This window comes from Malus sylvestris, chromosome 14, assembly GCF_916048215.2.
Source record: "Malus sylvestris chromosome 14, drMalSylv7.2, whole genome shotgun sequence".
NCBI classification, from domain to species: Eukaryota; Viridiplantae; Streptophyta; class Magnoliopsida; order Rosales; family Rosaceae; genus Malus; species Malus sylvestris.
The window spans coordinates 21,713,963-21,850,672 of NC_062273.1; the positions used below are offsets into that span (position 1 = coordinate 21,713,963).

At 38.5% G+C, this 136,710-nt stretch overlaps 10 protein-coding genes, 2 long non-coding RNA genes, 1 other non-coding gene and 3 pseudogenes across 16 annotated transcripts; 6 read left to right on the forward strand and 10 right to left on the reverse strand.

Moving 5' to 3' along the window:
• Positions 1-7,603: 7,603 nt before the first annotated feature.
• Positions 7,604-8,609, reverse strand: LOC126600263 (germin-like protein subfamily 3 member 4). The gene has a single exon (XM_050266847.1). It carries the CDS (start codon positions 8,573-8,575, stop codon positions 7,898-7,900), a length of 678 nt encoding a protein of 225 aa, XP_050122804.1. The 5' UTR covers positions 8,576-8,609; the 3' UTR covers positions 7,604-7,897.
• An 862-nt stretch (positions 8,610-9,471) lies between these two features.
• LOC126600736 (inositol polyphosphate multikinase beta) lies at positions 9,472-11,885 on the reverse strand. The gene is made up of 2 exons (XM_050267382.1): positions 11,724-11,885; positions 9,472-10,494 (listed from the first exon to the last, which is right to left on the reverse strand). Exon 2 carries the CDS (start codon positions 10,489-10,491, stop codon positions 9,643-9,645), a length of 849 nt encoding a protein of 282 aa, XP_050123339.1. The 5' UTR covers positions 10,492-10,494; positions 11,724-11,885; the 3' UTR covers positions 9,472-9,642.
• Positions 11,886-23,698: 11,813 nt separating this feature from the next.
• LOC126599115 (uncharacterized) lies at positions 23,699-28,961 on the forward strand (annotated as a pseudogene).
• A 3,098-nt stretch (positions 28,962-32,059) lies between these two features.
• LOC126599567 (ribonuclease TUDOR 2-like) lies at positions 32,060-38,267 on the forward strand. Its single transcript, XM_050265959.1, has 17 exons — positions 32,060-32,218; positions 32,682-32,867; positions 33,086-33,160; positions 33,262-33,375; positions 33,467-33,577; positions 33,711-33,917; positions 34,031-34,249; positions 34,324-34,431; positions 34,620-34,790; positions 34,888-35,085; positions 35,184-35,549; positions 35,646-35,876; positions 35,952-36,137; positions 36,223-36,303; positions 36,391-36,585; positions 36,995-37,372; positions 37,712-38,267. The coding sequence occupies exons 2-17, from the start codon at positions 32,712-32,714 to the stop codon at positions 37,898-37,900; spliced, it is 2,985 nt and encodes a 994-aa protein (XP_050121916.1). The 5' UTR covers positions 32,060-32,218; positions 32,682-32,711; the 3' UTR covers positions 37,901-38,267.
• A 1,232-nt stretch (positions 38,268-39,499) lies between these two features.
• On the reverse strand, positions 39,500-42,446 carry LOC126599722 (calnexin homolog; annotated as a pseudogene).
• A 658-nt stretch (positions 42,447-43,104) lies between these two features.
• On the forward strand, positions 43,105-45,179 carry LOC126598678 (pentatricopeptide repeat-containing protein At1g08070, chloroplastic-like; annotated as a pseudogene).
• Positions 45,180-46,556: 1,377 nt separating this feature from the next.
• LOC126598673 (uncharacterized) lies at positions 46,557-47,575 on the reverse strand. The gene is made up of 2 exons (XM_050265031.1): positions 47,437-47,575; positions 46,557-47,343 (listed from the first exon to the last, which is right to left on the reverse strand). Exons 1-2 carry the CDS (start codon positions 47,452-47,454, stop codon positions 46,852-46,854), a joined length of 510 nt encoding a protein of 169 aa, XP_050120988.1. The 5' UTR covers positions 47,455-47,575; the 3' UTR covers positions 46,557-46,851.
• A 1,806-nt stretch (positions 47,576-49,381) lies between these two features.
• On the reverse strand, positions 49,382-49,463 carry TRNAS-AGA (transfer RNA serine (anticodon AGA)). Its single transcript has one exon. It is a non-coding gene; the product is annotated as a tRNA-Ser (tRNA).
• A 4,404-nt stretch (positions 49,464-53,867) lies between these two features.
• On the forward strand, positions 53,868-55,494 carry LOC126598612 (uncharacterized). The gene is made up of 2 exons (XM_050264977.1): positions 53,868-54,230; positions 54,677-55,494. Exons 1-2 carry the CDS (start codon positions 53,949-53,951, stop codon positions 55,409-55,411), a joined length of 1,017 nt encoding a protein of 338 aa, XP_050120934.1. The 5' UTR covers positions 53,868-53,948; the 3' UTR covers positions 55,412-55,494.
• A 4,060-nt stretch (positions 55,495-59,554) lies between these two features.
• On the reverse strand, positions 59,555-62,485 carry LOC126600562 (calcium-dependent mitochondrial ATP-magnesium/phosphate carrier protein 2-like). The gene is made up of 4 exons (XM_050267142.1): positions 61,491-62,485; positions 60,365-61,153; positions 60,159-60,249; positions 59,555-60,009 (listed from the first exon to the last, which is right to left on the reverse strand). The coding sequence occupies exons 1-4, from the start codon at positions 61,960-61,962 to the stop codon at positions 59,820-59,822; spliced, it is 1,542 nt and encodes a 513-aa protein (XP_050123099.1). The 5' UTR covers positions 61,963-62,485; the 3' UTR covers positions 59,555-59,819.
• Positions 62,486-64,268: 1,783 nt separating this feature from the next.
• LOC126599842 (uncharacterized) lies at positions 64,269-99,500 on the reverse strand. Of its 3 annotated transcripts, none has more exons than XM_050266290.1 (5): positions 99,340-99,500; positions 98,098-98,948; positions 97,289-97,441; positions 96,716-96,983; positions 96,359-96,637 (listed from the first exon to the last, which is right to left on the reverse strand). In XM_050266290.1, exons 1-4 carry the CDS (start codon positions 99,416-99,418, stop codon positions 96,726-96,728), a joined length of 1,341 nt encoding a protein of 446 aa, XP_050122247.1. In that variant the 5' UTR covers positions 99,419-99,500; the 3' UTR covers positions 96,359-96,637; positions 96,716-96,725. The 3 variants fall into 3 exon arrangements, with proteins under 3 accessions (XP_050122249.1, XP_050122247.1, XP_050122248.1); XM_050266291.1 differs by having other exon boundaries at positions 96,703-96,983; XM_050266292.1 differs by lacking the exons at positions 96,359-96,637; positions 96,716-96,983 and adding an exon at positions 64,269-64,415.
• Positions 65,038-66,582, forward strand: LOC126599844 (uncharacterized). The gene is made up of 2 exons (XR_007615253.1): positions 65,038-65,331; positions 66,200-66,582. It is a non-coding gene; the product is annotated as an uncharacterized LOC126599844 (long non-coding RNA).
• Positions 74,484-74,970, reverse strand: LOC126599843 (uncharacterized). Its single transcript, XM_050266293.1, has 3 exons — positions 74,938-74,970; positions 74,709-74,864; positions 74,484-74,630 (listed from the first exon to the last, which is right to left on the reverse strand). The coding sequence occupies exons 1-3, from the start codon at positions 74,968-74,970 to the stop codon at positions 74,484-74,486; spliced, it is 336 nt and encodes a 111-aa protein (XP_050122250.1).
• LOC126599845 (uncharacterized) lies at positions 97,349-98,157 on the forward strand. The gene is made up of 2 exons (XR_007615254.1): positions 97,349-97,485; positions 97,993-98,157. It is a non-coding gene; the product is annotated as an uncharacterized LOC126599845 (long non-coding RNA).
• A 15,942-nt stretch (positions 99,501-115,442) lies between the features above and the next one.
• Positions 115,443-118,408, reverse strand: LOC126598553 (uncharacterized). Of its 2 annotated transcripts, none has more exons than XM_050264922.1 (4): positions 118,292-118,408; positions 116,330-117,182; positions 115,955-116,104; positions 115,443-115,822 (listed from the first exon to the last, which is right to left on the reverse strand). In XM_050264922.1, the coding sequence occupies exons 1-4, from the start codon at positions 118,378-118,380 to the stop codon at positions 115,601-115,603; spliced, it is 1,314 nt and encodes a 437-aa protein (XP_050120879.1). In that variant the 5' UTR covers positions 118,381-118,408; the 3' UTR covers positions 115,443-115,600. The 2 variants fall into 2 exon arrangements, with proteins under 2 accessions (XP_050120879.1, XP_050120877.1); XM_050264920.1 differs by having other exon boundaries at positions 116,330-117,185; positions 118,292-118,401.
• A 9,743-nt stretch (positions 118,409-128,151) lies between these two features.
• On the reverse strand, positions 128,152-130,166 carry LOC126598812 (succinate dehydrogenase assembly factor 2, mitochondrial-like). The gene is made up of 5 exons (XM_050265179.1): positions 130,000-130,166; positions 129,776-129,883; positions 129,526-129,652; positions 128,623-128,691; positions 128,152-128,534 (listed from the first exon to the last, which is right to left on the reverse strand). The coding sequence occupies exons 1-5, from the start codon at positions 130,083-130,085 to the stop codon at positions 128,388-128,390; spliced, it is 537 nt and encodes a 178-aa protein (XP_050121136.1). The 5' UTR covers positions 130,086-130,166; the 3' UTR covers positions 128,152-128,387.
• Between the last annotated feature and the right edge of the window lie 6,544 nt (positions 130,167-136,710).

Genomic DNA, 136,710 nt, shown 5'->3' on the forward strand with positions numbered 1-136,710 from the left:
TAAGGTTGTTTGGGAATTTGTTGGCAGGACTTGCATCCCAGTGGTATTCTCTATTACCCCATAACTCTATTGCCAACTGGGGGCAAATGGAGATGGCTTTTCATGAACAATTTTACAGAATAGAACCAAAAATGACTATTAATGATCTGATTGAAGTCAAACAATAAGAGCATGAGTCCACATAAGACTTCATGATGAGGTTCAGGAAGATAAGGATGAGGTGCCAATTCCCTGTTAACCAAGCTCAGCTTATATCAATTACTCAAAGGGCTTTGAGATTACCTTTGAGGAAAAGATTTTATGATACACAATTTAACGAGCTACAGGAATTAGTCATTGCTGCCACAAAATATGAAAGGCTATTGCTAGAAGAACAGCAAGTGAAGCATACTTCCAAAGCTCCTCCCTTCTACAAAAACAAAGCTGCAATTCATCATGTGGAAGTAGGAGAAATTGGGCCAGAGCAGGAGGATGGCCATGACAGAGAGGAAGTCGAGGTGTGTGCTTCTGAGATGACTACGCCTTTCAAACCATTGACAGTGAAAGGATTAGTTCAACCCATCAAGGACCAGAAGATTGTGATGAACGATGGAGGCTTTGTTCAGATGAAACCTCCCAAGTACCAGAGCTATTTGTTCGATCTGGCCAAAGCACCTGAGATTTATAAAGAGCTGGTGCGGGCAAGAGTGATTGTGCCCAACAGTACGAAAAAGATGCCCAAACCAGAAGAGCTGAGGGGAAAGAAGTATTGCAAGTTACACTATACCTTCAACGATTCTATAACCAATTGTGTCCAGTTCAGAGACTAGATACAAGACCTTATAGTGAAGAGAAAGTTGTTACTTGACAAGCCACAAGCTAGTATGATGGTTGATACCAATCATTTCCCGGAAGCTCCTATCAACGCGATCCATCTGGTTTAAATGGAGAAGCCAGTGTCATCAATTGTTACGACAGAAGGGAAAGATGGATCTCAGGTTGTCACAACACCCTCTCTCAAATAAAGAAGAAAGTAAGCAAGGGGGCAAAGAGTTGCTCGAAAGAAGTTCAGACAAAGGCCAGAAGCAAAGCAAGCAAAAGACAAGTACATGTTCATTCCACTAAAAGAGGGATTACAAGTAATCCTAGTCTAATAATTTTACATCTTCACTCAGGGTGATTATTCGAGAATGATATGTCTGCATGATTGTAAAAATCCTACTAGGTTCGGCCAGAACAGTGTGGCTATTTGCAAGTTGAGATCTAGAATGCTCTAACTCCGAGTTTGTCTTATTCACTTCTTCGATTTGATTTTCGATGGTGTCAAGAAGAGTTTCTTGCTCAGCCTTGAGAACAACTAGTTGTTCCTCTAGTTTTTGGATTTTAGAAGTCACCACTCCAATCCTTGCTTTCGTTAGTGAACCATCATTCATCAACCTTTCTACCTGAGCAGAAGTACTTGATTCCTTCTCCTGGAAGCATCTTACACGATTGGCTTGTCTTTCTGCTCTCTTATGTTGGTCCTGAAGAGCCCTCAAATTCTCAAAGAAAGAGAGAAAGGAATCATGTTGGGTTTTTGACAGTTGGCCGGCTTTGAAAAGCTCACTCGTAACCTTTTCCAGATCACAAAGAGCCTTAAGGTTAAATGAAGCGGAGAAATCCTTCCTTGCCCATTCTTGGAAAACTCATTTCTGCTCTGGAAAGCCGGAAGGTGAAGAATGCTTCGAAGATTTCAGCCTTGTCTCGAGCTGCCCGAATTCTTCATAACAGTTCGGGCAACTTAGCAGTTTTTGAAAATGGAGAAGCAAGAGGGGGATTTCGCACTCCAGTTTCCTCTAATGAGGTAGTGCCTACTGATGGGGCAGTTTTTAGCTCCCCAGCCTTCTCAATTCCAGGATGAGCAATCCCGGCACTCCCAATAGTTAAATGAGGTCGGGGGAGCTTTGACTTATGAACCAAGCGAGGAGGAGAAGTTTCTTCAAGAACTTGCTGCAAAGACCAAAAGAAGATCAAATTGTTAAATATACAGTTTGAAGTGAAGGGAAGTTTTAGGAGGAAGAAATATACCTGACTAAGCCCTGGAGCCTCACAAGGAAGAGTACCAATTCCTGGTTGAGGAGAAGACTCCCTGGCACTGACAGGGAAGAAAAAGCTGCGCCTGAACCTTCACCAATACCCTGGAAGTGCCCAGGAATAGCAGCAATTGTTAGTAAGCAGATGGTAAGAGAAGAACAGGAAGAAAATATCTCCTCACCAGAGTTCGACCCTGAAGAGATGAAGGAGGTTCATCAAGGGTAACTGTCGGGCAGGCAAACACCTGCAAAGTAGTTGCTTCTGAAGTCACAGAAATCTCAGGGACTATGGGTTCATCACATGTTGCCACTGATGGATGTTGTATTGAAGAAGGCTGAGGAAGAGGTAAATAGAAGTTGATATCGAAACAATGTACGAGAAATCAATGTAAGGATGGTTACTCACCAAATTACTGTCTTCATCCACGAAGTGCAACATTACTCCCGTGGATGGATCAAATTGAGAAGATGGAGTTGCCTCCAGGACAGAAGGAGAAATCAAAGGAGAACCTTGACTAGGCGAGGGGGCAGATACCCCGACCTGGATGAAGTCAGAAGAAGAGAAAATATCAGGCATTAGCCCCATAAATTATAAAAGTTACCTAAGGTTCAAGAAGAAAGGGAGTGTACCTCCGAAGGATTAACCCGGGGGGGAGAGAGGTTTGTTTCTCAAGCAAGTGGTGAAGAGCCATCGGGCAGATGAAGCTTTTCCTTTCTTGCAGCCTGACTCAAGTAATCATGCTCAGGGTTTTGTGAAAAAAAGGAAAGACTATGCAGATATAAAAGTATATTATACCTCAAGTTCTTTAAGGGTGATATTTCGCAATTCTTCAGCCTTTTTATACATTTCAGCTCCTAATGGTTCATCCTTGGAAGCGATGGTTGGTTTCTTTGATGCTTGAGGTCATGTGTTCAAGAAAAAACATAGGTAATTAGATAAAGAAGAAAGGTGGCAATCTGACAGAAAAGAACACAACTCACTTGAAGATTTTTACTTCTTTCTGCCCGCCTCAGAAATTGGAGCAGGTGGGTCTGAAGACTTGAGAGTTTGGACGGTTCTAGTTCTCTTACTCTTTCTAGTCGGAGTAGGAATTCGTCGTTTAGTCTTGGGTGGGGATGCAGGATCAGAATCTGAGTTCTCAATCACAACTGCTTTCCTTCGCTTAGACATTTGGATGGTGGCTTCAAGCGCTTCTTTTTCAGCTCCTGAATCTTCTGAAACATCCCCACCTTCTCTAGCTTCTCGCCTTTCAGCCTCCGCTGCAGCTCCATGAAGAACTGCTGCATCAGCTGAGTCATCCTCAGACTCAGTAGGTACCAATTCAACATCCACTTGGGCTGCAGGGTTAAGTAAGGAAAAAGTTAAAAGGCTTCAAGAGAAGGGTTATAGAATCAAGATAAGAAGAAGAAATACCTATCAGAAGAATCTGATTCTTCTCTTGAATCATCTCCTTCCAATTTTCAAGTTTGCCCGAACTGGGGTATGATTTGAGAGAAAGTTGACTGAAAAGGCGATCATGAGTCTCTCTCAAGTATTCTCTATATTTCTTGGTCCATTTGTCTTCCCACCAAGAAGAGAAGAGTGAAGTACATTCAAAATTGAGGATGATGGACTTTCGGGCAGCCTGACTCATGACTTCAAGACTGCGTCGGGCAGCTCTAAAGGTCACCTTAGAGGGAGATGATAAACGAAAGGAAGTGCCACAATGAACAGAGTCAAAAAATGGGATGGGGATGGTTTGCCTAAAGCCTAATTGCATGCTGCAAAAGTTAGGGTGATACAACTCCAACCCTCGATCATATCGATTGCCCCGAACTCCCCAAGCCATGTCTCTTGATTGAATGCAACTAATAAATTTTTCCCTACAAGAGGAGGTGGCATCTTCCCCAGGAGCATCTTGAAAGGCCTGATCAGAGAACCAAGGATATCTTCTCAAGACTGACGCACCTCATTCCAGGTCTGATCGAGTCCTACAAACTTTGAAGAAATAAAAGCAGGCGAAGGTGGAGTGATCAGTAGGAGCAGCTTCGACTAGGATTCAGGCGGGGGCCACACCTTTTAGGAACTCTAAGTTGGCAGCCTGAAACTTTGGAAAGTACCATTGGAGCCATATTTGTATCATCCATATGGGTCCATTCAGGTTAGTCTCAAATGGCTCGCCTTGAGTCATTTTGAAAAGAAGATGGTAAAGATGAGAAAGAAGGAATGAACCTGTTGCTATATCACCGAAGTTATGAAGAGCTTCCACCAAGGGGATCCATTCAACCTTCACTCCTTTAGATTTATTGAGGAAGACATGTTTGTTGAGTCAGTATATGAGGAAATACATGTGCTCTTGATCTCTATCAGCACGGGAAGAACCTGCTCCAAAATTTTCTTGTACAAAAGGGATGAATCCCTTGAACGAGGTCTCGTAACTCTTGAAGGTTGCAGAGTTATATTCCAGGGAGAGGAAGGATGTGGATGAACCTAAGCTTTCAGCAATTGAGGGGAGAGCCCAGTCTTGAGTAACATCTACTATCCTGCCCGATGGCCTTAGCCCGAAGACTTGAGCCATATCTAGAATAGTCGGAGACATGGGACCCATGCGAAAGTCAAAAGTGTTTGTGCCCGAATTCCAGAAAATAAGAGAAGAAGCAAGCAGTTCGGGCTTGGGAATAATGGTGGTTTTTTAGAGCAATATCAACTCGTAAATGCCATTATTCATCCATTTCTTCTTAAAAGTTGGCTCTAGTTCGTCAATCCATTGAGCCCAAGCCAGATCATTCATCAATGGAAAGCCTCGGCGATATGACGACCACTTGGATGAAGAAATGCCCGACTTAGCCCAAAAGGGATTTGGGGAAAACCAGTTATCCTTGGGCATATTGTCCTCTAACACTGCAAGGACCAGAGAAATGCATGCGGGACCCAACGATTGTACCCCATGTACTTCAAAGAAAAGCTCAGAATGTAAACCTGCTCGAGGGCGATGCAGGTCGTTGAGTAAACGGCGCAAAGTGGCAATGCCTTCACCAAATTCATATGATAGTTAGATTTGGCTGGATCCTAAAGCCATTTGATGAAGTTTGGACAAGGAAGACGACAAGGATAGAAGATGTCGGGCAAAAAGAAGCGGAGAGTTTAAAAGATTTAGAAAAGAAAAATGACTGGGGAGTTAGGAAGTTTTCGATTACCAAAGAAAAATGCAGGAGATTCGGGAGTGATGGGAATAACCGTAGAAATGCGGTGATTTCTTTTGAAAAGTGTGCAAATTCCAAGAAAGAAAGACGTGGGTATTAATAGAGACCTATTCAATCAATATTGGCGCCTGGAATTCCAGTCTGAATATTGATTGAAGGGGGCACTGTTTGGGTTAAAACTTAAACTTTAGGCTCAGAAGGGAGTTGGCCCAAAAAGAGGAGAAAAGCCCGAAGCACAGCCCAAGCCTAGAAGGCAGAAAAGGCCTTTCCCGACTAGGTACAGATCATTTGCACCACTTGCTCACCTACCCAAGGGCCAAGTGGTATAGACCAGCCAGCTAATCAGCCCAAAAGTACTTTACAATGGCAGTACAAGTAAATAGTTGATGAGTCACTATCCTTTAAACTGTATTCGGGCAAGATTATTGCTACAGGAGGCCAAGCCAAAGTGTCTATAAAAGAAGAAAGAGAAATCAGAGTTAAGGACACTCAAACAAACCAACAAATACAAGCACAAACTCTGCTCAAAGCCAGATTTGCCTTCAAAACGAAGTTGTAGTCAGCCCAAGCCTTCATCCCTTTCGGGATAAACCCTTTGTAATAGCTCTGCTACCCTGTTCAACTCTTGCTGTAGTATCGATTTCTTTCTGTAAACTCATCTCCCAACCCCTTTTCTAAGCTTTCAAACCTCCTGATAAACCACAAAGATAGGAAGTTGCAAGACGATCAGCCTTGCCCGACAAGGTTAAACCTTGCCTGACCTTCTTTGTTTTTGTCTTTTCATTCATTAGCCTAGCAATATGTTGTTTACTACAAGTTGTATCCAAGTTATTTCTAGTAATATGGCTATTAAAAGACTCTCTCAGCGCTTGAATCCGATTTGAATATGTCTTCACAGTTCAAGCTAGATCTAAGTTCTAAGCCCTCGGGCATGTAAGATCTGATCACTCAAAAGTCCTTGGCCTCAAGGCATAAAAAAGAACCTTATGCGGACTTAACCGATCCACGACAAGCTTTGATAAACAAGAAGTCCGAAGTTACTTGAGGCGTAAGTAATCGACCTGTCACTTAGTTTTATTTCTATTATATTATGATTACCATAGAACGTTCGAGTACGGAATGAATTCTGATGGGAAGCCTCAAAGCCTATTCAAGGCCCTACAAAGGCACCTATTTGGATTCATCTTGTTCTTCGGGCTAGAACGTTGAGTATAGAAGGAGTTCTGATGGGAAGCCTCAAGGCCTATCGAATGCCCTACAAAGGCACCTATTTGGATTCATTCTGCTCTTCGGGCTCAGGTAATCAGAAGTATAATGGTTATAAGACTCATATAACCAAGAAAATGAACCTTATGTATTCGAGTACTAAGTTAGTTATTAACGGGAAGCCTCAAGGCCTACACCTAAGGCCCCACAAAGGCACCTGTCATAACTGACATAGTCTCTCGAGTATATATATAATTAAAACTCAACATCCGTTTTACATCTGCCATGCTGAAGATGGCAGTGGCACGCCTGAGCACTGAAAAGTTAATCTTGATTGTGAGCCTCAAAGCCTACACCTAAGGCCCCACAAAGGCACCTTTCAAAGTTAACTCTGTCCTTCTCTTTCAGCCTTGCCCGACAAGCTTTGCCCGACAAGCCCGCCAGTAAAGCAGAAGCCCGACAGAAAGCATCAACCTGCGCCGACCTCTCGAGGAGTTGTGTGCTCGTTGGCTAGGAAACATCCTCAACGGTAATTCCTGCCACGAACAGTCTCATTTTTACGGTTTATTGTGTCTCATAGTTTGGGGTTTCATGAGGTCTGAGTGCTTGGTTTTCTTTGGTTGTTTTCGGGGTTTGATCTTCGGCTTGATCCATTCTATCAAATCTTTTCTTCCTAGCTTTTCGTTTCGTCCTTGCCCTTGTTTGGTATGATTTTCTGTCATAATTATTGGGTTTGTGACTTCTTGGGGGCTTTTGGTTTGTTGATGCAACTCTTTTCCACTTTGTGCTATTTATCAAAGTGCTTCTTTATTCCTTTCTTGCTCAAACTGTCAGTCAACGAAATTATGTACCGCTAGACTAGATGATCATGAGCTATCGTAATGTTTCAAAAGACCACCAAAAAAAAGCACCATATATTCCTAGATCATATTTGATACATATGGTGCAACGCTGATCTTCCATTAATATATGTTTCCGTTATGAATAAAATTAAAAAATTTGGGTCATGATTTGCTCGTTATTAATTTTCTTTACTTCCTCCTCCTCGTTTTCGAGAAGAGAAAAAGTTAATGCTTTAGATTGACAATTTGACGGCAGACCATAAAATACCGTCAAATCAACAAAACATTTCTCAGGCTTACACTACTATAACAGCATGTGGAAGATATAAAACACAAAAGCAATAGATTCTGCCATAAAGTAGGCTATAAAGCTTTACATTATATATAGCAAGGGCAGTCTTACTTTATAAACACTTTTGTAGACATGAATTAGAACTATTGGTCAAAACAGTGTGTCCGTCCCTTTACATTCAAGTCTGAACCCCACCCCATAAATCAAAATAGCTTTAATATGATCACTCTTAATCTCAAACCACAAACTCATGGGACTAGTGCCACACTTCAAACACTCCTACGTATTTAACTACTAGATCATGCACTCAGAATCATTTATCTTCATATGATAGGATTTAACTTTCTGAATTGCTGCTTGTTAAGAGTGAGATTTCCGATGTGATGAGTGAGAAACCCCTTTGTCATACTGTCAATCATATCCAGATCAGATTGAAATATGGCACCAGAAATTTCCACAACCCCTGGATTCTGGCTGTTGAAAACTGAGAAAACAGTGGCGAAATCGTACCCAAAATTCAGAGAAAAATGAAGCAAACCCTTTGGGAAAACAAACACATCTCCTTCTGCAAGAACCTGTTGGAATGGCTGGTTTTTGGTGTCAATAAACCCAGCAAGTACAATTCCTTTGCTCACAAAGAACAGTTCGGATGCCCGAGGGTGGGAGTGGAGGCTCACCATGCCATCTATTCTCAAGTCTGTTCGCGCAATTGAGAGGCCAAGCGTGTTGAGGCCTGGAAAGTCTGCAGCAGTGACTAGAGTCACTGAGGAGCCAAAGAAATTGTCTGTGTTGCCAGGTTCGGTTAGCTTGGAGGTTTTGAAGTCGGGGGCAGCGATGCTGTTTGGATTCTTGCATGGGAAGCCATTGATGAAGATGGTTTGCTTTCCTGGCGGGGACGTAGGGCAAGTGTCCTGGAGGTTATCTGAGTCTGCAGAACAGATTTTGGTGCAGAAACAGACGACAGAGAGAAAAATAATGCAGCAGGAAAAATACGAACTCATCTTGAGTACCGTTTTCGCCGTAATCTATGTTTGATTTTCATGTGAGTTATATAAGTAATGTTGAGGTTGCAAGAAATGGAAGTAAAATATGTTTGCAAGCTTGGAGTTCACTGCTGGATTTGAAATGGATTATGTTGTAAGAAGTGCTTTTGCTTAAAGGACAATTATATTTTGGCTTTCACTGAGTGGTCGGAGATTTTGCTTTTTAGCTCCTAGGTCGGCAGAGAACATTCCATGGACCCCGCTCAGACAGAAATTTGAGACATTATCCCATGTTTGTCTGATGTGTTTCCTGAATCTGCAGGTCTTCCTTGCTATTACAGGAAAGGAAAATGGATGCACTGGCGCTTTAGACAGTGACATTAAAAAAAATTAAAAGAAAGCTATGCTGTCAATTATTACCAGCCCTGTTTCCATTTGATGGGACCCCAACAATGATTTGTAGAATGACTTGTGTGTGAATATTTGGAGAAGTTCTTCGGTCCGGAAGGCTGGGAACACATGAATGTCCGGCCAAAGACTCATTGGGTGGGACACATTCCGCGTGTGTCATGCGACGAAGATTTACTAATATAAGGATATACACCCAATTACAAGTTAGAATCTATCCTTGCAGTACTTTTGATTGCAGACCATCACCACTCTCCTAAAACAGACTCTAACTTATAACCAGTTGTACATCCGTTATCAGTATCTTGCTCATTACGTGGAATGTAAATCGTGATGAGAGAAATACTAATAGGGGATATACTCCTAATTACACCCCAGAGGGAATCTGTTTCTGGCCACATTACACAAGGCGGTATACAACCGAGGATATAGCAGAGAATTATTCTGCTTTCAAAAATCAAGGATCTTTGCCTAGGATATTGGTAAAACTACTGTTAAGGAGACGATTACATAATAAAAAAATTCAATAAATATCATCAACAATTTTCAATTACTTCAGTTTAAAAAAAAAAAGAAAAAAAAAGGGAAATCCAAAATCCCCCAAGGAAGAAAGAAAGCTGCCCACAGGGTACTTCATTTCTCCTAGCCTTTTTTCAGAGTTGTCAACATGCGTCGGTTCAAGTACTAGGACTGGTGACAATATCTGTGATCATCTTTATCAAGGAGCAGAGCCCGCCCAAAAAATTATGGTCGATTACACCTCTCCCGTCAATGACATGCGCAAAATCAACGAGTTTAATTTGAGCACCTCGATTCTTCCCCTGCAGTATCGATTCCTTGTCATAAACCATCAGAACTGAACAAGAATAGAAATGGTAAAACGTTTGCTCCTCAAACCATGACTTCAGTACCAACAGCTGTGCCAATATCCCATCAGGACCACCATAGACAGTCGATGTGAAAGAACAATCTGGTTTGATATCTGAATCGGTAGATGGGTTAGAAGATACAAATTTCCTAAGAGCTAACTTAGAATTGTCAACGCTACCGCTCTGAATAACGTGCCTGTCGGGCTTCCAAAGTCCAGTCAGTTTGTTTCCATACACTTGAAGTCCAGATATCCTGAACCCCAGATCCAGGCACGCAGTTTCTCTATCTTTCTTAAGACACTTTTGGAGATAATCTTCAGCAGCTTGTGGGTACCATGTTCTGGCACCAATTTTAGCATCCAGTATACAAGGATGGGTTCGGCCTGAGACAATATCTTCCAAGGCCAGGTGAGGATACAGGCCAGAACCATCAGACGCCTCTAAAAGCTTAGTGCCATGAAATACAGGGAAGAACTTGCGGAAGTGGTCTGGAATCCTAGTGTCAGTAGAGAATGCTGTATAGAATGCTACCTCTTGGGAACCACGCTCGTCACTTTGAAGAGGCTTGTAAAAGTGGCCTGAATCATCTACAAGAGGGCCAAGCTTTCCACCACCGGCTTGGTGGCCAGCAACTTGATGATCTGGGACCTTAAGCATAGTCTAGAAAATAAAGAGAATTATCAGATACAATCAAATGATAAAGAGTAATCCTCGTTTTTCTGCAGGCAATATTCAGTTAACAATTAAGAATTTGTTGACGCTACAACATGAAAAATCAATATAATGCCCTTATGAATCCAAGAATTAAAACTTTATTCGCAATTAAAAACAACTAGAGCTAATCAATCACAATCTTCTCATCACATGAAGCGAGATGGTAAACTTCCACACTTCCTAATATATTAAATCAAAACAAGCAAAGTTGTCTAAGTAGATGCCTAGCTTCAACATTAAACGCGTTAAGATAAATAACGCAGCCAATATATGAGTTTTCATTACGCTAATACTTACCAACGTAGCACACTCAACTCAAGGATAACTAATACTTTCTTAGTTCCTGTAGAAATGTAAATTCAGAATGATAGCAAGATTTATACTAGAGCCAATCCAAATGCTAAAAAAAAAAAGTTAATGCTGAAAACTTCAACCGAAGAGTCACCTCATATCGCACCAACTCTTCAAAGACCACCCCAAAAATCTCATAATGTCAAACAACCATTAACAGGACACATTCGAGTTTCCTTTACATTTTGATGTAGAGTCCACTATCATGCATAAATTTCAGAAGGCATACCTACTGACCGTTAAGTGTCCTCCCAGTTTAGTCCTCGTTTTTCTCCAAGAAATCAAAACCTCCACAACCTCTTCGGTTGGGCGAATAGTATAATATTCGGCTTCTCAAATATCGTACAACTAAGTGAACAAAAATGCGCTTCACAGTTTCACATTGCCATCGTTTAAAAAGAGCCCGAAAATATTGTCAAAGAAAGGCTTGAATTGGACAATGTAACCTACGGTGACTGGCCTAATCAGAACCTTTACGAATGTAATGCAGTAATGCAAGTTTCTAGCAGATGGAACCTAAGCTTCTGACACCACACGCAAAAATAGCCACACCAAAGAATTCCAAAAGTACATATACACAAAATACATCCAATTTCTAAAACATTTGCAGATGGGTTATATAGAAAACCAAGAAAAATGCAATCTTGATGCAAATAAAGCAAAGTTAGAATACCAAGAGCCAGATTCTGTTATTAAATCAGAGAAAACAGAGATGCATTGGAATATCTACAAAATCTAATCCAAGAATGCAAATCAAAACCCTAACTTTCTCAGAGAAATCGGGACAGAAAAATGGTAGAGAGAAAGCAAGAGGAGAGATATACCTGGATCTGGCTGCAATTGCTGGCGATGAAAGGTTGGGAGAGAAAAGCGCCTTTTGTATCTTTCACTCGCTTTCGATTGTAGCCACAAAAGAGAGAAACCTTTCTGTGTTAAACAACGGAATAAAAAAGAATTCCTATTTTATTAGACCCAACAGGATCCTCTCCGGATCTTTTGCGGGGATTATAGAGATTCGTAAATTTTGTTCATTTATCGTACATCATGTAATCAGTTTTTATCCAGTACTGTTTATATTTAATTTTAAATAAAAATATTTAAACTGATTTCTGACCGTATGATGTATGATGAACTAATATATCACGGATTCTCGGGATCCTCACAAAGAGGATCCGGATTCTTATTAGACTTCAACTTATCTTAACCAAAATTTTATAATGAGTAAATTGTAATAATTGTCTCTTAACTTTAACTCAATTAGACTAATGATCCCTCAACTAAAAATTTATGATCATTGGTCCCTTAACTCCTTAAAACGTGCAACTATGGTTTTTTTTTTTTTAATTATGTTAGAACTTCCGTCAAATGAGTCACGTGCCACACATATGAGGCAGAATTGAGGGGCAAATAAAGAAAACCAAATGAGAAATATTATAGCAATAGTCCCTCAACTTTAACCCAATTAGAGAAATTGTCCCTCAACTTTAACTCAACCAGAGAAATGATCCCTCAACTTTAATCCAATTGTAGTAATGGTCCTTCCAGTATAACTCATTTTGACGGAATTCTGACGGAGTTAACGAAAATGACCATAGTTGTACATTTTGATGAGTTAAGGGACTAATGACCATAGATTTTTAGTTGAGGGATCATTGCAAGGCAGTCGAAGTCCCTGCCACTCTACAGATCTCAATCTAGCGACGGCACCTGGAACCGCACAGCTTCCGCTTTGATTGTTAATCCACACGGGAAGGCTGTTTATGAAATGAAAGGCTAGAAACTAAGCTGGAGATGAGCGTTAGCAATGGTTAATACTTCAGAAAACACCTTAGCAATTACTAATAATGCAGACTAGTGCTGCAATTTTCTCTTTTATAATCGTAAGTTTGTAACCATTCAAATTTTTAATCTTTTATTTGAAGAGGAAAATTTTGGAACATTAGCCAAAATTTAGACCATGAATAGAATTTTAACCAATCATTATAATTTTTCTTAATTCTAATGAAAGCTTGACATGATAATACTACAACGCTCTTTCTTAACTATATATTTTCCATGCTTTGGAGGCCATCTGAAAGCTTTCGTGGTTCTTTTCATATTCTTATGTCATATCTACTTGAAAGATGTTTGATCCTAATTTATTTTCCCCTTATATTTATCTGTTGTTTGCACAAGTTATCAATACTTTCTTTCCAAATTGCTTGATATAATGAAAAGTTTTGAATAGTGTGCTTTATGTTTGTATTTCGTTATATTTTGTATGTTTCTGGCACATAATAAACCAATTATTGCATTTATGATGTGTTTTTAAGAATTGAGGAGCAAGGGCTTTGCTGGTTGGTTTTGCTTTAGTTTTCTACCCTGAATATTGATGATATAATTGAATTTGTTGCATGAGTTGGTGTTTATCTTGTGGTTGAGATTGCTTAGGACTTTGTTGTTGGTGGTGGCGATGGTCCTGATCATTGCTGAGCTTCTTTGGTGACGAGCGCTTCTGTGAAGGCATTGATGTAATTTATTGCATACAAAACCAAGAGAAAAACACAGAGACACAGATCAATGAAAACATACACAGCCACATTTTGGCTAATTTTCTAAATTTTCCTTTCTCTTCACCATTCGCCATCAACACTCTAGCCAAATGTATAAAACAAATAACATATTCATAATGAATTGTCTGTTTATTTCATAAGTTTGGGATAATTAAACGATCTATAATTCAAATAGTTTTCTTTATAGGAGTGATTTTCAAATGAAGATTAATAAATTGAACGGTTCTTATTGTTAATTTTATTTAATCAAGATATGTTATTCTTTTCTTTTTTAACAAACGATATTATCTACACTAATAGAGAGGGAGGAGGCTAAGCCTCACAATGGGCTAGTAATAATGTGGTTCAAATTCGTATTTGGTGAGAATCGAACTTAAGGTCCCTCACTAATAAGTGAAGAAGAATACCACTAGACCGTATTACTAAGTAGCAGATATATTATTTTTAAATGGAAGAATTACATAAATTTATATAGTGTTGCCTCATTTCGATGTGATTATATGCAAAACGTTAGCTTCAGCCGTTTATAAGCTTTGTTGTACATCATAAACTTTTTTTTTTTTTGTTGGAAAGAACTTATTAAACATGAATTTGAGAGATAAAAAAAAACATGAATTTGAAGGCATGGAGGATGTGCATGCATATTATCTACACTAATAGAGAGGGAGGAGGCTAAACCTCACAATGAGCTAGCAATAATGTGGTTCAAATTCGTATTTGGTGAGAATCGAACTTAAGGCCCCTCACTAATAAGTGAAGAAGAATATCACTAGACCGTATTACTAAATAGTAGATATATTATTTTTAAATGGAAGAATTACATAAATTTAATATAGTGGTGCCTCATTTCGATGTGATTTTATGCAAAACGTTAGCTTCAGCCGTTTATAAGCTTTGTTGTACATCATAAACTTTTTTTTTTTGTTGTAAAGAACTTATTAAACATGAATTTGAGAGATAAAAAAAAACATGAATTTGAGAGATAAAAAAAAAACATGAATTTGAAGGCATGGAGGATGTGCATGCATCTTTTAATAGCGACGTGACCTGTCTCTCTATAAAGGGCTTGGAGCCTTTTACAATTACATGAGTGTTGTAAATAAAGGGTATGTTTGCATGTGTATAATAATGTGTATAGTACAGACTCACAAGCTAAATAGTAATCATTTTGTAATTTTCCATTGAAGTAGCTCTGTAAATAGAGCACTTCAATTGCTCAAAGTGAGAAAAACATCAAGAAGAGAAAATGAAGAAATATAATACTCTCAGTATCCCTCATTTTATAATATCTGCAATACTTTTGTCAGTGTGATATTTTACACCACTTCGTCCTCGTTCTTACCAAAAGTTATTTATCTACTTTTGCCTATTTATAACACGTTATCAGCACGACTCTCTAATCATTTCTCATTTCCCTTCACCGAAAGAAAAAAAAATGTTTCCTTTAAGGTTTTTACTGTTCTTCTTCTTCCTCTGCCTCAATTGCTGGATATACCCTCGCGAAGCACTGTTTGCACCATGTTTACTTCTAGTTCTCAACCTAACAGTTACTTGTATCTTTGATTTTTTGTTTGGTGTAACTCTTGACTACTAACCCAGTGTTTATTTATGCAATCCAAGATGGTGCGATATCATCGCCTATCTTGGATTGCAAATCTAATTTTACTGCAAATTTTAAGTGGAGCGATATAATCGTCTACCCTATCCTGCATATTTAAATTTACCTGCTATTTAATTTTATCGCAATTTCAGGTGGTGCGGAATAATCACCCATCCTGCTTTGCATATTTAAATTTTATCGCAATTTCAAGTGGTGCGGTATAATCGTCCACCCTGCTTTGCATATTTAAATTTTATCACAATTTTAAGTGGTGCGGTATAATCGTCCACCTTGCTCTACATATTTAAATTTTCCTGCTGTTTAAAATAGTACGAAATAATCGTTCATCCTATACTTGTTTCGATGAGAATGGTGCGGTACAATTGTCTTTCTCATTAATCATGTAAATCTCGAGTCTAAAGTTTCGAGTATTTATCATTTTGGCCTGAAGATCAAAAATTTGTAAAAACCAGAAGTTCTAACAATATATTCATCCAGAACATATATTATTGCAAGTTCTTACACACCTCATTTTTCTTTCAGAAAAGAAAATGGCAAACTTGGTAAAGCTTGATTTTGATACCAAGATCCATCTGGAAGCAACGAATCTTGGAGATACCATCAGGGAAGAGAGCAGCTTATCCTCTCAAGATCGGGTGAAGGCCATGATTTTTATTCGTCGCCATCTTGATGAGGCACTAAAAAGCGAGTACTTAACGGTTAAAGATCCATTAGCCATTTGGAAGGCCTTGAGAAACATATACAATCACCAGACAACGGTGATTCTTCCAAGAGCTCGCTATGACTGGACTCACCTAAGGATCCAGGATTTCAAGTCAGTGGCAGAGTACAATTCGACGTTGTTCAGAATTACCTCTCAGATGAAGCTCTGTGGGGATACTATTACTAAGGAGATGTTATTAGAAAAGACTTTCAGCACATTCCACGACTCTAACATGCTTCTGCAGCAGCAGTATAGAGCGCGAGGCTTCACTGAATACAACCAGTTGATATCTGTGCTCCTGGTAGCTTAACAGAACAATGAGCTCCTGATGAAAAACCATAATTCCCGACCTACTGGATCAGCACTGTTCCCAGAAGTGAATGTTGATTCCCTTGAAAGGAATATCATATCCTTCCGTGGCAATAATTACAAACGAGGACATGGCCACAAGTAAGGCCGGTGGAAAGGGAAAGGCAAGAACCATGGTGTCCAGTTTCACACTAGGTTCCAAGGCATAATCCAGGTCCAAGCTTTAAAAATGCAAATCGCCAGAAAGGAAAAGCTCATATGAACACTCCTAGAAATTTTGAAGGAGTTTGCCATAGGTGTGGTGGCAACGGACATTGGGCGCGTACTTGTCGCACCCTAAAGTATCTGGTGGAGCTGTATTAAGCCTCCTTCAAGGAGAAGGGTGTCGAGATCAATTTCTTCGACCAGGCTCAACCAATGGAAACCCCTGATCCAGTGACCAATTTATCAGAACAGTTAAATACAACCCACCTGGATGCTACAAACTTTATTAATGAAAGAGGGAATGAAGTTTATGGGTCCGATTGAATTATTTATGTTTAATGTACTCTTGTTATTTGTACTTGTGGTTTAATGCTCGCATTTTCAATTCAATAAAAGTAGTATTCCAGTATGAATAAACAGCTTTTTCTTTACTCAGAGATCATGGATAAAAATTATGGTTATTCTCAAAACAAGAGCAATGGCAGAGACTTTTGTCTTGCAGATAGCGCAACCACGCATTCAATACTTCGAGATCGAAAGTATTTTTCGAATTTGGTAGTTGCAAAAGTAAAGGTAACAACAATATCAGGGCAATCAGATATAATTGAAGGCTCAGGAAAAGCCCAGATTATGTTACCAAATGGAACAATATTGTCCATAAAGAATGTATTATATGCTACTTGATCCATTCGAAATTTGTTGAGTTTTAAAAACATACGTTTAAATGGATACCACATTGAAACGAAAAGTGTAGAAAATGTGGAATATTTATGCATTACCTCCAATGATACCCAGAAGCGTATATTAGAGAAGTTGCATGGTTTATCGAGTGGATTGTATTATACATACATAAAGACAATTGAAGCATATACTGTCATGAACCAGAAGTTCATTAATTCAAAGGTTTACATGCTTTGGCATGACCGTCTAGGTTATCTAGGATCTACCATGATGCGTAGAATCATTACCAACTCTAATGGACATCCATTATGGAGCAGACACATTGATGTTTCAAATGATAACCCTTGCAAGGCTTGTTCCCAAGAGAAGTTGGTAATTAGACAATCACAACTAAAGTTTGATGATGAATCCCCATCATTTTTGCAAATAATTCAAGGGGATATTTGTGGACCTATTTAACCACCTTGTGGACCATTTCGATATTTTATGGTTTTGGTTGATGCATCTACCCGATGGTCACATGTTTGCCTATTGTCTATTCGAAATGTAGCTTTTGCGAGACTTCTTGCTCAGATAATTAAGTTGCGAGCACAGTTCCCAGATCATCCCATTAAGTCAATCCGACTTGATAACGCTGGTGAATTTACATCTCAAACCTTTTATGATTACTATATGGCATTGGGCATTGATGTTGAACACCCTGTTCCTCATGTCTATACTCAAAATGGTTTAGCAAAGGCATTTATCAAGCGGCTTCAATTAATAGCCCACACTCTGCTTATGAAAACGAAATTGCCAGTCCCTGCATGGGGACATGCCATATTACATGTGCATCATTGGTTAGATTGAGACCCATAGCCAACCACCAATGTTCATCAATACAACTCGTGTTTAGACATTAGCCAAACATTTCACATTTACGAGTTTTTGGTTGTGCTGTTTATGTGCCTATTGCACCACCACAACGAACTAAAATGGGACCTCAGCGCAGACTAGGAATTTATGTGGGTTTTGATTCATCATTTATCATTAGATATTTAGAACCTTTGACTGGTGATATGTTTACAGCTCGTTTTGCTGATTGTCATTTTGATGAGACAATTTTCCTGTTGTTAAAGGGAGAAAAGACCGTTCCATAAGAACGACAAGAGCTGACATGGGTTGTCCCACCTTATCTCATTTTGATCCACGAAGCACTCAATGTGAAAATAAAGTGAAATGATCGTTCATCTTCAAGGTATTGCTAATCAAATGTCAGATGCATTTAATGATGCTTCGAAAGTGACAAAGTCACATATACCAGCTGCAAATGCACTTGCAAGAATTGATGTCCCTGTTGGACAAAATAAAGTGGTAGCGAATGATTCATCTAGTGCATGCCTGAAGCGTGGTAAATCCCCAGGTTCAAAAGATTCAGCCTCTCGAAAGAGAAAGGGCACAATTGAACCCAAATGATATCATTCAAGAAAAGAAATTGAATGATAAATCCACAATTCATGATTCTGTACTTCCAGAAAAAGAAAATGTCCTTGATGAGACACATGTCCCTGAAGAGACAGAAGTATATGAAAGCAAAGAAATATCCATAAATTATGTATGTACTAATGAATTGTGGGATCGAAATGCAATAATCATCGACGACATATTTGCATTTGCAATAGCCACTGAAATTATATTAAGTGATGATATTAAGCCCCGTTATGTTGATGAATACAGATATAGACAAGATTGGCCTAAGTTGAAAGATACAATTCAGGCAGAATTAAATTCCTTGGAAAGACAAAGTGTTTTTGGACCAGTAGTCCAAACCCCGCCTGGTGTGAACCCCGTAGGTTACAAATAGGCATTCACAAGGAAACGCAATGAGAAAAATGAGATTGCAAGATATAAAGCACAACTCGTTGCACAAGGTTTTTCACAAAGACCTGGAATTGATTATGAAGAGACATACTCTCCTGTAATGGACGTAATTACATTCTGTTACTTAACAAGTTTGGTGATTTCAGAAAACTTGACATGTGACTTATGGATGTCATCACCGCGTATCTATATGGAGAATTAGATACTGACATATATATGAAGGTCCAAGAAGGACTTAAGTTGCTTAAAGCAACTAACAAACCACGAGGTATGTTCTCAATCAAATTAAGGCGATCACTGTATGGGCTGAAACAATCTGGGCGAATGTGGTATAATCATCTCAGTGAGTATTTGATTAAAGAAGGATATGCCAACAATGTTATCTGCCCTTGTGTGTTCATTAAGAAATCAAATAGTGGATTTGCTATAGTGGTAGTATACATCGATGATATGAACTTAGTTGGAACCCCTGAAGAGCTCAATAAAACTGCTGAATATCTGAAAAGCGATTTTGAAATGAAAGACCTTAGGAAAACAAAATATTGTCTCGGCCTGCAGATCGAGCATTGTGCTAATGGAATTTTGGTCTATCAATCAGCTTACATTAAAAAGATACTGAAGCGATTTGGCATGGACAAGGCTTATCCACTTAGCACCCTAATGGTCGTTCATTCTTTGGACATTAAGAAAGATCAATTTCATCCAAAATAAGATGATGAACTGGTCCTTGATCCAGAAATACCATATTTGAGCGCAATAGGTGCTTTATTGTATTTAGCACAATGTACTATATCATATATAGCTTTTTCAGTTAACTTATTAGCCAGGTACAACTCTACTCCAACAATTCGTCATTGGAAGGAAGTCAAAGATGTTCTACGATACCTTCGTGGGACAACATATATGGGTCTCTTCTACTCAGAAAAGCCCACAAATGATCAGATCCTTGTTGGATACGCAGATGCTGGTTTTCTCTCTGATCCGCATAAAGCCCACTCACAAAATGGATATGTGTTCACTAATGGAGATACTGCAATTTTATGGTGATCAACGAAGCAAACACTAGTTGTTACATCTTCCAATCACTCAGAAATAATTGCTTTACATGAAGCAAGTCGTGAATGTTCTTAGTTAAGATCAATGATCCATCACATCCGGAATTCATGTGGTCTACCTTCAAAGACAGACACTCCAACTGTAATCCATGAAGATAATGCAACCTGTGTCGCCTAGATGAAGGAATGATTCATCAAAGGTGATAAGACTAAACACATATCTCCAAGATTTTTCAACGCACATGAGCTTCAGAAGGCTAAAGTTATTGAAGTTAGACAAATCTGTTCTAATGAAAATTTAGCAGACTTGTTCACCAAATCTCTACCAAAGTGCACATTTCAGAAATTGGCGCAAGAAATCGGATTACGTCGGCTTACAAATTTGAAGAATGCGGAATCAAGGAGAGATACAATTCAGAGGGAGCATCGATGATACATGCATGTTGTACTCTTTTTCCTTCGATTAGGATTTTTCCCACTGGTTTTTCCTCTCAAGGTTTTAACGAGACAACATAAGCATGCTCAACACCATCCATCTAGGTAAAGTTGTACTCTTTTTCCTTCGCTATGGTTTTTTCCCACTGGGTTTTTCCAAGCAAGGTTTTAATGAGGCAACTGATGTTGATATGTGGGTATCCAATGAGGAGTGTTGTAAATAATGGGTATGTTTCCCCACATGTGTATAGTAAAGTATCACATGTGTATAGTATAGACTCACAAGCTAAATAGTAATCCTTTTGTAATTTTCCATTGAAGTGGCTCTATAAATAGAGCACTTCAATTGTTCAAAGTGCAAAAAACATCAAGAAGAGAAAAGGAAGAAATATACTACTCTCAGTATCCCTCATTTTCTAATATCTGCAATACTTTTGTCAGTGTGATATTTTGCACCACTTCGTCCTTGTTCTTACCAAAAGTTATTTATCTACTTTTGCCTATTTATAACAATAAGGAGAATCGAAAAAAAAAATTAAAAGGTCGTCAGGAGTCCATCAACTCAATCATTTTGTTATGATTCCTAATTTTGTTATTTATCTACTTTTGCCTATTTATAACAATAAGGAGAATCGAAAAAAAAAATTAAAAGGTCGTCACGAGTATTAAACTTGTTACAATTCCTGATTTTTTTTGTGCTTGTTGGATATCAAAAAATGAACTTTAACGGTACTGTTTACTTTAATGAAAAATCATATTTTTACAGTAAAAAGTCAATCATGTACTATTCATTTTACCCTAATTTTGTCATTTTCTTTAAAACTTAAAGTTTTCAAGTCATTTTCATTAATTTTCCTTATTAAAAATTATCTAATTAAATTATACTAGAAAAAATAGTTTATCCAATTCATATATATTTTTTGATACGGTTGTATTCTCTTTTTAGAGAAGTGGAGCGTTTTCTTTTACGTGTTAGCAACACATCTTACGATAAAAGTACATTAATTTATAAGTCCCAAAAAAAAAAATAATAATGCTTTTCTTACTATATATAATTATGGTAAGAATAACATTATTCAATAATAAAAAAAAAAAGTGATGATATACCCACCTCTCAACCCTATTTTCCAACCTATTTTTTGTCAAAATTTTTAGTAACGTATTTAACCTTTTGTGAAATGACTTTTGAAACCCTAACAAAATTAATCATTATCATTTTTTTTAAGGAACGTTAATGAAAAGTTCAAAAAAACTTTAGTTTTAATAAAAAATGACAAATAAATGTGTAGTGAATAATACCAAGAAAAGGGAAAAATATGATTTTTCGTCAAGAGTGAACAGTACCGGGAGTGTTTCGCAGAGTCGGCCCTGAGATTTCAGGGGCCATGTGCGAAAGTGAATTGGAGGCCTTAAAAAGTACTAAGAATTTAATTTTTTTATATTTTTTTGTTTTCAATTGAGCTTCTATAAATTTTAATAGCACAAACAAATTTAACAAATCAATTAGTGGAAATGTGGCATATTGTTTTTCCTTAACTATTTAGAGGGTTAGGGTTCTAATTTGTATGTTATTATATGAAATTTTTATAATATTTTGTGGAAGTTTATGCATTTAATAAAAATAACTGAAAAAATGATGGAGATGAGTTTCGAACCCATCCCTTAAGCCGATGTAAAGAAGCAATAATTCCACTTGAATTAAGACTCAAGTTTGTAATATTTTACACATACTACTATATATAAGTAAATGCATGCAAAATTGAAAAATCAGGGGCCCTTCCGATTTGGAGGCCCTGTGCTGTAGCACCACTTGCACCCCCTCAGCGCCGGCCCTGGTGTTTTGTTAAAACTCCCTTTTTTTTTATGGCCAAAATAATAAATTCAAAATTTGTTTCCAATTTTTAGGGGGGGTGTATTCAATTGGGATTTTGAGGGATTTTAATTCTTTTAATGAATCTATGGGTATTCAATCAGGATTTTAAGTGATTCTCTGAAATTCAATGTGTATTCAATCATGATTTTAAGATAGTTTATTAAAATCCTTAGAAATCTAGGTGTATTCAATTAGAATTTTAAAGAAGTTTATAACATTCCAGGTGTATTCAATTAGAATTAGAATTTATAGAATTTGGAAAAGTTGAGGAATTAGAGGGAATTAGAGAGATTTTGTAGTGTATTTTAAGCATCCACAAATCTCACATCTTCTCATGAGATTTCGAGGGAATTGAATCAAAATTTTACATAGAATTTCTACAAATCAATTAAACTCCGTAAAAATCCATGAATTTATAAATCCATTAAAATCTCTCAAAATCCCAAGGGGGGTGTATTCAATTGGGATTTTGAGAGATTTTAATGGATTTATAAATTCATGGATTTTTATGGAGTTTAACTGATTTGTAGAGATTATATGTAAAATTTTGATTCAATTCCCTCGAAATCTCATGAGAAGATGTGAGATTTGTGGATGCTTAATACACTACAAAATCTCTCCAATTCTCTCTAATTCCTCAACTTTTCGAAATTCTCTAAATTCTAATTCTAATTGAATACACCTGGAATGTGATAAACTTCTTTAAAATTCTAATTGAATACACCTAGATTTCTAAGGATTTTAATAAACTATCCTAAAATCATGATTGAATACACATTGAATTTCAGAGAATCACTTAAAATCCTGATTGAATACCCATAGATTCATTAAAAGAATTAAAATCCCTCAAAATCCCAATTGAATACAATCTGGAGGAGAAGTCCCAAAAAGCAAAGAGAGATTTGAGAAGAAGGATATGAGAAGCTATGAAAAAAAATGGCGGGATGCAATCAACACACTAGCTCTGAAGTCTAGTTGCTGCTTTGTTAAAATTAGGAGAAAAAACAAGACAAAAGTTGAAAACTAGAAGGAAGTATTGAAGTCGTTTGGCCAAGTGAAGTGTTGAAGTATTGAAGTGTTGAAGTATTGAAGTAATGAAGTATTGAAGTGAAGTATTGAAGTCGTTTGGCCAAAGGGAAAATAAATTTCGTTTTAAATATTCATAATTGTACCCTAATATTGCATGGAAAAACAGGCGAGAACTAATAAAAAATTATGGAAAATTGTCTGTCAGAAAGTTAAGGATCATTTCCCTAATCCTATGTTCAAGTAATAATGTTTTGTCCATTATTTTTTAATTATGTTAAAATTTATGAAGTGAATAAATATTCTGCTATTTTATTAGGACAATGAGAAGAAGAAGAAGAAGAAGAATGAATCCCTTGAAAAGGTCAGTGATATTTCATCCATCCGAAGGGTTTTTGAGTTGTTTGATTCCAACTTCTTCAATGATGCATATTAATTATTATTTACTATTAATTCTGTATTATTATCTGCTTAATTTAGATGCTGGAGATTGTTAAGGGTGCAAAAGAGTTCAATATCCCCACAATCAGAGCCAGCAAAAAGCTAGTTGGTTATGTCCATGGTCTAAAATATCTATAATATCCCGATATTTCCATCGAAATTTCCGTGTTTTTGGACTACCGATATTTTTTTAGACTACCGATATTTCTGATATCATCGATATTTTAGACCTTGCTAAGTCACTCATGTATCTTACCATGCAATGTATAAAGTGTAAAATATTGTACTAATTCATTATATATAAATGATTATGGTGTGTTTAAACTTCTTTCATTAATTACTACATATTTTCTACACTCACAATATTTGCCAGCTCGCTATATAATCAACTTAAATCAGTTATATCTATCATGCAATGCATTTTCTTCCAATTTTTTGTGATAAATTAATAGATAATTGACTAAATAAAAATCCTGCAAAGTTTCAATAAAAATTTCTAAGTTTTTCTTACAATTTATGTGGTTTTTATTCAATTTTTATCGATATCGATAATATCCCGATATTTTCATTGAAATTTCTGTGTTTTTGGACTACCGATATTTTCGATATCATCGATATTTTATATCTTGGTTATGTCAATGGAGGATTGCAAGACCCTTCTGCTTTGATTTTCGTTCCGGATTGGGGCAATGATAAATCACAGCCCTTGAGCACAAAGTTCAATTATCCTTCTCTATCCGGCATTTATAGACCAAAAATGATGATGATATCGCCTTGACTTTTCGTAGCTACTGTTACAAAATTGAGTAAACCACTTCACATTCTTGTTCGTTGCGTGTGTCGTTGTTTACTTTTGTGTTATCCATCGTGTTCGTGTTTATATGTTTTGGCACTTACTTTTTCTAGGAACAACTGTGTCTGATTGTTTATATTGATTGTGTTCTCGATTGTGTTTATATCGTTTTGCACTTGTAGTTGTTATTAGGAAAATTGAGTGAACCATATTAAATTCTCATGTCGTTGTTTATGTAATTGTTAACTTTTGTGTTCACAATGACGTTTATATTGTCTTGCACTAATAGTTGTTGTTACGAAATTGAGTGAATCATGTCAAATCCTTATGTCGAGTATGTGTGTGTGTGATTGTTTAGTTTTGTGTTCATTATCGCATTCGTATCGTTTTTCACTTGTAGCTATTGTTGTGAATTGGACTAAACCACATTAAATTATTGTGTCATTGTGTGTGTGAATACTAAATTTTGTGTTCTTGATCATGTTTATTTTGTTTTGCACTTGTCTTTTTAGGAGATCAAGGACCCGACATCTGAAAAGTTGTTCCTTTTTGCTTTTGCCCCTCTCGCTTTCCCACACATTTACACAATGTGCATGATATATATCTTGAATAATGGGCATCTATCAGGTTCTTCAAATAGGAGAGCTAATAAAGGCGAAGCAAATTACGTCTCTAGAGCTTACCAGAATTTTTATGCAAAGATTGAAGAGGTAATAAGAGTACAGAACTTTAAGACTTAGCTTCATATGTTTGTTGAAATATTCTAGACCTTTGTACATTGATACATTGTGGAAGTAAAACACCAAGTACAATCCTGTTCTTGAGGTTGTGGTTACCTATACTGAAGAATTAGCAAACCAGCAAGCAAAAGACGTCGATGAATTGCTTGCCCGAGGAGTTTATTTGGGTATGATTGTTTTTCTTAATATTTTAATTGCAAACTATCATGTTTCCTACCCTTCGAAATTTGGTATTTAGTTTAGAAAAATCATCTTGAGTAACCTCAGAGTTCCGGGCAGCAATGCGGTGAACCAGAATTACATATTGATTTCTTCTTTAGGTTCTCTCCACGGGATTCCTTATGGATTAAAGGACATAATCTTCATTCCCCACTACAAAACAACATGGGGTTCTATAACTTTCAAAGATCAAGTTCTTGATACCAAAGCCTGGGTGTACAAGAGGTGCTAAACCATTAATGAATCACATACAAATTAAGTTTGTTAAGTGGCATTTTACTACATGTTTATTTTTGAGAAAGTTTTTTATAGGTTGAAGTCTGCTGGAGCAGTTCTTGTCGCAAAGCTTGTTACTGGATCGCTAGCATACGATGACATCTGGTTGGTGGTAGGACAAGGAACCCATGGAATATTGAGGAATTCACAACAGGTTTATCATCTGGTCTTGCTGCCTGCACCTCAGCTGGTGCGTTTCAAATTGAAAGCTGCTCCGATTTTTCATTCCTTGTATCTGTTCCCTGCATTTTTATTTTGTATAATCTGAACTTATTTTAGAAGCATCCAAGGGTGCTCTTGTTTATAATCATAAACTGACAAAGTTGGGAGAGTTGTGAGGAAACGTTTTTGGAATATCTGTTGCTTTAAACAAGAACCTTTTACAGGTAAGGTGCCTTTTGCAATTGGATCCGAAACAGTTGGTTCCATGACTTTACCTGCAGCTCGTTGTGGTGTGGCAGCCTCGCGTCCAACATTTGGTTCTGTTGGTCGAACCGGCGTCATGAGCTTATCCGAAAGCTTGGTATGCAACAATAATAAAACATTTGACCAAGATTTTCTTCTTTAATTTGAAAATTTGAATTAATAATATATTCAAAACCTTAGTCTTTTGCCGGGTTACAGACTTAACCGAGTAATAAGATCTGATTTTAGATTTGTTTTATTAGGATAAGCTTGGTCCTGTCTGTGGAAGTGCTGCAGATTGTGCTGTTGTTTTGGATGCTATTAGAGGGAAGGACCCAGATGACCTATCATCAAGAGACATCCCCCTTGAAGATCCTTTCTCAGTGGACATAACAAAGCTTACTGTCGGATATGTTGACGACGCTGAGATGGAGGTTTGTGGTCTGATTGTAAATTGTATCATTTTTTATTAACTCATTTAACTTGATCATTGTGTAAAATTGTTTGATGGTGTCTCTAGGTTGTTCATGTTCTTGAATCGAAAGGCGTTAATATGGTCCATTTTAAACTCAATTATACCCTTGACTCTGTACAAGGCATTGTAAATTTTATGATGGACATGGATATTGTTCGTCTTGAGGAATATCCAGTGGGGACGTTTCCTGGCCAACGAACACACAGCTCCCCGAGAGGTTGGCGCCGGTTGATATCGTCTATCGGGCTTCTGCTTATTGGCGGGCTGTAAGAGAATGACAGAGTTAATTCTGAAAGATGCCTTTGTAGGGCCTTAGGTGTAGGCCTTGAGGCTCGCAATCAAAATTAACTTTAAGTACCCAGGCGTGCCACTACCATCTTTAGCATAACAAATGTAAAACCGATGTTAAGTTTTATTATATATATATGTCCGAGAGACCAAGTTAGTTATGACATGTGCTTTTGTGGGGCCTTAGGTGTAAGCCTTAAGGCTTCCCGTCAAAACTAACCAAATACTTAAACATATATTGGTTGTTTCATTGTTGCAGAAGTATCACAACCGTTATACTTTAATCGCCCGAGCTCGTAGAGCAGAACGAACTCATATAGGTGCCTTTGTCGGGCCTTAGATATAGGCCTTGAGGCTTCCTATCAGAATTAATTCTATACTCAAGCATTCTGTAGCAATCATGATATAACAGAAGTAAAACTAGAAAATAGGCTAATTACTTGCGCCCCAAGTAACTTCGGACTTCTTGTTATCAAGGACTATCGTGGATGGGTTAAGTCCACATAGGGTTCTTGATTATGCCTTGAGACCAAGGACTTTTAATTTATCAATCTTGTCTGCCCGAATGGTTAGAACTTAGAAGTCTTTTAATCATAAACTGGCTAGAAATAACTTGGATGCAAATGGAAATATACATCATATTACTAGATTTATGAATGAAAGACAAAAACAAAGGAGGTCGGGCAAGGCTGATCGTCTTGCAACTTCCTCTCTTTGTGATTTACAAAGGGTTTGAGTGCTAGAATGGGAGATTGGAAGATGAGTTTACAAGAGGGAATCGATACTACATCAAGATTTAGACAGGGTAGCAAAGCTTTTACAAAGGCTTTCTAGTGAAGGTTGATCCCGAAAGGGATGAAGGCTTGGTGCTAACTACAGCTTCATATGTAAATCTGGCTTGAGCAGAGTTTGTTTGATTGAGTGTTTAATTGAGTGTCCTTGTCTCTGATTTTTCTTCCTCCTTTTATAGACGATTTGGCTTGGTTGCCTGCAGTATTGATTTTGCCCGAATGCATCTGAAGGGTAGTGACTCATCAACTTTTTACTTGTACTGCCATTGTAAAGTACTTTTGGGCTGATTAGCTGGCTGGTCTACACCACTTGACCTCTAGGTAGGTGAGCAAGTGGTTTAAATGATCTGCACTTGGTCGGGAAAAAGGCTCATTCTTTCTTCTGAGCTTCGGCTGGGCCTTGGACTTTTCCTCCTTCTGGACCTTCTTTTGGGCTAACCCATTTTTAACCCAAAGTTCAAGTTTTATCCCAAACAGATATGTTGGCTCACTTTGATGAGTGGCAATGGTCCAGGAAGGATGATGATTACGAATCTCAAAGCCAATGGCCTCCTGAATTGCGTCGTGCACACATATTTCCAGCAGTATGTTTAGGTATTTTGTCTACATGTCATAACTTATATACAATTGTTTGTGATTAAGGTCATTCTACTGTAATTCCAACCGTTAAACTTAATTACAACGTTAGATTAATTACTTGGTTTATAATCTTGTTTTGTTGATTTGGGATATTTAACTGCTACATAATGATTATTTCTAGACACAAAGAGCACTTTATAGATTTGAGATAATTAACCGATGCATAATGCTGAATGATTGTTTCTAGGCACTTAGGGCAAGGGGAAGACTGATTCGGGAAGTGAGAGACAATTTTTCTGTTGATGCCTTCATTGGCGATGCAGCTGATTGGGAGAGAGTTTGTATGGGAAACCTAGTAGGGATGCCTGTAATTGTTGGTCCAGCAGGATTTACCAATATATCTGATCCCCCTTGCAGCAACTGTCTTCAAAAAACAGCAATGACCATTGGCATTTACGCTCCCCCTCATCAAGATCACATTGTGAGTGTTTCCCGTTATCTTGGGGTCCCAACTTTCAAATGCATAATTTGCGATACAATGTTTTAAAAAACAATCCGTAATTATTTTTAAAAACACATCCAACTGAGCCTTTAATTATTTGTAACATATTTTCGTGTGTAGGCTCTAGCATTGGCAATGGCATACCAATCTATGACGGACCACCATAAAAAACGACCTCCGATCAATGATCTTGGACCAAATGACTCTATTTCAATTCCGCCCAAAGTTGCATGATCTCCCACTGTTGCATATTTTTTTGGTCACGTTTATCTTCATTCCTACTTTACAACTCGTATGATGGGAAAAAAAACAAGGTCCATAAAGTATGGGTTGATATGTCTAATCTTATATCTGATGAAACAGTCCCTGGTTTAAGCTGAATTTATACTAATGAAATTTCTTTTAAATTATGATAAAATTAACTCATGTTCACTATGTAAAATTAATGTTAATTATCATAAAGATAAGTTTTATATTAATGTGTCCAATATTTGAGGGGAAGGACTTACATGTATAATGCACCTCTTTGGGCGACTCGGTTGGTTATTGACACAATATCACGTGTAAAATATCTTTATCGGACATCATCTTTGATATGTGATGTAACCATTACGGTGAACCTGATACATACAAGTTTTGTTTGAGAATACTTTTGGACAAAAAATGTGATTCTTTATATAAATTAAAAAAAACATAATAATAATAAGAAAAACATTTGTTTTGATATAGCTAATTATCAGCGGTGTTTCTTCAGATCTATTTGTGCATACTTCCCAAAAATAAATACCAAAAAGCTGAAAATTGTACCTTTGCTTTTCCTCCCTCTCTGCTCTGAATTATGGATAATAATGGAAAGTTTTACAGTGCTTTTTGCTCACACAAAAACAGAAGTGTATCCTTTTAAAATTTATAAAAAATTTAACAGCTTCCTAATTTTAGAAATGGACCCCTAATCAAAATTAAGCAAAAAAAGAAAAATGGAAATTAAAAGTCTCAGAGAAGAAGTACCAGATTTGCATGTGTTGCTACAAAGCAAACGAAACTCAGTTGTGCAGCAGAAGGCCAACCCAGGAAAAAGCACAAGTGCCACTGTCGCCAATTGTCTTTTACCGCGGCAAAATGTACTAGTTCGCTAGATTTCAACCGAGAGTGGTAAGAAAGTTGTACTTCGAGTCTCTGTCGGTGTGTCCCATTGTCCAAGACTATAAATAGGCAGATTTTCCAGGATTAAATGGGTATGCAATTCTGTTAGCCCTGCCTGCACCATTAAAATGGTAAAAACGGGGTTTTCCATTTTTTGCATAAATAAAACTTTCATTTGCAAATATTTGTAAGTTTACCCCCTTTTTTTCTTGGATTTTTCGAAAGAAAGATTTTTACTTACAAGGACAACGACGATTTTTAATTTAATACAAAGAGGAAATTGTTTAGAATTCAATTTCAAAGAAGATAAATTAACATGAGTGTGGCAGAAGCTGAAAAAGAATGTTGAAATCATCTCTCTTTAGAAAAGTGCAGGTCCTTTATCAACGGTTTTATCGTTAATTACGACAAGTAATTGGATCTTATACTTGTCGTTTAATTTGGTCCTCCAAACATCATGTCTCATTATAATAATTTTGTCGAATTTTTTCCTTGAATTAACCACTCTCGGAATTTGACATAAAAGATTGAAGTAGGACACGTAACGTATTTAAGAGCAACCCATTATAGGATAAAAAGACATCTTAAGTTCTGTAAATTTAATACAGATGCAATCATTATATTTTAAAAAGAAAGGGGAATTCACAAATCTTTGGGATTCGCATAGCTAGCAACAAAAAGCAAGATATTGTGTCAAAATTTATTTCCTAAATGGATCAGGATTATGATAGGTAAAAAGTTGGACATGTGACAAATGATATTGTTAATTATAAAAATTGAGAGGGAAATGATTATTGAAATTGAGCTCAATTGAATTCACTCTCCTCAGACTGTGACAATGAGGTCTGAAGTGGGACAAATAACGTTGTTGATCATATAAAATGAGAGAGACTTGGGTCATTTAAAGTAACTCTTCTCGGGGGGTGTGTTAGAGAGAATTACATGATTATAGATAACGTATCAAAAAGTAATCAGTTACATGATAAAATGCTAAGTTATGTAAAGTTAATACACAAAAGATAGTTATCTCGTAAAAGAAAAGGGAATCTTCGACTCTTTAGAAAAACCTACATAACAATAAAAGGTGAGATAACGTGTCAAAATTTATTTCTTAGACGAATCATGATTTCCAATCACTTAGATAAAAGTTTGTTTCTATATGATGTAACCAAAATAAAATTCTTGTATTGTTTATTAGTGCTTTGCTTTTTCCTTTTTGTAGCTTTTGGCTTTACGTTACGTTTTATTACTTACTTGTGTTCATAGTTAGTAAAATAAAACGGGTATATTATGTGAGAAATACATATGTGTATTATACGATAACTTCGTTAAAAAAATGTTTTGAAAATCGGTCATTTTTCTTAAAATTTCAGTTTATTTATTTATTTTCATTAATATGTTATAATAAGTATAGAATCCGTGAATTTTATATGTTTTATTAAAAAAATATATGTCAAAATGAACGTGTATTAATATTTATGTTCGCATATAATACATGTATAGTACTTTGAAGTTATAAAACGTGCAACTTAACGAATCTTTCAAATGCGTACGAAAAACAAAAATATTTTTAAAAAATATGTTCATACGAGTATAATACATTAATTTACTAACTATTTTAGTGTTTGTTAAGTATATATACGAGAGTTGGTGACGTCTTTTATTGAGTAATGAGTTAAAATTAAATTTCGTGGAGGAGCGGAAAACAAGGGGTGCCAAAAATATAACATAAGAAAAGTGGGCCGTTTAATTTGGGATAAAGATTGTCTGCCCTCCTTGTTCTCGTGCTCTCCTGTTTTGTGTGGTCACGGTTAAGCCATGTCAACATTTTATATTGTTTTTTTTATAGAGATAATAAGACAAAAATGAATAGTAATATAAAATGTTAACGTGGTTTAACCGTGATCACACAAATACGAAAATACGGGAACAAGGAGGGCAGACAATCCTTGTCCTTTTAATTTGTCCTAATCCGTGTCAGAACCTTTGGGGATTAGAATTTACATCCAGATAGATTCTGTAATTCCACATTTCCCCTCTCAAAATAACTAATTACCTAATTAGTAATAATCTGAAATGGAAAGGGTAAGAAATTCAGACCACCGTGGCATGTTGGGTAATTTCGACCCAAAACGCGGGGTATAAATATAAACGTATTGCTGGATGCAGAGCTCGCCATCGTTCCCCTATATATATGCAACACTTCTGAAAGCCATAGCGAAATATCTTCTCTCTGTTTCGCTTTCGTCTTGATCCCGCCGCTCGACGACGCCGTTTCGACGACCCCAAGGATCCGATAGAACGCGTCAGCCCGGATAGATCCGAATAGCCTGATCCGATCCAGCTTGGTAATCTCTCTTTCTATCGCATTCGCAGATCTCTCTGGCTTGAAAATTTTGCTTCGGATCATTTAATCGGATTGTTATTGTTTGCATTACGCGGAATTAAGAAGTTTTGAGGGAAAACTGTTTGGTTTTGCAATCTGCGATTGATTGATGGATCTTGTGACTCGAATGGTTAATTCTGCTGTTTTTTGTCATGTCGTATTCGATATGTCGTTGTCATATTGATGCATGTCTTTGTTGGTGTGGGATTTGGATCTGAATGTTGACGTTCTGGTACGGATTTGATTGTTGGTGTTTGTAAAGATTGTGGCTTTGCATGCTGGGTTGGAGAGATATTTAGTGTTCACAGTGATTTGGTGATTAAAATTTAATTGGGTTGTGGCTTTTTTGAAATTTAATTGGGTTGTGTTGTTTGGAATTTAATTGGGTTTTTGTTGATGGGATTATTTGGATTTTGGTGGTGTAGATCTCGATTAAAATTTAGAAGGCTGTTGAGATGGCTTCATCAACAGCTTCCACAGGATGGTACAGAGGGAGAGTGAAGGCTGTGCCTTCAGGGGACTCCTTGGTCGTCATGGCCCTCACAGCCAACAAGGCCGGACCTCCACCCGAAAGAACCATCACTCTGTCGTCACTTATGGCTCCGAAACTGGTAAAATGAATAACATCCCTTGTCTTTCATCTGCCTATGTATTTTTATTTGGTGTATGCATTGAATTGTTGTAAATTCTTGGTCTTTTCCAGCATTTGAGAATTATAATAACAGATTATGGTTCTGTTTTAGCTTAATTTTTTGCTATTGATCACGGAGTAGATTGATCGCTGACATTTTTTAATGGTTTTTTGCTATTGTGATGTTTTTATTGCTAGGCTCGTAGAGATGGCCAGGATGAACCATTTGCATGGGGCAGCAGGGAGTTTCTGAGAAAACTCTGCATAGGAAAGGTGCTTATTTTATATACGTTATTGTGCTTTATTATCTCAATACTAGTCATCTTTGATAATAATGTGCATGATGCATCCACCTCATTATATTTTTCAAACAGGAGGTGGCTTTCAGAGTGGACTATGTTGTACAACAGATAGGGCGTGAATTCGGCTCGGTTTTCCTTGGTGACAAGAATCTTGCTATGCTGGTTGTTGCTGAAGGCTGGGCAAAGGTAGTTATCTTTTCAACTACCTTTTCATTTCTATTGGTTGCTGATTTTTTATTTATTTCTAATGGCTGTAAGCTGAATCCTGTTTGTGCAGGTCAAGGAGGGTAAGCAAGGTCCACAGAAAGCAGAAGCGAGTCCTTACATTGCAGAGCTGCTACGTCTCCAAGAGCAAGCTAGGACTGAGGGCCTTGGTCTTCATAGCAAGGTTTGCACTTAAATTATTTTCCTCCTTTTTTCTTATATTGTACATCTAACATGTTGCAGTATGTTGAAAGTTGACGTCAAACTCGTTCTGTATTTGAGGACATGAAATATGATTATTTTGTTGATAATAACAGGTTCCTGGTGCTGGTGAAGCATCCAAAAGGAATCTACCTCCCTCTGCTATTGGGAATGCCAGCAACTTAGATGCTGTGAGTCTGTTGGCTGAAAATAAGGGCAGGTCAATGGAATGTATTGTCGAGCAGGTTCGTGATGGAAGCACAGTTAGGGCCTACTTGCTTCCGGATTTTCAGTTTGTCCAAGTATTCGTTGCAGGAATTCAGGTGTGCATTCTTTCTTCAATCTGGACACGTACGTATAAGATTTTGTTCATATCTGATTTTTACTCAGAAAGTAATAACATGTATATATAACATAAGTTCTCTCTTCCAATTAGGCCCCATCGGTGGGAAGGAGACCTGTTACATCAGACATTGTTGCTGAACCAGAAACAACTTCCAATAAAACAAATGGAGATGTTTCTTCTGAACCTCGAGGACCTCTAACTTCTGCTCAAAGGATTTTAGCTTCAACAGCATCGTCTGTTGAAGTTTCTGCTGATCCATTTGCATTGGAAGCTAAACATTTTACAGAAATTCGTGTGTTGCATAGAGATGTAAGCAACTTTCTATTGCAGGTTATCTTGGACGTTGTTATTACAATCTTATCAATATTGTGATCGATTTATAGGTCCGCATCGTTCTGGAAGGCAATGACAAGTTCAGTAATTTGATTGGGTCAGTATATTACTCCGATGGGGACTCGGCAAAAGACTTGGCCCTCGAGCTTGTTGAAAATGTAAGAGCTTAAACTGTGTAGTATTTCAAATTTAACATTATTGATGACTAATGTTTTCCTATCGCTGACTGTTGAAATATTTTATGGCATGCTTTCAATCTTTCCATGCAGCTTCTTGCATGCTCTATTGTCAGATCTCTCAGGCCCATATCTAGGGCATACTGACAATCTTCAAACCTTTTGTTTAGGGTTATGCAAAGTACGTTGAATGGAGTGCAACCACGTTGGAAGATGATGTGAAGCGGCGGCTGAAGACTGCAGAGCTTCAAGCGAAAAAAAGCAAGTTGAGGATTTGGACAAACTACACACCCCCTCCTACAAATTCAAAGGCAATTCATAACCAGAATTTCACTGGAAAGGTAGTATGTAATGTTAGTTATGGTTATGTTTGTTTATCACAACATAATGATTTGTCCTATAATATATACTCATGTAATTGATTTTTCTTTCTTCCAGGTTGTGGAGGTTGTAAGCGGGGACTGCGTGATTGTTGCTGATGATTCTGTTCCATTTGGCAGTCCACTAGCAGAGAGGCGAGTTAATCTTTCAAGTATTAGGTGTCCGAAAATGGGCAATCCTCGTAGGGAAGAAAAGCCGGCTCCATATGCCCGTGAAGCCAAAGAGTTCCTGAGAACACGCCTTATTGGACGTCAAGTATGAGATTAGTTTTGAGTCACTGTTTTCTTCATCATAGAAGTCTCTCTTTTAATTTCAAATAATTTCAATATATTTCCATTTGGCATGTTTTGTAGGTAAATGTTCAAATGGAGTATTCAAGGAAGGTCGTCCCTGGAGAGGGAGCTGCACCTACTTCTGGACCTGCCGATTCAAGGGTAATGGATTTTGGAACAGTTTTCCTTGCATCTCCTACTAAGGCTGAGGGTGATGACGCCCCAGCACCTGCTTCATCTGCGCCTGCCAGTCAGCAGGCTGGTGTGAATGTTGCTGAGTTGGTGGTTTCACGTGGCTTTGGCACTGTTATTAGACATCGAGATTTTGAGGAGAGATCAAACTATTATGATGCCCTTATGTCAGCAGAAACACGTGCTACTGCTGGAAAGAAAGGAATACATTCTACCAAGGAACCTCCAGTCATGCACATTACAGACTTGACAGTGGTGAGTAATAAAATAATTCAATCATTCCTTACTTAATTGATGTGTCTAACTGTCAGTATACAATTTCACTCATTCCTTAATTGATGTCTCTAACAGGCATCAGCAAAGAAAGCCAGGGACTTCTTTCCATTCTTACAGAAAAGGAGGAAAATTCCTGCTGTTGTGGAATATGTCCTCAGTGGGCATCGTTTTAAATTATTGATTCCCAAGGAAACATGCAGCATTGCCTTCGCATTCTCTGGTGTCAGATGTCCTGGTCGTGAGGAGCCATATTCAGACGAAGCAATTGCGCTCATGAGGCGAAGAATTATGCAGAGAGATGTTGAGGTAATCTCATTTAACATTCAATTCTCGTTGCCACTTGGTTATGTTCTAGCGTTGATAAAATTATGTCTTTTATAGATTGAAGTCGAGACTGTTGATAGAACCGGGACCTTCTTGGGATCTTTATGGGAGTCAAAGACCAATGTGGCGGTTGCCCTTGTTGAAGCTGGCCTTGCAAAATTTCAAAATTCTTTTGGCGGTGAAATCCCTGATGGGCACCTTCTTGAAAAAGCTGAGGAATCTGCGAAAAAGAAGAAACTGAAAGTATGTGAAGCAACATACCTACATTATTACAGCTGTCTTCCTGGTAACTATGCTAATTTACATTATTTTTTTTTTCTTTTTGCAGATCTGGGAGAACTATGTTGAAGGAGAGGAGGTTCCCAACGGTTCAGCCGTTGACAACACGAAACAGAAAGAAGTGCTAAAGGTACCTGGAATGCAATTGGATTTTATTATTTCCCATTCTATGTATTATAAAATGCTGAGGAATATCTATCTTGTTCCTTACTTTCAGGTAGCGGTGACAGAGGTTTTGGGAAGCGGTAAATTTTATGTTCAGACAGTTGGGGATCAGAAAATTGCCTCAATTCAGCAACAGCTTTCATCTTTGAATCTTCAAGAAGCTCCCGTAATTGGTGCTTATAATCCTAAGAAGGGTGACATTGTCCTTGCTCAGTTTAGTGCAGATAATTCTTGGAACCGCGCAATGGTGAGTTACAACCTGAATCGTCAGTTTTATATTCCAATTGTAATAAATATTTTTAATCTTCTTGAGTTATTTTAGTCCATAAGCATACATTTTTTGCCTTTCATCCCTTCCCCATTTTGAAAATAATAAAAATGTTAATGTGTTGTGAATTTATATACGTCTGCTAGCAATTTTTCCAAGGAAAAGAGTGGCTGGATGATAAAAACATAGCAGATGATAATCATATTCCCTTGATGAACTCTTTAGATTTATCCCTAGGCTTTTATTTCCAGGAAAATTAATAATCTTATCATCTGGCATTAAGGTATAGGTTTCTCTATTTTCATAAAAGGCAAGTCTGATTATGTGACTTGTACACTGAGTCTTTATAATTTCAAATTATTTAATTTGTGTATTTCTTCATGCAAAGATTGTCAATGCACCTCGAGGAGCTGTGGAATCCCCTAAAGACAAGTTTGAAGTTTTCTACATGGATTATGGTAACCAAGAGGTTGTCCCTTACAGTCAGATACGGCCTCTTGACCCTTCGGTTTCCTCTGCACCCGGTCTTGCTCAATTATGCAGCCTTGCTTACGTTAAAGTCCCGGGCTTGGAGGAGGACTTTGGTCAAGAAGCAGCAGAGTATTTAAGTGAGCACGCATTAAACAGTGCCAAAGAATTTAGGGCCATGATTGAGGAAAGGGATCTTTCAGGGGGAAAAGTTAAGGGTCAGGGGACCGGGCCAGTGCTTCTTGTGACTCTTGTCGCTGTGGATACTGAGATCAGCTTGAATGCCGCCATGCTTCAGGTTTGAGTTATAGCTCTTTTTTCTATTTAGTTTTGAATCTCATCTTTTAAATTCTTTCCTGCTGCCCATCACAATCCTACCCACACAAAATCTGCGTGTATATGTTGTCCCTCGGGGACATATATAATCAGTTTTACTCGGAAACAATCTGTTGTGAACTTATAAGTAATGTTTAATTTGTGATCAAGTATACAATAAAACATCGATGAATTCATGCTTCTGTCAAACAGAACCCTCATCATGTTATATAAATATGTAATGCTTGTCTGAATCTTTTTAAACTTCTTTTTTCGTAATGTCTTTCTGAATGTCATCTGTTTAAATTTGTGGAATTTTCAGGAAGGACTTGCAAGGCTAGAGAAAATGAAGAAACGTGAAACCAAGGAGAGGAAGACTGCAATCGAGAACTTGGAAAAGTTCCAGGAAGAAGCAAGGACTGATAGGCGGGGGATGTGGCGCTACGGAGACATCCAGTCCGATGATGAGGACGTTCCTCCGGTTAGGAAGGCCGCTGCTGGCAAGCGATGAATATACAGTAATAGTAATAGTGACGGAAGATAAGTTACAAAAACAACTCCGACGTAAGACGAGTTTAATTTATAGCATATATCATATGCTTTTCAGAGTAAGAGAGGGAAAGAAAGAAGAAAAAAGGAACGTTATGTTGTTGCAGTTAAAGTTTTGTTTCCGGTCTGCGGATTCTGTTGTTTTTTTGGATGAGAGGGAACAATTTTTTTGCAAAATTCGAATAAGGTAAAACTCTACCCCATGTGTTGTTCAGTCTCTCTTTTGAGGCCAGCATAGACAATTTTGTGCGTCCACCAAAAGCTTAACATTTAGTTACTGTCTTGTATTTATAAATTTTTTTCGGTATACAACGGTACATTTCGAAAAAGCTTTCCTGCAGCAAACATTAACTGTTTGGAGCTGTTTGTGTGTGTGGCTTCTATTATTATTATTGATTGACGTGTGTTAAGTTTATGATAATAAGGGTTAAGGAGTGTTAAGTTTATCAACATTTGTCAATGAGTGATAAAAGCCAGAGAGAGGCCATGACCCTTAATACGGATTTGACTACTTCAACTGTTTACCGAATACGTTAGTGAGATTGGTTGATTGTGTTCGAATACAACGCTGTATTATCGGTGATATACCATCGAACAACCAATTGCTTCTATTTTTTTCCGGCGTCCTGTATTAATGAGAAGATGTTGCCAATGAGAAAATTTTCATTGACCGGAACACTGGATGGTACACTACATGTTTTTATACATGAAAAACTTTATTTTTTAAGTTAATAACTTTTTAACACACATGTCTCACTATTTGTATAGTGACACGTGATATCATTTCATGTTTCGGTCACACTAAAAAACTTCCTGTTACCAAGGCCTACCTTCTCTGATTGGGCCTACCTTCTCTGATTGGGAAAAGAATTCGTCGAGGAGAAATGAGTTTGGGAATCCCTAACTCGCTAGGAGGAAGATTTTTGGTGGCAGAAATGGTGGCTCTTGGTGATGCTTAAAATTTGCTACTCATAAATTTGGTCATTGATGCTATCTTGGGTTATTGAGTGTTATATAGGTCTCAAGAATTCCATCCTATAAAATGGCATAAACCGTTGTGAAATGCCTTAGTATAAGTTGGCCTTAGATTACTTGTAGGAAACTAGATATACGGACAATCGTAGTTGAACGTATAGCTAGTAATAAATAACATTTTTATGGTGTCCTTATTGAGATAAAATTCTGATTCCGCCACTAATTATGAATATGTTTACAACAACTTTCTTTTTTTTCTCCTTCATTTAGATGTGTTCGTAAGTAAACACTAAGCCCACTTTCCAAATCCTCAAAAATCGCAAAAGCTTTCTATCAAATAAATGATTTGATATTTAGCATCTAATCTCACATCTTCCTTTAAATTACCCTAATTACCCTAACAAACAACACCTAGAGGCCCCTTCTCTGAATCCCCTATTATTCCTCCTTGTCTTTCATCTGTCTGTCTTCCGTAGTTTAGGTTAGGAATAGATTAGAATATAGCTTAACTACGGATAAAGAAGAGATTAGAATATCGCTCGAACAAATAAAAACACGTACTATCATAGACTTGCAATCATCATGCTGTCAAAGAAATTCTTTTGTTTTGGTCATTAGAATATCGCTTAATAGATGCGTCATTTACACTCCTCATGCATTTTAAGTGTTTCAACATAAAGGGCTAAAAGAACAAAAGAAAAGAAAAATATTGCCAACATTCATGAATAACCTACAAAAACATACTAAGGCTCAAAATTTGAAGATGACGGAAGTGAAAACTGCCATCGGTGGCTTCCTCTTACTTCTCCGCCTCAGTTTTCACGCCTGGTCGTTGTCCTTCTGCGAGGAGCAGCGGCTCCTTCCTTCTCGCTCTCAGATGAAGTACCTTCATTCTCCTTCTCCTTCTCATCTTCCTTAGCTGCTGCTGAGCTGCTGCTTGAAGCAGCGGTGGCTCCGGTGGTTTTCTTCTCAACTCTTGCCTGCACAAAGAGAAAGCAACATTTAGCAACAACTACTTCATTAGCAACATCACTAGCAACAACTACTTCATTAGGAGTTTTTGAGGGCCTTCAACGCTCACAGGTTTCTTCCCGCCAAAGAGTAGCTTGACGAATACGGTGAAGATGATCACCACAATGGCAACAAGGATGCCAACGGTAAGATTTGGTTGTTGCTCTGCCTTCTCAATGAGATCCTGCACAAAACAAGCTTGGATTTTAGGTTGCGTTCCAGAAAATCACCTTCGAAACAGATAATAAACGAAAGACTGATGACTTACAATGATCTTAGACTTGTGGGAATTTAAAAAGGGAAGATCTGCGACTGTGTATAGGAGGTCAAATATTTTCTTCTGCAGGAAATAAAAACACGATTATCAGTAACTGTTCAAAGTATCCATCATATAAATTCCATTAGACAACAGCAAGAACTGATAAGATGCAAAATATTTACCTGGAAAGTAACAAGGAACCCTTCAGCGCCCTGAACATCTTCCTCTTCCTTCGCCTTCTCCTTCTCAACTTCAAATTTTGGTTTCCAAGTGGTCTCTCTGTATGCTTGTGCAACTTTCTCGTCTTTCGCTATCAAAATGTTGTCAAACAATATACCATCTTGCATTGTCCAGATCTCAATGCCAACAGCAGCGATAGGCTCAAAGTTGGGTTTGTCAGCTTCAAAGTAGCTGGGGTTTGGAATCTCCTGAGGCTTCCAGATACCCTTGTAACTGGGGTTATCGATGAGTGGAGCATGCCATTTTCCCTTGTAAGCTGGGTTTCTCTTCATTGGCTTCTTCCATTCGCCACAACCAGGGGCTGTCACACACTTCGGGTTATCGATCCTTGGGGCTTCCCATTCACCATCCTCCTCATCATCCCAATCTTCTGGTTTTGTGGCATCGGGATCATCTATCTCCTCAGGCTCATCATCCAACCATCCTTCGGGTTTCTCTGCTTCTTCATCAACAATTTCCATTGGGGCGTCCTCATCCCAATCCTCTGGCTTAACGGCATTTGGGTCTGGAATTTTGGCTCTCTCATCCCAGTCCTCAGGCTTCTTATCCTCTGGATCAGGGATTGTCTTGGTAGGAAGAAGAGGTGGCATAAAATCATCAGCTGATAGGAAATTCGCCTTCTTCTTCTCTTCTCCATCAACCAGAATTACCAACTCGTTATTTGGTTTCAGAATGGCAGTGTACACATGAGTGAGTTTGTCAGATGGGACAGAGGGTGGAGTCGTCAAATGGTGTTCAACGTACTCTCCGCTCTTGGGGTTCTTGTGCTTGAAAATGAAGTGAACCTTGTTTGTGAGCCCACATTTGTCAGGTCCAAACATGATCGAATAAGGAGACTCATTGTCAAATATCTTAGGCTCCCATCCAGCCTCCTGGGGTCGAAGGTATTTCAGATAGGCACCACCACATTCAAGCCCGTTCTGGAGACGAGTCTCAAATTGGAGAACAATAGTTCCATCATTCAGACTCTCAGGCTTCTCAAGCTCCTTCACTATTGCGTACTTCTTGGCCTTCTCACTCACAAGAAGCCCGTAATCCTCATGACCCTCACTCTTCGAGTGGCTCCACACACCTAAAAGCAAATCAGACGTCACTATAAGCTTGCAACTCCAAATACGGCAACAAACATCCCAAAATCATGATCAATGAGCTAGAATTGTCAGATTTTATGAGCAAGGGACATAAAAATTTCGTATCTAATTCAAGTCCATTACGATTCATAAAAGCCATACGTTTGCACAACAAGATCCGATCACACAATAAACAATTCCATGAAAACAGAAGGATACATTACTGTAGTGATCTCACTCTGCATGCTACATATTGTCCTCCAAAAGGTACAATATTTCGCATCATAGGGATTTGTACGGTTGCTTAATAGTTCACTTAGCTATTAGCTTAATAGTTTACCAAATGATTATTTCTGTCACAAAAGCAATATTCTAACTAATCTAATCTACAGGGTGGTGGATTCGAACTCGGGCACAGCGTGCCGTGACCAACTGACCTAATCCGCATCTGCGTTAACACAATTATTCAAGTTTAACATACAAGGAAACCATTAAATACTCAGATCGATCGATCACACAACCATCCAATAACTACAGACACATACAAACATTCACATACACACAAATATATATTCCTTTTTCTCTGAAATTAGAAAGAAAGAACGGACCTTGGTACTCTTCCTTGCTGGAAACGACCCATCGGCCTTCGAATGGGTTATCAAACGAGTCGTAAAACACCTAAATTCACAAATCAATCGAAATTCGTAAGGAATTGTGATTCAAATCTGAGATTCAAAGCATGAAATTGCAATTACAGATTGAGACGATGCAAATTACCGTATCGTCGGAAGCAGATAGCTGCTGAAATGCAAAGCAAGCTGCGAGCACCAGCAGAACACCAGCGCGAACCTTAACCATCTCTCTCTTTCTCCCTATCGCTCGTCCAAGTTCTTTGACAACTCCTCTCTCTGGGAAATAGAGTACTGAGACTTGTACATATAGATCTGTACAACACTGCCTTCGACTTGCGTCGGCCAATCAAATCACGTGCCACGTTGAATGGACCAATGATATCCGGCCACGTAAACATTTGACGCATCGTTGCGTCCCTTGCGAGTTTCGACCTTTTTGGTTCCGTTCTTTCTCGTGACTGGGCCGGGTCAAGCCCAAATAATTATTCACCCGGCTAAATTGAATTTCTCTCTTCTTATTTGGTTTTATCTTTTATTGTATGAATTTTTTTTTTTCGTAGACGGGGGATATAACATGAGGATTTTCAGAAGGTTATCCATTTTAGTACTACTTTCTTCTAAACTTACTTAATTTCGATGTTCTAATAGAATCCGATATTTGTGAGTTCTCTTTCTATTATGTCTTTTTTTTCGTACGAGAAGGGGAATACGAGCTTTGGCTGTCTTTTTGTTTAAAGTGATAATATGATAACCAACTAAAGTAATGGAACGAATAATGTTTTTTTAATCAAAGAAATTATACAAATAACGTTAGAGAGACTCAGGTTCGCTCCATTTTTTATTATCCATAAAAATTGTCAAATAGATTGTTATTTTCAACTGCTTTAACTAATTACATGATTTGATGATTGGCATGCTAAGCAACAATTCATCGTCATAATTAATGTAATAATTACATACACTTTGCTTGGATCGCCTTTATACAAAGTTGTTTTGGTTTGTTTTTGTTTTACAAGGCTACTAGCGGCGGCCGACGAGCCTGCAATGCGGCAATGTCACTTCGAATCCTCACACCAAAACCCAAACGGCCGTCTCTGTTAGAAATATGCAGCGGAGATCTCAACCCCAAGCGGTTTTACCAACTCGTCTCCCACGCCGTTAGTTCCGGCGTCTTCTCCACCGACTCCTTCGTCTCCAGCGAGCTCCTCCTCCTCTCCCTCTCCCACCGCCGCCTCGAATTTTCTCGCTCCCTCTTCTCCCAGATTCAAAACCCAAATCTCTTCGCCTGCAACTTCATCTTCAAAGACTTCTCGCTCAGCTCCTGCCCGCAAGAAGCGCTCTTTCAATACAATCTCGTGCGACGTCGTTACCCTCATTTGCTTCCCGACAACTACTCCTTCCCTTTCCTCTTCAAGGCATGCGGTCGTCTCAGTCTCCCCCACAAGGGCCAAGAGCTTCACGCTTTTACAGTCGCGCTCGGGCTCCAAACCGACGTCTTCGTCCAAAACGGCCTTGTTTCGATGTACTCCGAGTGCGGATTGCTTCACTCTGCTCGTAAAGTTTTCGACTTTCTTCCCGTTTCAGTTCGCGACGTGGTCTCTTGGAACAGCATTGTTTCTGGGTATGTGCAGAGCAATCGGAACCGGGATGCACTCCAGGTGTTTGAGGAAATGCTTGCATTTACGAGGCCCGATAATGTGACGTTGGTCAGCGCTTTCACTGCTTGTGGGAAGATGGGGTGTCTTCATTTGGGGTGGCAAATTCATGGGTTAGTGTTGGCAGGTGGGTTTGCATTGGATGTCTTCTTGGGTTCATCCTTGATCGACATGTATGCGAAATGTGGGCACATGGATGATACTCGAAAGGTTTTTGAAAGAATTGAGCAGCGAAATGTAGTGTGTTGGACTTCTATGATCGCCGGTTATGCTCAGTCACGTTCCTTCAAGGAGGCCATTAAATTATTTAGGGGAATGCAATTAGATGGAGTTGAAGCAGACGCAGCAATGGTTGCTTGTGTAATATCTGCGTGCGGGCATTCGGGTGCTTTAGATCATGGAAGATGGGTGCATACATACTGCGAAAGAAGCGTCTTTTACACCAACATCTCAGTGAAGAATGCCTTGATTGACATGTATTCGAAGTGCGGAGACATTATACGGGCTCTTGGAATTTTCCATGACATGAGGACAAGAGATGTTTTTACATGGACTGCCATGATAACTGGTCTTGCTCTCAACGGGGACTCTGTTGGAGCACTGGAAATGTTTTCACAAATGGAAGCGTCGAGTGATGTGAGGCCGAACGAGGTCACATTCCTCGGCGTGTTGTCTGCATGCAGTCATGGCGGGTTTGTGGATAAAGGTTTCACTATTTCAGAGCTATGACTAAAATTTATAAGCTCAGTCCTCGTATCGAACACTACGGATGCATGGTGGATCTTCTTGGTCGTGCTAATCTGTTAAACGAGGCTGAAAAGTTCATCAGAGATATGCCTATTCAACCTGATGTGGTTATATGGAGATCTCTGCTTTTCGCATGTAGGACTTATGGGGACACGGATTTGGGAGAGTTTGTTGCCAAAAGGATTGAGGAATTGGAACCAAGAAAGTTTGCATCGCGTGTTTTGTTGTCGAATCTATATGCTTCAGCATAAAGGTGGCATGATGTGAGCAGGATGAGGAAGGGTGTGGCTCTTCAGGGTGCCCGGAAGCAGCCGGATTGCTCTCTTATAGAAGTAGACGGTCTCGTTCAAGAATTCATTGTTGCAGATTGTTCGCATTGTCAAATTGATTCTATATACGAGACGGTTAGAGGAATGAACAAAGTCATACGATCAGAAAGATTTGATTAGAAAGTTTGGATGATACGCAATTCTTACTGGGAAAGTAGGCAACTGAACCGAAGGCTATTGTAGCATAGGTCAACAAATCTTCAAAAACCATGTCACCGCTAACCTCGAGGGTGAGGCATTTCCATCCTTCCTTATATAGGAGCTTCACGAAATGTTGTTCACGTGCCCAGAATTTATCAAAAGAAAATTAAGCTTTACGCTAACTAGGATCCTTACTGTTTAGGATGACTCGAACAACTCGTGGGTACTTACAACGCCAACTCTTTGCTACTACCATTGTTTACCTGCTTCCTAAGGAGACGGTCCTACGGATAAAGGAGACTCTCTGAACGAACTTTACTAAAATTTAGTTCTGATGCAGAAGATCAGGCTTACTCTGTAATTGCAGAGCATACTAAGGGCTGGTTTGGTATTGCTGTGCTTTGAAAAAAAGCTGCTGTGAGAATAAGCGGCTGTGCTGTGAGAATAATCGGCTGTGAAATAAAGCCAGTAGAGTGTTTGGTAAACTTTTTTGTGAAAGTGCTTTTGGAAAAAAAAGTAGGATGATAGTGTGTCTTTTCATTAAAGGAGCACTGTAGCTCCGTGTGCTTTGAAAAAACTGGCTTTTTTTCAAAGCAGCAAATAGCAGCTTCAGCTTTTCCTTTGATTTTCAGCTTATTCTCACAGCAGCTTCCAAAATAAGCCCTTTTTTTTCAGTTTACCAAACACAAAAATGACCCTCAGCTTTTTTTCACAGTGGCTTTTTTTAAAATCACCTCAATCCCAAACGGGGCCTAAGAATCTGAGTAACAAAAAATACACAAACTATGAAGGACCCAGAAGTTTGAGCCGCCTATAAGAGGATGACTCTGATACAAAGGAAAACTTAAGGGTTTGTTTGTTACTTTACTTCAATCCAATTTTTTAAACTCAAAAACATTTTTTCAAGTTTTAGGCTTTAAAAATATTTTTTAAACTCAAAAATCTCGTCTAATCGTCTCTTCTTTCTTTTTCCTTCAATCATCTCTTACTTTCCTTCCTCTTCTCTCCTCTTTCTCCCTCTCCTGTGATCCTATCTTTTTAGATCCCTTTGTCTAGTTTAAGTCGTAATATTTAAAAATTTTAAATCGCAAACCAATCAAGTTTTTGAGTTTTAATGAAAATTGTTTTCAAGAAATGTTTTTAAAAAATGTTTTAAGAAATGATTAAAATTTTCAAATAGAATACCAAAACAGACCTTAAGTTTTACACTAACTAGGATCTTTGCTCCTTTAGAATGACTCAAACAAGAATGTACACACAACAAAGAATACACACCCATATTTATAAAATCCCGAACCTCTCCTGGGAGAGGATTACCCAAAAAATCCTTGGTAACAATGAAAAAAAAGATATCTCAGGAACGAAAACTATAGGGACCTGTATTGACAAGACCCAATGGTGAACAACTGCTCAAAAGAAAAACCGCCTGGAAGTTCGAGGACCTTCCTATTATTTGCATTCTCCTATTAGTCCCTATTAGGCTATTATTCTTATTCTGTCCGTTACTCATAACAGAGGAAAAAAAAATCTCTTTTACGATCACAATCCACAATACTTTGTTTACATTAAACACTATTTGAAATAAAAAAATTTGTTGTACATCACACCAAACACTATTTTACGATTCTCGTTGTCTGCCAGTCACATGAACAGATCAGATCAAGTCTTGTCCACGTCTTAGTAAAGTTGCAGTACAGTTGTAACTTGTAAGATTACCTAGTATATACTTTGTTAAAAGTTACAGCAACAAACCATCATCCGTCACTAAAGCCATAAGCTAAAAAGATAAATACAAGAAATTCACGCAAGTGAAAAACCCGAGAGCGGAAAAAATAAAAAGAAGAGCAGAACTAACTAAGCTTCGGGTTGGGCACGGATAGGGTCTACTCCGACGTCCTTGAGAGTCACGGTTTTCGAACGGGGCGGTTCGGCTTTGTGAGCGAAAACATCTTTCCGGATCGGATTCTTAACGGCGTGATTGTAGTCGTCAAACTCCTGAACATGCGCCACCTTCCTGAAAAACGAATTTTGAATGAACTTGTCAGACTCCTCCACCACGCGCTCCGGCTCCACCACCTCCGGCAGAGTCTCTCTCCGGTTCTTCTTCACGTAGACGTGGGGGTTGTACCTCAGGTGCTGCTTGGCGGTGTGGAGCCCCAGCGTCACCGACAGCGCTATCATCCCGACAGCAACGTAGACCGGCACAAAGTCGCCCCTCATGAACCTTTTGAAGTAGCTCTGTTGGGGATTTTCGGTGGCACCGGCAGCCGGGGCGTAGGGTTTCATCTTCGGAGAGGTCGCGGTTGCGTATCGGCGTAAGCCGGTCGACATTTGTTTCCAGTGGTTCTGTAGCATTTGATGCACTTATATTAAATCGCAAGTAAATCCTCAGAAAACAAAAACAAAAAAAAAGGTAAAGAAAAAAGAAGAAGATTTTACCATTGATCTGAAAGCCATGATCTTATGCAGAAACCAGACAAATGAAGTTTCAGTTTATCTTACTAATTTGCAGTAAGCGATTTTTTTACCTGAACTAACTGCTGCTGGATATTACTTATAGAGTCAGATGGATACCGAGAAGGGTAGAGAGTTCTGGAGCCACGTAACGCAATACAGAAGCGAATGGGACACGTGTGGAATTATAAAGTGCACAGTGTCAGAAGAACCCTCCTGAAACTGGCACCTCAATCTTTCTTGTACTTTACTGGAACAAAACTTACTAAATAAAGAATTAGGATTTTCTTCGGATCTTTGTGAGAATTTCAAGAATTCGCGAATCATGTTCATTTATCGTACATTTTACAGTAAAAAATTATTTTAAATATTTTTATTTAAAATTAAAACAAACAATACTTGATAAAAATTGACTACACGATATACAATAAACGTACACAATTTACGAATCTCTAAGATCCTCACCAAAAGAATCCAAAGAGGATCCTGTTGGCTAAATAAATATGATTTACTTTTACTCGACAGTAAAAACTTAATTACCTACGAACGATGTTACTGCGGCTACTCTTTAAGTCAATGAGCCACCGTGAGGCGAAATTCCAAACTAATCCTATCAGTAACTTGAGATATATTATAGTAATAGTCACAATTGACTTAGGATATTCTAAAACAATATTCATGTGATATTAAAATTAGTATCTTAAGTGAATTAGGCATTGTTAGTGGTGCACCATAAATTAATTATACATTGTCATTGACTTGAGATAGCTACAATGACATTCATATTGTATGAAAGTTTGTATATTACGTTAATCAAATGTCATTAGTGCATTAACCAATTACATATTATCATTAGTTTGAGATATGCTACAATAACATTCTCGTTAAATGAAAGTAATCAAACTCATATTGTCATCAGTTTGAGATATGCTACAATAACATTCTCGTTATATAAAAGTTAGTATCTAAGTGAATTAGGCAACGATAGCAATGATTTCCGAACCAATCACACACTGTCATTAGCTAGAGACACGCTACATTGACATCCTACTACATAGAAGTTCTTTCTCACGAACCCAAAATTCAACTTCTGTTTAAGATTGTAAAAAATTAAAAATATGATATACAAAAAAACAGAGATTGGTTACCGTAGCATGCTTCGAACTGAACTTTTTGAAGTCCATTCAAAACCAAATTATAGCTTCTGTCGTAGGATGCAAGCAATCCCCTGCAATGAACTCATGAGTGACTCCATCCAGTCGACTTTCTAACATTCGCAACATGGTCCCATTTTTCCGCAGTTGCATACTGAACACACTCCTCATCTTCAGGGTCCAACTCCGTCACTTGCTCCGCCGCTTTCTTCGCCGTTTCAACATGGCCATGGATTCTGCAGCCTCCAAGCAAACCATCCCACTCAAACACAACGCCCCCCATCGGCATCTTCACAATCATCTCCATTGCTTCTTTGATCAAACCTGCTCTCGAAGCAGATTAGTCATGCACCCTTAATTCTTGAGCTCTCGAGGGACCCCGTAGACTTATTCCATTTGTTGAAGGAGAAGGTTGATGGGTGGATGCGGTTGAAGATAGCGACGGCATAGCTGAGGGAGGCGGTTGCAGAGGCGGAGAAGGGTGGGAGGAGCGAGATGAAGGCAAGGGGATGATGAAATCTGGAGGAGAGAGGGGTTGTTGATGGTGTGGGAATGGAGTTGGAGGAGCTGTTTTGGGGTTTTGCAGTGTTTGATTGCGGCTGCGATGGTGGTGGAACTGGCGGCGTTCATTCACTTCGATTTGCTCTGACTGTCATTATGTTTTCAGAAATCAAAAGGATCGAAGAACAAAAAGAAGGAAATGGCGGTAAATTAAGGAGGAGCTATTGAAAGAAAAATGAAATATTGATTTTTATAAATAAAAAGAAAAAAGAAAACGTGGACGGCAGGATTCGAACCTGCGCGGGCAGAGCCCACATGATTTCTAGTCATGCCCGATAACCACTCCGGCACGTCCACCTTATTTGTAAGCTTGAATGCAAAAATAGGTAATATCCTTTGATTGATAATCTTTTCTTACCCTTTTTCGGGCAAATTATACGACAACAAAACGATCTACAGTACGAAAGTGAAGAAGAAGGGAGTAATGCTATTCTTACCACAATTTTATACCATATTTCTTTACCATTTTAAGTGACAGATGAGTTGAATAAGCTACATCATTTAATTTCAATTTTTTATTAATTAAAACACTTAAATAATATTAGGTGAAAAAAAAAAAAAGAAACTCCTTGTATACCACAAGCATCATTTAATTAACAATCTTTTTATTTGATTAACATTTTGAAATTAAATGCTAATTAATTTAGATGATGTGACTGTCTACATCAAATACCACCTTAGATGGTATACAATTATAGTACAAAAATATAGTAAGAATAGCATCAGAAGAAGGCCGGATCTTAAAATGAAGTTCACAATCTTGGGCCTAGGTCCAGTCCAATCTATCTAGAACCAACTCAATGGACATTGGAAAAACGGCTTTAGGTTTTTCTTTTTTGGGGAACCGAGCAGCCACCACCAAGGCCGCGAAAATTGGGTTTAGGGCTAAACAATTTTTTTTTCCTTTTCAAAATGATTACTCAACGTATATTCAGTGCCAAGAGAACAAAATGTTACTTCGGGCTGGTTTGGTATTGCTGTGCTTTGAAAAAAAGCTGCTGTGAGAATAAGCGGCTGTGCTGTGAGAATAAGCGGCTGTGAAATAAATCAGCAGAGTGTTTGGTAAACTTTTTTGTAAAAGTGCTTTTGGAAAAAAAAAGTAGTTTGACAGTGGATCTTTTCATTAAAGGAGAACTGTAGTTCTATGTGCTTTGAAAAAAAACCAGTTTTCCAAAGCTACAAATTGCAGCTTCAGCTTTTTCCTTTGATTTCAGCTTATTCTCACAGCAGCTTCCAAAATAAGCCCTTTTTTTTAAGTTTACCAAACACCAAAAACACTCCCAGCTTTTTTTCATAGGAGCTTTTTTTAAAATCACCTCAACCCCAAACTGGGGCTTCGTTGAGAGAAACTTACGTTTATTGGGAATGTTACTTCATTGAGAGCAACTTACGTCTATTGAGATTTTCATTTTGCAGTATCTTAAGTTAATTATCACATATATAACTTTTTCATATATTAATGTGCGATTGATTTGAGATACTGTTATAGTGATATTCTCGTTACATAAAAGTTTTTCTCCTATAATAATAATCTAAAGTAATGAAATATAAGTAAAGTGAACTATTATTAACACTTCATACTCAGATTGTGCACTCTTTATAAGAGTATTTTTTTTTAAATATAAAAAATTTGTAATGCACAATTAGATTCTTGAAGTACCAATAACAATTTCGATGCATCTTCTTCTAAATTTGCATTTGCTATGTGACTTCAAATTGAAGGGAATTGGTGGGTTCCAATAGGCATATGCAAAATGATGCACAACAAGAGCTCATGCATCTTCTTCTCAATTTCTATTTTGCTATGTGAAATTTTTTAGGGGTTTTTATTACTTAAAAGACAGAGGCTTAGTCAATTACACTTTGGAATTAAGAATAAATCAAATGCCCTCAATTATTGCACATAGCACAAATGTAGCAAACACTTTATAGATGTAGCAAACACTAATCTATAAAGGAGTCTAATTAGTGACTAAAGCAAATCCAAACCCTAGTTATTCCCTATTGTTTATCACACTAGGTCACTAGGTCTTCCTTATCTATAAGAGAGACGAGAAATTTTTTATCTATTCAGAATACAGGTGGTACACCACGTGTCATTATATAAGTAGAGGAAAATTTTATTTTTAATTGTTAATTTTTTAATATAAGTATCTCACTACTTGTATAATGACATATGATGTACCATCTTGTGTCCTGAATATACTGAAAAATCTCGAGAGAGATTAGCTTTGGATTATTGTTAGGTTAGTGACATAATCAACAGTTTGTTCCACATTTTGGGTCTCCCACTAAGTGGATTAGTGGCTTCGGACACACAGATTCTCACAGACGGACGGTGCAAATCCACTCCCATAAAGAGGAGACCAGTTCTATTTCCAAATTCCCCCCTTGGACTCGACTCCAAAAGATCCATCCACGTGGCAATATGTTAACTCATCTTTCCACCCATTAGTTTGATTAATAATAATAAACGAACCCTCACTTGTTTTACCAAATAAAGAAACCTAGATTTCGTGGAGTTCGATGATATTAAACGTTAGCGAGAACGTATTTGTTAGAGTAAGTGACTGATAATTTAACTGGTCAAACTGCTTTATTTAAGTTTTTTTCTTCTTCATTAAATGTTAAAAATAAACAAAAATTAAAGTGAGTTTAGATTAAAAATTAACTACAGACGTATCATTTAGTGAATAAAACTCACTTTTTATTATGAGCGATATTTCGAACGCAAAACTCTCTCTCTTATCTTGAAAGGCTAATGTTGTGATTGATAGAAAGCAGAGAAAGAGTGATAATATTCTAAGAAAAAGATAAGCACACACTTACCTCAATCAGAGATTAATAATGCTAATGGGGACCATTAGAGTTGTGATTCTTTCCTTCGTCTTCTTTGCGTTCCTCTTTTTCTCTTTATGATTTGAAAAAAGGATTTTTTTTTAGTCAATATGGTTCTTGAAATGGACATAACTCCTCATTTAAAATTTTTAATATTGAAAATCGATATGAGTGGTTCTTGAGTTTATGTACCGTAAATCATTTTGGTTATTCTGTGAATAATTTGTCAATGTCTTCGTTAAATTGTCACGTGACCACTTTTTAAAGACTATTATTGTTAAACCAACATTTCCACTTAACAAGGATATTTATAGATTTTTAACGGAGTGACCATAATGATTTACTGTTGACAAACTCAAGAATCACTTATATCAGTTTTCGTTGTTACGAACCAAAATGAAGAATTATGTCAATCTCATAGATTATTTTGACTAAACAATCTTTAAAAAATTATGGATGCCACCAGCAACCTACCTAGCTCGTTGAAAGGTTCATACAATTATATATACACTTGTAGATGCATATAACAACACTCCCACTTTCATTGTAAGCCATCTAAGAAGCCCCCCCCCTCTCTCTCTCTCTGTGGCTAAAGCACACACAAAAATGTGGAGGAAGAAGAGGAAGAAGATGATGAAGAACGTGAGTAGAACTTCTTCTACATGCTTGGTCAATCCCACCCTCTTCCTCCCTTGATGGGATGTGAAGGGACAAAAGGCAAGTCAAAAAGGCAAAGGGGAGGCAAAGCCTTTCTTCCGGTTTGTTATCGGCTAGCGATTTTAGTACTCATTTTGTAGCCTCTTGCGCTCCTCTCGTCAGTAAGGAGATAAATAATAACATATTTTCGGTTTGGAGTGCAAATGGCTAAAAGAAGAGTGTCAAAATCTATATGTTTTTTTTTTCCTCACATGTCGAACTCTTTATGTAATAGGATCTTTATGTAATAGTAGAGTAAACAAGCATGCCAAGTTATTTTGAATGGTGTATGTTCAAAATGTTTGGCAGCTTCTTCCCTTCAGTTGTGGTCTTTGTTATTTACATGGCTGAGATTCTTGCCCATAGCTACCAAAAAGAAGCAATTCTATGCCTGTTTTGAGGGTCTATGTGGATCTGTTTGTTCTTCCCACTTAATCTCTAATAACTTTTCAACGTTGCAGTATTGTAGTTAAAAATATCAATTTGTAAAGAATTACTACACTTTAAGCTTGTGCTAAGAGCACCTCCAGCGGGGGAGGTTGCTCGGGGGCCAGTGGGTCAAACAGTAGCAAATTGCTGGGGGGATGACCTCCAGCGTATGGAAGCCCGAGCGACAGGCGAGGCCCGAGGAGCAGGCCCGTCGAGGATTGCCAGCCCGAGAGCCCGAGGGCTGCGTCAGGCGCGTGCGTTTCACGCGCGCGTGGGCGCGAGTCGTCCGACAAAAAAACAGGGCAGGGGCCCGCGATTTCAGTTTTGAAAAGTTACCGTTGGGGAAGCCACGTGGCTTCCCCATGTCCGTTTGATTGAAACGGTCCTATTTTATGGGCCGTTGGATTTCCAACGGTAAAAAACATTTAAAAATCTAATTTAATTTCATCCGTTTGATCTAAGATCAACGGTCCACGTTATTAGGCTTTGTAAATTAAAAAAAAAAAAGAAAAAACAGTTTAAAAATCTAAAATGTTACCGTTGTGACACGTGGCACAATCTGGAGTGTTGGAATTTAAATTTTTTTAAATCCAACGGCAGAGATTAATTAGGTGAATAAAAATTAAAAAAAAATGTAAAAAAATTCTTAAAAATCCGAAAAAAAATTATGAAAAATTATAAAAAATTTTGATTTCACTTCACCTATAAATACCTTCTCATTATCTTCTACCGTACACCACAATTTCATATTTTCTCAACTACTTTCAACCACATTCCTATCTTTCTTTCAAAGTTTCAATCCAATTTTTTTCCAACAAAATGACTACTCAACCAGGTACGAATTGGACGCTTCTTGAAGATGTTGCGTTGTGTACTAGTTGGGTTCAAGTTACTCATGATTCGATTACGGGTAATGAGATGCAGTTGCGAGAAATGTGGAGTCTTATTCATACCAATTATCTTGAGAAAATGGGTGGGCAAAGAACTAAGGAATCGATGTCCAGTCGTTGGAAATTACTTAGTCAATCGTTTAGTACGTGGAGAGACGCCTTGGCACAAGCTAGTGGTAATCTTCGAAGTGGGGAAAATTTAACGGATCAGGTAACAATATATTATTTATTTGTTAGCTACTTTCATTATATTTATTTGTTTGTATTATTTATTTGTTATCTTCTTTCATTATAATTATTTGTTAGCTACTTTCATTATATTTATTTGTTTGTATTATTTGTTACCTACTTTCATTATAATTATTTGTTAGCTACTTTCATTATAATTATTTGTTTGTATTATTTATTTGTTACCTACTTTCATTATAATTATTTGGTTGTATTATTTATTTGTTACCTACTTTCATTATAATTATTTGTTAGCTACTTTCATTATATTTATTTGTTTGTATTATTTATTTGTTACCTACTTTCATTATAATTATTTGTTAGCTACTTTCATTTATAATTATTTGTTTGTATTATTTATTTGTTACATACTTTCATTATAATTATTTATTTGTTACCTATTCTCATTATAATTATTTGTTTGTGTAGGAACTTCAAGCACAAGCTTGGTATGGTGCCAAAACCAAAAGCAAAAACAAAACATTCACCCGGTTTGAATGTTGGAATATTGTCAAAGATTGTCCTAAATTTAGAGTTGTGCATGTCGGTCCAGAAGTTTTCATGAACAGCACCCCTCTACACTCTACACCTGAGCATGCCTCGCATGATCATGATGAAGATGATGAAGAAGTGCCTGAAACGCCCCCCGTTGAACAAGCGTCGGGGTCGACCCGTTATCCAATTAGGCCTCAAGGTAAGAAGGCTTCAAAGAGAAAAGGTAATGCTTCCAAGAATGATTATGCAAAGTATATGGAAGATCTTGCCCGCCAAGGTGAATTGAATTTGGCTCGGGAAATGGCTAAATTTGAGGCTGATAAGGCTAGAGAGGATGCAAAAGCTGCAGCTTTTGAGAGAAAATTTGAAGCTGATGAGAGAGAAAGAGAACTACTTCGGCAAGAAAGGGAACATAGAAGAGAAGAAAGAATGGCTGAACGAGATCGTGACATTATGAAGGAGCCTTTAGAAGGGAAGTCTCCAGACTCTAAATATTTTTGGAAGTCAGAGAAAGCGGATGTGTTGCGAAGGAGGCGTGCAAGAGAAGCGAGAGCAAGAGGAGATGGTCCTAGCACCACAAGAGAAGATTATCCTAGCATGACAAGAGAAGATCATCCTAGCACCACAAATTGGTTAGGTGATGGTTATCATCCATTCACGAACCCATAATTTTCCAATCAATTCGGGTTGTAATTTCTTATTCGGGTTGTAATTTCTTATTCATTGAATAGAGTACTTTATGTTGTTTCCAATTTATTGAACTTAGTACTTTATTCAAAACACATTTAAACACACCAAATAAAATAACATCAACACACCAAATAAACACACCAAATAAAAACAAACACCAAATAAAATAAAATTACATTTCAACTCACTAAATGAACTAAAAAAACACACCACATAAAATAAAATAAACACACCAAATAAAAACAAACACCAAATAAAATAAAATTACATTTCATCTCACTAAATGAACTAAAAAAACACACCACATAAAATAAAATAAACACACCAAATAAAATAAAATTACATTTCAACTCACTAAATGAACTAAAAAAACACACCACATAAAATAAAATAAACACACCAAATAAAAACAAACACTAATGAACTTAAGTATCGTCAGCACCCCTCAATTCCCACTGGTGCTCTATCAAGTCAAGTTGGCGGGCATTGTGCATATTTGACCTTTGAAGTGCAGTATATCGTTGGATGATCCTTTCATTGTAACGTCCATCCCTTTCTAATGGCTCATGTTGCACGGGCTCATCGATGGCGTCATGAGCACAATATATACGTGTTCTTGAATTGTTCATCGTGTCTGGCTCATATTCATCAACGGCTTCATAATCGTACTCATCTTCCACAATCATGTTGTGAAGAATGATGCACGTCATCATGATGGATCGAAGCGACTCTACATCAAACAATCTGGCAGCACCCCTGATGATCGCCCAGCGAGCTTGGAGGATACCGAAACAACGCTCCACATCCTTCCTGCACCCTTCTTGACATCTTGCAAAGTGTTTTTCCTTTGCACTGCGCGGACGTGGCACTGTTTTGACAAATGTTGACCACCTTGGGTAAATGCCATCAGCTAGGTAGTATGGCCCGTCGTACATACGTCCATTGACCTCATACGTGACTTTTGGTGCATTTCCTTGCAGGACATCGTTGAACACTGGGGATTGGGCAAGGACGTTGAGGTCATTTTGAGCTCCCGGAACCCCGAAAAAGGCGTGCCAAATCCATGTATCAAAAGATGCCACCGCCTCCAAAATGATACTTTTTGATCCTTTTCTGTCCCCATAAGCGCCTTGCCATGCACTTGGACAGTTTTTCCAAGTCCAGTGCATACAATCAATGCTTCCAATCATCCCTGGAAAACCTCGCATCTCGCCTTTCTTCAGAAGCCTTTGCAAGTCCATATGAGTAGGTCTCCGGAGGTCCTCTGCGGTGTAGATAGATTCGATTGCCGAACAAAACCTCATGAGGGACTCAAGAATGGTTGATTGTCCCATCCTCGTTATCTCGTCCACTTGGTCTGCAGCTGCTCCATATGCAAGCATCCGCAAGGCAGCAGTAATTTTTTGCTGAGGCAGGAGACCCATAGCACCAAAAGCATCCGGCTTTTGCACAAAGTAAGAATCATGGTTGCAAACAGCGCCCATGATTTTGTTGAACAAATGTCGTTCCATTCTAAAACGACGTCGGAAGTATGTTTCAGGGAATGCACTGTTACGGACAAAATAATCGTCCAAGAGCTCCTGACCTCGTCGTTGCCTGTTTCTATCAATGTTTACAGCACGGTTGGGCCTGCAGATATGAGCCACAGCTTGGACGACTCGACGGGATTGTGAGGCTCCTGCCATTCTTGATTCGTCATCTCTCCGTCTACGCTCGTCATCCTCTTCCATCTCATTTTGGGCCCAATCCCTAACATTGAACATTCCTTGTGATTGGTTAAACAATTCTTCCTCTTCTTGCTCGATTTCCCACATCATCTTTGAAGAAGAAGAAGAAGACATTGTAAAAAGGAAGCAGAAACTATGAATAATGATAGGGATTTTGGTGAAGAAGGAAGCAAAAACTATGAATAATGATAGGGATTTTGGCGAAGAAGGAAGCAGAAACTATGAATAATGATAGAGATCTTGAGAAAATTGGTGTGAGATTTATGAGGATGGATGGGGGATTATATGGAGGATTTAGAAGGGATTAGGTTGTAGATAATGCCACGTGGCATGCCGTCATTCGTTAAAAATCTGGTGGAAATCTATCCTCAAAGATTGTAATCGGATTGTGACACGTGGCACGACGTGATTGGTTAAAAATCTTATCAGAAATCCATCACCAATAATTGTCTTTTCAGATAATGACACGTGCCTTGACACAACGATTAAAAATCTTATCGGAAATCCATCACCAATAATTTTCTTTGCGGATAATGACACGTGGCGCAACGAGAACGATTAAAAATCTTATCCGAAATAACAAATATAATTATTTTGAATTATTTTATAAATACAAAAATACAAAAATTTTATTGCTATTGGCTTTTCGGATAATGACACGTGGTGCAACGAGAACGATTAAAAATCTTATCCGAAATTACAAATAAAATTATTATGTATTATTTTATAAATAAAAAAATATTAATATTTTATTGCCAATTGCCAGGGCTATTCAGTGCAGGGGTGGAGATGCAAAAGGCAATTGACAGGGGAATGCACTATTCATTAAGGGCAGTTACTGTTCACTAGGTGGATTAAATAGTGAATTGCCTGGGGGGAGGGCTCCTACACTGGAGTTGCTCTAAGGATTAAATAAAAATGAAAACTAAGAGCAACTACCCCCTGGCAATCCACTATTCAATCCACCCTATTGAATAGTAACTGCCTTAAATGAATAGTAACTACCATTAATGAACAGTAATTGCCATTTACATCTCCACCCTTGGAACCCTCCCCCTGACAATAAGCAATTAAAATAATAGTTTTTTTTGTTTGTTTAAATAATAAAAAATTGCAAAAGCTCCGGTCCCTCTTTCTCTCTCTCTCTCTCTGACACAAAAAAAATAAAAATTGCAAAGCCCTCGAGCCACAGGCCCGTCTACTCCCCACCCCCCCTTCGCTCGGGCTCCCACCGTCGCTCGGCCTCCACACGGCTGGACCTCTCTCCACCGGGCCTCCGGCCCCTTCTTCTCCACTGTCCCCCGAGCAACCCACATGGGTGGAGTTGCTCTAACGAAAAAGCTTCAAAAACTTTAGTTTAAATAAAAATGGCAAAATAAAGGTGAAGTGAATAGTACCTGGAGTCACTTTTCAAGGTAAAAATGTCATTTTCGTTAAAGGTCAACAGTACCGGGAGTGTTTCATTGAGATTCCCAAAAAACTCATATTTGCATTTTGTTCTTTATCTTTGATCAGTTCAATGGTAGAGAAACTTCTCTGCATTTGAGATGTCATGTACTCAGTGTCCCAAATATTCAATCATACAAACAACGGATGTAAGATTCTTAATATATTAAGTAACAAATATGACATGACAACACATGAATGGCCTGAAATACCACCTTGGTGGCATCTCAGGTGCATAAGAGCTTTTGGCTTTCCTATGTGTTGCTTTTGCACATAATCTTACAACCACCAAACGCTAATTATGTGCTGCTGCTGCTGGTAATTACAAATTAGCAATGCCAGTTTGCACTTATAGACATGCTTAAGTTTGTACGACTCCCTGGGCGCAATAAACGACCAGTTGGAACTGGAAATGCAAGCAACTACCTAAGGCTCATTCCAACTCTTGGGTTAGAACTTAGAACCTAAAATTTAGGTTTTAAACATCCCCCAACTTTCTCCAACTCCAACCCTTGGCAAAAAATCAGTTTTGAGTTCAAATTGATTTTTGGGGCAAATTAGGATAATCTACATGATATGCATTTAAAAAAAAAAAAAAAATTAGCCTAAATTCATTCTTTAATAATTTCGGGCAAAAAATTTAATCCAGAAAGGTTGGAGAAGAAAAAAACGCTATTGAATTAAAAATTTTATATTTTTACCAAAGCGTTAAAGATGGTCTAAATAACATACAAGGGCAAAGCAAGCAACCAAGAAATTCAGTTACACACTACAGCATATCCATCTCAGGATATGATATCAACAAGAGAACAAGATGAAGTTACGAAACGAGCGGGACAATACTCATTGTAATTTTCACCACATACGGATTTAGTTGAGAGAACAGCATCAAGTCCCGCCCAAATCTTGCTGTAAAAGAGAGAGATAAGTCTTAAGAAACACAGAAAAAGGAGCAAGATAATACCTTTCACGTTTGCCATCAAATTCCGAATGGGCCTGTAACCTTGTTTCTCAATAGCAAGTTATGATAAATCCGGGAAAAAAAGCTTTCCGACTACAAAATTGAAAATCCTGTGCCCCGTATCCTGAAGGGGGACACCATCTGTCATATAACAATCGTATCCTCTACTTAACTAGTAATCTCATTTTCTTTCTCGTCACCGTCAGCTCCGTTACAATTTCTAACTACAAAGATCAATGTAGTTACCAACTCGCTACAGATCTAGTTTCTTTTTCATGGCTTCGTATACCATATATGTAATGCTTGCAGCTGGAACAACTTTGAGAAGATTTGGAAACAATCCCTTGTAGAAACCTCTATAGCCTTCGTGCTGAAGGGTTCTCCAGAATACATCAGACATTCCTTTATATGCAGTAGCTGTATTAGAACGTTGAGCTTGCAATCTGGAAAGAAATAATATATTAAAACCGAAAGCAAATTCACTGGGTATAGAAAACCTAACATGAAGTGAAGAAAATCAAGTAGTTTGGATGTGCCCTCTTCACTAAAAATAAATAACCAGTAGTGGAAGACTTCAGCCATGAAATTGTACCTGGTTCGGATAACCTGCAATGGATAAACACATGTTGCTCCTAGAGCTCCCGATATTGTCCCACATCCCAGCTGAATGAGAGGACCAGGTTCTGGAAAAAAGTAAGATTTAAAAGGCAATTCACCAAACGGTACAAAAATGTTATCGAGATGAAAAAGATAAAAGAAAGGAGAAAAAAAAAAAACAGAAAACCAGAGAAACTGTACCGCTATTATCGTGAAGAAAATATGTCTTTGACATATCTTTTAAGGTCTCATAGGCAGTGAGGTCGATACCAGCATAGGGGACAATCCCAAGAAGAGACGGAAGCAGACCTTTATAGAAGGCCCGAGGTCCCTCATGAATCCAGATTTCCCTAGTTAATGTCCCCAACCGAGGACTCTTTCCAGCTTCTGAAGTACAAGTTTGTAACCGAGTTTTCACAAGATCCAACGGATAGATAGAAGTTTGTGCCACTGCACCTGCCATACCACCGGCCAAAAGTCTACCAGCAGTACCAATATCTCCCTCGTTGGCCCCCATATTATCTCCAATGACCTTCTTTAACATTTCATAAGTATAGAACTTGATGGCACTTTCAGGTGCTACCTTCACAACATTTATTCCATTACCTCTGAAAAACCCCAGGATACCGTCTTCCTTCAATATCTTCTTTATAGCTGGCACCACAGAAGCACGTGATGTCTGAACTTGCAAAACCACTTTCAAGCGATCAAGAGGAGCAGTGGCAGTACGAGAAGCGGCTCCAGCTATAGCACCTGCAATAAAGTATCTGCTCCTATGAACATGCTTACCAATTCCTTCTGGAATAACAGCCTGCTCACCAATATCCACAAGGCACACCCTTTCCCAATGATGATATATGTTCTCAATCGTTGCTTCATGTGGATAGAGTAGAAGAAAATCCCTCCATTCTTCAAACGTTATAATACCATTGTTATCCTTATCAACATGCTCTACAAACCGGGCAAGTTCCTCATCATCCATTTCAATCCCTACAAGTTAAAAACTGCCAGGACTTATAAGGTGAAAAATAAAAAATCCTCCCACTTAAATCTACAGAAATGGAAACCCTACCACTTTCGTTCCCTTCTAAACAGTTTCAGAAATTATATTACAGTTATAACTATGCATTCTCAATGTAGAACTAGAACACAAAGGTAAAAATGCTCCCTAGTGAAAAACCATACTACAGTCAGAGCAATACTATAAACAATGCCTCAAAGAATGATACCAATGCTCTACAATCTACTGAAGGAAGTATAAACTAGCATGTAAAAGTTAACGAATTTTCGCAATTTCAAAACAGAAGAAAGTAAAGTTGGGGCATACCAGCCTTGACAAGGGCATCCCATAGCTCCTCAGGCAGAATGCAGCCATTGTGCTCAACATCAATGGCCTGAAAAATGCGGTAGAGCTCGAGCTCCTTGTCATCCATGTACCGCCGGAACTCGGGATAATCGACCCTTCCATCTCTGTTGGCATCACAGACCTTCAGAAGATCCTTGGCGTACTTGTACTCCGGAGGAATCTGAAGGGCCGACAGTCCGGCCTCGATCTGAGAATAATCCAAATACCCAAGATTTTCAGCATCGAAGAAATTGAAAAGGCTTCGAATTCGGACTTCCCTGTCCTCCTTGGTCTCCCGTAACGCTAGAAGAACGTGATCCATCGAAATGGGTCCAGTTTTCTTGACCGGATTGCAACATCCGTCGGCTCTGGCGGTGGCGGAGGCGGTGGACTTGTTCACATCTACTTTGGAGAAGCTGACATGCTCTGCCGCGGCCGGCTTTGCCCCTGACATAAAAACCCAATTCTTATTTCCCCTTCTTCTTCTTCAATGTTCTTCGAGTTTCTTCAATGGCGGATCAAATCGATCACAACCCACAATTAAAGGTATTAGATTTGAGAATTTGGGCAAATGGTTGGTGGATTTTTGGGTGTTCGATCATAAATTCATGATAAATTCTTCAGCCATCGCCATTCAGCAAAGATAAAAACAGGACAAAGGAAATGAGGGTTGGGGGAGATGGGAACTCAACTTCTTCTTCAATCTTAGAAATTGGGTGGATTGGATTTAATGGTAGTTAAGGAGCGGACCAGTAACGCAGATTATAACAGCCGAGTGGGCATATATATATACATACATACATATATATATATATATATATATATAAATACTATCTGCAGTATATAAATACGACGGAGGAGGTGAAGATCGTCTGATATGAGCCTGACGGTGAAGGAGAAGGATCGCTCTGGAATGGAAGTGGATATTCTTCCTCGTGTTTGGTCGCCTTTCACTCCTCCACTTTCTTTTTTTTGCGTTTTGACGAAGAAATTTAAGATTACTAAGAAATTTTAAAATAACGAAAATTGAAATGAACAGATTTTATTTTATAAAATTTATGAATTTTATTGTTTAGTTAACTTAAAAGAATAATGGAATTGAAAATGGAATTTGTTAATTTTACACTATATTTGGATGAAAAAAATAAACTTGGAATTTGGATTAAAGACAGAATTTATAAATTGACATACACTAATTCCCTTGTTTGGATTCAAAAATATAGAAATTTAGAATTTCCTCATGGAAAAAAAACTTGGAATTTGGGATCTCCAATTCCCAAGTTTAAATTCCATATAAATATATGTCATTTTCCAATTTCTATGATTGAGAGTTTAAAAACAACAAATTCCGTATTCAATTCCATTGTTCTTTTAGGTTACCCAAACAAGAAAATTCACAAATTCTATATAATAAAATTTCATCGTTTAAATTTCCTTCATTTTAAAATTCCTTAGTAATCTTAAATTTCTTCATCTAAACATAGTGTTAAACTCCCAATCATAGAAATTGGGAAATGACACCTATTTACATGGAATTTAAACTTGGAAATTGGAGACCCCAAATTCCAAGTTTTTTTTCCACGCGGAAATTCTAAATTTCTATGTTATAAATCCAAACAAGAGAATTGGTGCATGTCAATTTATAAATTTTGACTTTTATCCAAATTCCAAGTTTATTTCCCTCATTCATGTTATTTTACTTTTTATTTTTCGTTTTATAAAATTTAATGAGATGTTGATGATAAATTTGGGTTCAATCAACCCTAAACTAACTCGACTTTTAATTTGATCGCGCAGGTAAAAATGTAAAAAATCATGCAAATTAAAAAACCAATTCCAACACGACAATTTTCTTAGTTACATTAGGTTGAGACATGATTCATCGACTTGAATTTTAATACATTTAGATAAATATATACGCATCCAAATCAATTTTGGAGCAAACAAGAACAACGTACCCACATCTTACATTCATACTTCACTCTATTATAGTATTTCAGAATATCACATTGCGGTAAATGAACAAACAAATGTTGTATATGAGATTCCAACTCACGACATTTTTCATAAAGTAGAAATTGAGTGCCGTTAAACCAAATAGCCACGTACACGAGCAAAATTGTTAAAAGGAAATTCTCTTGGCAAAAATAGGGAGTCTTGATTTGATGACATGCTTCTAAACCCATATACTCTAGATTTTGCAAACTACTCCTAGCATCCATCATACCACGGTGCACACACAAAAGGTAGGAGTGCTTTTTATATGGAACATAATGAATTGAGCTTCAAAAGTTCACCACATTTAACAAAACACTTGAAGAAAAAGCTCAAATAATTGTTCAACCAAAGGGTACATTGGCTTTGTTATATCTACATATCACTGCACTGAAACTGAGTGAGAAGTAGAATCAAGACACTTCACATAATTCATACGTAAAAGTTCACACCAAAACCAATCTATAGCCATCGCCAACCTCTTCCTCATTGGCATTGATGAAGGACGCGGGAACCTTTAGCTTATACGACTCAGAAATCTGCAGGAACAAAACCACGTCAGTACTCGGTTGATTAAAGAAGTTGATTTTTTGTGAAAAACAACCCGGACGCGTTATTTAGATTCATCAACCTTAATGTTCATTGGTATATTGCTCAAAGTGTAGTGTCCAAGCTAAGCGCAGCGGACTTTGGAAGATAGTCTGCAACCAAAATGTAGAAGAGATCCATAACTCCTGTGTGTGTCTGGGCGCTACTGTAATTAGATACTAGAGTCAGAGTCTACCCATCGTTTATTTTGACTGAGCCGGGTTGAGGATAACAAGTCGACATTCCTACAATATAACCAGCCTCATGTCCAGCTTCCTTCCCTTTTCCATAAATTGGTATTGACGAACACAGAACCCGTCCATCCTACAATAATCACAAACAAGCACATTACTTAGATATCACAATGCAGTGATTAAAGCTAAATCCTACATACAATATGGTCACGGACTTGGAAATGCAAGGTGCAAATGTTGGAATTTAAGATTATTTTATTGTTTGAATTTGAGTTTAGCCCAATAGTATTAGGGTTTCGTTTTTTTGCTTATTATAGTTAAGTTAGTTCTCTATATATATGATACTTTGTAGCTCGTAGAATGAACAAGTCATTCACAATGTAACCTCTTAGGGTTATGTAGCCGTTCCGACATTCTAGTTTGTTTAATAATATTCTTATTATTTTGTAGTCTTGTTCGTTACGCACTCTGATATTCAACTTGGTATCAGAGCAGGTACAATCGTTCGGGATTTAATCTGCTCTTGTTTAATATCATTTTGTTGTCTTGTCTAGTTTAGGATAAAAAGGGGGATGGGTTCTAGAAACCCCCCCATTAGCTCCTTTTCCCTTCCAGCCAAAAGAAAGGAAAGGGGTTTATCCCTTTTAGCTCTTAACTTGCCAAAAAGAAAATCTAAGGAAGAGGAGTTTAGTTTCTTTGCTTGTGAAGATTAGAACAAGTGAGGATCTTTCCTTTGTATTTAAGGTATCTATTTCTCTTACCTTTGAGATCTATTTGATTTTTTTTTGTTTGTTAACCCATGAATTAGTTTGGGTGGGAGTAGGAAACATGAAGGTGTCATAGTTCATGTTATAGTTTTAGAGTTGAGCGCCAAGTGTTTGATTAAAGTCCCCAATTAACCTTGAATTAGGGTATGTTGTTAGATATTTGTATAAGTTGTGTGTGATGATTTTTCTTACTTATAGATAAGGAAGAGAAGGATAAGGGGACTATGGCACAAGTCGACGAACTCCCTGGAAGTTGAATGTCAAGAAATTTAGTTTGAGGTAGGGGAGCTTTAACTATAAAAGTATTTTGATTTTTCATTTTTACTTGATCAAGGATTGTTGGCATTTGAGCACTATTTCAAGCTTATTTGAAATGTTTTTCCATTTTCGATTATGTGGAAGAAGTGGAACAAATATTACTCTTTAGATTGATTTGAATAATTTGAATTTCGTTGCTATAACTTTGGGGAGTTTAAAGTGATTGCCATAATTTTTTTTAAAATTGTGTTTTGACGTGCATGCCTCTCATTTTACTCAATATCAATTTCTGAAGCATCTTGATACGAATGTTCAAATTGTGAAAGTAGATGAAAAGTGGTGTAATACCTATGCAGTTGAGAATGTTGAGAAATGTATGAATGGGCAAAATGACCCGTGAAGTTGTTTGATTATGGGCACAATGACCCAAGGTTCCCCGAGGAAAGCTCCATGTGTGGGGGCTGTGAGAATGAGTTACAAAAGTGATAAATACATGTGATATGTATATTGGCTAGGTATATTACGGTTCTTTCCAATCTGTTTATCACTTGTTGGGATAAAAGAAGATCTTTGTGATTTGGTGTGCTAGTGATTCTTTAAATGATAATGGCTTTGTTATCCTTATGACAAAAGAAGTGATTTTGAACTTGTGTGTTGTACCGTTGTTATCAAGCTACGAATGCTCCAAAACCTTTGGTTTTTTTGTCATATGTTATTTTCCAGAAATTTTTGAGCATATTTCAAATTGTTGGATTACGTAGTAGTGAAAATAAACGGTTTTGAATCACTCTTATTACTTTCGGCATGCACTAGAGATTTTAAATGACTACAGACTTACCCCTACTGAGCATTTTATGCTCACCTCGTTTTTCTAAACATGTACTTTCAGGTGTGTAGAGTCAACTAGCTGATTTTCAAGTGGCAGCTCTAGTGTGGGCTAGTTGAAGGGAGTCCGGGCGTCCACGTCTTTTGGGTGAGCTACCAAAGTGTTGTATAGTTGGTCTCTGTCTGTAATCGATCCTTTTGTTGTGTAGTAGCCTAAGTTGTAGACCTCAGTGGGTTAAAGTCACTACTTACCTGGGCCATGAGAACCATGTATATATAACTACTCGTCTTTTGACTTGTATAGTTTTGCTCATGTACATTTTCCTCAAATGGCCTGAAAATATTTTCTTGTTAGAAGCCCTAAAGGTCTTTTGTGAACTTATTTTAATCTGTAAGGTTTTATGAATGGCTCTTGAAGAACCACTATGAACTTGGTTATGTTTAAAACTGTGGGTGTGTATCTATTACCTAAGTGGTATGTTGCAAAATTCAGATTTTTGTTCTTTGGAATATAGATAGTTTTATTTGCAAAGTAATTTGGTGCTGTTGAAATTGTTTTTACAGGAAAACAGCAGCATGCCTGTTTTAGTTTTAAAATTTTCCTATACTTCCCGAACTCGAAAATTAATGAAATTTTGACACAACTTAGTTTCATGGCTCTAGTTTGGATCTGGAAATTTTCACTCATTTTGGTTGAACAAGTTATTTTCGGTGAATTTTACGGTTCAGGTCGCTTTTGTAGTTGTATTACCATGAGTTTTTAACTCTATTCTTTAAATTGACTTTTGTAGTTTAACTTTAAGGGAATTGGGAAATTTAAATTTTCGTTGACATAATCTTAAGATGAGATTTGTTTTGCATCCTTAAACAACCACTTTGTTCTATTTATTTTACTTAATCTCACACCTCAAGTTTTAGGGTGTGACATTAGGTTCGTGAATTTTTTTTTTTTTTTTTTTCTTCTTCTTCTTCTTTGGTTTTGGGATCTTGTTTCTGCCTTGAATGGTTTAGACTGTTTATTTGTGGGTAGTTTAAAAAAAAAAAACAGATGAAAGCAAAATTAGAGTCCCGCCGCCGCATGCTGCATGGAGACCCATCCGTCTCATCGCCTGTGTGGAATCTACATCAGAACCATAAGTCGCACCACCAGCCACGCCACACCGCCTTGCTGCCCAGAACTCGGACCTGTACGATCCTATTATTGTTCACATCTGACGCTGCAAATCAGCCTTGAACCTGTAAACTCGTCCGCCCACCACCGCATTGCTCGTTCTCATTCTCACCCAGACCCACGAACCCCATCTGCATGCTGCCGTTGCAACCAGAAACCCAGCACATCTGCCGTTCGAATCCACCTCGCCGCCAAGCCACCCAGTCACGCCTCCATCATTGCCTGAAATCCTGCAACTATTCTTTGCTTCTCGCTTGAAAAGCTACAACCGCACCTCGGAGTCTGGGTTCAGAATGTTGGTCTACACATGTTTTGAGCCCATTTTTCTACCGGAACTGAAGAAAGATGAAGGAAAAGAAAGAAAACAGGAAAATAGGAAAAAAAGAAAAAAAAGGTATGGAGCAGAGTCCACAATCTGTTGGGCCTTGTTGATTGAAGCCTGGATTATTCATTTGCTCACTTGATTGATTGCCCGCTTGTCTTGTCTTGTCTTGTCTGCCTAATGGAGCTTGCCTTGTTGTGTCCGTCTAAAGGAGCTTGCCTTGTTGTGTCCGCCTAACGGAGGTTGTCTTGTCTTGTCCGCCTAACGGAGCTTGCATCTGCATTTGCTTATTGGCAAACTCGTGACGTGTACCGCCATGAGTTTGACAGGGGTGTTGGAATTTGGGATTATTTTATTGTTTGAATTTGGGCTTAGCCCATTAGTATTTGAGTTTTGTTTTCTTGCTTATTAGGGTTAGGTTAATTCTCTATATATATGATGCTTCGTAGCTCGTAGAATGAACAAGTCATTCACAATGTAGCCTCTTAGGGTTTTGTAACCGTTTCGGCATTCTAGTTTGTTTAATAATATTCTTATTATTTTATAGTTTTGTTCGTTACGCACTCTGATATTCAACTGCAAATTGTTACAGTCTAGTTGCAGATAATTTTAAGGCTAGCAGGAATTATCAAGGGTTTTTGAGTTCTACCATATGTCGAAAGAGATTATTTTAAGGCTAGCAGAAACCAAATTGATAAGAGTAGAAGAAGAAATCACCTCTCCATATAGAGTTGAACCGATTCCCCCTGTGTGCTGATGAGCTACACCATAGACGACATAACCACCAGTCGGCATAGTAGCCATTGATGATTGGCTGTCAATGCACGCATCACTATTCGCACTGCAAGACTCTTCGACATCATATTCAACCTGCACAATAGAAAGATATAGCCTCAATCATAAAAAAAAAGGAACTAAGTTCATACAAAACGGCAAACACCGGAATATTGATGCGTTATCATAACTTGAGTGAATACTACTACATCATATCATACCGATGAGGTGAACAAAAGACTTCTTTTCTTGCTGAAGGCAAGCAATATCTCTTTTCAACTTGAATACTCTAGTATCGTTATTCTAGTTTCCATACATATCATTCACAGATTTCCACAAATCTTATGAGGATTCATAGTAATTGAACATCTCAGCAACATGTTTCTCCATAGTGTTGAGCAATAAGGACATGACAAGTTGATCCTTGCATAGCCATGCTTCATAGGCCTGAGAATAAGGATTTGGAGTTTCAACACTTCCATTGATGAACCCTAACTTTCCCTTTCCTCCTAGAGCGAGTGAAATTGCTTTAGACCAAGGAAGGTAGTTGAACTCATTCAACAGCATCGAGTATAGACATTGGTTGGTATTGACTTCAGCGTTTAAAAAATTCGAGGGAGCTACCTGAGAGCTTTCTCCCTCAAGATTGACTGAGCTTTCCTCAGCCATTACAGAAGCTTAAAAGAACAACAGTGGAAACAACACGGGCAGAGACATGTCAAGGATGACACCGCTCTGATACCATGTGGATTTTATGGTTTCAAAGTGTTTCTATTTCATGAATAATTCTGAATGTACAAGGCAGTATATACAGGCGAGAGAAACAAATGGTTACAAGCAACCATCTTTACATGAAACCCTAGAGATCGGGTAAACCTAGGACACAAGCTTTTCCATAATTTAAGGTGATTTACATCAAATCCAAGACTAAGAAGTAATCAGCAAGTTAAGGGCTTTAAATCAAGGAGCTAGAAAACTGAAATGCAAGCGGTTAACTTGTGCATCCATGATTACTTGGAGACTTGTGATGTGAAAAGACATGCTAGGGTTGCTAGGGTTAGTGACTGGTTCCAACAGTTTCTCACGAAGTAAAAATCCGACCTTTGAAACTCCTCAAAACTAATCTCCTCCGGCTCGACAAAACCTATCCGGACATAATATCTCCGACAACCCAATGATGGAGATAAGATTCGTGAAGGGGAATCAGATTCCCTTCCTTATCAATTACTTCACCATTGAAGCTCTTGATTGAAATATGACCTCTCGGGAAGTCGATATTGTAGTAATACTTGTCTGCAACTGATCCTGGTCCCAACACAAACTTAGGGGAGACAAAAACACTAGTTCTTGTCTTAGTTTTGACAATCCGAAGAGCATGCAAGCATGGTGTACTTAATGCAAATGTTTGGGATAAAATCTGAACTTTGGGCCAGAAAGAGAGTCGGCCCAAACCCAAGGCCCAGAGGAAAACTTAGGAGGCAGGAAAGAGGCTTTCGGCTGGGCACAAATTACAAAGGCCACCTGCTTACCTGCTCAAAGACCACAGGGGGTAGGTTATTCAGTCACTGCACAGCCCAATAAAGTACTTTATTGGTGGCATTCATGTAAAAAAGATAGTGAGTCATCACCAAACCGCATTCGGGCAACCGCCATTGCTACAGGAACCCAAGCTGAAGCCGTCTATAAAAGGAGGAAGAGAAGACAGAATTAAGGACACTCAAACAAACAAACAAAAGCCAAAACTCTGCTCAAGCCAGATTTGCCTTCAACGAAGCTGTAGTCAGCACAAGCCTTCATCCCATTCGGGATAAACCTTCCCAAACCCCTGTAATAGCTCTGCTACCTCGTTCATGGTGGTATCGATTCATTTTGTATCCTCTTCTCCCCTGTCAACCCCTCTAAAAGCTTTCAGACCTCTGACAGAGCTACATAGATAGATTTTGTAAGAAGTTCAGCCTTGGCCGATAAGGTTCAAACTTACCCGACTATCTTTGCTCTGTCTTTGTCTTTTCTTTTTCTTAAAAAGCACAATAACATGTTATATATTCCCAGTTATATACAAGTTATTTCTAGCAAAGTCATAGTGAAAATGAGTCTTCAGCACTTGGATTCGATCTGAATCGCGTCAGAGTTCAAATCAGATCTAAGTCTTAAGCCCGGCGGGCATGTAATTTAAAGATCAGTTTAAAAGTCCTTGGCCTCAAGGCATAAAAAAGAACTCTATGTGGACTCAACCCATCCACGACAATCCTTGATAAGCGAGAAGTCCGAAGTTACTTGGGGCGCAAGTAATCGATCTATTTCTCCGTTTCGTTGCTATTATATTTTGATTCATAGAAAAGGCTTAAGCAGGGAGTGAATTCTGATAGAAAGCCTCAAGGCCTACACCTAAGGCCCCACAAAGGCATCTATTTAGCTTCATTTCATGTTGCGGTCTAGTTGGTCCGAGTATAGGGATTAACTCTGATGGGAAGCCTCAAGGCCTATACCTAAGGCCCTACAAAGGCACTCATTTGGGTTCGTCCTACCTCTTGGATTCAGATAATCAAAGGTATAATAGTGATAAAACTCTGGCAACCATAAAAGGCCAAATATGATACATCCAAGCGCTGGTTTAGTTTGACAGGAAGCCTCAAGGCCTATACTTAAGGCCTCACAAAGGCACCTGTTATATCTAACTTGGTTTCTCGGGCGTATACATATTCAATTAAAGCTTAACACCCATTCAACATCTGCCATACTGAAGATGGCAGTGGCACGCCTGAGCATTACAAAGTTAATCTTGATTGTGAGCCTTAAGGCCTACATCTAAGGCCCCACGAAGGCACCCTTTCAAATTAACTATGTCTTTCTCTTTCAGAACTGCCCGACGAGCCTTGCCCGAAGTGTGTCTTGCCCGACTAAGATCTGCCCGACAAAGGCTTGCCCGAGCGAGTCCAAGAAGAAAGCAGAAGTACGACAGATACCCTCAACCGACGCCATTCTCCCAGGGGAGCTGTGTGCTCGTCTGCCAGGAGATTCCTGCGACGAACATAGTTTTGGCACGCCCGGTGGGATTAAGACACAGCTACACTTCTAAGATCTTACATGTCCAAAAAGAGAAACTATAAACTTGCCAAAAAAGAAGCCAAGAAGGATCTTTTCCAGATGACAGAACAATCAGAAAATCCTTTATCCCCATCCGGACAGGTGGTCTCAGGTAGTTCGACTGCATCTGAGAAATCACAGGGGAAAGGGATTAATGAAGAACTGCAAGCTACAATGATCCAAGTGCTGAAAAGCATGGAAAGAATTTCCTTGGAGACTAAGGGAGAAGTAAGCAGACTCTGTATGCTTACAGGAAATCTACAAAGGAGGCTGGATTTAGAGTTCTCTACTCCAAAGGGTGCTCAAGGAAGTGGAATGAGTTCAGTTGTTGTAAGAAGTGAGCCAATCATTCCTTTGTTTCCACTACTAGAAGAAGAAAAGGATAGGGGAAAGAAGAAGGTGATACCTGAAGGAAGTCAAGCAGTGATGGAATCAGCTTCAGAAAATGAGTTTCCCAGCTTCCCATTATTATCATTTAATAATAGGAGGCAGAGCGAACAAGAAAGAATGAAGTATGGACTGCCAGCCACGGCTGGAGAAACTAGCGGGAAAGAAACAACCACTACTACGTCAGATAAACCTCTACCTTATAGGCCACCCCCAATGGTCAACAAAGGTGGAGGATCTAACTGGAGAAAATCTGAAACCAGGAGGGAAGCAAACGCGGGCAATGACCGGAGTCCGAAGGTTGAATCAGCTATCCATGGCCAGAATGATAATTTAGCTACTCAGCAACTAAGAGAAGAATTGGCTGAGTTAAGAAGAACGGTGATTCAAAACGTCCAGCCTCGAGTTCGTCCAGTATTCAGGGTTACCTACCAGAAGCCATATCCTGAATATATCGATGAGTTAAATCCATTCCCTCTTAATTTCAAGATGCCCGCATTCCCAACTTTCACAGGGGAAGATAGCAGTGTGTCCTCCAGAGATCATATTTTCAAATTTTCTAATCACTGTGTGGCGTATGAGGACAATCCAAACTACAAATTGAGGTTGTTTGGAAATTCACTAGCAGGATTGGCATCTCAATGGTATTCTCTATTACCCCCCAATTCCATTGCTAACTGGGGGCAAATGGAGATGACTTTCCATGAACAGTTCTACAGGATAGAGCCAGAGCTCACCATTAATGATCTGGTAGAAGTGAAACAATATGATCATGAGTCCACCGAAGATTTTATGATGAGGTTCAGAAGGACAAGGATGAGATGTCAGTTCCCTGTCAACCAAGCACAGCTCATATCTATTGCTCAAAGGGCTTTAAAATTACCTTTGAGAAAAAGATTCTATGATGCACAGTTTAATGAGCTACAAGAGTTGGTGATTGCTGCTACTAAGTATGAGAGGCTGTTACAGGAGGAACAACAGGTAAAACATACTTCCAAAACTCCTCCGTTCTACAAAAATAAAGCCACTATTCACCATGTAGAGGTAGGGGAAGCCGGACTCGAATGCAAAGATGATCATGAGGAGAAGAGTATAGATGTGTGTGCTGCTGAGATGACCACACCCTTCAAGCCATTGACGATCAAAGGGTTAGTCCAACCAGTCAAGGACCAGAAGATCGTGATGAATGATGGTGGGTTCGTACCCATGAAACCCCCAAAGTATCAAAGTTATTCTTTTGATCTAACCAAGGCGCCAGAAATCTATGAAGAACTTGTGCGGGCAAGAGCCATTTTGCCCGACAACACCAAAAAGATGCCCAAGCCCGAGGAACTCAGGGGGAAGAAGTATTGTAAGTTGCATTATACTTTCAACCACTCTATAGTCAATTGTGTCCAGTTTAGGGACTGGGTACATGATCTTATAGTTAAGGGGAAGCTACTACTCGATTCACCTCAGGCTAGTATGCTGGTGGATACTAACCCTTTCCCTGAAGCTCCTATTAGCATGATCGACCTCGTTTTCAAGGAGTCGGGGTTATCAACAGAGTAAAATGCCATTAAAAGGACCCGGGAGCAGGGGCTAAGATTGCCAACAATAAAGATGGAGGAGAAAAGCAGGTAGGCACGGGGGCATAGAGTTGCCCGAGGCCTATCCAGATGGAGCAGAACAGGAGGAATGTTACATATCCATTCTAAAACAAAAAGAGATTACAAAGTAATTCTATTCCAAAAACTTTACATCTTCACATAAGGTGATTATTCTAGAATGGTATGTTCGCATGATGGTAAAGATCCTATTTGGTTCAGCCAAGACAATATGGCTGTTTACAAGTTCAGACTTGGTTTGCTCTAACTCTGAAGTCGCTTTTTCCACCCCTTCGATCTGTTGCTCAAGGTTATCCAGAAGAGTTGTTTGCTCCGCCTTAAGGATCATCAGCTGTCTCTCAAACTTCTGAATTTCAGAAGAAACAACTTCAATCCGTTCTTTGGTCTGCATACTCTCTTCCATCAGCCGACTAACCTGGGTAGAAGAGCTTGATTCTCTCTCTATGAAGCATTTTGCCCGGTTAGCCAGCCGGTCTGCTCTCTGATGTTGCTCCCTGAGGGCCCTCAAGTTTTCAAAGAAAGAAAGGAAAGAATCATACTGAGGCTTGGACAAGCGATTATTTTTAAAGAACTCAGTAATGACTCTCTCGAGGTCACAGAGAGCCTTGAGGCTAAATAATGCAGTGAATTCTTTCTTTGCCCATGTTTGAAAGATTTGTTGTTGCTCCGAAGACATAGATTTTGTTGAAGCCTGCTTTGTAGACTTCAACCGCGTCTCAAGTCGCCCGAGTGCTTCGAGGAGTTTGGGCAACTTGGCAGGATCAGAGGAGGAAGGAGAAGGGTCCGGCATAACAGTTTCTTCTGGTGAGACAATGCCTATGGAAGGGGCAATTTCTGTTTGTTCAATCGGTTCATCTCTAGACAGGGAGGTGTCAACATCTCCAGAGGAGGAGGGAGGTTGAAAGCACCTTGGTTTACGGGCCATTGGAGGAGGGGAAGTTCCTTTTGGGGAAGCTCGCTACAAAACTTCAGGATCAGGACAAGATGAACTATACACAAGTCAAAACAAAAGAGGCTTTGGAGAGAAGAAAGTTACCTGACTTAACCCCGGGGTTTCACCAGAGAATGCACTAACTCCTTGTCGAGGTAAAGATTTTTCACCACCAGCGACAGATGGGAAAGTAGTACCTGAACCTGTGCCTACATCCTGGTTGTATCCGAAGAAAGTAGTGATGATCAGCAAAAGGTCACTAGAGGAAGAGACAAGAAGAAAATATTCCAGCACCTGAGGTTGATCTTGAGGAGAAGAAGGAGGTTCATCGACCGTCTGGCGAGTAAGTGCTGGCGAAATGGTTGTGTCTAAAGCTACAGGGATCTCAGGAACTATGGGTTCTTTATCCAAGGCCACTGACGGGGAAAGGGGTTCATGTCCCGATGATGGCTGCAAAAAACATGGATAGGAGTTACTTGGATAGCAATGTGCAAAGTTGAAATGAAAAGAAAGAGTAACTCACCAAAGTATTACCCTCATCCACAAAATGCAACATGATTCCTGTGGAAGGATCAAATTGAGAAGAAGGGGTTGCATCTAGGGCAGGTTGTGAAGAAAGACTTTCTTTCCTTGTAGCCTAAGCCAAATTATTCAAAATTCAGAAAGGTTTGAAAATAAGAAAGTATAAAGGTAGAAGTCATACCTCTTTAGGCGTAGCAGCCCTTCGTAATTCCTTCTTAGAAGCAAGGGTTGACCTTTTAGAAGCTTGAGGACCTGTTGAGTGATTAAGGGATAATCAGATAAGGGAGAAAGGTAGCCATTTGATCCAGAAGAGGAGAGACTCACTGGAAGATTGTTCTGTCTCTTTACCCACTTCAGAAACAGGAGCAAATGGGGCTGCTGGTTTAGGAGGCACGGTGACTCTTGCCCGCTTACTCTTTCGGGTAAGAATTGGTCGTGTGATTGCTGAAGGAAGTACCGGATCAGAGATTGTGGTTTTAGTTATGGCCACCCTCTTTCGTTTAGATGCTTTGATCGTATCCTTGGTTATTTCTTTAATTGTTTCTTCGGCTCCTGAATCCCCAAGAGATTCTGAGACGTCTGTCCCTTCCCCGGCTTCCCGCCTTTCAGCTTCTGCTGCAGCACCATGAAGAACTGTGGCATCAGCAGAATCATTCTCTGACTCGATGGCTTCGGATTCAGTATCAACTGAAGCTGCAGAAACAGATAAGAGTGAGGAAGGTAAACAACAAGGAAAGCAAAATCGGATGAGAAGAAAGCCACCTATTAGGAGTAATCGGTTTTTCTCTTGGATCATGTCTTTCCAATTTGCAAGCTCGCCCGAGCTAGGATATGATTTAAGAGAAAGCTGGCTAAAAATGCGATCGTGGTTCATTTTCAAATCTCCTCCGTATTTTCTAGTCCATCTTTCCTCCCACCAAGAGGAAAACAGCGAGGTACATTCGAAATTAAGAACAATGGAATGTCGGGCTGCTTGGCTCATCACGTCCAAACTACGGCGGGCAGCTCGAAATATTGCTTCAGAAGGAGTCTGCAACCGAAATGAAGTGCCACAATGGATGGAGTCGAAGAATGGGACAGGTATGGATTGCCTAAATCCTAGTTGTCTGCTGCAGAAGTTAGGATGATACACCTCCAAGCCTCGATCATACCGATTCCCCCGGACCCCCCAGGCCAAGTCTCTTGGCTGAATACAGCTGATAAACTTTTCCCTGCAGAAGGGAGCAGAATCCTCACCAGGGGCATCTTGGAAGGCTTGGTCAGAAAACCAAGGATATCTCCTCAAGACTGATGCACCCCATTCCAAGTCTGATCGAGTCCTGCAGACTCGGAAAAAGTAGAAGCATGCAAAGGTGGAATGATCTATAGGAGGAGCTTCAGCCAGGATTCGGGCAGGAGCCACACCCTCTGGAAACTCTAGATTAATAGCCCGAAATTCTGGAAAATACCATTGTAGCCAAATCTGTATCATCCAGATGGGGCCGTTCAAATTGGTCTCAAAGGGCTCATCCCGGGTCATGTCAAAAAGAAGGTGATAGAGATGGGAGAGAAGGAATGGACCTGTGGCAACGTCATCAAAATTATGAAGAACCTCTACCAAGGGGATCCATTCTACCCGTACCCCCTTGGATTTGTTGGGGAAGACGTGCTTGTTAAGCCAGTAAAGAAGAAAGTACATATGCTCTTGATCTTTGTCGGCTTGAGGAGAGCCTGCCCCGAAGTTCTTCTTGACAAAAGGGATGAATCCTTTAAAGGAGGTCCCATAACTTTTGAAAGTAACTGAGTTATAGCTGAGAGGAAGGAAGTAGGTGGAAGAACTTGAGCCCCCGGTGGTAGAGGATGGAATCCAATCTTGAGTAACATCTATCACCCTGCCTGATGGCCTCAACCCGAAGACTTGGGCCATATCAAGAATGGTGGGAGACATAGGACCCATACGGAAATCGAAGGTGTTTGTGCCCGTATTCCAAAAGAGGAGGGCAGAAGCAAGCAATTCGGGCTTAGGAGTAATTGAAATCTTCGAAAACATAATTAGTTCGTGGATGCCATTACTCATCCATTTCTGCTTGAAGGAAGGTTCCAATTCGTCAATCCACTGGGCCCAGGCAAGATCATTCATCAAGGGAAAGCCTCGACGATGAAAAGACCACTTAGAAGAAGAAATGCCCGAGTCGGCCAAATAAGGATTTGGGGTAAACCAGTTTCCCCTAGGCATATTACTTTCTACTACTGAGGGAACCTGAGAAATCCAGGCAGGACCCAAAGATTGAACCCCATGCATCTCAAAGAAAAGTTCAGAATGCAGACCTGCTCGCGGACGATGCAGCCCGTTGAGCAGACGACGTAGAGTGGCAATTCCTTCACCAGACTCGTAGGATGGTAGGGTTTGGCCGGATCCTGAGGCCATTTAATGAAGGCCGTGGGGAAGAAAAACAAGGAAAACAGTAAGGATGCAACCTCGTCGGACAACGAGAAAGAAATGATGGAAGAATTGGGGAAGTTTTGTTGTATCAGAGAAGGTTTTCCTTTTTACGAAACACAGAGAATGGAGAAGTTCACTCACAAGGGTTTTAAGAGTTCCAATGGTTTAAAACAGGGGTCTCTTTCAATTAATGTTGGCGCTTGGGATCCCAACCTTAACATCAATTGAAGGGGGCACTGTTTGGGATAAAATCTGAACTTTGGGCCAGAGAGAGAGTCGGCCCAAACCCAAGGCCCAGAGGAAAACTTAGGAGGCAGGAAAGAGGCTTTCGGCTGGGCACAAATTACAAAGGCCACCTGCTTACCTGCTCAAAGACCACAGGGGGTAGGTTATTCAGTCACTGCACAGCCCAATAAAGTACTTTATTGGTGGCATTCATGTAAAAAAAATAGTGAGTCATCACCAAACCGCATTCGGGCAACCGCCATTGCTACAGGAACCCAAGCTGAAGCCGTCTATAAAAGGAGGAAGAGAAGACAGAATTAAGGACACTCAAACAAACAAACAAAAGCCAAAACTCTGCTCAAGCCAGATTTGCCTTCAACGAAGCTGTAGTCAGCACAAGCCTTCATCCCATTCGGGATAAACCTTCCCAAACCCCTGTAATAGCTCTGCTACCTCGTTCATGGTGGTATCGATTCATTTTGTATCCTCTTCTCCCCTGTCAACCCCTCTAAAAGCTTTCAGACCTCTGACAGAGCTACATAGATAGATTTTGTAAGAAGTTCAGCCTTGGCCGATAAGGTTCAAACTTACCCGACTATCTTTGCTCTGTCTTTGTCTTTTCTTTTTCTTAAAAAGCACAATAACATGTTATATATTCCCAGTTATATACAAGTTATTTCTAGCAAAGTCATAGTGAAAATGAGTCTTCAGCACTTGGATTCGATCTGAATCGCGTCAGAGTTCAAATCAGATCTAAGTCTTAAGCCCGGCGGGCATGTAATTTAAAGATCAGTTTAAAAGTCCTTGGTCTCAAGGCATAAAAAAGAACTCTATGTGGACTCAACCCATCCACGACAATCCTTGATAAGCGAGAAGTCCGAAGTTACTTGGGGCGCAAGTAATCGATCTATTTCTCCGTTTCGTTGCTATTATATTTTGATTCATAGAAAAGGCTTAAGCAGGGAGTGAATTCTGATAGAAAGCCTCAAGGCCTACACCTAAGGCCCCACGAAGGCATCTATTTAGCTTCATTTCATGTTGCGGTCTAGTTGGTCCGAGTATAGGGATTAACTCTGATGGGAAGCCTCAAGGCCTATACCTAAGGCCCTACAAAGGCACTCATTTGGGTTCGTCCTACCTCTTGGATTCAGATAATCAAAGGTATAATAGTGATAAAACTCTGGCAACCATAAAAGGCCAAATATGATACATCCAAGCGCTGGTTTAGTTTGACAGGAAGCCTCAAGGCCTATACCTAAGGCCTCACAAAGGCATCTGTTATATCTAACTTGGTTTCTCGGGCGTATACATATTCAATTAAAGCTTAACACCCATTCAACATCTGCCATACTGAAGATGGCAGTGGCACGCCTGAGCATTACAAAGTTAATCTTGATTGTGAGCCTTAAGGCCTACATCTAAGGCCCCACGAAGGCACCCTTTCAAATTAACTCTGTCTTTCTCTTTCAGAACTGCCCGACGAGCCTTGCCCGAAGTGTGTCTTGCCCGACCAAGATCTGCCCGACAAAGGCTTGCCCGAGCGAGTCCAAGAAGAAAGCAGAAGTACGACAGATACCCTCAACCGACGCCATTCTCCCAGGGGAGCTGTGTGCTCGTCTGCCAGGAGATTCCTGCGACAAACAGCAAATACTACCATAGCCAACAAAAACACGCAGCCATGGAAACAACTTGACAATTTTTCAGCCAAAATGAAGATAATCTCTGGTTAAACAATCAGAACACTCACACTCACACACAATCTCAAGACTCAAATTTTATGCTCCAAATCATAACAAAGCGATGTTATTGGTATTCTAAAAACATCATCATACACGCATCTCTTATAAAAACATAGGGGAAAAGCTGCACTTCGAGAAGTTAAAAAGATAATGTTTTTTGAGTGCCAATATTCTGTAACAACTCCTCAGTTTCTTTTATATTGTTTTGCAATAATTATAGTACGGATAATCACATGTGCAACGATTTTCATTCTTCCAGATGTTTCCATCATTACTCGCAAAAGGAAGGGCTGCATGGGAAAAAAAAGGAAGTGCATAAGGTAAATGATTTTGCACTCTTTTTCTTTCTCTCTTGATTTTTTTATTTGATCAATCAAATGCTAAAAATGAATAAAAGTGAGTGCGAAAATAATTTTTTTATCAAATTTGCACATTTCTGAACAAATTATTTACTTTCCATGCGAATTTTCATATGGGTTAATATATAAATGAATAAATATAAATAGGGGTGGACACGGTCCGGTTCCACCCTCAAAATGAAACCGGAACTGGAAAATTTCAACGGTTCGATTTGGTGTGATTCTGCTTAAATTTATTACTAAAACCATATAGTTCGGTTCATGAACCAAAATTATATATATGTTTTTTCTAATTTTCTACTTCTAATACCAAACACATATTTCAACCACAAATTCAAGTAAATTTGATTTTCCACTACTAGATCTACAAGATTTGTGACTGGAGGATAGAAAGTGTGCATATAAATATAAATCAAAAGATAGAAAGACTTATCTCAAAACCAAATTGTAGATCTTAAACTAAAACTAAAATGTACTTAATGCATAATATACTGGAAACGAATGGAGAAAAATAATGTAGGGGTAGAAAAGTGATAAAACAACAAAGGAGGGGAGAGAAGTGAAGAAAAATATTGGGCTTATGCACATGGTCTTCTTGGAAAAATGTCTTATTTGTTGTAAATAGTGGGTATGTTTGCCCACATGTGTATAATAAAGCCTCATATGCTAAATAGTAACCCTTTTGTAAGTTTCCATTGAAGTGACTCTATAAATAGAGCACTTCGATTGTTCAAAGTCAGAGAATATCAAGAAGAGAAAATGAAGAAATATAATACTCTTAGTATCCCTTATTTTCTAATATCTGTAATACTTTTGTGGTGGTAGTAAAAAACTAAACAATTTGATATTTTGTACCACTTCGTCCTCGCTCTTAGCAAATGTTATTTCTCTAACTTTTGCCTATTTATAACACATTATCAGCACGACTCTCTAACCATTTCTCATTTTCTCTTCATCGAAAGAAAAAAAAATTGTTTCCTCTAAGGTTTTTACTAGTCTTTTTCTTCCTCTATCTCAATTGCTGGATATACCCTCGTGAAGAACTGTTTGCACCATGTTTACTTCTAGTTTTCAACCTAATAGTTACTTATATCTTTGATTTCTTTTTTGGTGTAACTCTTGACTACTAACTCAGTGTTTGTTTATGCAATCCAAGATGGTGCGGTATCATCGCCTATCTTGGACTGCAGATCTAATTTTACTGCATATTTTAAGTGGAGTGGTATAATCGCCCACCCTATCCTGCATATTTAAATTTACCTGCTATTTAATTTTATTGCAATTTTAGGTGGTGTGGAATAATCACCCATCCTGCTCTACACATTTAATTTTATCTCAATTTTAGGTGGTGTGGAATAATCACCCACTCTGCTATGCATATTTAAATTTTATCGCAATTTTAGGTGGTGCGGTATAATCGTCCACTCTGCTCTGCATATTTAAATTTTATCGCAATTTTAGGTGGTGCGGTGTAATCGTCCACCCTGCTCTACATATTTAAATTTTCCTGCTGTTTACAGTGATGCGGAATAATTGCCCATCCTATACTTGTTTCGATGAGAATGGTGCGGTACAATCACCCTTCTCATTAATCATGAAAATATCGAGCCTGAAGTTTCGAGTACTTATCATTTTGGCCTGAAGATCAAAATTTGTAAGAACCAGAAGTTCTAACAATATATTCCTCCATAACACAGATTATTGCAAGCTCTTACACACCTCATTTTTCTTTCAGAAAAGAAAATGGCAAACTTGGCAAAGCTTGATTTTGCTGCCCTGAACATTACTGGGAAGAATTACCTTACATGGGTACTGGATACTAAGATCCATCTGTAAGCAGCGAATCTTGGAGATACCATTAGGGAAGAAAACATCTCATCCTCTCAAGATCGAGCGAATACCATGTTTTTTATTCGTCGCCATCTTGATGAGGGACTAAAGAGCGAGTACCTAACGGTTAAAGATCTGTTAGCCCTCTAGAAGGCCTGGAGAAACAGATACAATCATCAAACAACGATGATTCTTCCAAGAGCTCGCTATGAATGGACTCACCTAAGGATCCAGGATTTCAAGTCAGTAGTAGAGTACAATTCTGCGTTGTTCAGAATTACATCTCAGATGAAGCTCTGTGAGGATACTATTACTGAGGAAGATTTGCTGGAAAAGACTTTCAGCACATTTCATGCCTCTAACGTGCTCATACATCAGCAATATAGAGCGCGAGGCTTCACTGAATACAACCAGCTGATATTTATACTCTTGGTAGCTAAACAAAACAATGAGCTCCTAATGAAAAATCATCAGTCCCGATTGACCGAATCAGCACCGTTCCCAGAAGTGAATGCTGCTTTCCTTGAAGGGAATACCATATCCTTCTGTGGCAATAATTACAAACGAGGACGTGGCCACAAGTGAGGCTGGTGGAACAAGAAAGGCAAGAACCATGGTGTCCAGTTTCACAACTAGGTTCCAAGGCATAATCCAGGTCCGAGCTTTAAAAATGCAAATCGTCAGAAAGGAAAAGCTCATATGAACACTCGTAGAAATCCTGAAGAAGTTTGCCATAGGTGTGGTGGCAACAGACATTGGGCGCGTACTTATCGCACCCAAAAACTTCTGGTGAATCTGTATCAAGCCTCCTTCAAGGAGAAGGGTGTCGAGATCAATTTCCTCGACCAGGCTCAACCAATGGAAACACCTGATCCAGTTACCAATTTATCAGGACAGTTGAACACAACTCACCTGGATGCTTCAGACTTTATTATTGAAAGAAGGAATGAAGTTTATGGGTCCGATTGAATCATTTATGTTTAATGTACTCATGTTATTTGTACTTGTGGTTTAATGCTCGTATTTTCAATTCAATAAAAGTAGTATTCCAGTATGAATAAACTGCTTTTAACTGTAATTTCTTTACTCAGAGAACATGGATAAAAGTTATGGTTATTCTCAAAACAAGAGCAATGGCGGAGACTTTTGTCTTGCAGACAGTGCAACCACGCATTCAATACTTCAAGATCGAAAGTATTTCTCGAATTTGATACTTGCAAAAGTAAAAGTAACAACAATATTAGGTCAATCAGATGTAATTGAAGGCTCAGGAAAAGCCCAGATTATGTTACCAAATGGAACAATATTGTCCATACATAATGCATTATACGCTATTCGATCCATTCGAAATTTGTTGAGTTTTAAAGACATACGTCTAAATGGATACCACATTGAAACGAAAAGTGTAGAAAATGTGGAATATTAATGCATTAACTCAAATGATACCCAGAAGCGTATATTGGAGAAGTTGCATGGTTTATCGAGTGGATTGTATTATACATACATAAAGACAGTTGAGACGTATGCTGTCATGAACCAGAAGTTCATGGATTCAAAGGTTTATATGCTTTGGTATGACCGTCTGGGTCATCCAGGATCTACCATGACGTGTAGAATCATTACCAACTCTAATGGACATCCATTATTGAGCAGACACATTGATGTCTCAAATGATAACCCTTGCAAGGCTTGTTCCTAAGGGAAGTTGGTAATTAGACCATCATAACTAAAGGTTGATAATAAATCCCCATCATTTTTGCAAAGAATTCAAGGGTATATTTGTGGACTTATTCAACCACCTTGTGGACCATTTGATATTTTATGGTTTTGGTTGATACCCGATGGTCACATGTTTGCCTATTGTCTACTCGAAATGTCGCTTTTGTGAGACTTCTTGCTCAGATAATTAAGTTGAGCACAGTTCCCAGATAATTAAGTCCATTCGATTTGATAACACTGGTGAATTTACGTCTCAAACATTTGATGATTACTGCATGGCACTGGGCATTGATGTTGAACATCTTGTTCCTCATGTCCATACTCAAAATGGTTTAGTAGAGGCATTTATCAAGCGGCTTCAATTAATAGCCCGCACTCTGCTCATGAAAAAAAAATTGCCAGTCTCTGCATGGGGACATGTCATCTTACACGTAGCATCATTGGTTCGACTGAGACCCATAACCAACCACCAATAATCATCAATACAACTCGTGTTTGGACATTAGCCAAATATTTCACATTTACGAGTTTTTGGTTGAGCTATTTATGTGCCTATTGCACCGCCACAACGAACTAAAATGGGACCTCAGTGCAGATTGGGAATTTATGTGGGTTTTGATTCACCATCTATCATTAGATATTTGGAACCTTTAACTAGTGATATGTTTACAGCTCGTTTTGCTAATTGTCATTTTGATGAGACAGTCTTCCCGTCGTTAAGGGGAGAAAAGACCATTCCAGAAGAACAGCAAGAGCTGACATGGGTTGTTCCCACCTTATCTCATTTTGATCCACGAAGCACTCAATGTGAAAATGAAGTGAAAATGATCGTTTATCTTCAAGGTATTGGTAATCAAATGCCAGATGCATTTAATGATGCTTCGAAAGTGACAAAGTCACATATACTAGCTGCAAACACACCTGCATGAATTGATGTCTCTGTTAGACAAAATAAAGTGGCAACGAGTGATTCATCCAGTGCACGCTTGAAGCGTGGTAGACCCCCAGGTTCAAAAGATTCAACCCCTCGAAAGAGAAAAATGAGGGCACAGTTGAACCAAAATGAAATCATTCAAGAAAAGAAAATGAATGATAAATCCATAATTCATGATTCTGTACTTCCAGAAAAAGAAAATGTCCTTGATGAGACACCTTTCCCTAAAGAGACAGAAGTACATCAAAGCAAAGAAATATCCATAAATTATGCATGTACTAATGAATTGTGGGATCGAAATGAAATAATCATAGACGACATGTTTGCATTTGCAATAGCCACTGAAATTATATTAAGTGATGATATTGAGCCCCGCTCTGTTGATGAATGCAGACAGAGACACGATTGGCCTAAGTGGAAAGATGCAATCCAAGCAGAATTAAATTCCTTGGAAAGACGAAGTGTTTTTGGACCAGTAGTCCAAACCCCGCCTGGAGTGAACACCGTAGGTTACAAATGGGTATTCATAAGGAAACGCAACGAGAAAAACAAGATTGCAAGATATAAAGCACGACTCGTTGCACAAGGTTTTTCACAAAGACCTGTAATTGATTATGAAGAGACATACTCTCATGTAATGGACACAATTACGTTTCGTTACTTAATAAGTTTGGTGATTTCAGAAAAACTTGACATGCGACTTATGGATGTCATCACCGCGTATCTATATGGAGAATTAGATACTGATATATATATATATATATATATATATATATATATATATATATATATATGAAAGTCCCAAAATGACTTAAGTTGCCTGAAGCAACTAACAAACCACGAGGTATGTTCTCAATCAAATTAAGGCAATCACTATATGAGTTGAAACAATCTAGGCGAATGTAGTATAATCGTCTTAGTGAGTATTTGATTAAAGAAGGATATGCGACCAATGTCATCTGCCCTTATGTGTTCATTAAGAAATCAAATACTGGATTTGCTATAGTGGCAGTATACGTCGATGATATGAACCTAGTTGGAACCCCTAAAGAGCTCAACAAAACTGCTGAATATCTGAAAAACGAATTTGAAATGAAAAACCTTGGGAAAACAAAATATTGTCTCAGCCTCCAGATCGAGCATTGTGTTAATGGAATTTTGGACCATCAAAACATTGAAAAAATACTGAAGCGATTTGGCATGGACAAGGCTTATCCACTTAGCACCTTAATGGTTGTTCGTTCTTTGGACATTAATAAAGATATATTTTGACCAAAAGAAGATGATAAACTAGTCCTTGGTCCAGAACTACCATATTTGAGCGTGTTTATACCATATTTAGGGCCTTCGTATTTAGACCTCGTATAAATACTCGGGGGACTCAAATGTAATTATGCAATCAGGGAAGGGGCAAATATGTAATAAGTGAGGAGTCCTTATTCTATAAAAGGACTCCTCATCCTCACAATTAAGGAGAGGTCAATTCCTAGGCCTGAGATCCCCCCTCTCACCCTCTCTCCCTCTCTATTCCCTCAAATAAATACATAATCAGTGTGGACGTAGCCCAAACCTTGGGGTGAACCACGATACATCTTGTGTTCTTTACATTTCATGCAGATTCACGGTCGGATTTATGTTGTTCCAAGACCTTTCGGTTTTGTGCATCAACAGAGCGCAATATGTGCTTTATTGTATTTAGGACAATGTACTAGACCAGATATAGCTTTTTTAGTTAAATTGTTAGCCAGGTACAGCTCTGCTCCAACAATTCATCATTGGAATGGAGTCAAAGATGTTCTACAATACCTTCGTGAGACAACATATATGGGTCTCTTCTGCTCAGACAAGCCCTCAAATGAACAGATCATTGTTGGATACGCAGATGTTGGTTTTCTCTCCGATCCGCATAAAGCCTGCTCACAAAATGGATATGTGTTCACTAATGGAGATACTACAATTTCATGGCGTTCAACGAAGCAAATGCTAGTTGCTACATCTTCCAATCACTAAAAAATAATTGCTTTACATGAAGCAAGTTGTGAATGTTCTTGGTTAAGATCAATGATCAATCACATCTGGAATTCATGTGGTCTACCTTCAAAGACAGACACTCCAACTGTCATCCATAAAAATAATGCAGTCTGTGTCGCCTAGATAAAGGAAGGATTCATCAAGGGTGATAAGACTAAACACATATCTCTAAGATTTTTCAGTGCACATGAGCTTCAGAAGGCTAAAGTTATTGAAGTCAGACAAATTCGTTCCAATGAAAATTTAGCAGACTTGTTCACCAAATCTCTACCAAAGTGCACATTACAAATTTGAAGAATGCGGATTCAGGGGGAGATACAATTCAGGGGGAGCATCCATGATACATACCTGTTGTACTTTTTTTCCTTCGATTAGGATTTTTCCCGCTGGGTTTTTCCTATCAAGGTTTTAATGAGGCAACATAAGCATGCTCAACACCATCCGGGTAAAGTTGTACTCTTTTTCCTTCGCTATGGTTTTTTCCCACTGGGTTTTTCCAAGCAAGGTTTTAACGAGGCAACTGATACTGTTATGTGGGCATCCAAGATGGAGTGTTGTAAATAGTGGGTATGTTTGCCCAATGTGTATGGTAAAGACTCATATGCTAAATAGTAATCCTTTTGTAAGTTTCCATTGAAGTGGCTCTATGAATAGAGCACTTCGATTGTTCAAAGTCAGAGAATATCAAGAAGAGAAAAGGAAGAATTATAATACTCTAAATATCCCTCATTTTCTAATACCTGCAATACTTTTGTGGTGGTAGTAAAAAACTAAACAGTGTGATATTTTGCACCACTTCGTCCTCTCTCTTAGCAAAGGTTATTTCTCTAACTTTTGCGTATTTATAACATTATTTATATAAAAATAATAATAAAACAATCATTTATATTAAAAGCGGTTCGGTCTGGTTTCTCCGGTTCTTAATATTTCCAAACCAAAACCGGAACATTTGAAACTGTTTAGTTTAGGTTTTGTTCCAGTTTTGACTTTTTTGGTCAATGCAGTTTTTTACGGTTTTTTTTGTCACGGTTTGATTCGGTTTTCCGATTTGGCGGTTTTTATGCCTACCCCTAAATATAAATCAAACATAAAGAGGAAGTCAAGAGCATATCAAAGTAAGGCGGATCTCTCCCACCAAAGCCACCAAATCAAGTAATCTCGAACTTTGAAATTTGATCCAACAGCTAAAGTTATTATAACTTTTAAAGGAACCCCTATTTTTAATCATATCACTTGATTTGATGGTTTTGGTGAAAGAGATCCTCCCCCAGGGAACCGGATCCCCTCTTGAGCTTAGGGTGGGGATCCTCTTGACCGGGCCATCTAAGCCATTGAAATTTGATCCAACGGCTACAAACAGGGGGCCCTTTAAAAGTTATAATTATTGTAGCCGTTAGATCAAATTTCAATGGTCTAGATGGTCCAGTTAGGAGGATCCCCACCCTATACTCAGGAGGGGATCCGGTTCCTTCCCCCATAGTAAAAAGAAGAGTCTGAGTTGATAAGTTGGAGACTTTCAGTCTGTTTGATACAAATCAAATATATATAATGGATTATTCGTGCGTGGGTGAGTGTGTACACGGTCCTTGAACTTCAAACTCCGTAGACTTTAGAGGGAGAGAGACCTTGAGAGTGACTGGAAACACGAGTTTGTTGAACATAAAGACACATGTCGTTTTGCCAGAGGGGCATATTACAGAAGTGATGGCATTTTGCCAAAAGGATTCCTGCCAGATTATCATTGTAATTTTTTTTATTTAAAATTGAATATAAACAGTACCTAATAAAAACTGACCACACGATGTATGATAAACGAATGTGATTAAAGGATTCCCAAGATCCTCACAAAGAGAATCCGGCGAGGATCGTCTCTTGACATTTTGTGATATGTACGACGTTTTGTATTAATAGTCAAAATATGGTTGGTTGCCTCAGCCATGACGCATAGGTTAACTACGGAAAATTGACCACCTTTTTACTCTATCTTTTTTATGCCAGTATTTGAAGCACAATTTATATGAAACGAATTTACTATTATGCGACCTCTTGATTTACTAGTACATCATAGCAATGAATTATTGAACAACCAACATCATATAACGGGCAACTTGTTACATGTAACTTCTTTTTCATTATTTTCTTTTGAATGGAGCTCCAAGTTTCAAGGATAGAAAGGTTTTAAAGTAATCGTGACTTATATCATTTTCAAATGAAATAATGTTATGTATAAGTTTAATTAATATAATACTATATTATTGAGTTAGAACGTCACGCGACAATGAACTTGTTATACATTACAACCCAAACACAAGTTTCTCTCGTCTCATATTCATTCAAAGGATAAGCCATATTTGCCAAGTAATTTGCAGCTTAGTTCAATTCTATGTAACAAATCACATCTTTCAGTGTCAATTCAAAAGTCTATTGTTTAATCAATGTTATTGTAGTATAGTATTCTGATAATAATTTTGTAGTATTTATGTGTTTTTCTATGGTATTTTAACGTTGAAGTCTATGTATCCTCTTAAGCCATATCCAAGTATAAAGAATGATTGTAAGGCTCAATTAAGGGCATGCTTATACTTGCGTGAGAAGCAGCGAGTGAATTTTGTAAAGCTTCATCATAATCATGGATCGAGTCCAACAAAAGCTCGTTATTTGTAGTGTTTACCAAAGGTTAGTTCTTTTCTATGTTGATGTTGTAGTGTTTCTTATGCTGGGATTTACTAAGAACTAGAGTAAAGTCATTTGAATCCTTCCCTGCATCCACAACATTGATCTCTTTCCTCGAACCAAAACCAGGTGGGACATCAACATCAACATTGTGGTCGATATTAATTTCTTCCGTAGGCACATCTCTCATCTCCTTTGAAAGAGTATCATTCAAGTTACGAGAAGGGGAATCATTAATAATATTGGTTGGTTGTACCTCTAGAAGCTGTCAATCTGAAATTGTCTCTAAGTGACCATGAGGGTTTGTCGATGAATCAATGACCTTGTCAGCCAACACGCTTAGCTCATTATTCACAACAATCATTAGTATTTGATTTGCAAAATTGTTGACTTGTTCAGCATGGCGTTGCTCAAGAGAGCTACAAAGTGGGGCCCCCATATCATTATTAAGTCCAATAGAATGCTTATTGTGAATAATTTCAACTGAAGGGGAACGTTCCATGTGTATGGTATCACTTGAAGGAGAAACAGTCTTAGCCGATGGTTTTGGACGATAAACTTGACGAGTTGGTGATCGTCCGCGACGATGCGCCTTAACATCCGGATGCATCCCATCGAAATGATTACCCTTTAAATGTCGGCATTTTTTTGTATTATGGCCAATTACACCACAATGTCCACATGTTGGTGGCAAATTCTCATAAATAATATCAACAGAAAAACCATGTTGTTCCCACTCAACCATAATAGTCGAAGGAAAATTAGCAGAAAGATCCACAACGACTAGAATTCTAGCATAATAACTATATAACTTTTCACGTGTAGCATGATCCAACTGGAGTGGGGTACCTACCCCATGAGCAATTTCCATAAGAATGTAAGGGTGTCAATACTCTTGACTTAAGCCATACATTTTGATCCATACCTGAGCATGTGTTTGGGGAAGGACATCACCAGGTTTGAAATCTGGTGCCATTGAGACAACCTAAAAAGACCAAATTGAAGTGTACAAGTTCCACCACCCCACACTCTTCTCATATCTTCTTCGCTGGAAAAGTGAAGATCAAAATATCCCTTGCCAAGAGGTACTAGTTTCCATGAATTATGAAGCTTCCATAAAGAAGCCAAAGCACTCTTGAGAAACTCAGTCTTCATCGGCATCGTTCATTTTTTTAACAAAAGCCTACCAATGAGGTTTGTTCGACATGAACGTAATTGTTCTTGATAAAGGTCCTCACTGATTTTGACATAAGTCACATCTCCCTGAACAGTAGGAGAGGGAAGTTGACTTAAATTAACTGAACTTTCCACACCATTTGTGACAATGGTAGCAAAGGTCCGTGCTTTTGCAAGTTGTCCGGATAATTGACCAATGGCAATATTCAATTTGGAAAAAGTAGCAGAGAAGTTAAGAAATCCCCTTGGGCATAAGGCAACGGGTGACTTGTCCATGGAAACCAAGAGATTAACCTAGAACAAAATGCATTCCAAAATAATAATATAAAAAATTAAATAAAAAATTAGATAGTTCAACCTGTTGAAAAGTGTGTAGGTGCAACCAATTGTTGAAAATCCTTCAAAAGTAGAGTCTGTTGGTGCAGTAAGACCTTAAGAATTGTTGGAGATTAAAAACCCCAATTGCGGGCTATCGCAATACGCAAACAGCAGTCAATCTTCAACACCGTAAAGTAACCAACGCAGCGAAATAGCAAACCAAGACCAACGGATGACGATGTGGAAGATTCAACAATGGCGCTGGGACGATGCCACCTGGGACGACACCAACATAACACCGTCAAACCCTAGGAACATGAGCACGTGTGGTGCGTACACTTCAGTTTTAATTTTTTGACTGCTGGATATTTTTTCAACCGTCAAACCAAAAAGTTGATGCATGTATGCAAAAAGACCTCTATGTTACAAGGGCAGGAAGACAAGTTATCTCTACCTCCAAATGAAGCTAGTTTATTGGAATATTCGCGGTACTGGTAATTCTGATACACGTACGAAACTTTCTAATGTTTGCAACTCTCATCATCCTGACTTGGTTTGCATCTCTGAACCTATGGTTACTTTTGATTCTATTCCTTCTGCTTATTGGAATTCATTAGGTCTTTCTTTACTTACTGTCAATAACATGGGTGATTTATTGCTTAATATTTGAGTTTTGTATTCTACGTATGGCAATTGGTGACTTTAATACTATCCTTGGAGCGCATAAGCAAATGTGTGGTCACTTGCCTGCTCGAACTTCATGTGAAGACTTTCGCAGTACTATTGAGCTTTGTGACTTTACTCATATGGATACTACTGGTGCTTTTTACACTTGGACTAATGGTTGGAGTATCCGTGGTTACATGGAGAGGCGTCTTGACCGTTCTCTTTGTGACACACGTTGGTTACTGTCTTGGCCTTATACTAGTTGTTCAGCTTTACCCAGGGTCGTTTCTGATCATAATTGTCTACTTTTCTCGGCTTCTGCTATTCTTCTTGGAGGTCCGCAACTTTTTCGATTTCAGTCCATATGGACTTTACATTTAGAATTTTTTGGTTTGGTTGCTAAGTGTTGGCAATCAACTGTTGTCTATGGGTGTCCCATGTTTGTTATGTTGGAAAAGCTTAAGGCCCTTAAGCGCTGTCTTCGAGTTTGGAACTCTAATGTTTTTGGCGATGTCCATAGAAATGTCACGATTGCTAAGGAAAGACTTCATAATATCCAAAATAGTATTTCTTCTGATGGGAATTCGTAAGAGAAGTTTAATGAGGAAGTTGTGGCTAAGACGGCTGTCCTTGATGCTCTTCAGTGCAAAAAGCTTTTTGGCATGTCCGTGCTTAGGTTAAATGGCTCACTAAGGGTGATCATAATACTGTTTTTTTCCATGCTTATGCTCGAGGTAGGCATTCTTCCTCCAAGATTGTAACTCTTTTAGATGGTGATAATGTACTCTCTTCACATACTGCTATTGTTGATCATGTGGTAAACTTTTATCAGTCTTTATATAATTCTTCGTTCACCCCAACTGGAATTGAGGATGTTTATGGTGTAATACCACCTATGGTTAGTGAAGAGCAAAATATTTCTCCTTCTTGTTTACCCTTAGCAGATGAAATTAGAAGTATTGTATTTTCTATGGATCCCTTCAGTGCTCCGGGACCTGATGGTTTTCCTGGTTCCTTTTATCAGTCATGCTAAGATATTGTTGGTTTAGATGTGATTGCTTTTGTACAAGATTTTTTTAAGCGTGGATGGCTTTATCCCAATGCCAATTGCAATTTTGTGGTGCTTATCCCTAATGTAAGTGTTGCCACTATTGCTCAGTATCGGCCCATTACTCTTGCTAACTTTCTGTTCAAAATTATCCCTAAGATTCTTGCTGATCGGCTTGGCCCAATTGCCACTCGCATTATTTCTCCTCAACAAACGACATTTTTGAAAGGTAGACGTATTTCTGATTGCATTGGGCTAGTTTCAGAAGGGTTCAATTTTATGGACAAAAAGGCTTTTGGTGGTAACGTAGGCATAAAAGTCGACATCGCTAAAGCTTTTGATTCTTTGAACTGGGATTTTCTTCTCCATGTGCTTTCTAGTTTTGGCTTTTCTGGTATCTTTATGGATTGGTTGTGTGTTTTATTACTGTCAGCTCGCCTTTCAATTCTGGTAAATGGCACACCGCATGGGTTTTTCTCTTGCTCCTAAGGGGTATGTTAGGGTGATCCTCTTTCTCCACTTCTTTTTTGTCTAGCAGAGGAAGCTTTGAGTAGAGGTTTATCTTCGCTTTTATCTACTGGAAGGATTACTTCTATTTCAGCTCCGCGAGGTTGTTGCCCTCCTACTCATGTGTAATATGTTGATGATCTTTTCATTTTTTGTCGTGGGAATGTTTGATCTCTTCGTTCTCTTTGAAATTTCTTGGATAAGTATGGTTGTGCATCAAGGTAACTTGTTAATGCATCTAAGAGTACTTTTTATCTCGGCTCTTCCTCAGTCTATCGTAAAGCTCATGTTTCTAGGCATCTTGGCTTTCGTTTGGGTGTTGTTCCTTTCACTGATCTTGGGGTACCCATTTTTCGCGGTAAGCCAAAAAGAATTAATTTTCAAGCTTTGGTAGACAAGGCTAAAGCTCGCCTCTCGAGTTGGTAAGGTAAACTTATCTCAATGGCTGGACGATTTCAATTGGTGCAGTCTGTTTATCAAAGCTTATTTCTCCATAGCTTCTCAGTTTATCAATTGCCATCTTGCGTTTCAAAGCATTTTTCTACTTGCGCAAGGAATTTTATTTGGTCAGGGGATTTATCTTCCCAAAAATTGGTAACAATTGATTGGAGTATGGTGTGTGGACCTAAAAAAGAAAGTGGGCTTGGTTTTCGTGATTTAGCTTCTTTGAATTTGACGGTTTTGCTTAGTTTTGGATGTGATGCTTTACAATCCTACTCTCTGTGGGGTTCTTTTGCTCATTAGCGTTTTCCTCTTTCGCCTTACAGAAATCAAAATATCTATTTACGATCTTCTGTGTGGCATGGTTTTAAGCGTGCTTTGCCTATTTTGAATAATAATAGTCGTTGGATTATTGGTGATGGGAGGTCAGTTTCCTTTTGGTTTGACAAATGGTTGGATGAGCCTATTATTAGCCCTTCTTTATCTTCGATCATTTCACCTAAGGTTCTTCCTCGGGTTTTAGATGTTATTGAAGCACAAAGTTGGTATTTGCCAGATTATTTTTCAAATTTATTCCCTTTAATTGTGCAACAGATTTTACGTCTACCTTTGCCTTTAAATGTTAAGGATGACAAATTGATTTGGCAGCCCTCACCCATTGGGAAGTTTTCTTTTTCTTCTAGTTATCACCTTATTCGAAGGAGACATAGTGATTGTGCTTGGGCTAAGGTTATCTGGCAACATTTTATTCCGCCACGACTATCTATTTTGGCTTGGAGGCTTTTTCATGATAAACTTCCTACAGAAGATGCGCTACAATGACGTGGTATTTCTTTGGCATCTATTTGTTGTTTATGTCATAATTATAAAGAATCTACTGCTCATCTTTTCTTTGGATGTCGGATATCTAAGCAACTTTGGAGGTGGTTAGCATGTCATTTTGGTTCATCTTTACATGTTCCAGATTCTTTGGTTGCTTTTTGGGATATATATGTTCGTAAGCCATTTTCCAAACAATTGCACAATCTATGGATTTTTGCAGGTCTTTCTACTATTTCAGCTATTTGGAAGGCTTGAAATAAATTTATTTTTGAAGGTTGTCCAATCTATTTTCATCGTCTTTGCATGTCTATCAATTCGGCGATTGTTCATGGTGGGAAGTTTATTCCTGGTTATTCTCAGGGTTTTGACACTAGGATCATTTCTTCTTTGGGGATCCAACCTATCTCTCACAAGGCACCTACTATTCTTCCTGTCCTTTGGTCTCTTTCTTGGTTTCCTTGGGTTAAGCTTAATACAGATGGTTTGTCTAAAGGAAATCTCAGTCCTGCTGCATGTGGAGGAGTTTTTAGGAATTGCCATGGTCGTTTTCTTGGAGGTTTCTGTCAACGGATTGGTCATTGCAACTCTTTTTTTTGCCGAGTTATCAGCAATTATTATTGGTATTAAGTTTGCTTATCAGCAGGGTTGGAATTGTCTTTGGTTGGAAAGTGATAGTTCTAGTGTTATTTCTGCTCTTCAATCATTTGATTTTGATCCTCCTTGACCTCTTCATACGCAATGGTCTATTTGTTTGAATCGCATTCGGAAAATGACTTTCTACGCATCTCACGTATATCACGAATGAAATCTTGTTGCGGATAATTTTGCTAACATGGGCTTGTCTTCTCCATCTTTAACATGACATGATTCTCCTTCGATGATGGTTCGTGCTGCTTTGTTTTCTGACTATGTTCGCTTGCCTGATTACCGCTTCTCAAATTAATGGCATCCAGATTTGTGTCACTTTCCATTTTTTTCCTAACTTTATGGTGTTGTTTGACTTGTTTTGCAGGTTTAGACCTTCATGTTTGGTTCTAAAGGGGTTAGGTTTTATGTCCCCCCCTTTTTCTTTGTATCATTCTCGTTTTTTTGTTTCTAGAAGGGTAAGGTTTATATCCCTCATTCTTTCTAGTGTATTCATTTTTGTTGTCTCTGTTTTTTTAGGGGTAAGGTTTATGTCCCTCCTGACTAGGTGTAACTTGTTTTTTTTATTATCAATAAAATTACCCTCGTACCGTCGAGGTTTTTCACAAAAAAAAAAAGAAAAAAAATGTTCTTCTATAAAAAGAAGAAGCTTGAAGTGAATGATAAAGTCGTAATAAAGGTAAACAAAAGTTATAATTTAGTGGTCGCTAAAGTTGGGGTGGGGTAGGGGGCATTAGAACATAACATATTTAGAAAAAGACTGTAGAAGTTATATTGAAAAGGTAAGACGCTTACCATTTGGAGAAGGGAATGCTACTGCAGTTCAAAACTACTTCGTAAGAATGCAAGTTCATAATGCAAATTTCTTCCATAAAGGCAAGATATGAAGAATTTGATGATGTTACATTCAACACAACGTACTTGACTAAAAGTACGATATAGTTCAAGTAAATACTAAGAGGTTGCATATAATTCTTTTGTTGTTATTTATTAATATTTATTTACATTGCATAGTATAATTCTCTATTTGTAATTCTTATGTTTTTTTTTCCTTAATTTAGGGTCAACAAAATAAATATTGAAATGGAGTATAGTATGTATAATATGCATGGCTCTACTTCAAGAGGAAATGATGACCAAGAGCTCAACCAACAATGGAAGTAAAAAATGAAAGAAATATCTTGTATAGAAACCAATGATTTGGATCCTATTTCTTCTTAACATAGATTTCAATGCATATTCAGATATTTTGTATAGAAACCAATGATTTTGATTAATATATAATCTTTTGGTTTTTTTGATATATTGGAAACAAATGAACTTCGAATGATCAACCACAAAGACCTCTAAGTTTACCTAAAAGGGAGGTGAGGGAGGTGAGGAAAGTTAAATCAGGAGAAATTGCCCCAAGCAGTGGCTGCATAACTTTAGCACAACCAAGTACAGTACGATACTGTTTACATGTATTCAGAAAAGCACCCAAACTCAAGTATACAAAACACATAAAGAAAAAACTAGACACAATAGCAGGAGCCGTACGACTACAAACGTCCTCCGTGCCAACATTTAGAGCTGAAAATTGTGATCGCTGAATAAGCATATATACATCATGTATGCAATTCTCAATATAAAGACAATAACGCTTAAGTTCAAATGCTCACATTGTAAGTTTGAAACACCATAATATTGATCATTTATTCTCAAGAATAGCTAAAGAATTGATCATTTCAGCTTCACTTAGTATCATAGCCAAGTAGAGGTTTCCCTCCGACCACAATCATAATAGCCATGTACACAAATAAAATAGTTAAAAAGTACATTCTCCTAGCAAAAATAGGGAGTCTTGATTTGATGACATGCTTCCAAATCCATATAATTTAGCTTTTTATATTGAACAGACTGAATTGAACTTCAAAGTTCACCACATTTAACAAAACACTTAAGAAAAAGCTCAAATTATTGCTATAAGTACATTGGCTTTGTTATGTCTACATATCACAGCACTGAGTGAGAAGCAGAATCAAGACACTTTACATAATTCATACATAGAAGTTCACACCAAAATCAATCTATGGCCATCGCCAACCTCTTTCTCATCGGCGTTGATGAAGGATGCGAGCAACTTTAGCTTATACGACTCAAAAATCTGCAAGAACAAAACCATGTCAGAACTCAGTTGATTAAAGAAATTGAGTTTAGGTAAAAGACAACCTGGACGCCTTACAGTATATTGCTCAAAGTGTAGAGTCCAAGCTAAGCACAGAGGACTTTGGGAGGTAGTCTGCAACCAAAACGTAGAAGAGATCCATAACTCCTGTGTGTGTCTGGGAGCTGCTGTAATTAGATACTAGAGTCAGAGTCTCCCCATCGTTTATTTTGACTGAGCCGGGTTGAGGATAACAAGTGGACATTCCTACAATATAACCAGCCTCATCTCCAGCTTCCTTCCCTTTTCCATAAATTGGTATTGACGAACACAGAACCCGTCCATCCTAATGTAATCACAAACAAGTACATTACGTAGAGGCACATACTTTCAGTACATGTGCGAACTCAAAAAAGAAAGAGACAAGGAAGAGTGGAATTTAGCCTGACATACTAAGAAACTCTTGACCTAAATCCTACATACAATATGGTCACAGACTTGGAAATGCAGATAATTTAAACGGTGATGTATCCAAGCCAGTACATACTACTTACAGGAATTATAAAAGGTTTTTGAGTTCTACCACACACCGAAAGAAATTAATTTAAGGCCACCAGAAGCCAAATTGCTAAGAGTAGAAGAAGAAATCACCTCTCCATATAGAGTTGATCTGATCCCGCCTGTGTGCTGATGAGCTACACCATAGACGACATAACCACCAGTCGGCATAGTAACCACTGATGATTGGCTGTCAATGCACCCATCACTAGTCTCACTGCAAGACTCTTCGACATCATATTCAACCTGCACAAAGAAAGATATAGCCTCAATCATAAAAAAAATAAAGAGTAAACTGTCGATTTGCCCCCTGAACTATCACCCAACTTTCGATTTGCCCCCTGAACTTTTTAATTGGAAAATTAAGGACTTAAACTATTTTTTTTGGCCGATTTCCCCCCTACCGTTAGTTTTTCATAAATTTCATCCAAATTAACGTTAACTCTTATCATGTGCAAACCACGTAACTCTCATTTGTGGACAAAAGCGTCATTTCACTAGACCTTCAGACAGAAAAGCTATAGAATCACACATATTTGCATAGGTTTATATTTTAGAAATCTAAGATTTTCAATTATTTTAAATAATGAAGTGACCGAACTACCCACACATGTTGTGCATATGCTTCCATTTAACAGAAATTTGGATGGAATGAATGAAAAATTAACAACAGGGGGTAAATCGGCCAAAAAAATTAGTTTAAGTCCTTAATTTTCCAATTAAAAAATTCAGGGGGCAAATCGAAAGTTGGGTGATAGTTCAGGGGGCAAATCGACAGTTTACTAAAAAAATAAAAGGAACTAAGTTCATACAAAACGGCAAACACCAGAATATTGATGCGTTATCATAACTTGAGTGAATACTACCACAGCATATCATACGATGAGGTGAAACTCACTAACCCGGCACTCATGTTCGATGGCAAGTCCAGCTGAACGATTCATTTTATCAGTAACATCGAAGATATAAATCTTGACAGGAATGATAGAATCAGACCAATCAACCCACTTCACAGTATATCTCAAGTAGAGGTTTCTCTTGACACCGTTAAAGCCTTGTTTTACTCTGCAGTGTGTACCATCATAACAACAACGCAAACCTCCTTTGTACCCCGGCCTCAAAGGCTGGCCTCGAGAATCGGTTGACACATTATAAAGATCACACCTGCACTCGGTGCATCCCAACCCATTCTCCGCCCCCCGTGTATCAATGGCATGCACATTGAGCAGCCATCTCTCCTCATAGCCAGCAGGAACCACTGCCGGATTCCCAACTTCAATTCCAAATGGATCCGGAACATGTGTATCTGTTCTCCGTGTTTCGGACCCAATTCCAAAGTACTGTCCATTAGTATCCCCCTGGCACACTCCACTGTTTCTCACAAAAGCGAAATCCGACCTTTGAAACTCGTCAAAACGAGCGTCCTCCGGCTCCACAAAACCTATCCGGCCATAATACTTCCCGACAACCCAATGATGGAGATAAGTTTCGTGAAGGGGAATCGGATTACCTTCCTCATCAATTACTTCACCATTGAAGCTCTTGATTGCAATATGACCTCTCGGGAAGTTGACATCGTAGTAATTCTTGTCTGCAACTGATCCTGGTTCCAGCACAAACTTAGGGGAGACAAATACACTAGTTCTTGTCTTAGGTTTGACAATTCGAAGAGCATGTGAGCATGGTGTGCTTAATGCCAATACAACCATAGCCAACACAAACACGCAACCTTGATAACAACTTGCCATTTTTTCTGCCAAAATTAAGATAATCTCTGGTTAAACAATCAGAACACTTACACAGAAGCTCAAGACTCAAATTTTAGATCATAACAATCAATGTTATTGACACTCCAAAAACGTCATCAGCATCCTTTACACTTTTATCTTTCAATTGTTTCTATCACTACTCACAAAAAGGAGGGACTGCAGATGAGAAAAGGGTGTAGTAAATGATTCCGCGAACACTCCTTTTTCTCCATCTCTCTCTTAATTTTATAAAGGAGTGTGCGGAAATATTTCCTTATCGAATTTGCGCATTTCTGAACATTTTATTTACTTTCCAGGCGAATTTGTCATATGGATTAATATGGAAATGAACAAATATAATTCAGTCATAAAAGATGAAAGGCTGAAGAAGCGTACCAGAATAAAACGACGAGTCTGAGATGAAAAGTTTGAGACTTTCAATCTGTTTGAAACAAAACAGACATATATATATCATGGATTATAAGCTTATGGGTGAGATTGCAGTGCACCCGCCCGTTCAAATATTTTAGAGAGAGAGAGAGAGAGAGAGCTTGAGAGCGACTGGAAACGCTAGGCATATTACGGAAGTGATGACGTTTTGTGATATTTTAGAGAGAGAGAGAGAGAGAGAGAGAGAGAGCTTAATAGTTAAAATATGGTTGGTTGCCTCAGCCATGACGCATAAGAAAATTTTATTTTATTTATTTTTAAATAAACGATAATATCTGCATTAACGAGAAGGGGTGCACTTAGTCTTACAAATAATTAATAATAATATAGTTCAAATTCGATTTTAACGAAAGTTAAATCTAAGATCTTTCACTGAAAATTGATGAAAAATATCACACTACTAAACTGTAGCACTAAGTATTTTATATGAAATTTTAACAATGAAATCAATGCATCAATAAATAAAAACCATTGAATTCCTTGGTGCTTTGAAAAGTCCACATAGGAAACCTTGACTAAGGATGATAAATACAAAACAAACCGAACCTACTGGCAAACAAGATCCCTCAATCTGACAACAAATTTCATATTGCAAAATTTAGACTCTAGTCAATGAACACTTTCCGACCTTGTTCATAAGATCATCTCCAATCCTTGGGATAAAAGCCAAATTTTTTAGCCCAAAAAATTTAGCTTTTAGCCCAGAAACATCTTTTCTGCTCCAACCCTTCTACCCTAAAATTTTAGCCCGGAATTATTAAAGAATGAAATTAGCCTAAATTTTTTTCTTAAATCAATTGTTTTTAAAAAAATAAATATGTAGATTATTGTAAATTAATTTTATGAACATTTTAATCTAAAAAAATTTAAATTCCGATAAACATTTCGCATTTAGCCCGGGGGGAAAGCTGGAGAGTGTTTGGGGGGGGGTAATTTGAGGGGTAATTTGGCTTTTAGCCCAGGGTTGGAGATGGTCTAAGGACTCATGTATTTTTGTGTGATTTGTTTTTTTTTTTCTTCTGCTTCGACCTTAGCTTTGATTTTATGTTTGGATAAATTAAATTCCTATCTTACATATTCATTTTTTATTAATTGAAACTTTATTTATTTTTCATTTTTGATCTGGCCTATTTGACTTTTTTTCATATCGTTATTTGAATATTAAATTATTTACATTCCTCGTATGTCAATTTTAAAAATGAAAACCTTATTAATCATTTCCAAATATATATTTTTAGTGTTTTTCATATATTTTTATTTTTAGTTTGTACCAATATTTTTTTAATTTCAATTTGTTCACATAATTTAAATTTTGTTGCAGCCCTATTAGATTAGGAATGTGATTGTTCAGTAAATTATGCCTACAATACGTTATCAGCATGCTCTTGACACTACGCTAAAGAGAGTTTGATTTTCAATCAAGGGAGTATTACGTTTTAATAATTCTTTTTATGATTAATTTATTATTTTATTGAATTGATCTACATGCTATTGAATTCAATTTAATTTTTCTGTGTCGAACATGATACAATGCATTGAACATGAAACGTGTGTGTATATATATATATATATATACACGTTTCATGCATTACGCAATTTTTGCTATGTGGAATTTGTGAGTCAAAGAATTGAAAGAAATTAGAAGCAATTAGTTTTTCAAACCCTAAGATTGTTGAAAAAAGAAAAAAAATACAACTAAACCTTTGGGAAAATTTTGCACCTGAGCCCAACCTCAAAACGCACCAAGCCTGAAGCTTGGGTAAGCGACTGGACAGCCTTTTTAGGCTTACTGCTCAAATTGGACCAGGCCTGCTGTATGGGTCCCTGGTACATGGGCTTCAAGCTCTCAGTCCTCGGTCTAAAGCTAGGTTCCCTCGCATGTCTGTCCAAAGCTAGCTGGTTAACGCTGCTGGGCTCTGCCCATCTTCCCTTGGCCCATTAAACTTGCAACCACCGTGGATTGCACAGTAACTGTGGCCCACCCTTGCAGCTTGTTGCAGGCTGTGACTTAAACAGCCAGCCAACACGTGATTGGGCTGTGGTTTTCTCGGCCCAAAGACATATTTGGCCTATTTATTTTTCCAGCCCGCCTCAGCCTACCAGTAACATGGGTTGCTTTTTTTTTTCACGGACCAAAGCCCAATTAGGCGTCCCTTTTTTATTTAGCCCGCAACGCAGCTTGCGTTGTGGTTGCCCACAGTAGATTTAAACCCATTGTTTATGGGCTACCACCTAATTGGCTTGCAGCCAACAAAATTTCTGTGCATAGGCCTAAATCTTTATATTTTCAATTTGCTTCTACGATCGATCCCATTTGGTCCCGATCTATTGAATTAATTAAAAGTGACCAGCAGTCCATTAATTTGACAAGAAATCCAAAATTATTGACCTGAAGATCACTTTTGGACATTAACGATTCAATCATTTATTTCTTTTTCTTTCAACCGTTGACTTACTTTGTAGTCCCGAAGCACTCACACTTGAGTTCCTAAAGCAACCTAAATCCACTACACTTAGTTGTATCTTGTATTATGTGTTCTTACAGGTACCGTTTGGTACGCAGACAGGACGAAACGGGACGGGATGAGACATGACGGGACAGAACGGAACGAAATGGAGGTTCGTGTTATGTTTGGTATGCATAGGACGGAGCGGTTCGGATTTCGTGTTAAATGACTAACTTAGCCTTGTTTGTACAATTTCTGCAGCGTCGTCCTTTTCCTTCATTTTCTTGGCAGCTAATCAGACCCCCAAACAATTACAAGAAGAAAAAAAAATGACGAATCAGACCCCCAAACAATTTCTTTCTCTTCAAATCAAACACAGAAAAATCCCAAAATTCATTTCAATCAATTTATGCAGCTTCGTCATCGTCCTCCCTGCAGCATCGTCATCGTCTTCCCTTCAGCGTCGTCATCATCCTCCGTGCAGTATCCACCTTCGTCCCTCAGACCCACCAAACTGTTTCACTCTCTCTCTCCCCAACCTCCCTCTCCTAATCGACCAATTCCGTCTTAATCCAATGGTCCGGCATCGACTCACCCTCCCGACTCGACTGGCTCGACATCTACTCGTTTCCTTTTTCCCACCACGACAACTTTATAGGATACAAGTTCCTCTCATCTGCCCCCACATGGAAATCTGGGTCGGGCTCCATTTCCCTCCCTCTGGTCAATCTCCGATTCAACTACTCATTCCTGATTTTCCACTGGAACGAGTCCGAGGTCGACCCCAACCACCTCGACCAAGACCACAACCCCCTCCCCGGCACCGCCCACATGTTCGCCATCTCAAATGATGAGCTTAGCTTCGAATCGAGTCGTGTTCCGGATCAGATCCACCTCGCTTACACGGACGAAGATGACGAGATACGAGTCATGTTCGTGACGCCAGACGGCGCCGGAGAAGAAGAGGGTTTGCTATGGTGACGTCGTCGTCGTCAGATGGGTTTGTTGGGATTGGGTTAGCAGTTGGGTTACTGGGTTTGTGGTGGAGGAAGAGGAGGGCTACGGGAGAGACAAGGGTAGAAGAGAGGGAGGTTACGGGAGAGAAATGGAGGTAGACAATGTAATTAATGAAAAATAAGAGGGGTATTGTTGTCCAAAAAAATATAATTTTGTGTCCCACGGGATGGAAAAACCAGTTCCAGGAGGGAGGTGGAACCAAAATCTAACCCATTTTCGTTCCGTGGGACGCGCGTTCCACATAATTTTAGTGCACCAAACGTGGGACGGAACGCGTCCGTCCCACTCTGTTCCGTCACATCCCACGTACCAAACGCACCCATAGGTACCTCATTTTATGAACCGAAAGTTCATAACTAAACTCGAACCTGTAATTTTGAATTTAATGCCTTTAAAACCAGAAGTTTTCATAAAAAAAATACACCCATGCAAAACCCAACATTTTTCATGAAAACCATGTCTTAGAACTTGAGTGTTCTAACTTTGATACTTATGGATAATTTATTCCCATAACACCAATCACAATCTTGTTCCTTCTAATTTAGTAGATTGTCGAACCGTCACAAGTTCGATTTCCCTTACTTGGACGTTTCTAATATAAACCACTTTATGTGGGGTACAAGATGTGAATCTCCATTTGACTATTAAGAACCTGAGAAACCATTGAAGCCAACAATGGCAAGGAAGAGTTGAATAAGCCTCTGCCATGATCTTCATTCGAAGACTTATGCCCGAAGCATTACCCACGGAAGTACCTCTCGAACGAGGATTCCATGGCTTTTTGGCTTGCTCCTATAGACCGTCTAATCATGAAAGACATTGTCTGAAGCATACCATGATTATGTCCATGAATGAGTACGATTATGAAGTTTATAGATCCGATCAAATCTTGACTGGAGAATACTTTTCTCGTCCATCCATGTTTCTAACTTGCTCCTGAAGCAGCAGTGTAGAAAGCGGAAGTTTACCAAATTCTTGGATCTGATTACTACCAAATATGTGAGAGAAAAGTATAGACTCAGTTGGGGTCAATAGGCTGTCTCCCAACTGGGAACACACCACATGCGGCCGGCCTAGAGCCGGGTGATTAAGCAGTTTACTTGCTTTGGCACGACCTTTTGGAACACTTAGGTCGAACAATGATGCTACAACGCATCTCTTTACTAAAGTAAGGTACTTGTACCTACAAGCACACTTTGCCAAGCCTACTCATTAGAGAAGTTGATTTTCTAAATCATCACTCGCAAAGGATTTAGAAAAATGCAACCAAAATGCAGACCATATAAATACTTATGGTTTTGGTTGATGAATTGAAAAATTGGTCACATGTTTGTCCACACACATGGATGCTAAACCCTTTGGCCAATTAAGGGTTCACCACCCTACTTATCCCTTAAAGTCTGGGAGACTAGATAATGCCGGAAAGTTTATATCAACGGTTTTCGATAAAGTATTGCATGTATTTTGGGTTTATAATTGAACATCGAATTCCCATGATTCACATCTAAATAGCCTTGCCTAGCGATCATAAAGCGCAATTTAAATGATCGCCCGGATTTCGGTGAACGTACCAAGTTTTCGGTTTCTGCCTAGGGCTATGCAATTTTGTACGTAGCTATGTTGGTCTGTCTTGAGGCCTATTGCCACCCAACCATTTTGACGTTACAGTTGGTTACTGGGTACGAACCTGACGTTTTTCTTATTTATGCATTTGGGTGTGCATTCCATGTGCGAAGTTGAGCAGCCACAACGTACCAACATGGGTCCTCAAAAAAGGATGTGAATCTTTATCGATCATGATTCTCCTTCACACTAGCTCTCTTAGAGCACTTGCATGAGATCTCTTTACCGCTCATTTGTGGGTTGTCACTTTAATGAGACAGTCTTCTTGCCGTTAGAGGGAGATAAGAACATCAACGTTTCTGTAGAACGACGTAAATTTGTGTGGACATTGCCCACTATGTCTCATCTCGATCCTCGTACACAAGTATGATAAGCAAGTGCGATGAATTCTAGCTTTCAGAATGTTGCTCCAGACGCATTCCTCTGATCTAGCTAAAGTGACGAGATCATATACCATGACACGCCTTGATCCCGATGTCTGTGAGACATCGTAATGGTCACGTGCTGGCCGACACTTGAGGGTGACGAAAGCCATTTATTGAATGCAAATGCTGAGAACAAGAAATAAATAAGACTTATAAATTTAAATATAATTAAGATGCAAATGAGGAATGTGTTCAGAGTATAGAACTAACTAGAGCACTAAAAGAGACAATATAAAATAGAATGAACAAGGAATGGGTCCTACATCGAGAGAACTCAAAGATGTTGATACGGAAATGCCTTAACGCTGGGACTGTATGCCTCGATTTTAAGTCCTGTGGGTTTTTAAAGAAAATAATTAAAATTAAAAACTAAACGGGGTTAGGATTTTGGGTCTAACTACTAAAGGGCCTAAGGCCTGAGTCCTATACACGGCCCAAAGGGCCTGGGTTGGTTTTCTCACCGGGAAGGAGGCCGGAGCCTCCCGTGCTTTGGTCAACGACGACTTACTTCCCTAGGGCCCGATCTAGGTGCTAAAACAAAGGTAGGAATGAGAGGAAGAAAGTGTTACTTGAGACTCGACGTGGAACGGCCGGAGGTGGCCGGGTTTTGCTCGACACTCAGTGGGCTCGTCAGAGTCTGGGTTTTGGGTACTCTTTGGGTGCTCCGGAGTTCCACAAAGACGCAGAGAGAGATAGTAGAAGCTGGTGATGGTGGTGGTACTGTCATCGGTGAGTGTGGGGGTCTTAGGTATGTCGATGGGTGTATGGGTGTGATCGGGAAAGAGAGGCTCGAGAGAGAGTAAGAGTTAAGCTGAGAGAGTGAGAGATCCAAGAAAGACTCGGGAAATGAGAAAGGGATAGGGTGAGGGTTAGGGGACTGCCATGTGGTAGTGTGGGGGATAAGGGAAATCTAGATGGAGGGTTCAGATTAGATTAGGATAGGGGACCAAATTGTAAAAATTACATAATTTTGGGGAAAATGTAACATTACATAATAATTTTGGGGAGGGGTTTTACAATCTACCCCGCTTATAAAAATTTTGTCCCTGAAATTACAAGCTCAACAAAATAGAAACGAATACTGGTTTCTCATCAAATCCTCTGTTTCCCATATCGTTTCCTCAACGGCATGGTTTCTCCACATCACTTTCACCAACGGGATAACTTTGTTTCTCAAGGTCTTATCCTGCTGGTCAATGATCGCCACTAGTTCTTTGACATAACTCACATCCTGATTCACTTCCAATGGTTCTGGCTGAATAACATGAGAGGGATCCGACACATACTTCCAGAGCATGGAAACATGGAAAATGTTGTGAATCTGTGACAGCTCTGGTGGTAGCTCCAACCTATAGGCAACTGCACCGATCCTCTTTGAAATTTGATAGGGACTAATATATCGAGGGCTCAACTTCCCTCGCTTACCAAACCGGACTACACCCTTCCAAGGAGATAACTTCAAGAAGACAAAGTCACCAAGCTTATATTCATGGTTCTTGGAATGTTTGTCCGTAATGCTTTTCTGTCGGTCTTATGATGCCTTCAGGTTTCTCTTAATCAACTAGATGTTAGCATTAGTAGTGTCCAAAATCTATGGCCCTACTAACACTCGTTCGCTGACCTTTGTCCAACACAATGGCGTTTGGCACGGCTTCCCATAAAGTGCCTCAAAATGTGCCATGCCAATACTAGAATGATAGTTGTTATTGTAGGCAAACTCAACCAACGGTAAATAACTATCTCTGCTACATTTTCACTGAAGAACATACACTCTCAACATGTCCTCTAAGGTCTGAATTGTCCTCTCAGACTAACCATCGGTCTATTGATGGTAGGCAGTACTAAACAGCAACTGGTATCCATAGCAGCGTAAAAGCTCTCCAAAACCTAGAGGTGAACCTGTGATCTTTGTCCAATACAATAGTGATGGGTACACCATAAAGTTTGACAATATTATCAATGAGCAACTTTGCCAGCTTCTCCAGTGAGTAGGTTTGTCAAATAGGTAATAAATGAGCGGTCTTGATGAGTTGGTCTACAATCACCCATATGCCATCAAATCTTGATTGCGTTATCGGCAAACCATACATTAAGTCCATAGTGATGTTTTCCCATTTCCATGTTGGTATCGGGATGTTCTGATACCTTCTTAGGAGACTCTTCAATAGCAGACGCTATTCTCATCAATTTACAAAAAGGTTACGATTGTTGAAAATTGAAAATCCTCACAAGATGTTGTGAAATGCGAAGTATCTTTGGTTTTGTACTCTAATTTTGACAGACTTGTTTTGATCCTCAAATTCTTGAGTGTTCTTTTAGACTTCTTGACATGGTTTCTTGCAATCAGTGAGGAATTCATGATCGATCATTTCGGCGGAAGTGTGCGCCCAGTTCTTATCGATTCGGACATGAACATTAGGAGCATAACCTTTCCACAAGTTTACTAGACTTACCAGGAAGAGTTCCATGTAGTTGTAAGGTTAAGTCATCTTTTAGTAAGAGACTAGTGAAGATTGTAGTGTAGGTGATCAGTAGATTGCATCACTATCTTCACACAGAATTGAATAGTCACCACTCATTATCCTGCTGCAATTCATAAACATCATATCGTACTCTAGTACTTTTTCAGGGATATGATACCTATGAATTGTAGCATGATAAGGAGATGTGTGTGCCTCAACGTATCTTTCCACTGTTTCACTTTAGGACCTTATTGTTTGTGAGTACGTGGATGTCGAAACACTTCTAACAGATTTGATTGGTGCAATTTGGAACGGTACGACAACACGATTGAGGCGAGAATCGGACAATCTTTGTACACTTTCACATTGTGCGGAAAAATGGTATTTGGAAAATCAAAATTACGATATGGGAAATTGTGCATCCTTGGGAAATTACTACTTGTTTATCAAGACAACAAATGTGTGGTTGATATCACGGACGGTCGATTGTTGTATCGATAACTTATTCGTTGGGTTCGTTAAACAAGTAGGCAGTAGACCCATATACGATAGATGTTACTGGGTAGTCATTGTCAGGGCTCGACCCAAAGATAACTTTCTTCGCAGTGCGTGACGTTACGTTTTGGGCGAGACCAACTATCATTTTCAGTTTTGGTTTTCAGTACAAGTATTTTAACTTACTTTACTATAGTTAATTGTTTTCAACGTTACAAATGTTTGGTTGAGTCTCTTCCATTTTTTATGTTAATTTCAGTACAAGTTTTCGACCTCTATGTTATTACTTATCTTTTTTTGACGCTATCGTATTTTACGTACTTATTTTTTACCTTACGTGATTATTTGTTTTCGATTTTATATCTTTATGAAGTATGTTTCTACTTTTACATGGATTGGGGAAGAAGGCATGAGCCTGGAGGCACGAAAGATGGAATCAGTGCAACCCAATCGCGACGGTGTGGCATTTTCCCTTTTGTGCAACCGCTCTGACTTGATCTCTTCGTTACGTATGTATACATATATATTTTTTCTTCTTATTTTTGAGTTTTTCAGTGTAGCATGTTATTTCAAATTTCGGGACGAAATTTTTTATAAGAGGGGTAAATTGTGAAACCCCACCCCTATTCTTAATTTGTATTTTCACATTGTCCCTATCAAATGTGCAATTTGGTCCCTTATCTTATACCCAATCCGGATCTAAATGTTAGATCATCTCATTCTCTTTAGCTGCCATGTGGCAGCCCACTAACCCTCACCCTATCTCTCTATCTTTCCTCTTCCCGAGTCAACTCTCATTTCTATATATCTTTCTCTCTCTCACACTTTCAATTCTCTCTTTTAGCTTTCTAACTCTCTCACTCTCTCCGATTGAACCCACACACACACCTCACCCAATCGAACACCCTGATGACGAAGCACACCTTCGTGGACCTCCCCTCTCTTTCCCATTGTCTCTGCAAAGCTCCAGGGCACCCAACCCAAGTTCGGTGAACCAGTAGGTTTCGAGTAGGATTTCAGCCACCTCCGGCCATTCCACGATGGATCTCAGGTACAAAACTTATTCCTCTCGTCTATACCTTTGTTTTGGTATCTAGATCGGAGTATAGGGTTGTATTTTGACGTTGACCGAAGCTCGGAAGACTCCAGCCTCCTTCCCCGGCGAGGAATGGGTCAACGACCCAAACCCAATGAACCAAGGCCCTTTGGGCTATGTATAGAACTCGGGCCTTAGGCTTGTTAAACCTAACCCAAAGCCTTTGTTTTATTTTATTTATTTTAATTATTTAGTTTCTAAAACCCAAAGGCCTTTGGGCCATTCCATTAGGGTCTTAGGCCCGTAAACCCTTAAAACCCAAAACCCTTTTAGTTGGGCCAGACCTTCAGCCTAAGACCAAAGGGCTTTAGCCCGTGAGCCTTTGACCCAAAACCCTTGGACCTAGGCCTTTGGGCTTTAGAACCTAGCCTAGTGGCTAAGCCCAGAACCCCTCAAGCCAGTTGACCAGACCCTTTGACCCAACTCAGTTTGACTCAGACTGGTTTGACCCGACCCATTGATCGACCTAGACCCGTTGACTTTGACCCGATCAATGGTCAGGGTTGACTTTGACTTTGATCGGTCAACATTGACTTTTGTTGACTTTTTCAGGTTTTCGTTCGGGACCTCTACTAGGCTAATTTCGACATTCTAGACCTGTTTTTTATGTCCGTTTTCCAAATTTAATCGTTTGAGTATAGTTTTATTAATTATACCCTTTATGTGCTTAGGTGCAATTAATAGCAGTGATTCCGTCATTCCTATTTCATACGGCTTTTCTACGACGAAATATTTGTGAGTGGACCCCCTTCTAAAATGCATGTTTTAATAGCAGAAATGCATACATGAAAAACATGATTTAATGATTACGTTTTATGAGATATTATGCTTGGTTAGAATATTTTGGAATATTATATTTTCTATCAAACCCATGTTCTTGTAGGGTATCTGATGGATGACGATATACTATTTGGAACATGTTTTTACACATTTCTTTATAGTATAGATGATGAATGACTTTATACTATGAAGATGTTTTTGAGATATATGTACCTATGTTTGGAAAAACTATGTTCAATGTTTTTGTGCATATCTAGTGGTCATTGTTCTGCCTGGGGGCGATGATACTTATATTGGCTTCAGTCGGGCATAGGTTGGTTCCTGAGGACGATGATACTTATATTGGCTTCAGCCGGGTGTAGGTTGGTGGCTTCGGGATATTTATATTGGCTTCAGCTAGGTGTAGGTTGGTGGCTTCGACCGGAAGATACTTATATTGGCTTCGGTCGGAAGTAGGTTGGTGACTTCGGTCGTATGATACTGATACTAATATCACTAGCTAGCACAATATATATAAGATATGTTTCATGAGAAGTTTTATGGCATGCTAGGGTTTTCGGAAAAACCTTCTACATATTATACTATTGAATTTCCATAAAACTTTGGGGGTTAGTGTGTTGATAACTGTTTTATTATATATATATATATATATATATATATATATATATATATATATATATATCAACTTGGTCCACTTGTGTTTGTTTTGCGCCCCCTCAGGACATAGGAAGGAAGACTACGATCCGACATATAGGCATTCCCCTACCAGTGACATCGTGTTATATTCTCTCTGCTTTGGCATCTATTGTAATAGAACTTCTCTATCTTACCTTCCGCTTGTACTCTGTATTAGTTGTATGCTCTGGAGATGTCTTGCATTATCATAACAATTCATTATTGGCAGTTGAATATTGTTATGCTGTTAATACTCTACTACTGCATGAATAGTCACATTCTATTATCTTGCTACAATTTATATGCATGTTTCGTATGTTCTCAGCATTTGCATTAATTAAATGGCTTTCGTCACCCTCGGGTGTGAGCTAGCACATGGCTATCCCGATGTCCCGAGGGCATCGGGATCAGGGCGTGTCATACTAGCTACAAACATGTTTGCAAGGATAAACATACTTAACGGATGTCGAGTCAACATCCCTAGAGGGTGTGTCGCCCCTGTTGAACGATTTGAACGCCCCTGTTGGACGATCCGGTACACTAGTAGATAGGCAATCAATTTGTCTTGGCTTGGAACACTACAGATTACTCGGTTCGTATGATTCATTTCCTTAGAAGAGGAAGACATGGCACAACAATGAATCTATACTTGATCGATGTTTCAAATCATTTCCATCTTATGAGATTAATCCGGATTACTCCCGAGACTTGAAATTCTTGGTCTAGTATACTAGTTTGGGTTAGCTAAATGGAATTGAAATAAGATTACCATCGATGATGTTTTCACTTATATGGTAGCTACTGACATAAATGAAAAGCGACAATATTGAACCGTGTTCTGTTGATTAAGTGACAACGTAGAACTGATTGGACAACCGAAATTACAATCCAAGTCAAATTCCTTACCAAAGTGTGTTTGGACCTATCGTTCCTACACTGCCTAAAGTAACCATGTTGTGTTACAAGTGGGAAATGAAGCGTTATGAGATGAATGAAATAGTGCGATATGATGCACACCTTATGGCACAATGTTTCTTTCAAACGTCCTGTGATTGATAGCAACATTATGAAATGTGGTTAGTGTTTTCTCCATGGGGATATAGATATGGAGATTTACATGTAAGTTCCAAAAGAATTACATGGATTGGTTTAAATAGTTTCAAACCACAGAACACCCTCTTAACTCATTTGAGGCATTCACTTATGGATTGAAATAATGCAACAGATGTGGTATACCCGTCTAAGTGATTATTTGATTAGTCAAGGATGAATTATGCCCTTACGTGTTAAACTATGAAGTCTTATTTTGAATTGCTAGAGTTACAGTTTATGTCATTGACATGAATCTCACTAAGACTCTGGAAGAGCTTGAGAAAACTGCGTCGCACATGAAGATGAAATTTGAGATGAAAGATCTTGGGAAAACTCGTTTATGCTTTGACCTGAAGTTGAAGCATTATTCTAACGGTACCTTGGTCTACTAGTCGAACTACACTCCGAAGGTGTTACCTTTGAGTATACTTGTGATGTCCATACGTTGTATGCAAATGAGACCCTTGAAGAGGTTATGGAATCTGAAATTCCATATCTAAGTTCAACTTTGCGCTTCGTTGTACTTAGCTTGTTGTATTAGACAGGACATCTCATTCGATGTTGATCTATAATTATGTCTTTACCGTAAGAGATATCGCAATATCTTGGAGGTCCACAATATGACCTTAGTTGTGAAATCTTCGAATCGTTCCAAGACTCACTTCACTTCACTTCACTACGCCACAAGTGAGACATGGTTAGGAGTTCTTGTTAAGCATATTCGAAGTACTTGCTGTTTTCATCCATCGTTAAGTCTCAACGATGATCCATGAAGATTATGTTGCATGTATTCACCCGACCAAGACATGATACATCAACGAAGTCCACGCCAAGACATATTGCGTCTACATCTACATCAGCAAAACATCAAGAGATTGAAGTCATACAAGCCAATCCTAAACAACCCTGCCAACCTCTACATGACGTCATTGCCGAAGTCAACCTTCCAGAAGCTTGTTCGAGGAATTGGTATGCCTAACTATTTGTATGCAATGCTTGTAGTTCTCATTTGGAAGTTCTGTCAAACTCAGGGGGAGTATCCAGAAATATACTCACTTGATCTTAATGTACTTTTTTTCCCTATGATTAAGATCATTTTTCCCACTGGGTTTTTGCTACCAAACTAGGTTTTCATGAGGCACCCATCCTTAGCTAATCATATCCTTGTGAGTTTTTCTCCCACATTAGGTTTTAACATAGCGAAGTTTTGTAAGTTTTACCTTTTTATGCATTCATCAACTGTACTTACTTCATCGCTGAAGACCTGATGCGCTATTTACTTGAGTATTTACACGGGGAGTGTTGCAGTCCTATTAGATTAGGAATGTGATTGTGTAAATTCTAGTGTATCTAGGGATATCTTTGAATATTCCATTTAGTAGTTAATTAATATCCTATTAGAGTTGTAATCCTAAAAGGGTAAGGAATTAACCTTCCCTACTACTATAAATAAAGGCATAATGAGGTGGAATAGAACACACCTCACAATTATACATCTCTCTCTTCTCTCTCTATGTGCCGCACCTCCCTCTCTCTCTGACCTCCATAATTGTTCAGTAAATTATGCCTACAACAAATTTTAATATGTGATAGGAGCATATTTATGCGACTTAGTTAGCTTGTTTCTTGGCATTTATTTAGTTAGTTTCTACTTATTATAGTGATTTAAGCTATTTTCATGTGTTTGTAGGTTCAAATGACAAAGTTGGCAAGAAAGTGCATTTTGGTGCAGTTTTGGGCTGAATTGCAGTGCATGCATGTGGAGCAAGTTAGATGGACGTTTTTTGTGCTTAAATGAGGCTAGGAACATGGTACAAATCTGGAGAAACAAATGCAAGTTGCAAGAATGGTTGGTGCACTCATCTAACCTACCAGAAATTGAATGGATGATGCACTCATTTAACATACCAGAACAGAATTTGAGTTGTTGGTGCACTCATTTAACCTACTAGAATGGTTAGTGCACTCATTTAACCTACTCACCTAAATTGATGGATGATGCACTCACCTAACCTACCTAAATTGAATGAATGGTGCACTCACCTAACCTACCTAAATTGATGGATGATGCACTCACCTAACCTACCTAAATTGAATGGAATGTGCACTCACCTAACTCACCTAATACCATCCTCTCCCTATAAATATCCATTGCCATTGGAGTGACCCATCCACCCTTCACCATAACTCACCTAGATCCACCCTTCACCATAACTCACCTATATCCACCTTTCACCATAACTCACCTATATCCATCCACCACCATAACTTACCACTCATCCATCATCCCACACCTTGTGCCGTTGCAAAGAAGAAGAATGAGGATTGCTTGGAGTTATGCTAGCCATTCAATTTGGATTGCTGGAGCATTCTAAGTATATTCTACTTTGGTTTTCAATGTTTAATTTCAATTGTTTATGTTTAATTGCAAGTATGAGGAACTAAATCCCTTTTGGCTAGGGGGAATTTCGAAACCATGAACATATTTGTGTTATGAATTGATTAATTCCAGTTGTGATTTCATAAAGTGTGAATGCAATTTGCTTAACTATTTTATTCAAAACTTATTCTTGTATGTTGATTAAGAAGGCCTACTTAGTTTGCATGCTTGAATTTGATGCTAGAATATAAATGAGTTTCACCTAATCGTTACAAATTTATATTCATGAGTAGTGAAGGTTGCTAGCTAGTCATAATCGCGTTAATTGAATTCTTGGCAAACGTATCATGCATTCATAGTTACGAATGTCTCGTTAACACTTATGATTTTCATGGAACGTAATGATCTCTGATTGTATCTCTATTTTACATTCATGTAGGGGACCTTTGGAGAATGATTTGGGTTGTCGCATGCATTCATCTAATTCAATGAGTAAAGGAAAATCTGAGGGTTAATTAGTGCATCACGGTTAATCTGGGGTGTTGAGCTTCATAATTTATTGAAAAGCAACTGGAAATCGTTTTGTATGCAAGTGTGTCATGTGTGGAGAATGACCCTCTAGCTAATCAATCAACCATCTTATTTCCCAAAATTCGTTTTACAATCTATTTAGTTTTACAATTTGTTTGTTTGTTTCAAATTCGTCAAAATCAAATCCCCCTTTACTTTGTTGAGTCATATTAGTTAGAAACTGTTTTAGTTTGTGTTTTTAAGTGTTTTGAGTCAAAAACCAATTTTCGTCCAAATTCACTCTTAATGTCTGTTTTGAATCAATTAGCTTGTTTTGTGCTATTTTGAGTCATTTGAGTTGTTTTAGTGTATTAGAGTCTAGTTTTCCATTCTTTGAGTCTAGTTAAGTGTTTTCAAGTTTAGTTTTGTGTTTTAAAGTCAATTTAGCATAGATTAGCAATCCCTCCTAATCTCCGGTGCAAAACGATCCCTACTTACATCTTTACTACAATTGTCAATAAGAGGGTTTAATTTGTGTGTTAGTTAATTTTCGCATCAATATGTACCCATATTTTTTAATTTAATTTGTACACATATGTTTGCTGAATATACCCATGCTAATTACGTGTATTCATTTTTAAAAATATATTAATAATTACACGGGTACATTTTTTGTTTGCTATAGAACTATATGAAGAATAATATTAGGGTTTAGGTAATTATTATATTGTAAAAATATTATTGATGCTTGTTTAAATTTCATAATTTGTGAGAAGAGTAATGCTAGAAAGACTAAATTTTGTAAACTAAATGACATAAAAGTTGATGATTTGATTATAACTTAAGTGTTTATTAAGGTGCGTATTTCATATTGATGACATATAATTTAGTTTGCAACTTTTGTTTACAAGTTTTGTCATCCTAACATTGCCCTTTGCATGAATGTATAAATTCATGAGTTAAATCCTTAAATGATGGTGCTTAATTGATATCTTGCATTCAACTTTAAATATAGTGACGATCATTTCGTGAACAAACACCTGAATATTTATGCAAATCTTCAAATTTATTAAGTTGACTGGAGCTTTATTACTTCATCACACATTCACCAAACAGATGAATATGTTTACCAAAAAAACAAAAAAAAACAGATGAATATGATCTTACAGATGTTTATTTAATTTGATAATAGTAGCTTATTTTACTCAAAGTGTTTCTGCTACCAAAATGTAGAAGAGACCCATAACTCCGCTGTGCAGCTGAGTGCTCTCGTAATTAGAAACTACAGTCAGTGTCTCCCCATCTTTTATCTTAACTGAGCCCGGCCAAGGGTAACAAGTAGTCATTGCAACGACATAACCAGCCTCATTTCCCGCTTCTTTTCCTTTTCCATAAATTGGTGTTGACGAACACAAAACCCTTCCATCCTAAATTAAAACGATTACAATTAATTAACAAGAACATTAGTTAATCGGTTAGTTAATGACACTATGACAGTGTTTAATTATTAATTTGAGTAACAACCCATTAAATTACTTGGAGTGGAATAAAAAAAGCACCTCTCCATGCAGTGTTGAACCAAGCCCCCCCCTGTGCAGATGGGCTACACCATAGATGACATGACCACCAGTTGGCATTGTAATCTTTGCCCATTTGTTGTCTAAGCACCCATTAGTGGCATTGCAAGACTTTTCAACATCATATTCGACCTGCACAAAAGAAAGAGAATCAAAGGACTTATGTCGTCAAACTGGATGAACCACACATGCATGTTAGCAACAAATTAGTAATCAACATAACTAAGTCTTACATTGTATGTTACGTCAATTTTTAGATAAGTTTGGCAACATAAACAGTATAGAGACAGACAGTGTTTGATAAGAGAATGTTAATGCCATACAGTACAAAATTAAGTTCATTAATTAATTAATTACCAGGCAGTTGTGTTTAGCTCCAGTAGGCGCTGAATGATTCATTCTATCAGTGACATCAAGGATATAAACCTTGACAGGCACAACAGACTCAGACCAGTCAACCCACTTCACAGTATATCTCAAGTAGTGGTTTTTCTTTTCACCATCAAACCCTTGTTTCAGTCTGCACTTTGCACCATCAGGGCAACATGTCAAACCCCCGGTGTACCCAGCCGGCAGAGGCTGGCCACTTTGATCCCTGGACACGTTATACATATCACACCTGCACTCCGTGCACCCTAGGTCATATTCCACTCCTCTAGTATCAATTGCATGCACATTGAGCATCCATCTCTCCTCAAACCCATCAGGAACCCCTTCACCATCCCCAACTTCGATTCCATAATGACCTGGAACATCTGTGGCTGTTTTTCGTGTTTCGGATCCGAGTCCGAAATATTGTCCAAGAGCACCATTCTGGCACATCCCACTGTTCCTCAACCATATAACATCCGATTCCGAGAGCTGCTGGGGAAGTTGCTGCTCTGGCTCCACGTAACCTTTCCGAGCATAATATCTTTCAACAATCCAGTGATGGACGTAGACTTCATGAAGAGGACTGGAATTCCCTTCTTCATCAATTACTTCAGCATTGAAATTCTTTAGGGCAATGTGACCTTTTGGGAAGTGAACGTTGTAAAAGTATTTGTTGGAACTTAATCCTGGTTCCAACACAAACTTAGGGGAGAGGTAGACGCCAGTCTTGGTCTTAAATTTCTTGTGTTTCAGATGTGCATGTGAACATGGAGTGCTTAATGCCAATACTAGCACGGCTAACAAAAATACCCAACCTTGAAAACAACGTGCCATTTTCCTGCTAATAATGAAATAGTAATCTCTTAGAAAAATACTCGCACAAAAAGCTCATGAAATCTCTTATGGATAATACTTATAAGAAAAGTCTTCCTTCACGAACGTAATATCATTTCATTGTATAAATGCATAAACGAAACCGTTTATTCTTCTCATTAGAATTTGAGACCATCTCTAAAAAATTCATTCAATTTAGATACCTTTGTCATCCATATATGTCAAAAAAATCGATGGTTCTAATAACAAAGTAGCATTCTTGTGGTAAACTGTCGATTTCTTTTATTCATATAAATAACTAAAGAAACTCTAACTCAAATGAATTTTTCTAGAAATATCTTTAAACAATGATAAATGACTCAAATTATGACTTTTGTATGCTAAAATAATACCATGTTAGCGAGATTTGAGAACTTTTCACTTAATTAAGAATAAAGAAAGTATTATTCATCTCTTATTTTTAATGTCAATCAATCAATTTATAAACTATCAGAAATTACAAAATAATATTACGAAGCGTAAGATAATAAAATAACATGTATGACGACATAAATGTTTACGTTCATCACAAATTCAAAACACGCAAGAAACAAAAAAGTATGGCTAAAAAACAAGTTTGAAGGGCTTTCTGAAATGGGGGAAAAGATTTTCAAATAGATACATGGACTATAAACACAAAAAACTGATCTCATCATTTACATGGGTACATTTTTTCTCATCATCCTCAAGTGATGGTAATGCTCACTACCTTACATATTACTATTGAATGAGTTTAAATTTTGAGATTTGTATTTATCTACTACACAGATCTCAAAATTTAAACTCATTCAACGGTTATAAATATAGTGATGAGGGAAATTATTCCCTCATTTACATACGTTCTAATATAGGCGGATTTCAGATATAATTACATACCTTACTTATATTAGATCAGTTTTGTTTGTCTGGAGTAACATTGTGGATATAAGAAAAGACATAAGAAAAACCCCTCAAAAAATAAAAAACCAAGACAATGTAATTGTTATAAACTGTTTTCCACCTTGATTGAATCTACAAACCCCATAAAAATTGAAAGAATGATGAAAATAGAAAGGATAAAAGTAGAGAGAGTACTCCGAAATGGATGTCTGCTGGAAGAGGAAGCACTCAACCACCGAAAGAGTATGAGTTGAAGATGAGCACCGTGTTAGATATGAATCCATTACCTATCCATCCTATCCTATATATATACTTATTTGTAAGTGTGTCGGACACAAATGAAGAAAATAAAACTTGAGAAATTGCCAGGAATCTGGAATTGTACATGTTTTATCAATGTGTACGGTTTACTTGTCCTTGGTCATCCCACCAGGAGTTGAACTTACGGGCAATCTCAGACTATTCCATGGAGGCTTATCGCCGCCTTTACTGCCACTTTAGGAATTAGACATATGGGTTAATTTCTTCCTGCACAAGCCAAATAATGGTATAAGGGTTAGATTAGTAATCAGCCCTCAGCCATGACGATGCTAATTAAGGGAACTAACTAAGAAAATATGACTGCATTTAGTCTCATCTTAAGTTTATTCACTTTGGATCAAACATTCAAACCTATCGGAGTAAAAGTTGCAAGTCGTACTCGAAGCCGCTATAATGAGGGGTGAATGGTTGTCGGAGTTACGTACGGATGCCGGAGTTACGTACGGAGGGATTGACTGCATATTATTCAATATTCGATTGATTACGATGGTTTGGTGAACAAGAAAGATTTGTCAAAGTCAATTTTTTCCATTTTGCTAGTAAGATTTTAATGTCAAAAATAGTTGTTGTTAAAGATTCAAACAATACATGTATATAGCAAATTTCAACAATAGTTGCTATCTGTCAACAACATGGATATATATTGTCAACATTAGTTGCTACTCACAGCAAATGTTGTTAAGTGAATATTAGCAGCTGTAATTAAATGGTCTTTAGATATTAGTTCTGTAAATTGCAATATAAAAAACTCCTTACGGAGACAATCAATATACAGAAAATTGACCCACAAACATATTATTGTAAGACTAAACTTATCAAAATTACAAGTTAAGAGATTAAGCTCATGAACCACAAATTTATACAAGTAATAAAATCACAATTCGATAAACATAATGACAAACTAACCCGTAAAAAGCAATAGAAGAAGAAATCAAATCAGACTTCAAACAGTGCACCTTCTCCTCTGTTGCAAAACCAAAAGTACTCAAACTAAAGATACGTCTTAGTTCAATATTTTACATGGAATCTCTACAAATCAATTAAACTCCATAAAAATCCATGAATTTATAAATCCATTAAAATCTCTCAAATTCTCAATTGAATACACCCTCCTTAGTATTTCTTTGTCGATAATCCACCAGAATCAATAACATACTATACAACAACAACAACAAAGCCTTTTCCCACTAAGTGGGGTCGGCTATATGAATCCTAGAATGCCATTGCGCTTGGTTTTGTGTCATGTCCTCCGTTAGATCCAAGTACTCTAAGTCTTTTCTTAGAGTCTCTTCCAAAGTTTTCCTAGGTCTTCCTCTACCCCTTCGGCCCTGAACCTCTGTCCCGTAGTCACATCTTCGAACCGGAGCGTCATTCGGCCTTCTTTGCACATGTCCAAATCACCGGAGCCGATTTTCTCTCATCTTTCCTACAATTTCGGCTACTCCTACTTTACCTCGGATATCCTCATTCCCAATCTTATCCTTTCTCGTGTGCCCACACAACCCACGAAGCATCCTCATCTCCGCTACACCCATTTTGTGTACGTGTTGATGCTTCACCGCCCAACATTCTGTGCCATACAACATCGCTGGCCTTATTGCCGTCCTATAAAATTTTCCCTTGAGCTTCAGTGGCCTACGACGGTCTCACAACACGCCGGATGCATTCTTACACTTCATCCATCCAGCTCGTATTCTATGGTTGAGATCTCCATCTAATTCTCCGTTCTCTTGCAAGATAGATCCTAGGTAGCGAAAACGGTCGCTTTTTGTGATCTTCGCTAGATTGCTCCGGTCATTAGTGTGGATAAGTATATAAATGGATAGAGATAGGAAAGCAAACACAAGATGTACGTGGTTCACCTAGATTGGCTACGTCCACGGAATAGAAGAGTTCTCATTAATTGTGAAGGGTTTACACAAGTACATAGGTTCAAGCTCTCCTTTAGTGAGTACAAGTGAATGATTTAGTACAAATGACATTAGGAAATATTGTGAGAGAATGATCTCGTAATCACGAAACTTCTAAGTATCGGAGTGTGGTGTCGTCTTGACTTGCCTTATCTGTCTCATAGGTAGATGTGGCATCTTCTCTGGGAGTACTCTTCCTCCATCCAGGGGTGGTATCTTTAACTGGTGGAGATGCACAAGGTAATGTATCAATTTCACTTGAAGCTTACTTGTAGTTTCAGGCTTGGTCAAGCGCGATACAAACCATGTAGTAGGAGTCATCCAAGTCGCCGAGCTAGGGGGTCTGCTGAAAGAGGTGACAGACAAGGTAAGCAATCAGAGCTCCGACTGATTGTTCACCTTCTCCCCATCTTGCAGCAGCATGAAGGATAAAGAGAAGAAAAATGAGAAGAGATGATATGAGATACTTTTGCTTTTGAAGAAGTAACTTTCCACAGGCTTATTCTTGAACTGAGCTGGAGGGTTTTCTGGTTTCCTCCAGAGTATAAGGCCGGCTGAAGAATTTGAGGGTCAAAACAAGTCCATCAAATCTAGAGTACGTTCCACCCTGCTGATATGGGATACTTTTGCTTTTGACAGAGTAATGGATGTATCGGCACGTGTGCTGTTACGCTTGTCTCCACATGCTTCCTTGTATCCTTCGCACTTGCCCTATCTGTTCCTCAAGCAGATGCGGAATCTTCCCTGGAAACATAAGATGTTGAAGATGAGTACTCGAGAGCAATGCCAGGTAAGTAATCAGGTAAGGGGTTCCAGGCAGTCAGTTCCTGGCTGGAAGCTTGATTCCAAGTGCTGACTGATTGCTCTCTTTCTCCTTGTCTTGCAGGTAAAAACAAGGTCAAAGGAAAAGACAGGGAAAAAGCATGATATGGGATACTCTTGCTTTTAACCCTGATGATATGAGATATTCTTGCTCTAGTATAGCTTGTTTGCAGAGGTATTATCGGGGGGAAAGAAAGCTGAATATTTCGAAAGGCTTCGTTGGGAGTGCCCTCTCAGATATGATGAAGGGTTGAGCATTTTTGCAGGTCTGCCTGTCCGTTGGGGATGGAGGTCGACATATATAGGAGTCTCCCTAACAATTAGTAATGCTATTCCTTTACCCTGCTTGGTCATAGCACGGTAGTGGGAGCTGCCAGTTTCACATGTTTTAACTCTGTCAGAGCACTTTGAAAAAGTGGTCTGTGGTATCTGGCTCTCGAGATTCGGAGAACGATGCCTCTTCGATTTTTGAGAAAGCAATCATGCTGGGGGTCTGGCTCTCGAGATTCGGAGAGCAGTGTCTCTTCGATTTTTGAGGAAGTAATCATGTTGGGAGTCTGGCTCTCGAGATTCGGAGGGCGGTGCCTCTTCGATTTTGGAGCAAGCAATCTTGTTGGGAGTGTTGTCTCGAATGTGAGTAAAGGTTAGGCATGTTTTCTAGTCTACCTTGCCACGAAGCACAAAGGTTGACACACAGGGACTTTCCAATTATCCAGCAATGGTACTGTTCCTTTACCCTCTCTTCGATTTTGAGAAAGTAGTCATGTTGGGAGTCTGGCTCTCGAGATTCGGAGGACGGTGCCTCTTCGATTTTGGAGCAAGCAATCTTGTTGGGAGTGTTTTCTCGAATGTGAGTAAAGGTTGGGCATGTTTGCTAGTCTACCTTGCCACGAAGCACAGAGGTTGACAAACAGGGACTTTCCAATTATCCAGCAGTGGTACTGTTCCTTTACCCTTGTGGGTAATAATATGGTAGCTAGACCTTCAAAATTTATGTGTCTAAACTTTGTTAGTGTTGTTTCTTTGCTATTCTTTTACCTTTCTTGGTCAGAGTGATGTAGTGGGAGCTGCAAGCTTCACGTGCTTAACTTTGGCAGAGAACTTTGGCAAAGTTATCTGTGGTACCCATGAGCTATTGTTGCGTGTGGGAAGTGGGTGATTGAACAGTAAGATTCATGTGCTTTCTACTTCACCAGAAGTCTTCGACAGAATGCCCATAATTTCTGCAAAGCTGAGTGTGCGTGTGACAGGTGCTGACAAGGCTAGAAAAGTAGGTGCCGCTTCGATTTCTGAGATCGGCCCTCGTGGTCTCTGAGCAGCCCAGCTTTTGAGAAAGCGAGCGCCTCTTCGATTGATTCGGAGAACGATGCCTCATCGATTTTTGAGAAAGCAATCATGCTGGGGGTCTGGCTCTCGAAGATTCGGGGAGCAGTGTCTCTTCGATTTTTGAGAAAGTAATCATGTTGGGAGTCTGGCTCTCGAGATTCGGAGGGCGGTGCCTCTTCGATTTTGGAGCAAGCAATCTTGTTGAGAGTGTTTTCTCGAATGTGAGTAAAGGTTGGGCATGTTTGCTAGTCTACCTTGCCACGAAGCACAGAGGTTGACACACAGAGACTTTCCAATTATCCAGCAATGGTACTGTTCCTTTACCCTCTCTTCGATTTTTAAGAAAGTAGTCATGTTGGGAGTCTGGCTCTCGAGATTAGGAGGACGGTGCCTCTTCGATTTTGGAGCAAGCAATCCTATTGGGAGTGTTTTCTCGAATATGAGTAAAGGTTGGGCATGTTTGCTAGTCTACCTTGCCACAAAGCACAGAGGTTGACACACAGGGACTTTCCAATTATCCAGCAGTGGTACTGTTCCTTTACCCTTGTGGGTAATAATATGGTAGCTAGACCTTCAAAATTTATGGGTCTAAACTTTGTTAGTGCTGTTTCTTTGCTATTCTTTTACCCTTCTTGGTCAGAGCGATGTAGTGGGAGCTGCAAGCTTCACGTGCTCAACTTTGGCAGAGAACTTTGGCAAAGTTTTATGTGGTACCCATGAGCTATTGTTGCGTGTGGGAAGTGGGTGATTGAACAGTAAGATTCATGTGTTTTCTACTTTCCCAGAAGTCTTCGACAGAATGTCCATAATTTCCGCAAAGCTGAGTGTGCGTGTGACAGGTGCTGACAAGGCTGGAAAAGTAGGTGCCTCTTCGATTTCTGAGATCGGCCCTCGTGGTCTCTGAGGAGCCCAGCTTTTGAGAAAGCGAGCGCCTCTTCGATTTCTGAGATCAGCCTTCGAGGTCTTTGAGCAGCCCAACTTTTGAGAAAGCAAACGCCTCTTCGATTTCTGAGATCAACCCTCGTGATCTCTAAGCAGCCCAGCTTTTGAGAAAGCAAACGCCTCTTCGATTTCTGAAGCTCCGTCGAGTGCAGATTTTTATAGGGGCTGGCATTAAGTTCCAAAGCACACTTGAATCTCCACCAGTAGAAGCTTCATTCTTGCACTTCTAAGATCTTGATTTGTCCGACCTCTTCTCTCTTCAACACCTTTGAAAATGTCTGGCCCCTCCGACCGTCGTTTTGACTTGAACCTTGTTGAAGAGGCAGCCCCGCCTTCTCCAGACAACATATGGCGCCCATCCTTCGTCTCCCCTACTGGTCCTCTTACCGTTGGGGATTCCGTGATGAAGAATGATATGATCGCTGCGGTGGTGGCCAGGAACCTTCTCACTCCCAAAGATAACAGACTACTTTCCAAACGGTCTGATGAGTTGGCTGTTAAGGATTCGCTGGCTCTCAGTGTTCAGTGTGCAGGTTCTGTGTCTAATATGGCCCAACGCCTATTTGCTCGAACCCGCCAAGTTGAATCATTGGCGGCTGAAGTGATGAGTCTCAAACAGGAGATTAGAGGGCTCAAGCATGAGAATAAACAGTTGCACCGGCTTGCACATGACTATGCTACAAACATGAAGAGGAAGCTTGACCAGATGAAGGAAACTGATGGTCAGGTTTTACTTGATCATCAGAGATTTGTGGGTTTGTTCCAAAGGCATTTATTGCCTTCGTCTTCTGGGGCTATACCGCGTAATGAAGCTCCAAATGATCAACCTCTGATGCCTCCTCCTTCTAGGGTTATGTCCAGTACTGAGGCTCCAAATGATCCCCCTCCGGTGCCTTCTCTTTCTGGGGCTCTACCGACTGCTGAGACTTCTCCTAAGCAACCTGTGTGAAGGCTCCCTCTTGTGTGTTTATTTTGACTCATGTATATGTACATATTTGTAGCTTATCGGGGATATCAATAAATAAGCTTTCCTTCATTTCAACGTATTGTGTTAGATACACCAAAGCCTTCTTCGCTAAGTTCTTTGAATTTTCTTTTGTTGAAGCTTGTATGTTGAAGCTTTCTGAGTGGAGCATGTAGGTTGGGTAGTGTTCCCTTAATTTTCCGAGTAAGGAAAACTTCTCGGTTGGAGACTTGGAAAATCCAAGTCACTGAGTGGGATCGGCTATATGAATCTTAGAACGCCATTGTGCTCGATCCTGTGTCATGTCCTTCGTTAGATCCAAGTACTCTAAGTCTTTTCTTAGAGTCTCTTCCAAAGTTTTCCTAGGTCTTCCTCTACCCCTTCGGCCCTGAACCTCTGTCCCATAGTCGCATCTTCTAATCGGAGCGTCAGTAGGCCTTCTTTGCACATGTCCAAACCACCGTAACCGATTTTCTCTCATCTTTCCTTCAATTTCGGCTACTCCTACTTTACCCCGGATATCCTCATTCCTAATCTTATCCTTTCTCGTGTGCCCACACATCCAACGAAGCATCCTCATCTCCGCTACACCCATTTTATGTACGTGTTGATGTTTCACCGCCCAACATTCTGTGCCATACAGCATCGCCGGCCTTATTGCCGTCCTATAAAATTTTCCCTTGAGCTTCAGTGGCATACGGCGGTCACATAACACACCGGATGCACTCTTCCACTTCATCCATCCAGCTTGTATTCTATGGTTGAGATCTCCATCTAATTCTCCGTTCTTTTGCAAGATAGATCCTAGGTAACGAAAACAGTCGCTCTTTGGTATTTCTTGATCTCCGATCTTCACCCCTAACTCGTTTTGGCCTCCATTTGCACTGAACTTGCACTCCATATATTCTGTCTTTGATCGGCTTAGGCGAAGACCTTTAGATTCCAACACTTCTCTCCAAAGGTTAAGCTTTGCATTTACCCCTTCCTGAGTTTCATCTATCAACACTATATCGTCTGCGAAAAGCATACACCAAGGAATATCATCTTGAATATGTCCTGTTAACTCATCCATTACCAACGCAAAAAGGTAAGGACTTAAGGATGAGCCTTGATGTAATCCTACAGTTATGGGAAAGCTTTCGGTTTGTCCTTCATGAGTTCTTACGGCAGTCTTTGCTCCTTCATACATATCCTTTATAGCTTGGATATATGCTACTCGTACTCCTTTCTTCTCTAAAATCCTCCAAAGAATGTCTCTTGGGACCCTATCATACGCTTTTTCCAAATCTATAAAGACCATGTGTAAATCCTTTTTCCCATCTCTATATCTTTCCATCAATCTTCGTAAGAGATAGATTGCCTCCATGGTTGAGCGCCCTGGCATGAACCCGAATTGGTTGTCTGAAACCCGTGTCTCTTGCCTCAATCTATGCTCAATGACTCTCTCCCAGAGCTTCATTGTATGACTCATTAGCTTAATACCCCTATAGTTCATGCAATTTTGTACGTCGCCCTTATTCTTGTAGATAGGCACCAAAGTGCTCGTTCGCCACTCATTTGGCATCTTCTTCGTTTTCAAAATCCTATTGAAAAGGTCAGTGAGCCATGTTATACCTGTCTCTCCCAAAAGTTTCCACACTTCGATTGGTATATCGTCTGGGCCTATTGCTTTTTTATGCTTCATCTTCTTCAAAGCTACAACCACTTCTTCCTTCCGGATTCGACGATAAAAAGAGTAGTTTCTACACTCTTCTGAGTTACTCAACTCCCCTAAAGAAGCACTCATTTCATGTCCTTCATTGAAAAGATTATGAAAATAACCTCTCCATCTGTCTTTAACCGCGTTCTCTGTAGCAAGAACCTTTCCATCCTCATCCTTGATGCACCTCACTTGGTTTAGGTCCCTTGTCTTCTTTTCCCTTGCTCTAGATAGTTTATAGATATCCAACTCTCCTTCTTTGGTATCTAGTCGTTTATACATATCGTCGTAAGCCGCTAACTTAGCTTCTCTCACAGCTTTCTTCGCCTCTTGCTTCGCTTTTCTATACCTTTCACCATTTTCATCGGTCCTCTCCTTGTATAAGGCTTTACAACATTCCTTCTTAGCCTTCACCTTTGTTTGTACCTCCTCATTCCACCACCAAGATTCCTTTTGGTGTGGGGCAAAGCCCTTGGACTCTCCTAATACCTCTTTTGCTACTTTTCGGATACAACTAGCCATGGAATCCCACATTTGGCTAGCTTCCCCCTCTCTATCCCACACACATTGGGTGATTACCTTCTCTTTGAAAATGGCTTGTTTTTCTTCTTTTAGATTCCACCATCTAGTCCTTGGGCACTTCCAAGTCTTGTTCTTTTGTCTTACTCTTTTGATATGTACATCCATCACCAACAAGCGATGTTGATTAGCCACGCTCTCTCCTGGTATAACTTTGCAATCCTTACAAGTTATACGATCCCCTTTCCTCATTAGAAGAAAATCTATTTGTGTTTTTGACGACCCACTCTTGTAGGTGATCACATGTTCTTCTCTCTTCTTAAAGAAGGTGTTGGCTAAGAAGAGATCATATGCCATTGCAAAATCCAAGATAGCTTCCCCATCCTCGTTTCTCTCCCCAAAACCATGGCCACCATGAAAACCTCCATAGTTGCCTGTCTCCCTGCCCACGTGTCCATTTAAATCTCCTCCTATAAATAACTTCTCCGTCTGAGCAATTCCTTGCACCAAGTCTCCAAGATCTTCCCAAAATTTCTCCTTCGAACTCGTATCCAACCCTACTTGAGGTGCGTACGCACTAATCACATTGATAAGTTCTTGTCCTATTACAATCTTGATTGCCATGATTCTATCTCCTACCCTCTTGACATCTACAACATCTTGTACCAAGGTCTTGTCTACGATGATGCCAACACCGTTTCTCGTTCTATTTGTGCCCGAATACCAAAGTTTAAACCCTGAGTTTTCTAGATCCTTTGCCTTACTACCAACCCACTTAGTTTCTTGTAGGCACATAATATTTATCCTTCTCCTCACCATAACTTCCACTACTTCCATAGATTTTCCCGTTAAGGTTCCTATATTCCACGTTCCTAAACGCATTTTGCTCTCTTGAACTCTACCCTTCTGTCCTAGCTTCTTCACCCTCCCCCGTCTAATAGGATCAAAGTACTTCTTTTGTGTGTCCCGGGTAAAGTTGATAGGAGCATATGCTCCCAAACAACTTTGAGTGGAGTCGTTCGAAAAGAAGTTTCTATGGCCCCCTTGCTCATTTAACACTGCATCCGGGTGCCGATGGAGATACAGCGACCCTTGCTCACTTATCACTGTGCTCGGGCCACACAGCGCGCCACTTACGGGTGACGCCCTAGCTTTAGCGCGATTTTGTTCTGGATTCATTTTCATAAGGATTCGACGTGATCATGGAGTGCCGGCTGTCGACTACCTGACGCCCTCCCCCTCCTCCTTTATCCGGGCTTGGGACCGGCCATGTAAGACATAGGCGGAGTTAATCAATAACATACTATAGGGAGTAAAAAAAAAAAAAAACTTGAAACCTCGGATGCATAGTTAAATGCTCTTAACTAAATGAGCTACAAGCACTTTGTCTTACCTACAATGATATTTATATTATGGATGGTATATCGACAGTCCATTCTTATTAGTTACAAGAACGTTGTTTAGGCTGGTTTTATTTGAAAATTTCAGAGGGTACAACTCCTCCAGAAGCAAAGAACCAAAAGAATAATTCAGTTTTCTAATAACTGCACCATTTGATTACACAATTTATTTCCTTTCATTCATTCTGGAACGCATGCCAAAGTGTATCGACTATATTATCAATATGTTACATGTAAAATGAGAACCATTCCCCTTGGGTTTATTGAATCCGCCGGTGTTTAACTTAAGACTCGGCATTGCAAGTTCTAATTGGCATTTTTCATCGCTAACTGATTTTACAAATCAACACATTACATAGAAATTTAACTTGAAAAGGTGATGGCAGAGCTACTGGTTCCCGGTTAAAGGGCCACCCAGGCTTTTCTTTATATCATCCCATCCTCTAACCCACGGCTGGCCAGGTGTTGCTCGTGTCTCGGGAGCAGCATAGCTGTTCAGGTTGTTCATGATCTTGTTGCGCACTGCAGTAAAAACCTACAAAAACAGATCATTTGTATGAAAACGGTGTCTATGGAGAACATAGCAACAAATGGAATTTGAACGTTCAGATATCATTTCTCACAGGATTAGTTTGGAGTGCTTCGGGGGGTTGCTCCTGGCCACTTAACCACTTCCACAGATCTGGATTTTCCTGTAGATGGGAAAATGATATCAGAATGGCAAATGAAAAATCGAGCAAAAGTTTCTCCCTTGTCATTCGACTTTGCAATTTGCATAGTATCAATTCTAGAAAAACCGTACATCTTGCCTCCATCCATGCTTACATCAAGTACATGAATAGGGAACTGACCATGCTCTAAATGCTACGTTCCGAGGTTAACAGGAAACATAGCATTTACTTACACACTCCAAATCTTTGTTATTTCAACTGTTGGATGATGAAGATCCAGGGATTTAAAACATTTTATGTTTCTTAATATTTGATTTCAAGTGCTTGAAAACTCAACCGAAAATGAAAAGCCTCTTTTATTCACAAGTGGAACAACTATTTATTGCCAACATACATCACAAGACTGACTGAGAAACAGTGAACAAGAAAGCTCTAAATAACTGAAGAAGCTAGCGCCAATACAAATAGTGTGCTGGTCACCCGACTCTTGAAAGCACCATATCCCTATATGTCGGTTAAACGCTCAGACGGATAACAAATATAATTCCGACATTAAATACGGATGACCTTAAATACAGTGCTAACTTATGCTGGGAACGACCATGAACAAACACATCTGAGCTGGTGTTGCCTATGCAACACTTTCAGTTAGTATACAATGACAATTAACATCAACTCACATTAGGGCTGTTACTATACAAGATTTGAGTCTTAGCAGAAAGCCTGTTTAAACTATTTCGCATATATCAGAAACTTATTAGTTAAATTCCAACGAAAAAACAACAAATTCGGCAGTGTTTTCTTTACTAATCACAGCATAAATTTTAATGATCAAAGTGGTGATAAGAAATTTACCAGGTCAAGGACATCCACAAGAGATTTAATTCCCTGTTCATCCATGGAATGTATATGCTCCTCCACCCACTTCCCCAGAACCAAATCCAGCTCCAAAAACCCTCTCTGCTTGCTCCTGTATATCAATCTGTTCCACAACCCAAACCAATTCTTGTCTCAGAAGCAACAAAACCAATTATTTTTGGTTATGTATAGAGGTAACTACGCGACAGCAAACTGAAAACGAAATGGTTATAGAAGAATTAGTGACCTGTTGACCAACCGCCTTTTGCTTTCTTGGTTGGAGAGGTCGATATCCAGATTTCTGCCATTGTTAGCGGAATAAGAACGCTGAACCAAACCGTATCCGAATTGAGGCCTGGAAAATGAAATCACACCCCAACAAAAATCAGAGCCAATTCACTCTACACAAAGCCACCGCCTTTACGAATAGCCATTGCAAATGAGGGAGGGAATCGACGAAAAAGGGAATACCTGAGATGGGTTTCGGCGGGAGAGATGGAAGCGGTGGATTTGAGGGCTCGGTGGAGGCTGATCATGCTTCTTCTCAAGCTTCCCATGTTTTCCTTTCTTTTTTCGACTGTGTTCGCAGATAACAACGGAAGGGGAGAGAGAGGAGCAGAGAAATTATACAATTTGTGGGCTTAAATTAGATCAACAATGAAAAGGGCCTGCCCGCCCCGACGGCATCGTGGCCTTTTTACGTCCATATGCTTGTGGCATCAATTCAGAAAAGGCAACGTACCTAAAAGGAGAAGTTTGGCTTTGATATTTTACTTTCTAAATTATTATGGCTAATTTATTGTATAATTTAAGTTAAATTTTTCGTTTTTAGATTTAGCAGCATTTGTTTAGACTACTTTTTTTTTTGTAACTCTATAAAATTAAAATTAAAACTTTTGAACATTTGATTGAATTTTTTTAATAACATTGCTTTTAACTAAAAATATTTACTGCCACTAGTACTACGGTCTAGTAGTATTCTTTTTCATTTGTACGTAAAAGGTCTCAGATTCGATTTTCGCCAAAAGCGAACTTGAACTACATTATTGATACACTCATCATTAAAATAAGGCCACATCTTTATTAAACTACTAATTAATTTTTAATCCAAAGCATTTCCAAAATAAAAAATAAAAAAATAAAAAAAAGTTTGTATCCATTAGTTTTTATAAAAAAAATAAAACAAATTCAATTGTTTATAAAAAAAAAACAATTAATCTTAAATGTAGCCATTCATATAATTTTTCAATTTTTAAAATTTTAAATGTAACCATTTTAAATATACCAATTTGTATATGAAAAATGTATCATTTTTTTAATATAAAATGCACCCCTTTTTTTTTATATAAAACCCATTTAATTTTTTTTCTAAACCATTTTAAACTTATATGTGTACATTTTTTTTTGTTGATTTGAGAATGTATCCGTGTCAAGTTTAATCAAAGAAATTTACTAATACTATTAAGCCTAATTTTTTTTTTTGTGGTTTTGAAGAATGTGCTCATGTTTTTGTACAATAATTTTTTTTTTATAATTTTGATGATTGTACCTATGTTTATATATATAATGTGACAGCCCGTCTCTAAAAATTATAGTTTTTATAATTTTTAAAGTGTGAAATTACAAAAATACCCTTGAAGTGAAGATGTTGACTTTCATTGACCAACGCGTAGTGAAACGTACTAAATATTCTTTTAGTGTATTCCTGAAGTATTCGACGATACGAAGGCGTAAACGCAAGCAGAAGTGAATTTGGAGTTACAATAAAAGTTTTATGGATCTACGAACCAAATGTATTTTGAAGAAATAATTTATTCTAAGAATATTATATTATTTTGTACTAAATGATTGGGCCACATGGGTGTGGTTGAGAAGGGGGAACCGAGAAGAAGAAGAATAAGAGGAGAAGGAGAGGGCTACTGCCCAATCAAAAAGAGAAGAGAGATGAGACTGACCAACCAGAGAGGAGAGATGAGGGAAAGGAGGGAAGGTGAGCAGGAGGGGAAGTCGAGTCTTTTCCTTGACCCGCGTGACCCGACCAAGCTTCAAGGCCAAATTCGTTCATTTTCCGGCCAATTCCCGGTGAATTGTCTTGAACCACTACCTGGAAACACCACCCTAGCCCTCCCTTTTCCATTTCCACCCAAAATTTGAAGGAATTTAGTTGAAGTTTGGTGGAAAAACCACCATGGGTGCCGCGGGAAAGATTGCTCGAGATCCACCAAACCTGAAACAATTTCATTCAATTACCATTACCAAAAAACTCCCCTATAACCCAGTAACAAAGCCCAAGTAGTGGTGGAGATGTTGGAGCAAGTTTGGAGGTCTAATCGAATCACACCCAATTCTAGGGTTTTGTACGGTTTTAGCAAAATTGGAGCTTTTCCCGGCCAAATTGGTCTTGGCCTCAGGTATAAAGTTTGCTCTACTCTTTGAGAACTTCAGTTCTGTAATTTTTGAGAATTTTTAGAAATAGTTGAATTTTCCGGCGAGCCGTGACGGCTGACCGCCACCCGCGACTTTTGGTGCGACGGCGCATGGCCAGGGGGCCGTCGATGTTATTCTTAGGCTAATTAGATGCCTTGAGTTCATTTTTGGTAGTTGTATGACGTAAGTTGATTGTTGGAATCTAAATTCTCTACGTTACGTTAATAGGTCATTATATGAATCGACGATCCTACCGTTGGATCGTCACCAAACTTTAATATGTTATAGTACGTAATATTTGAGAACCATAGAAACTTACGGATCGGGAATCCGACTTACAGATATTCCCGAATTGGATTTGTAAGTTCATAAAATAAAATATTGACCGCCACTTGATTTTGGCAATTGGCGGAGATCCGACCGTTGGATCATAATGAAACCTTAGGATGTTATTCTAGAAGTATAATATGGATCTTTGGAAGCAACGGATCAGAAATCTGTGATGCAGATCTTCCGAATTGAATTGCGTAGGGATGCATTTTATGTAACTTATGTATTTTATTGGTCAGAACTCTGAGATGTGATTCAATAATTGGTTATAGGCGACGATGGTTCATGATGTCTTGATATGCATGCTAGGGAGTCGTAGCGCGGACCTCAGGTGAGTGGGTCTTTTCCTTTCTACTGTGTGTATATATATATATATATATATATATATATATATATATATATGATTGACAATTCCATAAATGTTTATAAATTGATTATTGCTTATGATTACTGTGAATGCTTTGAAATACTATTGTGAACTACAAATGGCTTGATCCCGGTTTAGGGTACGTAGGCAGTCTAACGAGACGTTAGATGCAGCCATATAATAAATGAGAATGAATAATTGAGACAATAGCCTAGTTTAGGAATGAGGCATTACAGTTTATGCATTCTAGACCATTTGTTTATATGTTTATATATCTAGAAATATTATGATATGTTGAATTTTAGACTTACATCCTGGTATTTCCATCTGTATATTCCTTGCACATAATTATTGTGAACGCTCCGAAGTGCAAAGGTGAACGCATGACACACATGTAAGTTTAGGTAAGTTCAGGTAAGTATACGGTATTAGTTGAATTGATGGGGTTATGGTATAACTACATTTATGTTTTAAGCAACTCCAACACTGTCGTACAGGTTGCAATAGTAGGCAACTCCGAGATTGTCGTACAGGTTGCTTATGAATCATACATGTTGTATTAGATGCATTTAACGCTCATAAACCTGCACCCTGGTGTTAGTGCTTCCGCCCGTGGCGAGGGCACAGTTCTTCACGTAATGTTCACCTCCCACACCATATGCTCACCTTGAATTCAAGGTAAGTGCACAGGCATGTCGTACAGACCACCATAGGTGGTTCCGACTCATAGGTGACTCTTCACGTGATCGTAGCACTTGAGCATATTCATTTACACTCATTCCTGTCGTATAGACTACTACAATGGTTCTGACTCGTGTGCAGGCGTAATGCCGTATAGGTCACTACAGGTGACTCCGACTTATATGCTAGCAATGATTGATGAGATATGGATAAGTCGTACAGGTCACTAGAGGTGACTTCTGACTTATGAGCTAGCATATGTGATGAGATATGTGATGAGCTAGCATATGTGATGAAATATGTGATGAGCTAGCATAAGTGATGAAATATGTGATGAGCTAGCATATGTGATGAAATAGGTGATGAACTAGTATATGTGATGAGATATGGGTAAGTCGTACAGGTCACCCTAGGTGACTCCGACTTGCGTACTAGTATGAGTTATTAATCGCATGATTATTTGATACTACTGATGAGATGTTGTGTTGTGGTATATTATGATTTTTTCTGGAAATTATACAGGTGTTTCAGCGAGGGGTTATAATGTTTTATATGGTTTCTATTAAAATCTTACTTACAAGGCCACTCACCCTTGTATTGTCTTCACCTTTCAGGTTTTATCAGCTGAGCTTTCTTATCGTCAAAGATTCGTGGCAATTCTTAGTATTGGAGATTATTTCGAGGGTACGATTCTTAATTCACTCTTTTGTACTTACTTATGCTCTAACGTCAAGTGTGAAGTGGGTTTATTCCCGCTCACCAGTGCACTCTGGTATTTAGGCACTCTTCGGTTTAAATTTATTCACAATTTTTCCACATCATCACACTTTATGGCTTCATCACCTTCTAGGTGTTGGCCAGCATATCTCGATTCGAAGTCCTAGTGGACATTCCGGGTCGGGGTGTGTCATATAACCACAACATCTTGGAGAGTATAATTTATACTAAAAATATGACTTTAGCCCCTGTAACTTAATTTTTTTCACATAAAACCTGACATAAGTTTTTTACTCGATTAAAACCCATTGACTAGATTCCACATCAGCAAATTCATTAATTATATTTGACTTTACACATTTAAAAAAATTTTGATGCCCAAAACATCCCTATTTGAATGTTTGATTTACACAATTAATTCCATACAAATTGTAAGGGAGAATTAATGATTTTACAAAAATACAAAAATAATAAATTCATTGCCTAATATATAATAACAATAAAACATGCCTAATAACTGTTGTAATACATGCTTAGTTAAGTCAATAAAATTATAGTTTACATATAAATGTAGGTAAATTATTTTTCACACACATATATATATAACAACAAATAAAAAACATGCTTGATATACAAAAAAATTCATGCAAAAAAATTTACCTTCATAATAAAGCAAACCCAATATATGAAAAATAATATACTTACATAAAAAATGTTATTATTTTATTCAATAATAGTTTACCTATTATTTGTACATATAATAATAAAATGTGCCCAATATGTATGATGATACATACAAAATAAAATCCTACATAATGAAGAAATGTTATTTGATTCAAAATTAATTTACTTACAAAATAAAGAAATTGTATTTTATTCAAGATTAATTTACCTATTATTTGTAAATATATCTTATAATAATAAAATGTGCCAAATATATGTAATAATAAGTGGAAAATAAATTACCTACAAAATAAAAGAATGTTATTTGATTCAATATTAATTTACCTACAAAAACTATGTTATTTGCTCATCATAAATTTAAATATAGGTAGATTAATTAGTTTAATATGTTTGATCATATATGTAGTACTGTGCATGTATATATATATGTGTGAACGATATATATAATACTACTATACATTCATATAGGTAATTACTCTATATGTGTAAGGTAAACTATATATGTACACACACACACACACACATATATATATATTGAGCTTATGGTAGTAATATATACATTTGAACGTATATATGTGTGTGTTAGGGGTAATAATAGGTGCAATAATTATATTTTCATCGTAATTAAGGTGAGTAATAACATTTATTGATTTTATTTTGAATATTGTGGTACAAAATGTAAATATTTTGTAATAATAGGTCAATTACTTCTATACTTGGCAGCCATTTTTACATTTGGGTATTATGATGTTTATAACTAGGTGGGTTTTTGTCTAGGACATAAGAGTTGCAAGGGTCTATATCTAAAGAACCCTAATTTATATTTTATTATTTTTATTCCCACAAATTATGGGTTTTATTTAAAGTCTCAAACAAACAACTAAAAACTTCAAATTTTAATTTTAAAAATTAACCTACATAGAAATACATTATTTCATTAATGTCAAGGACTTCGATAAAAAACTGAAAACCAACAAGATTTCAGTAAAAGAACATGAATAGCTAAAGACCGCATTCAAAGTCTCCCTTTTTAATTTTAATGAAAATGACATGAGTTATATGCGTAGTATGCTCTAACATATTATGTGCCAACCTTTTTATCACAGCATTTCAAAAACATTCATCGGTTGAACATGCGACACATCATGAAAGATTAGGGGAGAGAAGTGCATGTGGAAAACATAGAAACAAAGTTTTATAAGAAAAGAAATTCTTCAAAATCGTCACAGAAGAATTTTTCAGTGTTAAGCTCATAGTAGAAATAAAATTGTTGCCAACATATTTTTTTTTCTTTAAAAAGACATTAAAAAATAGTTATTAAAATTAGAAAATTCCCAGTCCAATAGATAGCTTTTCAGAATAAAAGGAAAGGAGAATTTAAAAACACTATTCCAATCAAGAAAAAAAAAATATATATATATAGGTACTAAGACTTTAAAGTCCCAAAAAGTATATATTTAGTACCTATGACAAGTTATATAGGGTAAGTCATTGGCTTCGCGAGCCAATCGTCATACCATTGTCCTATGGTTATCAACCCCATAATTGTTGGTGAGGTTGATACCCAGCAAATTGTTGAGAATTATGGTATGGAAGATAAAAGTGTTGATCATTCTGTGGTGGGAGGATTGCTGGTTGCTCCGCTTCAAAACAACCGTCATAACCTGTACCAAATATGAATAATCACTCTCATAAGTTAAAACATAATTTGGTAGGTAACTCAAAAAATGAGTGATATAGGAGATTCAAAATTTAAATTTAAATGCAAATGTCTAACTTACGTACCCATGGGGTTTGTGTTATATCCATCCTGGTTAGAAACTAAGTAAGATTGATGATTAGGGTTTTGAGTAGGATATTGATGATTAGAATTTTGAGGAGGAGTACTATGATCATATGAGTTTTGAAGAGGAGTGTGATCATACGAGTTATGAGGAGGATGATCATATAAGTTTTGAGGAGGATGAGGATACTCG

Coding starts and splice junctions, on each gene's coding strand:
- LOC126600263 (XM_050266847.1), bottom strand. CDS start 8,575: ATGAGTTCGTATTTTTCCTGCTGCATTATTTTTCTCTCTGTCGTCTGT.
- LOC126600736 (XM_050267382.1), bottom strand. CDS start 10,491: ATGCTTAAGGTCCCAGATCATCAAGTTGCTGGCCACCAAGCCGGTGGT.
- LOC126599567 (XM_050265959.1), top strand. CDS start 32,712: ATGGCTTCATCAACAGCTTCCACAGGATGGTACAGAGGGAGAGTGAAG. Junction 33,161..33,261: donor GAAAACTCTGCATAGGAAAG/GTGCTTATTTTA, acceptor TTTTTCAAACAG/GAGGTGGCTTTCAGAGTGGA. Junction 35,877..35,951: donor TTATGCAGAGAGATGTTGAG/GTAATCTCATTT, acceptor TGTCTTTTATAG/ATTGAAGTCGAGACTGTTGA.
- LOC126598612 (XM_050264977.1), top strand. CDS start 53,949: ATGACTACTCAACCAGGTACGAATTGGACGCTTCTTGAAGATGTTGCG. Junction 54,231..54,676: donor GGGAAAATTTAACGGATCAG/GTAACAATATAT, acceptor TTGTTTGTGTAG/GAACTTCAAGCACAAGCTTG.
- LOC126600562 (XM_050267142.1), bottom strand. CDS start 61,962: ATGTCAGGGGCAAAGCCGGCCGCGGCAGAGCATGTCAGCTTCTCCAAA. Junction 60,250..60,364: donor TTTTCTTCACGATAATAGCG/GTACAGTTTCTC, acceptor ACTTTTTTCCAG/AACCTGGTCCTCTCATTCAG. Junction 60,010..60,158: donor TTGCAGGTTATCCGAACCAG/GTACAATTTCAT, acceptor ATTTCTTTCCAG/ATTGCAAGCTCAACGTTCTA.
- LOC126599843 (XM_050266293.1), bottom strand. CDS start 74,970: ATGTTGCATTTTGTGGATGAGGGTAATACTTTG. Junction 74,865..74,937: donor TGGATGAGGGTAATACTTTG/GTGAGTTACTCT, acceptor TGTTTTTTGCAG/CCATCATCGGGACATGAACC. Junction 74,631..74,708: donor CTCCTCAAGATCAACCTCAG/GTGCTGGAATAT, acceptor GGATACAACCAG/GATGTAGGCACAGGTTCAGG.
- LOC126599842 (XM_050266290.1), bottom strand. CDS start 99,418: ATGATATATATATGTCTGTTTTGTTTCAAACAGATTGAAAGTCTCAAA. Junction 97,442..98,097: donor CCATCGAACATGAGTGCCGG/GTTAGTGAGTTT, acceptor TTCTTTGTGCAG/GTTGAATATGATGTCGAAGA. Junction 96,984..97,288: donor GATCAACTCTATATGGAGAG/GTGATTTCTTCT, acceptor TGATTACATTAG/GATGGACGGGTTCTGTGTTC.
- LOC126598553 (XM_050264920.1), bottom strand. CDS start 118,380: ATGGATTCATATCTAACACGGTGCTCATCTTCAACTCATACTCTTTCG. Junction 117,186..118,291: donor CAGCAGACATCCATTTCGGA/GTACTCTCTCTA, acceptor TTTCATTATTAG/CAGGAAAATGGCACGTTGTT. Junction 116,105..116,329: donor GAGCTAAACACAACTGCCTG/GTAATTAATTAA, acceptor TCTTTTGTGCAG/GTCGAATATGATGTTGAAAA.
- LOC126598812 (XM_050265179.1), bottom strand. CDS start 130,085: ATGGGAAGCTTGAGAAGAAGCATGATCAGCCTCCACCGAGCCCTCAAA. Junction 129,653..129,775: donor AAAAGGCGGTTGGTCAACAG/GTCACTAATTCT, acceptor GTTGTGGAACAG/ATTGATATACAGGAGCAAGC. Junction 128,692..129,525: donor TTGTGGATGTCCTTGACCTG/GTAAATTTCTTA, acceptor TCCCATCTACAG/GAAAATCCAGATCTGTGGAA.